The sequence below is a fragment of the Haliotis rufescens genome, unplaced genomic scaffold (assembly GCF_023055435.1).
Source record: "Haliotis rufescens isolate VD_foot unplaced genomic scaffold, xgHalRufe1.0.p SCAF_8, whole genome shotgun sequence".
In the NCBI taxonomy this organism is placed as follows: domain Eukaryota; kingdom Metazoa; phylum Mollusca; class Gastropoda; order Lepetellida; family Haliotidae; genus Haliotis; species Haliotis rufescens.
Window position 1 is genome coordinate 25,065,130 of NW_025964372.1, and position 144,179 is coordinate 25,209,308.

Genomic DNA, 144,179 nt, shown 5'->3' on the forward strand with positions numbered 1-144,179 from the left:
CTTAATTCAGGAAATTCAGAACATTTTGGTATAAGTAATTCTTTTTAGAAAACATACTGGAAACATTGTGCAAATATTATTAGGTTTTGTCCACAGCATTTTTTGCAGAAAATATGTAAATAAAAATGCTGACAGCAATTGATTTTGATAAACTGTCGTGGTTGTCATTTTAAGCTGTTGACATATTTATCATTTAGACTCGTCTACCAGTCTATTTCCATGTGCAACCACGTGATGTACCTGTTATATATGATGAATGCCGCAGAAGCTGGGACGCTACGACACAGAGTACACGATGATGCTAACGCTGATGTGTGGTGGTTGGGTGGAAAGATGTGCACACGGTACAAGGGTAGCAAAATGGATCCGACATTACTCTGTATCATACAACGTGAGTAATTCCATATAACAGGACTGGATGTTTTTTTAATCCCTACTGATACAAAAGTTTTCCAAAACGCAACAACGTGGAAATAATGAAATCACGTTCTAGGAGCGTTGTGAGGTGGTGGCACAGAAGCATTATGGTTATAAAGCTTTCTGTTTCACTCATACTGTCTTTTCGCTCAATGTTTTCTTCTATGCTGGCATGAGGGCATGAAAATGACGGTAAGAATATTTCACAGTTTTGAGGTGAGATGAGGTGAAATGGGGTTTAACGTCGCGTCCAGGATTATTGCACTTATATATAGCGACGTGCATGCACGTGTGTGTGTGTGCGTGCGTGCGTGCGTGCGTGCGTGCGTGCGTGTGTGTGTGTGTGTGTGTCTGCTTGTACTTGTCCGGACTGATGCCGATTTATAGTGCTAGCCCACTGAGATACCATGCCGCAGTTTAACATGAATACCCCACTCAGACACAGTATACTGGCTCCGAGCCGACCAGTCCTTGTTTTAGCCCCTTAATGCCGAGCGCCAGACAGGGTAACAACAAGTACCATCTATTAACGTGTCGACGTTTCGGTATACATCGTTATACCTTCCTTCTGTTGTCAGTATTTAACATGAATACCCCACTCAGACACAGTATACTCCGAGCCGACCAGTCCTTGTAACAACAAGTACCATCTATTAACGTCTTTTGGTATGACGCGGCCGGGGATCGAACCCCGGACCTTCCGCTCTCCGGGCGGACGCTCTACCACTAGACCACGGAGGCGGAAAATAAAAGAGTACGAACTGTACGAAAGCAAAACAAAATACTAGTAATCTGTCATTTAAAACGCTCAGGGGTCATCTATTAGCCTAAGCCAAAAGACCCAAAGGGACCGACCATTAGGGACTGAGAGGGAACAAGACCGTTTTCACCAGCGGAACCAGATATTTTTAAAAATAAAACTTTGGCCCTAAATGCTTTTTTATAAGAACAATTTTGCAACAACGTGTATTTGGTGTCTGACAAGTCTTTGTCAACAGTCTGAAGCATAATCATATCTTTCAAGCTTCTTCTGGGATAATTTATTTTTTCCGATAAAATCCCAAGACTCCAAGGTTATTTAATGTCGGCCCTTCAGTTATAATGAGGCCAAACGGGAACATATGTATAGGATAGCCTTTGCCACGTGCCTGAATCCCCATTATAGCTAAAATGGATAGAATTATCATTAAACCGCCCGCACGTTATCAGAAATGAGCGGGCCACTGTAACTTGATAATGCCCTCATATTACTTGACGACGGGCCATTATCAAGCCCGTTGTTAGGTGACGTCATAGGGAAGAGAAAATGACGTCACGTATTATAGTGACGTCATCTGGTTTGTTCTATGACGTTTCCATATTTGTAAAATGTGGTCAGTGACATTCGTGTTGATTGCAGTAAGTGTTTCAAAACCGATGTTGTTGTTTATTTTTATTTGATAACAAATTCCATCCATTTTAGCTATAATAACGGTAACGCTCTTTTTCTTCGTCGGGCAGTTAATAGAAAACCTCGGGCTTCTGCAAATGATAATGCCCTGAAAAATAGCGTTACCCTTCTAGTAACAAGCACCCAGAGTAACTCCCAGAGTAACTCCAATCTGCCTGCCTACATGCCAACGCTTACATTTCCACACATATCTGCTAATTGGCCGAGTATTGTGATTTTAATTTCTTTATGTTTTTAATTTAATTTTGGCAACAAACCTTTTGGCACAGTGACGGGAAAGTGTGTGTGAGTCTGTGGGCTAGGTTTTACGCCGTTTTAGCAATATTCCAGCAACATCACGGCGGGGGACACCAGATGACGTGAATAGAACACAGTGATGCCTGTATGCGTCAAGCGTATCCAAGAAGAATAGTGGGATCAGCTAAGTCGCCATACTATCTCATTACTCATTTATAATTGCCATTTTTACGATGAGCTTGTGTTGTGCTTGTATTTATTTACTGTAAAGGCGACGTTTCGGTGTAGATCCTTATGCCGTTGTCAAGCAAGGTTAAATAACGAACATGGCACAGAATATATATAGCAGGTGGAGGATTAACAGTACCAACAATTGCATACATGAGAGAGATCAACATGGGCAGGTTAAATACTGACAACAGAAGGAAGGTATAACGATGTATACCGAAACGTCGACACGTTAATAGATGGTACTTGTTGTTACCCTGTCTGGCGCTCGGCATTAAGGGGCTAAAACAAGGACTGGTCGGCTCGGAGTATACTGTGTCTGAGTGGGGTATTCATGTTAAATACCGACAACAGAAGGAAGGTATTACGATGTATACCGAAACGTCGACACGTTAATAGATGGTACTTGTTGTTACCCTGTCTGGCACTCGGCATTAAGGGGCTAAAACAAGGACTGGTCGGCTCGGAGTATACTGTGTCTGAGTGGGGTATTCATGTTAAACTGAAGCATGGTATCTCAGTGGGCTAGCACTATAAATCGGCATCACTCCGGACTAGTACAAGCAGCCACACAAACACACACACATACATGCACGTCGCTTTTTAAGTGCAATAATCTTGGACGCGCGTTTAACCCCATTTCACCTCAACTCACCTCGAACCCAGGAAGACTTTACATTCAACTACTACTACTACTACTTTCTATTACTGTCCAGTTTTGACTGTGATTTATGCAAGGTTTGTGATATGTATTGTACTGCGACTTTTCTATTCCTGTTATTTATCGTATTGCAACTTCACTAACTTGATATGTATCATATTGCGACTACTATCTTGAAAAGTATTGTGTTGCGATTTTACTATCATGATATGTATGATATTGAAACTTTGTTAAATAAGTGCACTAATAATGGACGCGACGTTGAACCCAATTTCACCTCACCTCACCTCACCTCACCTCACCTCACCTCACCTCTTTATTATGAGGAAACACAACGTTCACCTAATGAAGGAGTAAGCATGTACTCCGAAACGTTGTGATCATCATAATAAAGAAGTTGACATCCATAAATTCTCTTCCTTATGTGTATCACTTCTAGGTGTCATTGAAAGACTTAATTATATCAGGATCTGTACTGAAACGTCGAGTTGTGCCTGACAAACCAGTGTTTCAATCATTAGTGATAAGATGACCCGCAATCAGCCACGTCACCAAGTCTGACGAACGCACAACCGGTTATCCATTCTAGGCAACTGTATGTACGTAAATGTATATTAATTATTTATTTATGATTACACATATAACGTTTCTCTATGAAAACTATTGTCTGGTCAATTGGTCTTAATTTTATTATTCATTGGTATGTACTTGACGTACTAGTATCATATACACGAGTTATTACAGTTGTTGTTATAAAAGTTAGATTACTTCTTTCGTCAATCGATTTAATATCAAGCTGTCGGCACGTACATAATCCTTTTTACGATGTTGCAATTTGGAACATAATATTTGACGGTGTATTTAACTAGAAATGCTTCATTTCATATAGGGGAAACGATTATTAGAATAAATAATATGATGGCTGCATGTGTTCACTTTCCAAGTCATCCTGTTTTACTGATCTATCAAATGTGGTATGTAGCTCATAATATACAGTCATTTTTTATGATGCATCAGACTACAATGTGACTGCAGCAACCAGACACCCGCATATAAACATTCTGTATGGACGAGCCTGGGCGGTCCGGTAGCCTAGCGGTTAAAGCGTTTGCTCGTCACGCCGAAGACCTGGGTTCGATTCCCCACGTCGTAACAATGTGTGAAGTCCATTTCTGGTGTCCCCCGCCGTGATATTGCTGGAATATTGCTAAAAGCGGTGTAAGGTTATACTCACTCACTCATTCAATGAGCAACATATTAGACTTGAGATTTAAATTGTTTTTTTCTCAATTACTTGGGCATTAACCTAAAAGTACTTATTTCACTAGAGGGCAGTGCTAGTACTGTAGTACAGTAGACTACGGTTATAACGAACTCAAAGGGTCCACTAATTTAAGTTCGCAATAACCGTAGTTCGTTATAAGCATATATACAGCATATATACAACAAATGTCTGGGACTAAGAAATACGTTCGTTATATCAGTCAGTTCGTTATAAACGTAGTTTACTGTACTATGTAATTGTATTAACACTACATGTATCATACACTCATAGACCTCTCCACTGTTTCAAACTTGAGTTAAACTTGGTCGGGGCCAAGTTTTGACATTTCTAATACAGTAAACTACGGTTGTAACGAACACGCTTATAACGAACTAACGGATATAACGAACTTACTTCTTAGTCCCGACTATATGCTGTACTTATGCTGTATATATGCTTATAACGAATTACAGTTATAACGAACTAAAATTAGTAGTCCCTTTGAGTTCGTTATAACCGTAGTCTACTGTAGATCTTACACACGAGCAGCGGGAGACATAATACCACAGCTCATCCAATACTTCTACTTTACCTCACCGAATGTGGTCTTCAATTCCAGGCTGGGACCTAGAACCAAATAATGAAGACCAGAAATATATCATGTAATTACTATACTGTCGTAACAGAAGGGTTGTATATTCAGAGTGCCTCGAATCTCTCAAACAAATTATCCTTGATCGCTTTACAATTATTTCAGGAAACCGTGAAAAAGTTGAACAGTTTGCATAAATCATCCTTCAACTACTTGGCAAACGTCCGTAACATGAAGCACTATATGAAGCGGATTGGACACAATGTAAGTATATTAATATTGTGTCATGTGTCATTTTTATGCACTGACAAATACATACATAAATGAGTGAGTGAGTGAGTATTGTTTTACGCCGCTTTTAGCAATATTACAGCAATATCACGGCGGGGGACACCAGAAATGGTCTTTGTCACGACCTTTTTTAGGGGTACTTCTTTCCCTTCATCAGTTGTGACAAAGAAGAAAAGAGTTGCTGTCCATAAAAGTGCCATGTGGTCATGTTCTTCCAACTTCTAAAGGCCCCGAGAAGATTCCGGGGTAGAATATGTCTTCAAAAACCCATACCCGCCGTAAAAGGTGACTATGCTTGTCGTAAAAGGCGACTAACGGGATCGGGTGGTCAGGCTCGCTGACTTGGTTGGTGCATGTCATTGATCCCAATTGCGTGGATCGATGCTCATGATATTAATCACTGGATTGTCTGGTCCAGACTCGATTATTTACAGACCGCCGCCATATAGCTTGAATATTGCTGAGTGCGGCGTTAAACAACAAACCAACCAATCTAAATGACTATCAAAGACTTCAGGAAGAATCTGTTGACCATTTTAGATCATATCTTGAGAAAAGATGCAATAAATTTCGATGTAGTATCTAAATTTTAAGTCGCTGACACATAAATGACCTGAGCGTATCAGCCCGGTGCACTCAATCAAATGAGTGAGTGAGTGAGTGAGTTTGGTTTAACGCTGCTTTTAACAGTATTCCAGTTATATCACGGCGTGTCAGCTTAATGTGGGAGGAAAGCCCGAAGTGATGCAGGTCTCAGACGTTTACCACTTCGGTGAAACCAACGAGCACGGGTATGGTGCTGACAAACCTAGAAACATAATTGGGGCGAACCGGGATTCGAACCCACAATCATAGGTTTCTGGCGTGCCCAAGGGACGCAACTCTGCACAGCGAATCGCGGCGCCTTAGACGACTGGGCAACCCGTGCCCCCTCAATCAATTGACTACCGTGTGTATCGCTGAAATGGCAAATCAGCAGATAATGATTAAAGATCTGGTCTTGCATCCTACAGATATCCGACCTTTCTAAACTGAACATTCTGCACGTCACTGGTACGAAGGGTAAAGGCTCAACATGCACGTTTTGCGAAAGTATTCTTCGTCACCATGGCTACAAGACAGGTGTCTTTAGGTGAGTTCCACTAGACCAGAGCATAAACGTCAAACGTGTTATGACAAAAGTGTTTTCAAATTTGACGCATCATTGATAAAAATGATGTCCGATGCAATTCCATATTTTGACTTGAACCATATGTTCCCGTGTTTTTTCAGATGAACAATTGACTTGCCTTTTCATGTGTTTGTGACGGGTGCCACCGGTTGGCAGGATACGCTGACCTTTTCGCGAACACCCACTCATGATATAGTCGTACAATCGACTCTGCTTTATGCAGAGATTTCTATTGGGTATGAATCAGCACAGTTTTTTTGCCCCAAAAGCTACACGAACTTATATTACCGAACGGTCGCTTCAGCGTTTGGTAATCTGAACAAAAGAGCCGGCTGTCACAGAACGTACTTCCAAGTCTAAGTACATAATGTTGATATCTCATACAAGAAATAAACGACTCGTGGTCGTACAATAAAACAACTCCCACTCGTCATTTATTTCTAAGACAAATATACACCTGCAAAAAGGTTGGAACAATTCCTTCTTCATTTTTCAAATATTCCGAACTGTCATGCGTATTTTTCCAATATCCAGTAGTATATATGTGACCCATGAGGACCCGGGTTAGAATTGGTCTTCAGCATCCCATGTTTGTCCCAAGAGGCGACATGAGGCGTATGAGGCGACTGGGTGGTCAGGCTCGCTGACCTGATTGATGCATCGTATCCCAATTGCGTGGATCGATGCTCATGATATCAATGACTTAACTGTCTGGTACAGACCGCCGTCATATAGCAGGAATTTTGCGGCGTTAAACAATACTCAAACAAACAAGTCACAGAGATGGTAATATGGTTATCTCCAGGGCTTACTGTTTTTGATTCAGTTACCCATCCACCAGTAAAAAACGTTCCCCATGTCTTATCTAGTTCCAACTACAGTAAACAACGGTTATAACGAACTCAAATGATCCACTTATTTTAGTTCGTTATAACCTTAGTTCGTTATAAGCATATATACAACAACTATACAGCAAATGTCCAGGACCAAAAATAAAGTTCGTACTATGCGTCAGTTCGTTATAAGCGTGTTCGTTATAAATGTATTTTACTGTAATACGACTTTAATAAACTTTTTCATCCTTCACAATATCCGTTTCTGTGTTTCGTGGTGACACGACACATTTGTAACGCTGCTATATACTACTACTACTACTACTACTACTACTACTACTACTACTACTACTACTACTACTAATAATAATAATAATAATAATAATAATTATAAGACGAAGAAGAAGTGCATTCATAATGCGCCAGATTCCATTCACCGAGTGGATGCTCATAGCGCTACACTACTATTACCCCGGTCAATAGATCAGTGAGCACCCGATTTTCATTCTCAGCTCCCTGGGGAGTATACAACCCATTACATTAACGAAATCTCATTTGTGTGACATACAAAGTGACAGTGTTCCAAATAGACATCAGCCCGTAGGCTCGAGGCCGTCAGATTTGTTCTCGGGCTGATGGTTTTAAATTTCAGCAGGCCCTTACGGCCTACAGTTTATTTAAGTAATTATTTATTAAGTATTATTTAAGTAATGTGATAAACATAACTTTCATATTTATAAACAGAGGGTTAGACCTTTCATATGACGCAAAGACGTTTTCACAACAAGCTGATAATTTCCTGATAAATGTAGGCTTCATCTATCACAACTGACTCTCTGGGAACTCAGCGTGACAGCACTGAAAGCACCATACCCGTGCTCGTGGGTTTCACCGAAGTGGTAAACGTCTGAGACCTGCATCACTTCGGGCTTTCCTCCCACATTAAGCTGACACGCCGTGATATAACTGGAATACTGTTAAAACGGCGTTTAATCCAACTTACTCACTCACTCACTCTTATGCCAACATGCCACCAGGTACTTATACGATCTTAGCCATTAATCAAATTGAAGCCAATAACATATATACTTTTACGTTTACGTATTGTTTTACGCCGCACTCAGCAATGTTCCAGCTATATGACGGCGGTCTGTAAATAATCGAGTCTGGACCAGACAATCTAGTGATTTACATCATGAGCATCGATCCACGCAATTGGGATCGATGACATGCATCAACCAAGCCAGCGAGCCTGACCACCCGATCCCGTTAGTCGCCTCTTACGACAAGCATAGTCGCCTTTTCCGGCAAGCATGGGTTGCTGAAGACCTATTCGACCCCGGGTCCTCATGGGTCACATATATACTAATGGGTATTGGAAAAAAATACATGACAGTTCGGAATATTTCAAAAATGAAGAAGGAATGGTTCTAACCTTTTTGCAGGTGTATATTTGTTTTAGAAATAAACGACGAGTGGAAGTTGTTTCATGGTACGACCACGAGTTGTTTATTTCTTGTATGAGATATCAACATTATGTACAGCCTCTTTAAGGATGATGAGAAAATGTAAAGCATTAATGATGACTCACTCAATAGAATCCGACTTCGGCAATGTCGGAGAGGTCCGTTTATGCACAGGTGGATATTTCCCGCATATTCTCACATTCTTCACGTCGATTACCTGTACCTTTCCCCCCAGTACCGATTGCCATATCTTTCCCGCCTTTGAATGCGATCGTTCGTCCATCGCGTTTATCTGCGTTGCCCAGTTACATCTATGTGGAACAACTCAAGAGACACTCCCCTCCTTTAACATTATTCCAGTTACATCAGGGTGTGTCAGCTTAATGTGGGAGGAAAGCCCGAAGTGATGCAGGTCTCAGACGTTTACCACTTCGGTGAAACCCACGAGCACGGGTATGGTGCTGACAAACCTAGAAACATAATCGGGGCGAACCGGAATTCGAACCCACAATCATAGGTTTCTGGCGTGCCCAAGGGACGCAACTGTGCACAGCGAATCGCGGCGCCTGAGACGACTGGGTCACCCGTGCCCATGTTCGAATCTCCAGAAATGACGTCATGATAGAACAATATCGTGAATAAACTACACCTCGTTCGTCATTGTTCCTTGCGATTTACAAGTTTACATATTTTGTCCATTTACTACTTTAATATTTACAGTCAACCTCCGAAATATGCAAGATACAGTTTGAGGCTTAGCATTGCAAATATATTGATTAACATTATATTTTCTTATAACTGCAGTAGTTTATCGTAATACCCACTATAAAAAAAATGTATTGACGTCTGGTCTAGGAACCATTTGGCATTGTCTCTCAACATCGCCTATATAACAATGTACAATTTATATACCTGGGAATGAGTCAAATATCCTATGTGTGTATAATGACGTCACGCTAAACTGCAATGACGTCTTGGAACAATGGTATACCCACGGTTTCAAATTCCTACTTGTGTCGTCCATAGCTCTCCCCACCTGGTGAGCATTACCGAGAGGTTCCTGTGCGGCGGGAAGCCGGTCGAGAAGGACGTCTTCAGAGACCACTTCTGGGACATCTACACCAAACTTTCGACCACAAGGGTATTATCACATACCACAAGGGTCTGATTAAGTTTTGATTAAAACGTTAAAACTATATGACATGTCTATTATCAAACACCCTGCTGTCTCTCTCTCTCTCTCTCTCTCTCTCTCTCTCTCTCTCTCTCACTCTCTCTCTCTCTCTCTCTCTCTCTATCGCTTATGCAATAAACCAGAAGTAATACATAAAGTTCAACTCTTCTCATGTGCTGTGATTCGCTTCTTTTAGTTTCGACAAATACCACTACTTGCACCCAGACCCGTGAAGATCCTGGAGTAGAATAGGTCTTCAGCAACCCATGCTTGCCGTAAAAGGTGACTTTCCTTGTCGTAAGAGGCGACTAACGGGATCGGGTGGTCAGGCTCGCTGGCTTGGTTGATGCATGTCATCGATCCCAATTGCGTGGATCGATGCTCATGATGTTAATCACTGGATTGTCTGCTCCAGACTCGATTATTTACAGACCGCCGTCATATAGCTGGAATATTGCTGAATGCTGCGTTAAACAACAAACCAACCAACCAACCAACTTGCACCCAGGTTGCCTGTTAGAGAAAAATAAGCTGGTTTTGTTTCACACCAGATAATTCTTCCTTACTTACATAAAGTGTAATTTAGCTGTGTAATTCGTAGATATGTGAAATAAAGATACAAGTCAGATTCAGCTGAACTCAAGCTTTAAGTATGTGTTTCTTAGTATGAGCCATAAATTCCGAATAACGGATCCGATGATATTATGACCCGTGAAGAACCGGGGATGAATAGGTCTTCAGCAACCCATGCTTGCCGTAAAATGCGACTATGCGTGTCGTAAAAGGCTTGGTTGGTGCATGTCATCGATCCCAATGGATCAAGGACCAATATTAACCTTGTGGAAATACCTATCTCAATCAAATAGGTTAACATGTTAGATATAAATGCGAGGGAGTTCTGCAAATACAACATGCGTAACAGTTAACACATCTATGGTGGTAAATGTGATAATGATGAAATATATTTTGGTTACCCCAAAGGACAAAAACATACATGCTTTTGCGACGGGTATTCATTCTTTAAATGACACCTGTACCTGTACCTGTACCGCCGGGGTAAAATAGGTCTTCAGCGACCCATGTTTGTCGTAAAGGGCGACTAACGGGATCGGGTGGTCAGGCTCGCTGACTTGGTTGATGCATGTCATCGATCCCAATTGCGTGGATCGATGCTCATGATATTAATCACTGGATTGTCTGGTCCAGACTCGATTATGTCCAGACCGCCGCCATATAGCTGGAATATTGCTGAGTGCGGCGTTAAACAACAAACCAACCAACCAACCGATGATATTATAAACAGAAAGATATATTATAACATCGATTCTTTTTTTACAGGAATTGGAAGACGATATGCCCCATATATTTCCCTTTCTGACTCTGCTGGCTTTCGACCTTTTTCTTGCACAAGGAGTTGATGCTCTGATTCTTGAAGTGGGAATAGGAGGCCAGTACGACTGCACGAACATTGTTGAAACACCGACTGTGTGTGGCGTTACCTCGCTGCATGTGGATCATATAAGTCAGCTGGGAAACACTATAGAATCAGTGGCCTGGCACAAAGGAGGGATCTTTAAAGTAAGTTTCTGGTTGGAATAAAGACCTAGTTCATCGACCCGTGAAGATCCGGGGTAGAATAGGTCTTCAGCAACCCATGCTTGCCGTAAAAGGCGACTATACTTGTCGTAAGAGGCGAGTAACGGGATCGGGTGGTCAGGCTCGCAGACTTGGTTGATACATGTCATCGACACCAATTGTGTGGATCGATGCGCATGATATCAATCACTGGATTGTCTGGACCAGACAATCCAGTGATTGACAGCATAAACATCGATCCACGGACATCACAAGTAAAATATCAGGATTGCCAAAAGGGACTCGCCACACATTGAACATAAGTGTAATAAACAAATAACAATCCCACTGTTACAGACATGATATTGGAGCATTTATGTTTTAGCCTGGCAGGCCAGCAGTGACAGTCCCTCAAGACCCACCTGCCATGAACGTCCTGGAAGACAGAGCTGAGGAAATAGGGGTACAGTTTTTAGAATTTAGAGAAAGCAGTCTCACCCGTTTGCCCTTTGATGTCAAATATATCATCACAAATCGATAAAGGTTTAAACTCGGAGGCTTGCCGAGGCGTTTTTAACTTTTAACCATGAATGTTGATATATTTTTAATTTTGATATCAAAAGACACGAGGGTTAGATTCTATTCAGCATCCAAGGCCATTCTTTCTACTCTTTTAGTTAGTAAACAGGAATAAACATTAATGAATGTAAAAGGTACAGCCAACCAGCTTCAGTGGCAGAGAGATTAGTGATGTAATTTGATTGTGACGCCATGGTATCCGATGATGTCACAATGGTCGGCAAAGCAGCGTGAGGTGAGGTGAGGTTTAACGCCGCTTTTAACAGTATTACAGTTATATCACGGCGTGTCAGCTTAATGTTGGAGGAAAGCCCGAAGTGATGCAGGTCTCAGACGTTTACCACTTCGACATTCAGTTCAGCTATTCTGCGTGTTTCAGTGTGATTATAAATCGCTAACACCGAATAGATAATATCTTATTAATATTTATACTGTCTGAGATAATTTGATACATATCCTTAACGTGAACAGTTATGCATTGATAGAATAAATATATAATTTTTATGTTTTTTTAAATATAGATGACGTTATATGAAGCCCCGCCACTGTCTTCCTATGACAATGGACCTGAGCCAATCAGATTGGGTATTCCAGGTCACGTGCAGGATGTCAATGCGTCCCTTGCAATACAGATGTGTACAATATGGCTGGAGTCTCGTAAAAATAGTAATGTAATGGGAAAGGGAAATATAATGAATGCTACGGAATCCTATTTCGCCCACAAAATTTAGTTATTTGATGATGTCATTTTCAAATTCATGTTCTTATCTGGCAACAGTGTCAAAGCAAAACAGAAAGTGAAGACTTGGTAAGTTCAATTGCTGAATTAAATTCATCTTGAATTTTCAACAAAGTATGTAGAATTTTCAACTTAATAACTTGAATTTTCAAGATGGTATAAGATGATTTTCAGCTTAACAGCTTGAATGTTCAAGATAGCAACTGAACTTTCAGCTTAGTTTCTGGAATTATAAACTAGGTGTCTTGAACTTTCGTCAAAGTACAGGGAGGATTGTCTCTTGAGTTTTCAAGATAATAAGAAATGGCCCTAATAGGCTTTCGTAGAATGCTGTACACGGTTAGTCAACAATTTGCCAGTTAATCACGGCGGACTGAACATAATCGAGTCTCGTCCAGGCAAAGCAATGGCTGATGGCATTATGAAGGTGCCATGCCCTTGGGTAGTGGGTATGGTTTTACGCCGCTTTTAGCAATATTCCAGCAATATCACGGCGGGGGACACCAGAAATGGGCTTCACACATTGTACCCATGTCGGGAATCGAACCCGGGTCTTCGGCGTGACGAGCGAACGCTTTAACCACTAGGCTACCCGACCGCCCCCCATGCCCTTGGGGGTACTATAACACACATTCAGTCAAGTAACAGAACATGACCACCTTATCCCCAGCTCAGTCTCATTTGTCCAAGAAATTATACGTCCCATAATTCGTATTTTGCTTCATCTCCATCAAACAGCAAGCGTTGCCCGGGCCCAGATGAGTTCGCCGTACTTCTAACCTTTTGTTTGATAGAGGCTTCAACAACTCTCGTTGGATAAAAGATTTATTCATAGAAGGGCTGGGACGAGTCCAAATTTACTACCCGGGTATCCACCCGCTATTACCCCACCCTACCCTGGTAACCGCTACAGGTCGCAAGAGTTTGGTACAAAATGTCCGATTGGAAAGAGTTTGAGCGTAGCCCTGGTAAAATGTATTTAACTTTATGTATAAAACGATCTGATCATGCATACACTGAAGTTGACTGAAGTGTTATTTTTATTTAAAGCTATAAAGGTCAGAAGCAATGGTGCTTAGTCAGAAAGAAATGTACTAAAGAAATGAACATTAGTACTTGTACTGTAACCATCGAGTTCTAGATATTTTTAATCATTAAACAAAATATCACATGACTAACCACGGGTCCGGGTAGTCCTGTGGGTACCCGGGTCCTACTCAGTACCCACCCAATCCGAGTACCCGAGTTACCCGTCCCAGCCCTAATTCATAGACCGTACACATGTCTGACATCGACGATGCATGAATGTCAGCAGACAGGTATATTCAAACACCAGGGGCAGTTAATTCTGATCATCATTTCCGGTTAACATACATGTGTAAGATTAGGTAAAAATATAAGAGTGCAATTAAAACGTCCATAAAACATCAATACACGTTAACTTAAGTTAACATTCTAACATTCTGCAACAGGTATTGGGTACTTGGGAGTCGTCACAGGTTGGACATCTAAATAAGATGCACACTAGTGTACTAGTATTGAAATAAGATGATATAAATAAAAGCGACAAAGCTCTGTCCATAGTCATAAGAAATATCTGCTGAAAACATATTTTCGATATCATAAGTTCCGTATTCGACGTAATGAGCGCCCCACTCTAATAAGCGTCCACGGCGATATTTGCTAATATATTGGCTAGTGAACAATCCCAATTAGCACCCCTTCCGATCGATCAATGTACACAAGACTTATTTATTCGCGTATGATACGCACCCGTGTGTTATATGCACCCTTAATAATGGGCAATTAAATTCTGGAAAAATATATCTGTCATATATAAACATTTCAGGCTGCCAGCACAAACCACGAAATTTATCTTTCAACTCTGTTTTTTTCGCCAAAATAATATTCTAATAAGAGCCCCTTATTTCTAATTTTGAGAGCGCCCTGGGCGCTTATTACATCGAATACGGTATATGTTTATGAATCACTATTAAATAGTAGCGAAAAGACATTATTAAGCGTTGTTGCAGTGCCGATTAAATTTAGAGAACAATGTTGAAAATAACTACCCTGTTTGTCGTTTTGAAATTCTCCAAAATAACTGTACGTCACATGGCTTTGACAGGCGGTACAGGTGTCATTTAAAGAATGAATACCCGTCGCAAAAGCATGTATGTTTTTGTCCTTTGGGGTAACCAAAATATATTTCATCATTATCACATTTACCACCATAGATGTGTTAACTGTTACGCATGTTGTATTTGCAGAACTCCCTCGCATTTATATCTAACATGTTAACCTATTTGATTGAGATAGGTATTTCCACAAGGTTAATATTGGTCCTTGATCCATGTGACAGGGCTCGGAACAACATCAGCTACAGAATCCGTCTCCTCGACCATCATTGAAGGCAGCAACAGAGCGAAGAAGACCAAGGGATTCAGACTGACTGCCAACATGAAGAATGATAAGCATATAGCACTTTATCATTGTAATATGTACATTCCATCATTGTAATATATACTCAACAACAAAAGTTCCCGTGACACCAATATTTGAGGTGAGGTGAGGTGAAATTGGGTTTAACGTCGCGTCCAAGATTATTGCACTTATATAGCGACGTGCATGCACGTGTATGTGTGTGTGTGGCTGCTTGTACCAGTCCGGACTGATGCCGATTTATAGTGCTAGCTCACTGAGATACCATGCCGCAGTTTAACATGAATACCCCACTCAGACACAGTATACTGACTCCGAGCCGACCAGTCCTTGTTTTAGCCCCTTAATGCCGAGCGCCAGACAGGGTAACAACAAGTACAATCTTTTAACGTCTTTTTGTATGACGCGGCCCGGGATCGAACCCCGGACCTTCCTCTCTCCGGGCGGACGCTCTACCACAAGACCACGGAGGCGGTCTGCCAATATTTGAAGTTTGGTTTTCAATATTGTAGTATATGTATGGAATCAAGTCGCAAAAACGCAACTGCTACAGAAAAGCATGCATTCCATGCAAAAATTGACTTTTATGCAAGCTCCATGCATTTCACTACCCAAGAATTGGTATAAAAACATGTGCGTTAACGGGATTCCATATGCATTGCTCAGCATCGTGCTGACAACAACCACTCAGAAAAACAACAAAATTACGCAATTATTCAACATTACGAAATGCCACGCCTGTCCGAAAATGAGCGTCTGTAAGCCATTGGGAAGCTTGAAGCTGGATCGTGTCAACGTGATGTTGCAAGACAATTTAACGTCCACAGAAACACCATTTATGGCAACGTTGGCAACAGACGAATGCAATCAGAGACCATCCTCGGAGTGGCAGGCCACGCGTAACTAATAATCGACAAGACAACTGGATTCGAACAACACACCTACGAAATCGATTCCAGCCAGCAACAGTGACTGCAAGATGCATTCCTCGCCTTCGACGAATATCTTCACAAACCGTACGTCGCCGCCGCAGATGTGCAGGGATTGTCGCCAGAAGACCCGCCAGACGTCCAATGTTGACAGGAAACCACCGTCAAGCACGTCTACAGTGGTGCAGACAGTGTCTACGTAGGACGGCCATGCAGTGGGGACAAGTTCTATTCACTGACGAGTCTCGTGTTCACCTCAGCCACAGCGATGGACGGATTCGAGTGTACCGACGTCAATGTGAACGTTACGTCAATCATTGTGTCATGGAAGAAGATCGGTTCGGGGTCGGCAGCGTTATGGTATGGGTTGGGATTACAGCAAGACAGAGGACCCGTTTGATAGTGGTAGAGGGAAATCTCAATGGACAGCGCTACCGCGACGAGATCATCGGCCCTGCTGTTCTACCGCTTTTGCGTCGTCATGGCACAGGCATTAACTTTCAATATGACAACGCCCGGCCTCATATTGCTCGACGTGTTCAGGATTCTGTTCAACAAAACAACGTGAATGTCATCCCCTGGCCGGCTCGCTCCCCTGATCTCTCACCAGTCGAGCACATGTGGGATGAGATGGATCGGCGCCTTCGACGTCAACCACGTGACACTCCAGGAACTTCGAAACATGCCCCAGCAGATATGGACAGATATCCCACAGGACTTTGTGCGACGCCTGGTCCATTCCATGAGACGAAGATGTGCTGTTTGCATCGCAACCAGAGGTGGACACACACGCTATTGATTTGTAAATTGACATTTTGACATGTTCATGTTTTTTTAAATGATATCACGCATTTTCTGAAGTCAGTATGGCAAGATTAAACCATTTGAACACTTACAGGAGTCTTTTATCTGTTACAAACCGAAATTGTTTCAGATTTGGTAAAAAACATAACTTTGCATTAAATCTTATTCAATGTCACAGGAACTTTTGTTGTTCAGTATATGTCCATTTACTTGTGATAGATACCCTGGAATCATTCGCCACTATAGCTTCGTGATGAGCCCGATTCGAATTGAAATACAAATAGCGACCAATCAAATTACTCTCGTGAGCGAGCGAAACTTAGAGATAGATAGCACGGGGTTAAACGTGTACCTGTCCGAACCAATGCCGTTTTTATAGTTGTAGGCAACTGAGTGGGTGAGTGAGTTGGGTTTAACGCCGCTTTTAACTTTATTTCAGTTATATCACGGCGTGTCAGCTTAATATGGGAGGAAAGCTTAAGGAAAGTGATGTAGGTCTCAGACGTTTACCACTTCGGTGAAACCCACGAGCACGGGTATGGTGCTGACAAACCTAGAAATATAATCGGAGCGAACCGGGTTTAGAACCCACAATCATGGGTTTCTGGCGTGCCCAAGGGACGCAACTCTGCACAGCGAATCGCGGCGCCTTAGACGACTGGGCCACCCGTGCCCCCGGAAGCCAACTGAGATTCCATTCTGAGATTCTGAGATTCTGCAGACTCAGGTACAGTACACTCCCAGCCGACCGGTCCTTTATTTTTGCTCCTTAATACCTAGCCCCAAGGAGGGAAACTAGAAGTACCATCATTTAACATCTTTCGGTTTGACGCGGCCCGAGGATTAAACCACCGACCTCCTGCTCCCCAGGCAGACGCTCTATCCACGGTCGCAAAGATGGATATGTTTAAATCACTTCTGAAACTAAGCTATTGTTGTGAATTGGTTCAGGGTATTTATAACAATGGATGGAGCAATATTACCCTGGATTGTCGAAGATGGAGTGAAGAATGCACACACAAGCTTACATTGTCAGAATGGGCCGTGTTGTAGAGTATTCAAAACAGGATTCGACATAAATTGTCCACCGAAAAGAGTAAATATCATGTTCAGCTCTCAATGCGAGACACATGCTTAAAATGTTTGAGTGCCTTCATGAGCATCCTGTCAATTTAGTGTCCGATTCAAACCTTTAAATAAGTATATGACAGTGGTTCCTTTTTCTAAGATTGACCCAGGCAACTCTCCCTGGTAGAGCCCATGTGATTTCTCGGCCCGGAGTGACCTACTACCTGGACCCGGCCCACACTGACCTCAGTATCCAGGTATTCGTGTCAATAATATATCCTGTGCGTTTATTTTCGACTAATGTTTTGTTTGTTGGATGTTCATCACCGCCCGCACTCAGCCATATTCAAGCTGTATGGCGTCTGTAAACAATCGAGTCTGGTCTAGTGATTGACTTCATGAGCAACTGGGATACGAGTGAGTGAGTATGGTTTTAAGCCGCTTTCAGCATTTTTCCAGCAATATCAAGGCGGGGACACCACAAATGGGCTTGACACATTGCACCCATGTGGAGAATCGAACCCGGGTCTTCGGCGTGACGAGCGAACTCCCAATTGGGATACGATGACATGCATCATCCAAGTCCGCGAACCCGACCACCCGATCCCGTTAGTCGCCCCCTGCATGGGTTACTGAAGACCAATCCTAATCCGGTCCTGTCCCTGATAGTAAAACGTTATCCTGATCTGACCAGTTAACTTTTTTGTTTCAAATTTGTTAATTGATATGTCTAAATATGAAAGTATGTAAGCTCAAACAAGGTCGAGTTTGGTTGTGTGACTGGCGGGCGTTACTGGTACTGCAGGACATGCCTAATCTTTTTGTGAGTGAGTGAGTTGGGTTTAACGCCGCGTTTAACATTATTCCAGTTATATCACGGCGTGTCAGCTTAATGTGGGAGGAAAGCCCGAAGTGATGCAGGTTTCAGACGTTTACCACTTCGGTGAAACCCACGAGCAAGGGTATGGTGCTGACAAACTTCGAAACATAATTGGGGCGAACCAGGATTCGAACCCACAATCATAAGTTTCTGGCGTGCCCAAGGTGCGCAACTCTGCACAGCGAATCGCGGCGCCTTAGACGACTGGGCCACCCGTGACCCCTAATCTTTTTGTGAACACCCGGTGTCATCAATGATTTTCAGTTATCCATTTACATAAGTTTCAGCACTATTTTGCCCAATGAAATCTGTTTCTTCAGGTTTCCGAGAAGGACTTTCTCTGGTGTTGACGTTTTATATTTATTTTAATACCGTATTCGACGTAATAAGCGCCGAGGGTGCTCTCAAAATTAGAAATAGGGGGCTCTTATTAGAATATTATTTTGGTGGAAAGACACATTTCGTGGTTTATGCTGACGGCCTTACTGTTTATATACTACAGATATATTTTTCCAGAATTTAATTGCCCATAGTGAAGAGGTCTTGTGCATATAAATAGGTGTTGTGTACTTTGGTCAATCAGAAGGGGTGCTAATTCGGATTGTTCACTTGTCAATATATTAGCAAATATCGCCGTGGGCGCTTATTAGAGCGGGGCGCTTATTACGTCGAATACGGTAATACTTGAGTACACTGTGTTTTAGAAACTAAATCTACGCTTTATTATGTATGCCTAATACAGACGTTCATTAAATTTTAAAACAGCACTGCATGAAGTGGTTTGACCGGGAAGCTGAAAAGGAAAGAAAAGAGCTGACGTAAGTGCCAGTGAGCTAGGGTTATATGTTCTTAGAATTTTCCTGTGAGGTCAACGGTTGTTTTGGGAGGCTCTGGTATTCGTTTAATAGCCTCTTGTGATCTTTACCTCCGGATTCAACTATGGAGAATGGTGGAATGAGAAGACCTGTACCTCTGCTGTAGTATCTTTCTTGTCATAAACGTTACATGAACTATAACCTGTACCATCTTCCCCAGGCTAGGGAGTTAACTGACTACAAAAGTCCAGTTTCCACCCTTGCCGAACTAGGGTGAAATTCCTGGGCTCGATCGTAGCGCCACCAGTGGCTATTACGAGTTAAGTCCCTTATATGCCTCTCATATGTACCAATCAAATTCCACCTAACGTATCACTTGCATTTGTTTCAAACAAAATCGCGGCGCCCAGTCAAGACGATCTGATCGATAATAAAAATCTATATTGTGATAAAACGGGTCTTACATCGCGAAGTGCATCAAATCACGCGAGCACCTTAATTAAAAACATGAAAAGATTAGGTAAATATCTGTTGACAACGAGTTGGCGGTGCACATGCTTTGCAAATCCTGCAATCGACCGAAATCTGCATAACAGTTTACGAACCGCATTTCGATTTCGTTGCGCGATTTTGATTGGACTATGCATAGACTCGTTAGTCCAGCCAAAATGTAACTCCATAATACCAGCCTAGTTCGGCAAGGGTTGAAACTGGACTTTTGTATTCAGTTAACTCCACTGCCTCGGGAAGATGAACCTGTACCTGAAATTCCTTCTTTACAAACGTTGTAATAACCTGCTTCTTCTCTGAAAAGTCTTAACAAACACCTAGAGGTACTTCAAATATAGGCATCTGTCATACTTGAATAAACTTTTCTTTAAAAAGTTCCCGATCATGGGCTTCGAACCCGTATACCCAGGGCATGTCGTCATCAAGTCCAAGCTCCAACCGCATCTGAATGATTTCATAACTTTCCTAATTGTATATCGATGAAAGGAATAGCTGCTCGCTCGTTGTCACGTAATCCACGTGTTGCACGTGCGACATTAACCCGTCCCCGATTATCATATAGATGGCCATGGAGCCTTGGAGCCATTCGCAACTATATACAGTAAACTACGGTTATAACGAACTCAAAGGGACTACTAATTTTAGTTCGTTATAACCGTAGTTCGTTATAAGCATATATACAGCATAACTACAGCATATAGTCGGGACTAAAAAGTTAGTTCGTTATATCCGTTAGTTCGTTATAAGCGTGTTCGTTATAACCGTAGTTTACTGTATACCTTGAATTTTTGTCTGGTTTGCATGACAGTGTTCAATGATCCCAGCTTCTTCGACCGAGGCAAAACATAATATGACGATAATTCCTTTTTTGACTCAATTAACTGAAACTAGGACAATACTAAATTGTGTTACTTTAAGTACAATTTAATGTCAGTCTATATATGACATATTGAGATATATTAATGGGAATAACATCAGAGCTGACATCTTTGCATTTTCTTACAGAGGACGTGTGGCTCGAATCCTGATTTTCTACGGGGGTCAAGGAAGGGATCAAAGTAAACATTTGTCAATATTACAGGTAACGAAACTGAAATTAGTATTCTATACACCTTCTATATTTTCATTATTTTCATGTAACCCGACTTTTCAAGTATCCTTCGGACATATTTACACGTTGCACTGATCTCATTGTGGTAAATGGGGCACGGGTGGCCCAGTCGTCTAAGGCGCCGCGATTCGCTGTGCAGAGTTGCGTCCCTTGGGCACGCCAGAATCCCATGATTGTGGGTTCGAATCCCGGTTCGCCTCGATTATGTTTCTAGGTTTGTCAGCACCATACCCTTGCTCGTGGGTTTCACCGAAGTGGTAAACGTCTGAGACCTGCATCACTTCCGGCTTTCCTCCCACATTAAGCTGACACGTCGCGATATAACTGGAATACTGTTAAACGCGGCTTTAAACCCAACTCACTCACTCACTCATTGTGGTAAATACAGAGGATAACAGCAAATACCTGCTGAAAATATACTAAATGCTACTCCAGGTGATCCAGACAGCTGGGATTGTTTCTAACAATATTAGCTCCGGGAAATAATGATGGTTTTTTTTATATGATGTGTATAACCATAACCAAATACATACGCTCTTAGGTAAATAAAAGTTTAATTTAAAAAAATTCATGACTATTAGAAATCTCTATTAAAAGAGTCCATTGTACTATTCATTCTATACCTTGAACATGTGGTTATGAATCACTGTCAAACAGTGATGATACCAGGTGTGCGAAAAATGGAGTTACATGTGACGCAAACACATGCAAAGGCAAGGCAAGTTTTCAACTGAACAAACAAGGGAACATATGATGCAAGTCAAAATAGGGAACTGCGTGAGACGTCGTTTTGGTTCCAATGGAATATCCTTTTTAAAGTAGCAAGAGGGTTGGAACTTTCACTTTTTTAGTACTTCTCAGACCACAAATAAGGTGATGTCATCAGATCGGAAATTCAATTTATTTTACCATGGCCCTACATCCTCTTAAAATGCATTCTGAACTCTAAACATAATTCTCTTCTGAAAATGATGGTCTGATGAAGCTCAAAATTGGCATATAAGTTCCTTCTATCAATCACATCACAGATAGTTCAAAATTGTTTGCACATTCACCTGTTATACTGATTGGTTCCATATTTGAAAAAAATCATGCGACCTGTAAACCAATTTTTCTTAAAAAATCTCGAGGCGCTATCTTTTTGTCAAAAACGGCTACAAGAATATTGTAGATTGGGCAAGCAATCATATTCAGTGCCATTGGTGTTACAAAAATACGCATTGTATACGGAAAGACTCCTACAGAATAAGTGGATTGATTGATCCCCCCCCCCCCCCCCCCCCACACACACACACACCAACACACACCAAACACCCACCTCGCACACGCATACGCACACGCACAAACAGACAAAGACACACACACACGCTGATATCTGTTCCTGCTGATTTTTTTGTTTTCTTCAAGGCGCTACCACTGGATGCTGTTATCTTTACGCCATACGCTAGCCCCACTGAAGACTGCTGTACAGGTAAAAGTGAATGGCATCATGATAGCCACACACTGCAAGTGTTACAGTTTAACATATCAATGCATGTGTCTTATCCCCTACATTATCGTAACCTGCCCTACGGGAACCTCGCGAGTCGTATATCTGTGACTGGATTTGGGCACTTAGGGTTCAGATAACCAAAAACATTTTCCATTTATAATCAACGTATTGTGAGGTAAAATTAAATGTTCGATAAGCTTACATGTCTTGTTACCATTAATGAATACATTGCTATCAATTATTGGGGAACGTTCAGAAGTGACATAGATAACGTCTTTGTTAGCATTTGATGTTCTTTATATTTTACCACTTTTTACTTAATTATCTTGAAGCACACGTTAACCTTTATTTTGTTAGCCGATTAAAACATTTCCGGATAGCATATCGCCGGTTTTACTGGAGAGAAGGTGGTGCATGTTTAAGAAAACAATTCTGGCTAAGTAAATGTAATGCCATTTAAAAGTATGTTGTATGTACATATCACGCACATTTATCGATTCTCAGATACCATTTTTCAAAGAAACCTTTATCTTCATATTAACCAAGTTTCACTGAATGGTGTAATTCCAGATTATATCTATGAAAATGCAACCAAAGAGGAACAATTCCAGAACGTTCTGTCTTTCAAAGAATTCTGGGAAAATACCACCGCGCCAACAGAGGGGAAATGTTCTTGTAAACCATGTGCGTCGTTCACAGCGCGAAGTTTCCCAGGGGCTCTCATAGCCGCGACTGGTGGGCGTGACCTCAGCATACGTGGCATAGATGATTCTATCTCGGAGGATCTATCAGACAGTTCTTGCATGACGTCTTTGGGTGATCGCTATGGAGGTCCTGGAGTTTATAACGAAGCATCAAGGAAAGATGGAAAATCACTCGATTGTCCTGAATTGCCGGAGGGGGTTCAGAAGGCTGATCATGTTCAAATTCTGATAGTTGGTGGTTTCAAGATAGTCGGACATGGTCTGTGGTATCTTCGTGCAAAACTATTCTGAACTTGTTTTAATTAAATCTCATAGGGGTTATTTAGCATGGCTAGCAAAGACATATGACTTAATATACAGCATGTAGATAGATTTGGTTGGTTGGTTTGTTGTTTAACGCCGCACTCAGCAATATTCCAGCTATATGACGGCGGTCTGTATATAATCGAGTCTGGACCAGACTATCAAGTGATTGACATCATGAGCATCGATCCACGCAATTGGGATCGATGACATGCATCAACCAAGTCAGCGAGCTTGACCACCCGATCCCGTTAGTCGCCTTTTACGACAAGCATAGTCACCTTTTACGGCAAGCATTGGTTGCTGAAGACCTATTCTACCCCGGAATCTTCACGGGTCGCATGTAGATAGAAGATGCTTTCATTTGAATAGGTGATGGAAATAGGAGTTCCTTGTTATGTTTTCCAGAAATCGCAGTACATGTATATATTCAGAGATTGATTCAGTAAACAGGAAAAATGTCAAAACCTTTGATGTACTTTATATAGACCCTTGATTATTATGTAATCCAAACTTATGTACCTATTTTTTATATTTAGGTATCGGGTACAAATATTAAAATATCAGAAACAATATTGCTAGATTACACATTGTTTCTGATAAAAGGCAATCATCGGTTTTCGAGCTGAAACATCCAGTCAGTCATATTTTATGTCAGTTTATACACATTAAAAAGAGGTGAGGTGAAATTGGGTTTACCGTCTCGTCCAAGTTTATTGCACTTATATAGCGACGTGTGTGTGTGTGTGTGTGTGTGTGTGTGTGTGTGTGTGTTTGTGTGTGTGTGTGTGTGTGTGTGTGTGTGTGTGGCTGCTTGCTGAGAAACCAGGCCCCGCAGTTTAACATGAATACCCCACTAAGACACAGTATACTGACTCCGAGCCGACCAGTCCTTGTTTTAACAGGATAACAACAAGTACCATCTTTTAACGTCTTTTGGTATGACGCGGCCGGGGATCGAACCCCGGAACTTCCGCTCTCCGGGCGGACGCTCTACCACAAGACTATGGAGGCGGTCCACATTGAAAAACAGTTAGTGAACATTCTCTGACACCTGTTGAACCTGTTTATCATTAACCTAGAACAGAATTGCCCTCTCTTATGAACGTAACTCCATTGGAGGCATATGTTTGGCGTGTGACGTTCTAATCGAGCTCGAGGGGTGCTATGATCGCGAAAGTGTCCATGGTTTTTATTATAATAGAATGTAAATATAATACCCTTGATGATCGAGGATGTCAGGAATAGAGTGATACTCTTCATACAGTCTGTCAAACGATGAGACCTACAATGTATCTTCATGTACAATGTAAAGAGTACTTTGAAATGAACAGTCGTTACCTGTTTGTTGGATTTAATTCGAACTACTTGTTATATTGAAACTCCATGAACTCTTGAATGATGTTTTACAAGTGAGTGAGTGAGTGAGTGAGTGAGTGAGTGAGTGAGTGAGTTGGGTTTTAGGCTGCTTTAAACAGTATTTCAGTTATATCACGACGATGGAAATGGGTGAACATGGGTCATAAATGTCACGGTTCGGACATGAATCGAGATGGACCCTTGTATGGAATGGGTCGCTCCTCTTAACAGCAAAGAAGAGCCAAATTACCCTCGCGCAATTATGACATCAATAATGTCCTTTACTTTGAGCCCTCAAACATAAACCTGAATAATTTTACCACCTGACTATATCCCACCCCCTCCCCCATCCTTCTATTAATCATTTCAGCAGGCTAGCCATTGGTAATGAATATGCAGTCTTTATACATATACAAATTCAAGTAAAATGTTCATGTTAAGTCAGAGTATTGAAGCTGATTGATACATTTATTCATTATTGATTAATTGTATAAGTTATGTTGGTCATTTCCTCTCGAACGCTGTTCCTTCCGGCAATGAACATAAACACATAGATACCTATTCATTTGCTCTCAGGAAACAAAGAGATGTATTCTTTTTTCAGGGTCTGCTTCGCAAAAATACATATATTTGAAACTAATATTTTCATATCTTGTTACTTATTCTTTGTGTACAGTGTTTGATGAATATATCCATACTGACAATCCAGTAACTTTGAGTCTTCTGAAGATGTTCTTTAATTGGGGAATATATTATTCTTCGGTAATATTATTCCACAACCTTATGTGTAAGTGAGTGAATGAGTGAGTGAGTGAGTATGGTTATACGTCGCAATATTAGCAATAATATATTCCAGCGAACGCTTTTACCACAACGCTAATAACTCACCGCTCCTATGTGGAAGTAGCAACACTACAGTGGTCATAAGCCATTCCATCCTATCTCTTATAATAATATATAATAAACACGTCCCATTTTAATTCTGGAAACCCAAAAGTCCAGAAACTCTACGCTCTTTGCCCAGTCTCGGTTAAAGGTATTTACAAAATTAAACATGCCGTTTTCATGGGAACATACCAAGGAAGAAAAAATGAAAAAAAAATTGTTTAAAAACTCAATATTTAGACTATGTCGCCCATGGGCCTGCCCATGGGCGAAGTTTGGCCCATGGGCCTGCCCATGGGCGAAGTCTGGCCCATGGGTAGGCCCATGGGCAGGCCCATGGGCGAGAATATGTTCCTTTACTTAAAACTCATGTTTTTGATTCGCAAATACATTTAATGTATTCATTCAAGTATCATGACACAATATTTAACTCATTTTAACTTAATTCAACGATTTTATAGCGATATTGAAATATTTCGCCCATGGGCGAGAAAAAGGTTTGCCCCATGGGCGAGAATATGTTCCTGTACTTAAAACTCATGATTTTGTTTCGCAAATACATTAAATGTATTTATTGAAGTATCATGACAAAAAATTTACCTCATTTTAACTTAATTCAACGATTTTATAGCGATATTGAAATATTTCGCCCATGGGCGAGAAAAAGGTTTGGCCCATGGGTAGGCCCATGGGCAGGCCCATGGGCGAGAATATGTTCCTTTACTTAAAACTCATGTTTTTGTTTCGCAAATACATTTAATGTATTCATTTAAGTATCATGACACAAAATTTAACTCTTTTTAACTTAATTCAACGATTTTATAGCGATATTGAAATATTTCGCCCATGGGCGAGAAAAAGGTTTGGCCCATGGGTAGGCCCATGGGTAGGCCCATGGGCAGGCCCATGGGCGAGAATATGTTCCTTTACTTAAAACTCATGTTTTTGTTTCGCGAATACATTAAATGTATTTATTGAAGTATCATGACACAAAATTTAACTCATTTTAACTTAATTCAACGATTTTATAACGATATTGAAATATTTCGCCCATGGGCGAGAAAAGGGTTTGGCCCATGGGCGAGAATATTTTCCTTTACTTAAAACTTATGTTTTTGTTTCGTAAATACATGCAGGAGTTCTAACTATTTTCATGGCACATAATGTAACACAATTTTACTCACTTCAGCTATTTTACAGATTTATTGAAATATTTCGCCCATGGGCGAGAAAAGGTTTTGCCTTCGAAATCCTTGATTATTATATCATGCCAGAGTTCTGAAATTCAGTGACAATGCTGTTGAACAGTAGAATCTGATTGACGTATTTTGCAGAACCTGTTTGACACTATGGGTTCCAGGACCACTAACACTCTGAGCTGAAAAAGTTTGGTCCTAACCGCACCCAGCATCTTTAATGAACCCGGCCTTATCTCTCAAAACGTTTTGGCAGTTTATCATACGAATTCATGTGCGTGTACAACATTAAATTTTAGTTAGTTTCTATTTCATTTCCCATTTTATGACCCGTTGATACATCCCACTGGGCAATTACGTGACAGGTACGCGTGCGCGTATTTTAATGAAAGAAACTATTCGTCTTTTATTGCATAACGTTTGGCTGAATATCTTACATTCTAACGAAATCTCGAAATAATTATTTAATTACAAGCAGTGTCGAACTGACCAGTAGGAATTATGTTTCAATGCGATTGAGGAAAACGCGAGTGAATATTGTGACACTAAAGCAACTTTTAACTGCACTGTCACTTTTGGTATGAAAATGGTAATAGTTAAGAAAAACGTAACAGCCTTCTTATGATAATTCTCATATTCTCATTAGTACGTTGTATCTAATTACAGTGTCGGCCTTATTTACAGGTGATTCTACAATACTTGTTGTCGGTCAATTACAATCTGCCACACCACGCGTGAATAAACAGTTATGCAGGTGTTGCTGTGGGCAAATACCTAGCCTGTACATGTATATTTTTGTGGATACATGTATTACATATTTTCGTTGATATGTGGATATATTAAACACCAAGACACAAAAAGTTTATGAAAGATGAATTTGTGCCTTGATATATATATATTCAACGCGAACTAAGCTTGTATTTTCTCCGCGATCCTGATGTGTATCATCGTTTAATTTGTCATTCATTAAAAGTATGTTGTGAGGCGATATCAAAGGAGCCGCTCAATATACGCAGTGTCGTCCGTTTCGCGTGAACTACCACCCTACCCTGTCAGTAAGAGTTATGTAATCGGTACACAAATATATTTGGTGCGATGTCAGTGTGGAAGGAGTTTGAATTACGTCCACCAGTGGCCACAGAAAGTATAGTACCAATCAACAAGGCCAATGCCGTACTAATAACCTAGTGACTCGCGTAACAACGGCTGTCAATATGTCTGCTACATCTACCATACCATCATCCCTGTCACAACTGGCGTATTAACGGCTTATTCAAAATATTAATTGTAGAAATGTCGTTACCAGACTAACGTACGTCGTATTCAGTCCTCAACTGGATGTTACATTCCTTATATCAGTTAACAGCCCTGTTTGTGAAAATATTTACTAGACATAAGATTTAAAGATTAATAAAATCAATTGTAAGACCGCATAGACCATAAAACCGAATAAAATATGTCTTGGTATCATCTCTTGTGTATTAGATGATGGCAATGACCGGAAATGTTATAACGTTAGATTAAGAAGGAGAAACATTAAAGTGTTTTACAATACTTGGAAACATGAGCAATAAGATGTAGCAACATAAACATGCATGGAATAGGGAAAAAGGATGAAAACAAATTGAAAAGGATTTTAATATAAAATTATCGAACTAAATAACTTGCCTGAACAGAAAGGGTACCCAAACTTGTTTGACAGTTATTCGTGTGTTGTAGACAGTCGAATGGGACACATGTGTGTACGTAGGGTAGGCATATCTATTGCAAGTTTTAGTACTCATACACTTTCTCTTTTTGTGTTTTGTTTGTTTGTTAGTTGTATAACGCCACACTTAGCAATATTTCAGCTGTATGACGGCGGTCTGTAAATAATCGAGTCTGGACCAGACAATCCAGTGATTGACATCATGTGCATCGATCCACGCAATTGGGATACGATGACATGCATCAACCAAGTCAGCGAGCCTGACCACCCGATCCCGGTAGTCGCTTCTTACGACAAGCGCTGTCGCCCTTTTACGCTAAGAATGGTTTGTTGAAGATCTTCACGGGTCTATTGAATGCAGGGATTTGTGTAAAGTCATTCAGACAGCATACAATGCCAACTAAAAAATTATACTCAGTGTCTCCGCAAAGTAATATAGTACGGTACTTAGAGTACATGTGAGATTATACTCAGATTAGGGAGATGTTTTATCCATATAACGTGTTATTATTCTACCTAACAATGTATTTAATGAAATGAATGCAAAACAAACTCAACGGCTAAAAGGTTTCATTGAAAAAACTACCCGTAGTCTTGACTAATAAAACAACTGCAACCCGACACAGATTAAACGCACTTACAAACACAATCATAATCTGGTTAGTCTGTATCACTCAACGAGGCCGCTTACTTTGCCCACAGTATGAAAGTATTGGGCAGTTCAGTAATTAGGAGCCAAAACCAGGCAGGTACGCTGGTCACACTTGACTGGTCTGACTGATGATTAGGTTGTCTGACAATTGTGAGTGAACCATAGCAAGAAGTATCTGCGAAACTATTTGCTCCTTTTATGGGACCGATTAGTTTTATGACCATGGGCCTCGGCACAAGCGTGGTGTTGGAAGACAAGTTATACATGTACATCCGATATGGTGACTGTTTTTCGCTATTCATATTCTAAATACATTCATAATACCACAACATTTTAGTACTCCTTGAAACTTTACAATCACTTCAATATGTACAATAGATTGAACGAGAACACTTGATATATTGCAGATTATTAAATCATTGTCTCTATTATCAGCCGCTACGTTTGTATCGTTTGCATTGTACAAAGAAATATTTTATCTGTCCTTTTGCAGATTTAGCCTCAGAATATGCTCATTCGAATTAGGAACGAAAATAATTGCTTATCATGAGTATATATGATACAGTTAAAAGTTACTTGTACACTGTAGACGTATTCACTTTAAAGTCGCATACGACCTTCGCGAGCGAGTTGAATGATCCAGGTTAATTGGAACGAAGTCTAGAGAGGGTTATACAGTTTTGTATTTGGTAATGTGTAGGTTTGTCAAATATAATTTTTTTCATTCCTTTTATTTCAATATGTAAAAACATAACTATGCGCTTAAAAACAGAGCTGACTTGATGGGAGATAGCCACCTCAGATTGTCTGTTGGACACGGTTTAACCTTACTGTGTCCTCACCCTGGTTGTTGTTACCGTTGTTATAAGGGATTAAGAGCTACGGCTCATTGCATTTTTGGTTACAGTCTGTATCACTAAAGTGGACATGTGCAGGTGAACTCTGTTCAATTAGTATATGAAATGCCCCAAAATGTGAACTCCAGACAATAATAACCTGAGGGTAAATCCACGTGCGTCTGCCTTTCCCCTCGTTCACCTTCGAAATCCTTGATTATTATATCATGCCAGAGTTCTGAAATTCAGTGACAATGTTGCTGAACAATAGAATCTGATGGACGTTTTGTGCAGAACCTGTTTGACACTATGGGTTCCAGGACCACTAACACTCTGAGCTGAAAAAGTTTGGTCCTAACCGCACCCAACATCTACAAGTAATTAACAGTCCCATGCTGAGACCTTTCTCAAAATTCAGACCGGTGGCAGGTTGCCAACAAAGAGAAGAAAATATCGCAACCCCGACACGAGTGTGCTAAGTCAAACAATGAACTTACGACCGGCAGAAAACAACTCCAGTTGAGTATGCCGATGCTGTATCTCAGCCGTGTTGGCCTGAAAATTTAAACATGCTAATTAAATCCAAAATCGTATAATTATTTTTAATAGAAACCGTATCTTAATTTGTTCTTGCACTGCATCATATCGTGTATTTCATCTGTATATGTGTAATGTGTATATGTATCAATGACTACACTTATACCGCATAACCTGCAACAGACTATAATTAATCACCTTATTATTGTCTCTCCATTTACCATGGCTGACTGCACTAATACCCTTTTAACAGTGGACACCGATATCAGTATACATGTAGGCTTTTTGTTCAAAAAGGAATATGCAGGAAATTATATGTAACAATTAACTGTGTACTAATTACATGTTTGAATGTTATCAGTTTTACGTTCTGAGATACAGTGATGTATGCATCTTCTAAAATCTTCTAAATATAATAAACTACAAAACTCTCTGCCGTAATTTTTTGTGGACATCATTCGATCAAGTAAAAAATGACTGCGTGACAAGACGAATCAACTATTTATACCCGATAAAAGAAACTGCCGTATTTTAGGAACAGTTCTATAACAAGACATTTGAAATTTCTAACAAGCAGATACATTAAATACAGTGACTAGACTACAGGTACGTAATCCGTATCAATCAAAGGTGTAAAAAAAACTGAAAATCATATCTGTCGGAGACCTACCAAATTACCAAGTTTTATCATTACTATATTTATTACAATGCAAATACTTTAGTGATACATTTTTTAGAGGAGAGGGCATACACACAAGTATATTGCTTCCGTGTGTGAATGCAGGTTGTACTTGGTATCTCAGTTCTCAGTTTCATACCGGTTGTATAACTGAATTTGTATATGGAACCATGTATACAGCATGACAATTACTTGCTATTCGTCAGTTTACAACACACATAACACGGTCAAAAATTTTAGGCACCGCTTTTGCGAGTTATGTTGTACAGTAATGTTATATTAAAATCTATTTCAATTTGTTTTCACCATTTTCCCTATTGACAGTCGTTGTTACGTGCGTCACTAGGTAATTAGTACGGATTGACCTTGTTTATTGTTTCTATACTTTGAGGATTTCTGTGACAACTGGCGGACGTAATTCAAACTCCTTCCGCACTGACACCGCATCAAATATATTTGTGTACCGATTACATAACTCTAATGGACAGGGTGGGGTGGTAGTTCACCGGACGACACTGTGTATATTGGGCGGCTCCTTTGATATCTCCTCCAAACATACGTTTATTGAATGACCCCCTTAAACGATAATACACATCTCGATGAATATATCAAGGCACTAATTCATCTTTCATAAACATTTTTTTGTCTTTGTGCTTAATATATCCACATATCAACGAACATTTGTAAAACATGTATCCTAAAAAAAATAAACATTTTCAGGCTAGGTATTTGCCCACAGCAACACCTGCATAACTGTTTATTCACGCGTGGTGTGGTAGATCGTAATTGACCGAGAGCAGGTATTGTAGAATCACCTGTAAATAAGGCCGACACTGTAATTAGATACAACGTACTAATGAGAATTATCATAAGGAGGCTGTTGTTTTTTCTGAACTGTTACCATTTTCATACCAAAAGTGACAATGCAGTTAAAAGTTGCTTTAGTGTCACAATATTCACTCACGTTTTCCTCAATCGCATTGAAACATAATTCCCACTGGTCAGTTCGAAACCGCATGTAATTAAATAATTATTTCGAGATTTCGTTAGAATGTAAGATATTCAGCCAAACGTTATGCAATAAAAGACGAATAGTTTTTTTCATTAAAATACGCGCACGCGTACCTGTATATTGCATACCTGGTGTCACGTAATTGCCCAGTGTGATGTATCAACGGGACATTAAATGGGAAATGAAATAGAAACTAACTAAAATTTAATGTTGTGGAAAATAACTCCAATGAATTGGAGTACACGCACATGAATTCGTATGATAAACTGTCAAAACGTTTTGAGAGGTAAGGCCGGGTTCATTAAAGATCGCTACAATATGTAAAACAGGTGAAATTTGTAGAACTAAAGGAAACATCCAACCAAATGCCCTTTTTAAATAGTAATGTAATGATATAATATAAAGTATATTTCACATGATACAATATACTTTGCAAACAGTTAGTTGATGCTTGAAAGGGACTGACGTAAACATGGACGAAATATTTTAATAACGCCGTAAAATAGTTGAATTAAGTAAAAATTAGTTAAATTTTGTGTCATGATACTTGAATAAATACATTTAATGTATTTGCGAAAAAAAACATGAGTTTTGAGTAAAGGAACATATACTCGCCCATGGGCCAAACCCTTTTTCTCGCCCATGGGCGAAATATTTCAATATCGCTATAAAATCGTTGAATTAAGTTAAAATGAGTTAAATTTTGTGTAATGATACTTGAATGAATACATTAAATGTATTTGCGAAACAAAAACATGAGTTTTAAGTAAAGGAACATATTCTCGCCCATGGGCCTGCCCATGGGCCTACCCATGGGCCAAACCTTTTTCTCGCCCATGGGCGAAATATTTCAATATCGCTATAAAATAGTTGAAATAAGTTAAAATGAGGTAAATTTTGTGTCATGATACTTCAATAAATACATTTAATGTATTTGCGAAACAAAATCATGAGTTTTAAGTAAAGGAACATATTCTCGCCCATGGGCCAAACCTTTTTCTCGCCCATGGGCGAAATATTTCAATATCGCTATAAAATCGTTGAATTAAGTTAAAATGAATTACATTTTGTGTCATGATACTTCAATGAATACATTAAATGTATTTGCGAAACAAAAACATGAGTTTTAAGTAAAGGAATATATTCTCGCCCATGGGCCTGCCCATGGGCCTACCCATGGGCCAGACTTCGCCCATGGGCAGGCCCATGGGCAGGCCCATGGGCGACATAGTCTAAATATTGAGTTTTTAAACAATTTTTTTTTCATTTTTTCTTCCTTGGTATGTTCCCATGAAAACGGCATGTTTAATTTTGAAAATACCTTTAACCGAGACTGGGCAAAGACCGTAGAGTTTCTGGACTTTTGGGTTTCCAGAATTAAAATGGGACGTGTTAATAATATATGTTTTTGTGCGAAATACACCTGGTTGATAGATAACACCAACTTTACCCGAATAAGGGATCGATCATGCGCTAGTCAGCAAATTATTTCCTGATTTCCTATTTTCTTGTAGCCGCTTATGACACAAAGATAGCGCTTTCTAGGCCTCGAGATTTTTAAGGATATTTGGGTTACAGTAAAAGAAAGTCCGTTGTACGATTCCGACGATTTCATAAGCAAATGTTTATGAATCACTATTAATTAGACCAATAATGTGTAGGATATTATAATGTATCTGGTCTTTGTTTGTATATGGTATCCTGTGCTAATTTATGACGCACACCGAAATAAGCAACTGAAGTATTGTCACGTTCAAATGCCAGACATATGGTGGGAATAGATATGGTGATCCCATATGTCATGGCTTTATCAGTAAACATGGTATCTTCAGGTAGGTAACCCAGGGTCATCTGGACCAGTAGTAATTCCATAAAAATAGTCACATCCATGTCTAGCTCCACTCACAGGTCGTCTCATGCGCCGCGATTCGCTGTGCACAGTTGCGTCCCTTGGGAACGCCAGAAACCTATGATTGTGCATTTGAATCCCGGTTCGCCCAAATTATGTGTCCAGGTTTGTCAGCATCATACCCGTACTCGAGGGTTTCACCGAAGTGGTAAACGTCTGAGACCTGCATCACTTCGGGCTTTCCTCCCACATTAAGCTGACACGCCGTGATATAACTGGAATACTGTTAAAAGCGGCGTTAAATCAAACTCACTCACTCACTCACTCAATTAAGTCTCGGCGACTGTTTTCAGCCTAGTAACGTTTTGATAGCGTTTGTAATTTTGTTGGTCAAGTCTATTTTTCAAGTTTATACCTTATTTTGCCCGGCGGTTTAATATTACACATTTCTTTAGGATATAAAAAGATGATTACCCAAATGAATGGGTTTTTCAGGGTGGCTTCTTCCTGACTGGAATTGAAAAGCTTAACTATCGATTTGAGAAGTGTATTGAAATGCAGGGAGATTATGTTGAAAAATTAAATAAAAACACTTTCACAATTGTTGGTTTTGTTTGTTAGGCTCAGAACTGACCAGTCCTCGTAATCCAGTGTATATAGAATAATCTTGTTCCGAAAATTTGCAAATGTATATATTTTCGTTAATGTTTTCGACCGTGTCATTAAAAACAACAATGTTTCCTAAAGTGCTTGGACGCCAACACAGTTTTGAAAATGCCTTTTTGCTTTCTACGCTCGATGGAATCTATTTCGGAACATAATCGACTATGCTTGTCGTAAGAGGCGACTAACGGGATCGGGTGGTCAGGCTCGTTGACTTGGTTGATGCATGTCATCGATCCCAATTGCGTGGATGGATGCCCATGATATTAATCACTGGATTGTCTCGCCCAGACTCGATTATTTCCAGACCGCCGTCATATAGCTTGAATATTGCTGAGTGCGGCGTTAAACAAACAACCAACCAACCAACCAACCAAAATATCAACATCCCCAACTTCTGACTTATATAGCAAAATTGGGCTGGCTTGTGCATTAAAGATTTACAAAAAACATATCTAATTGGACAGGTATTGGAATATACAGTGACATAAAAATACCATACATATTGGCTTGAAGTGAAGCATGGTATGGTTTTACGCCGCCTTCAGCAATTTTCCAGCAATATCACGGCGGGGGACACCAGAAATGTCGGGAATCGAACCCGGGTCTTCGGCGTGACGAGCAAACGCTTTAACCACTAGGCTACCCGACCGCCCTCAGGTTTCGAACCTCCGTAACACCACGTTTCGTGTTCAGATAAAATACCCCCTTTTCAAACGCCACAGTTGTTGTTTTTCAAGATTTTACAGTTGAATGATAATCAATACAAAACCGTTATTGTGTATTAATATGTCCCCCACATGCCTACCCTAAAACTATTGAAAGCCTTATGGGGCATTGAATGTTGTAGCACTTATCAAAGTCGTATGGCGCTCCTTGAAATCTTCGTAGAAAGAGCACGAGAGATTATGCCTCAAGACTTGTAAAATGTAGACACCAAAGGCTGGAGTGCTGGGATATTGCTAGGTATGAAGGGGCAATTGACTATTCAAAAGTCTTCATTTTTGTCACACGGTCTTGTGGACATTTATTTTTGTCACTATCAAATTTTTATGCATGGACCTAAATATGGAACCAGAAATATCTCAGTAGCACACGAATGAGACACAGGTTACACTCGTGATTTCAACACGTTGTCTACACCATGAATACAGCGATCACCTACCACTGGGCAGGAGTGTGATAGTATGGACACTTGTCTACATTTTCTACAATATGGAATATCATTCAAATGATTTAGCGTGAATCAAAATCGATTGGTCACTGTGTGAACTGCCACCTTTGAGATAAGCTTCACCTTTAAACCTCGCAATGGGCGCTCTCTCAGGTAGGTCACTGTAAAGACATATTTTGCCTAAATCATTGATAACATTGTTGGTTACCTGAAAAGTATAAAGACAGTATGAATATGGTGTGTCTGTTATTTGGTGTTTTATGGTGTTTATTAGTTTATATCTTACATATTATCAAATAGGTGTCAGTGATATATGAATGTGTGCTGTTGATTCTTTATAGGTGTCCCCGTTTCTTCATAATTATGTTTATCAAAAACGAATAAAATCCGGAAAACCTGGATAATACCATCTATGTATGTCTGACATCGTTTATTATAAAAAATAAGAACAATTATTATATACTTCAGTGTGAAAGACTGAGCTTTCGGAAGTTGAGAAAAGTGATATTTTCATTGCAGTGAACATAACACTTGATATTAAACTGCAGTGAACATAACACTTGATATTACACTGCAGTGAACATAACACTTGATATTACACTGCAGTGAACATAACACTTGATATTACACTGCAGTGAACAGAACACTTGATATTACACTGCAGTGAACAGAACACTTGATATTACACTGCAGTGAACATAACACGTTGACGGAACTATTGTCACACTAGAGTTACCTACCCGGAAATTGTCTCCCTTTATCGTAAGTGTCTAGCCCGTACATAAACCCTTGACTTCCTTTTCACGTTAGTTCAACATTGACAAGGCAAAATAATGACAGACTGTCATTTAGGGAGTTAATATCGCTTCTTGCTGTTTGTTATTCTGTTTCGTTATAAAATGTATATTTCTCATTTAACTCAATAGAGACTGGTCGTTTCGCAAAAGCGCCATTTTTGTTACTTGACCAGCGTGTATTCTTTCACATTAACAGCGGTCTCGTAGCTTTCAATAATATGTTTTCGTTGATGTTGGTTTTCACCCCAAGCATTTCGCTTGTCATCATGGCGTTTGTGAATGAATGTTGTTTTACGCCGTAGTGAGTGTTATCAATTTTTCTCGTGCAACATGTGACCTTGCCTTGCGACCATCTGCTCTACACACTGCTTCAATAACGGGCAATGGTAGGATTCGCACAAACTCCGTGCATGGAATACGACCTATTCGACGCCTGTGAGATATGCGCGGCCTTATGCCATTACTATACTCAAAATAGACACACGTCACTACTGCACCCATAACGACTGTTTGTCTTCACGGGTGATGGCGGAAAGTAGAGTATACAGACCCGTGATGTATTCACGAAACAAAATGTATACTGGAACAGTTCGGGGTTTGGCCTGACCTATCGACTTCCATGAAAGATCCTATCTGTTTCAGGTTGCGCCTACTTCATATTACTGTTGTTTCATCTGTGCATCCGAGTGTCGAACACTGGTGAGTGTAAATATACATGTAATGTTGTTTGTCTGTTTGATTTTGTTGATTTGCGTGTCTTCGTACCCCGATGGCTCGGACCGTTGCTCACAATATTGATCACTGGATTGTCTAGTCCAGAAAACCTTCAAGGGTTGGAGTGAATGAGTATGGCATTACGCGGTGGCATTATTCCAACCACGCGGGGAACATCAAGATTGGTCTTCACACATTGTGTGGCATCTCGGGAATCTATCCCGGGTATTCTGCTTGACCAATCTCATTAAAATCAGATCTTAATTCTCGCTACCGCTAAACAAAGATCTGAGGACATCCCATTAGGGGTCACGTCAGAACGACCTTTAATCCGACCAATCAGAGAGTCGCTTACCAGATCATGAAAGTGGAATGCGATTTCTAATCATGCAACCTCGAAAACTTTAACACGGCGTATTCCGAACTATAGTTACGGGTTTAACGACTGAATCTATACAACCTAGACCATATATTTGCCATTCCTGAATGTTCTTTTGTTCAGGTTTAAAAAATTTCATCGAGAATTTGTCAAAATATGTAGGCGTAGGCGCCAATTTGAATTTAGTGACGTAAAGCGCGAGAAAGCTGCCTGCCAATGTCGACTTCTTGTCAGTCCTTCCATTGGTCGGTAAAAATTCGCGCATGGTCGGTCTGACGTGACCTGTAATGTGATTTCCTCAGATCTTTGTTTAGCGATGGCGAGGACAAAGATCTGATTTTAATGAGATCGCTGCTTGACCGAAGATCAAGGGTTGTAGACGGACGTTTAGCTCATTACCAATCCCGGACACCCGGCAGTGTCACGTAACGAATTTATCAAAACGAATTCACAAGATACGAAAAATTCTTTTCGGTGAAATAGATGTGCGTGACTGTTAGATCTGTACTGTGACCACCGTCCAACTGTTAGTGATGATGATGATAATGATGGTAAATGTGCGTGACTGTTAGATCTCTCCTGTGACCACCGTCTAACCGTTAGTGATGATGATGATAATAATAATAATAATCCGTCATTTGTGTTCGCAAACATCACCATTATTATGGATGAGTGTACACTCGATTTTTATGCTCAGCTCCCTGGGGAGTATACAACCCAAGCTGCCTGTGAGGCGCTGGTGGGTTAACTGTCACATTACCATCTCCTCCTACCGGGTACCCATTCACTGCTGGTAACGATAAGTATTGTTTTCCCAGCTACATGTGAAGACTCACGGAATTTCGACTGTGCCTCCCTTGAACGCACCAGCCAAATCTGTTCCAAGTTTCTTCACAGCCAGGAAACAAGAGTTTTCTGTCCAAAATACTGTGGAATCTGCTCAGATGGTACGAAGTCAGCCCGGGTATTATCATGTCGGTATGAATAGTGAGTGAGTGAGTTTTGTTTTACGACGCTTTTAGCAATATTCCAGCAATATCACGGCGGGGGACACCAGAAATGGACTTCACACATTGTACCCATGTCGGGAATCGAACCCGGGTCTTCGGCGTGACGAGCGAAGGCTTTAACCACTAGGCTACCCGACCGCCCCCGGTATGAATAGCACAAAAATGCTTCCGACAAACTCCAAGGGTATTTATTCAGTAGATCTGAAGACTTTAGTGCTGATGGGAACATTTATAGAAACAGTGTGACACTAAGACCTTTCTCTTAAAATATTCCTAGGCTTGATGTATTTGTATTGTACACTGTAATTTAATGTCGTGTCAACTATGATCTGTTATGTGGCTGCGCTTCCTAATCATTACTTTATTTAAGAAATAAACAACGACCACGAGTCGTTTATTTCTTATATGAGTGAGTGAGTGAGTTGGGTTTAACGCCGCTTTTAACAGTATTCCAGTTATATCACGGCGTGTCAGCTTAATGTGGGAGGAAAGCCCGAAGTGATGCAGGTCTCAGACGGTTACCACTTCGGTGAAACCCAAGAGCACGGGTATGGTGCTGACAAACCTAGACACATAATCGGGGCGAACCGGGATTCGAACCCACAATCATAGGTTTCCGGCGTGGCCGAGGGACGCAACTGTGCACAGCGAATCGCGGCGCCTTAGACGACTGGGCCAACCGCGCCCCCTATTTCTTATATGAGGTTTCAACATTACGTACTGCCTCTTTAAGGATGTTAGTAAAAAGTACACACTTTAAAAATATTTACTCGTATTTAAATGATGAAGACTCCCTGAATAGAATCCGACCGCGGCAATGGCGGACAAGTTCATTTTATTAACAGGGTTTGGTCTTGCCCGCATATTCTCACAATTTTCACGCCGATTATCTGTACCTTTTCTCCCAGTACCGATTGTCATATCTCTCTCACTTTAGGAAGCTATCGTTCGGCCATTGCGTTTATCTACGTTGCCCAGCTACATCTATGTCACTCGACACTTCTCTCTCAAAAATAACGTTGTCATATTTGTGACGTCACCATGCTTCATTGTTCTTTGCGATAAATCGCATAGCTTTCTTATATAATAGCGAGCAGGATGTGCCGCTCGACGGAAACGCCTAGAGGTTGAGAAATAATTCTCTCACATCATGTATGTCTGAGCTGGATCTCCGCTCACCTCGCATTTGTCTGAGCTGGAAACGCTTGAGGTGTGGAACAGGTGTTCCGCTTATCGCGTATTTCATTTTCATTGTTTATATGTACTAAATGTTCCGGAACGGGGATGCAGCTGTCACTCCCCCACCCCTACCCCCAGCCCCACCCCCTTCCAAACAAAAGAACAAAAACAAGATAATACCCTCGAGATTGACTTGTGACATCTCCCCTAAACCCATAATTCGGTAATCCCTATACTCATAAGGACATCGTTACATATCACTGAAATATGTTACAAATAGAAAATGCGGAACTTTCATCATCGAAGTCATCGGCATTCCCGTCAACTGCAACTGCATCGTCCCCGTCAACTGCAACGGTTTGGGCGACGAGGAAACAACCACAATCTGCCCAGTATGACGGGCCATGTGTAGATGACCCTGGTATTGACTGCGCTGATCTGAACCGAACTGCGCCACTGTGTACAACATTCCGCCATAGTGACGACACAAAGAAGTACTGTCCTAAGTTCTGTGGACTCTGTGGGACAGGTTGGTAGCTTGATTAGGATCAAATAATCATGTTACAATATTTCATGAATTAATTATCTCAATGTGAAACTTGTCACCAATCTATCCTATAGACGTATTCTGGGACGTGGACATTGCACTTAGCGTATTTACAAACTAGGGAATCCAAGTCATCAGCAATGTCAACGACGTCACTGACGACAGCCATGCAGCACGTAACGGCTGCCCCGTACGACGGGCCATGTTTAGACGATACGTTGACTATTAAGTAAGCATTCCAGTGAGAAATCGATTGTTTGGTTCAACCTGTTTGAACAGCATCTCCGTTATATCAGCGAGATTTTAAAAATGTAAGATCCAAAAACCACGGCTCTAGAATGCTGGCACAGCTAAGGGACACAACTCTACAAATCATGATGCGGTACTTCTACTGAACATGATTTATTAATATCAAGATTTGAACTCAGTGATAACCTGTCTAAAAAATACAATTTTGCAATATATCTAAAAAAATATATATTTTTACCGGTTGTTAAATAGAACAAAAACTACGTTGTTTGTTATTCATAACGCACGAATTAGTTCATCTAACATTGTGGTTATTACGCTGTGCACCGTCTGAACATTCAAGTAATCACGTTGTTTTATTTTAGGAATGAATTATCTCAATGTGTAACTTAACACCAGACCCGTGAAGATCCGGGGTAGAATAGGTCTTCAGCAACCCATGCTTGCCGTAACAGGTGACTATGCTTGTTGTAGAAGGCGACCAACGCGATCGGGTGGTCAGGCTCGGTCGCTGACTTGGTTGACGCATGTCATCGTATCCCAATTGTGTAGATCGTTGCTCATGATGTCAATCACAGGACTGTCTAGTCCAGACTCGATTATTTACAGACCGCCGTCATATAGCTGGAATATTGTTGAGTGCGGCGTTAAACAACAACATACCAACACAATTTAACACCAATCTATCTTACATACGTATTCTGGGACGTGGCCATTGTACTCAATGACGTGGCCATTTGTATTTACAAACCAGGGAATCCAAGCCCGACGTCACCAGCAATGTCAACGTCGTCACTGACGTCAGCCATGCAGCACGTTACGGCTGCCCCGTACCACGGGCCATGTGTAGACGATCCGTCTTTTGACTGTGCTGATATGGACCGAACAGGGCACATATGTACAACTTTCCGCGAGAGTGATGACACTAGGAAGTACTGCCCAAAGTACTGTGGACTGTGTGGGACAGGTAATAGAGTCTTCATTCCAGACAGAGACATTGTGGTTGTATTCAGGGCGCCATGTTTAGACGATATACCTTGAGTATGTAGTAAGCCTTGTTTGGTTCAACCTGTTTGAAAGTATTTCCGTTATATCAGCGAGATTTTATCACACACACCCTTAAAAACAAGCAAACAAAAAACAAAAAAACAACAAAAACTAATATAAACAACAACAAAACAACATCATCTAAGAAAATTCTTGAAAAGAATATTGTTGCTTCAGAATGTTGAAAAACCAAACAAATGTCCGCCACAACAATTACACTGTTGCAAGGTGTTATGTCTTAAAAACATAGTCAGGCTCATAGTAATATAGAAAAATATAGCTATAGCTGAAAATATATCTAATCTCCAGACACAATCCCAGACATAGACGTTTGCGACTATTGGTAAAAAACGAGCACTGGTTTGGTGTTCACAAACCAAACATGTAGGATCCAAAACCACGGCTCTAGAATGCTGGCACAGCTAGGGGACACAACTCTACATGTCATGACGGGGTACGTCAGGCCGCTAAGCCACAAATGACGCCTCTTCTGCTGAACATGATTTATTAATATCCAGATTTGAACTTAGTGATAACCTGTCTAAAAATTACAATTTTGCAGTATATCTATATATTTTACCGGTTGCTAAATAGAACAAAAACTACGTGGTTTGTTATTTATAACGCACGAATTAGTTCATCTAACATTGTGGTTATTACGCTGTGCAATGGCACCGTCTGAACATTGAAGTAATCACGTTGTTTTATTTCAGGAATGAATTATCTCAATGTGTAACTTAACACCAGACCCGTGAAGATCCGGGGTAGAATAGACTTCATCATCCCATGCTTGCCGTAAAAGGTGACTATGCTTGTTGTAGAAGGCGACCAACGCGATCGTGTGGTCAGGCTCGGTCGCTGACTTGGTTGACGCATGTCATCGTATCCCAATTGTGTAGATCGTTGCTCATGATGTCAATCACTGGACTGTCTAGTCCAGACTCGATTATTTACAGACCGCCGTCATATAGCTGGAATATTGTTGAGTGCGGCGTTAAACAACAACATACCAACACAATTTAACACCAATCTATCTTACATACGTATTCTGGGACGTGGCCATTTGTACTCAATGACGTGGCCATTGTACTCAGGTATTTACAAACCAGGGAATCCAAGCCCGACGTTATCACCAATGTCAACGTCGTCACTGACGTCAGCCATGCAGCACGTTACGGCTTCCCCGTACCACGGGCCATGTGTAGACGATCCGTCTTTTGACTGTGCTGATATGGACCGAACAGCGCACATATGTACAACTTTCCGCGAGAGTGATGACACTAGGAAGTACTGCCCAAAGTACTGTGGACTGTGTGGGACAGGTAATAAAGTCTTCATTCCAGACAGAGACATTGTGCTTGTATTCAGGGCGCCATGTTTAGACGATACCTTGAGTATATAGTAAGCCTTGTTTGGTTCAACCTGTTTGAAAGTATTTCCGTTATATCAGCGAGATTTTATCACACACACCCTTAAAAACAAGCAAACAAAAAACAAACAACAAAACAAAAACAAACACAAAACAAAAAAACAACAAAAACTAATATAAACAACAACAAAACAACATCATCTAAGAAAATTCTTGAAAAGAATATTGTTGCTTCAGAATGTTGAAAAACCAAACAAATGTCCGCCACAACAATTACACTGTTGCAAGGTGTTATGTCTTAAAAACATAGTCAGGCTCATAGTAATATAGAAAAATACAGCTGTAGCTGAAAATATATCTAATCTCCAGACACAATCCCAGACATAGACGTTTGCGACTATTGGTAAAAAACGAGCACTGGTTTGGTGTTCACAAACCAAAAATGTAGGATCCAAAACCACGGCTCTAGAATGCTGGCACAGCTAAGGGACACAACTCTACATGTCATGGCGGGATACGTCAGGCCGCTGAGCCACAAATGACCCCTCTTCTGCTGAACATGATTTATTAATATCCAGATTTGAACTCAGTGATAACCTGTCTAAAAATTACAATTTTGCAGTATATCTATATATTTTACCGGTTGCTAAATAGAACAAAAACTACGTGGTTTGTTATTTATAACGCACGAATTAGTTCATCTAACATTATGGTTATTACGCTGTGCAATGGCACCGTCTGAACAATGAAGTAATCACGCTGTTTTATTTCAGGAATGAATTATCTCAATGTGTAACTTAACACCAGACCCGTGAATATCCTGGGTAGAATAGGTCTTCAGCAACCAATGCTTGCCGTAAAAGGTGACTATGCTTGTTGTAGAAGGCGACCAACGCGATCGGGTGGTCAGGCTTACTGACTTGGTTGACGCATGTCATCGTATCCCAATTGCTTAGATCGATGCTAATGATGACAATCACTGGATTGTCTAGTTCAGACTCGATTATTTACAGACCGCCGTCATATAGCTGGAATATTGCTGAGAGCGGCGTTAAACAACAAACAAACAAACACCAATCTTTCTTACATACGTATTCTGGGACGTGGCCATTGTACTCAATGACGTGGCCATTTGTATTTACAAACCAGGGAATCCAAGCCCGACGTCATCACCAATGTCAACGTCGTCACTGACGTCAGCCATGCAGCACGTTACGGCTGCCCCTTACCACGGGCCATGTGTAGACGATCCGTCTTTTGACTGTGCTGATATGGACCGAACTGCACACATATGTACAACTTTCCGCGAGAGTGATGACACTAGGAAGTACTGCCCAAAGTACTGTGGACTGTGCGGGACAGGTAATGTGTGTGTGTGTGTGTGTGCTTGCGTGCGTGCGTGCGTGCGTGTGTGTGTTTGTGTGTGTGTGTGTGTGTGTGTGTGTGTGTGTAATGGTTAGTTCCAGAATGGACACCAAATATGATATTAAGGTCAGCGTCAATTGGTGTAAGTAAGTTGGTGTTTTTTTACACCGCTTTAAACAGTTTTACAGTTATATCACGGCGTATCAGCTTTATGTGGGAGGAAAGCCCGGAGTGATGCAGGTCTCAGACGTTTACCACTTCAGTGAAACCCACGAGCACGGATATGGCGCTTATCTATAGATAAGTCAATATGTGAATCAAATTGTATATGTCGAAGTAGCATCTTTTGAACATGGATTCACTTCATTCGTGATTATTTTGCTAATTATTTTCTGACAATATTATTTGTCATCAGAAACCAACATCACAATGCTGTCTCAGCACTACGACTTTACGTCTGTGCTATAAAGTAAGGGTGTTTCTTTGTTGAACGAGGGGCGGTGGGGTAGTCATGTAGTCAAAGCGTTCGCTCGTCATGCCGATAGCCCGGGTTCGATTCTCCAAATGGGTATTATGTGTGAAGCTCATTTCTGGTGTCACTCCATGATATTGCTGAAATATTGCTAAAAGCGTCGTAAAACCATACTCACTCGTTGTTGACCTGGTTTCGACTCCCACATGGGTATACTGTATGAAACCATTTCTTCCCGTTCCACACTGTGAACTGCAAGAATTGTCCCACACTGCCATGGGGAAGAATAGCATTAAAAGCGGACTAAAGTCTTACTCACTATTATTCCCCTAACACACAGCTCAGGCAACACCGTCGCCAGCACCAGTCAGCGGCTTGACAACCAGCTCTTCCTCCTTCACTGGACCTTGCGTGGATGCCATGGGAATGGACTGCGCCGACCTGGACCGCACTGCCCACATCTGCACCACCTTCAGGGACAGCCAGAACACCAGAGATCTCTGCCCCAGATACTGTCACCTCTGTACCCCCGGTACAACACATCAACTGCGTAATATCGGACGGGTTACAGTTTGTTGGTCTGTTGTTTAACGCCGCACTCAGCAATATTCCAGCTATATGACGGTGGTCTGTTAATAATCAAGTTAGGACCCATCTTCCCGAGGCAAGAGCGTTAACTGACTTTACAAGTCCAGTTTCCACCCTTTCCGAACTAGGCTGGAATTCCTGGGCTCGATCGTAACCCCACCAGTGGCTATTACGAGTTATGTCCATTCTGTGTCGCTCCCATATGGACCAATCAGATTCCACCTCTCGTATCACATGCATTTGCTTGAAACAAAATGGTTGCGCCCAGTCAAGACGATCTGATCGACCATCAAGATCTATTTTGTGATAAAACGGTTCTTACTTCGCGAAGTACATCAAATCACGTGAGCAATTTGATTAAAAACAAGAAAAGATTTGGAAAATATCTGTTGACAACGAGTTGGCGATGCACATGCTTTGCAAATCCTGCAATCGACCGAACTCTGCATGACAGTTTACGAACCGGATTTCGATTTCGGTGCGCGATTTCGATTTGACTATGCATAGACTCGTTAGTCCAGCCAAAATGTAATTTTACTCCATAATCCCAGCCTAGTTCGGCAAGGGTGGAAACTGGACTTTTATAGTCAGTTAACTCTCTTGCCTCGGGAGGATGGTTTGGACCAGACAATCCAATGTTTGACATCACGAGTATCGATCCAGCGAGCCTTACCACCCGATCCCGTTAGTCGCCTCGTACGACAAGCATCGTCGGCTCTGACGGCAAGCAATGGTTGTTGAAGACCTATTGTAACCCGGATCTCCACGGGTACTTTATCGGGATAGTCAGGTACAGTGGCGTTGTCGGTCCTATTGTTCTTCCAAGTCTCGTTCCATCCCGATAAGGTACTGTCACCAGTCATCCATCTGTCTTCGAGTACATCCAAGTAGAGTCCCATGAGAAACGGTTATATAACGGGTATATGACTTTCTGGTGTGTGTGTAGAAATGGGTTAAGATGAGCAATTGTTAATGTTAACTTTAATGTTCTAACATAAACAGGTGCTCGTTTCTTTATACATTGATCTACTGTTCTTATACCAATTCAACAATTACAACGACCACTTCATAGTGTAAACATTAGCGATAGGGAATCCTGGACTCATCGTGGCTGAGTATAGTGCCATTTATCTAAAAAATCATTATTGTGCAATTGGAAGAACAGATATTGCACACAAGCGACTTACACAACACATTTGTAAATTATTCCTTTGAAATAAGTAAACTACGGTTATTACGAACTCTAAGGGACAACTAATGTTAATTCGTTATAACCGTCGTTCGTTATAAGCATAATATATACAGCATATAAGCAAACGCCCGGGACCAAAAAATAAGTTCATTATATCCATCAGTTCGTTATAACCGTGTTCGTCATAAACGTAGTTTACTGTACTGTAAAAGGTTGATTTGATTTTCCAAATCTCTACAAAACCTCTGCAACTAAGAAGGTTTGTTTTAAAACGAACTTTCAGATCTATTGTTGTTTTCAAAGAATGGGCACACCTTCAGGAAACAGACACGTGTTTTAATGCCAGTGTATTGTATTCGTGTGTTGTAGAGCCGGTGTCTGTTTCAACGTGTCATGACGCTGATGGAGCAGACTGCGCTGACCTTGACCGCACCGCCAACATATGCACCACTTTCAGGGACAGTCAGAGCACAAGGGAGTTATGCCCTAAATTCTGTGGATTATGCTCTGATGGTATTTGGTCTACACGTAGCTTACATAACAATTCTTTTGTTAAGACCTTTCCATTTGTATTGTTAACATATTAACATTAAGCGCCAGGGAAGCCCAGTGGGGGGAGCGTTGACTCGGCTCATCGATTATCCGGGTTCTATTCTCCATTTGGTTAGTGTTCTTCCCTGTCCCGCTATGGCTAGAATATTGTTGGACCTGCGTATAGCCTTCATATTTACATTCATGTTAAACTTGCAGATGTTCTATTCAGCTTGTTAAGTTTAACCTCTTATCTAGCATGTACATGATCACTGGCAAACATCATTCATTCAAAATCGGATCTAGATCGAATAGTTTTTGTCTCATCGATCAAGTTTTAGCTCACCTGACTGAAAGTCAGGTGAGCTTGCGTCCGGCGGCGTCCGTATTCTGTCTAAACATCGTCCCTCAATAGAAACCACAGAACCAGTAAAACTGAAACCTACCAATGGCCATTACTCAAACATTATTGTTATAACGTAATGACATTTGGTACATACTTATGCTGTTAGTAAGTAGTGGGGATCTACTTTCATGTTCCGCTTTTCACATTGTTTTGAATTTATCCGTTGTCCGACACAAGCGTTTTTACGACAGTGCCGTTACTCTCCAGCACCATCATCAATGTCAGTGCCGATAAAGATTATTTTGCAACCAAAAAGCTGTATGGTCTAAATCGGTATATCTTGATGATGGAGTTCGGGTTTGCGAGGTTTCACTCTATCATATCTTAATGTTAACGGAACCTTACTCGTTTCTGTACGAAGAAAATGGGTTTTTATCCCCCGCCACGAAGTGGGGCGGAGAATATAGGAACGGTTCGTCCGTCCGTCCGTACTTTCGTCCTACCGTCCGTGCTTTCGTCCTACCGTCCGTGCTTTCGTCCTACCGTCGGCACTTTCGTCCTTCCGTCCGTCCATTAACTTCCATATTATCATCCAAAACAGGAGATATCACTTTGGTGACATCAAGCGATATCTACATTGTAGATATCGCTGCAATGAAATTGCATCAAAATGCTTTGCAACACCATTGTGACGTCATTGGTTACCATGACGTCACATTCAAATGACATCACTAAAGGCTCTGCTACTGAAGCTGTTAGTAGTACCTTTTACCAGTTTACATGTACGACACTGCTTATTACTAAAGCCCCCGTTACACTATCCTTTTTGACCAAGTTTTGGATAGTGTAACATGCCGTCAAAAACTTTGACAAAGTTTTTAAAGGGACTTTGATGAAATAGAAACCGATCCTATTTCTCGTCAATCTTTGATTCAAAGTTTGATGACGTTGATTTAATTTAGCCAATCAGACTGCAAGAAACATTTACCCCTTTTCAACCGGAAGTGCATAGAGTCAAGTCAAAATGAGTCAACTATTTTGGACTGACGAGATGTTGGAAGAATTAATTGATTTGTTTCAACAACGAGCAGCCATTCTCGGGACCAAATATGCCTTTGCCTATCCCGACGACGCCTTCTCAACATTGCAATACACAAAATACATATGAGAACAGCAAACAATTCTTCATCAGTAGCATGAACCTTGGCAAGATAATTCCCACCAAAACTTTGACGGCCTGTCAAAATCTTTGATGAGTGTAAACAGCCAAACTTGGGCCAAGAAAACAGTCAAAGTTTTCTTTGACCAAGTTTTTGATCAAAGTTTTTGATAGTGTAACGGGGGCTTAAGACACTGCTTATTACTGTTTATAAACTTAAAAAGTTGGAAGAATGATGTTGGATGATAAATAAAATCTCACTCTCGTGTCTTTTGATATCAAATATATCAACGCTCGTTGATAAAAGTGGAAAAACTCATTTATCAACTCGTGTTGATATATTTGATATCAAACGTCACTCGGGTGAGATTCTCTATTTACTCACTCAAATATGAACAAGCAAAATTCTGTGCTCTGTGGCGGGGTATAGTAATAACGCTGTTTTCTTGTGATATTTACTACAGGAGCTACTACAGAGAAGACATCCGCTCTTCCGCCATCATCCTCATCACGGTATCAATCTACAACCCGATTCAGAGACACAACCACACACCAGGGTCTAACTGCCAAGCCTTCAGAAACAACCACATCAAGGCGTCCAGATTCCACCCCAACCAAACCTACAGACACAACCATCCCTAGGCGTCCAGATTCAACCTCAACCAAGCCTACAGACACAACCGCACCAATGCAGCACACAGACAGGACTACTTCAAGAAATCCCGGGAAGACCTCAACCAAGCTTCCAGAAACAACCGCTATCCCTCACACGGACACCACGTCAATACTTCACCACAGGACTTCACAGCCAGCCACGACTGTTCCTGTGTCGATGACAACTCCAAGTCTGGAACAAATCTTTGAGCTGAGCTTCCAGAGAAGTGACATCGACCATGATGGAGCTTTGTCGCTGTTAGACTTTGAGAAGCTGTGGCTTCAACAAGACGTGAATGGTGAGAAAGTACCCAGGTAGTACACGACGTTTTCACAACATTTAGGTTTTATTCAGTGAGTGAGTGATTGAGTGAGTGAGTGAGTCTGAGTGAGTGAGTGAGTGAGTGAGTGAGTGAGTGAGTGAGTGAGTGAGTGAGTGGGTGGGTGGGTGGGTGGGTGGGTGGGTGGGTGGGTGAGTGAGTGAGTGAGTGTGAGTGATAGAGTGAGTGTGAGTGAGTGAGTGAGTTAACATTTAACGTCACAAATATTTCATCAATATTTCAGCCATATCGTGACGAGATTATATTGAGAAAAACGTAGAGAGGGAATGAGTCTTGAGCAATATTCACCTCTGTTCACCCAGCAGTGAATAGGTACCCGTTAGGATGAGGTAATGTCCCCGTTAACTTTCATATTCCTCCCAGGTTGCTTAGCTTGTATAATACCCAGGGAGCTGAGAGTGAAAAAAGGGAGTGCACACTGATCCATTGGTAATAATAATGCGGCGCTTTCAGCGTACATTGCGCATGGAATTAGCCACTTTACAAGCGGATTATGATGATGATGATGATTATTATTATTATTATTATCCCCCGCCCAACAAAGTTATATATAAGGGATATAGAAACGGGCTCCGTCCGCCCGTCCGTACGTCCGTCCTTACGTGCGTCCGTACGTCACGTTTCGTTTCCGGAGCATAACTCATAAACCGTTCTATATTTTTTCATCAAACTTTGCAGGTCTGTCAAGAACATGCTGAACTGGTGCCTTTTGCTAATTAGAAATTTTTGAAATTTTTATTTTTAACGTTTCCATGGCAACAAGATGGACTTAGGTTCCAAACTCTTCTTTTTTTTACAATTTCCATGACAAGTTCAACCTCGGTTAAAAAAGGTTAGGATTTGTTTAGATTTAATTATGTCATAAATTCTGCAACAGGGGCGGGGGATATAGCCACGTTAGTGGCAAACTCTTGTTATTATTATTGTTGTTGTTATTGTTGTTATGATGATGATATAATAATAATAATAATAATTGTTGTTGTTGTTGTTTTTATTATTATTATCGCGGCGGGGAATGCGAACCAGGGCCACCAGCGTGACGAGTGAACGCTTTAGGAACGATGGTCTGCATCTTCACTCCAGTGCATCGTCCAGCTGTTTGACCTGTAGAACAAATTGCTTCATCTCCAGGTGATAGGCGGGTCACTATAGCGGAGTACGCGGCTGTCTCGCATTTCTCCAAGTTCATCACGACGGAACTGTTCCTGTTCATTGACCATGACCATAACGGAGTCATCAGCCTGCAAGAGGTGCCACGGCTGTTCATGGAATATGATTCAAACAGTGAGTAGAGCAGTGTTTATATATTGTCATCCCCTCTAAGGTCGATTGGATGAGCGCTTGCACGGAGACCCGAAAGTTGGTGGTTCGATCACCTCGTCGCGTCACCTCTAAAAACTTTAAAAGATGGTACTTGTTGTCACCCTGTCCGGCGGTCGGCATTAAGTGGCTAAAAAGAACTGGTCGGATCGGAGTCAGTATACTATCCAGTGACTGATATTATTATATGAGCAACTATCCATGTCTTCGGACTGCCTTCGTGGTCTAGTGGTAGAGCGTCCACCCAGAGAGCTGAATGATCCGGGGTTTGATCCCCGGCTGCGTCATACCAAGAGACGTTAAAAGATGGTACTTGTTGTTGCCCTGTCTGGATCTCGGCATTATGGACTAAAACAAAGACTGGTCGGCTCGGAGTCAGTTTTCGGTGTCTAAGTGGGATATCCATGTTAAACTGCAGCATGGTTTCTCAGTGGGCAGCGTAAGTCCGGACAAGTATAAGCACCCACACATGTACATGACGGTCGCTATATAAGTGAATGATCTTGGACGCGACGTATTTCCATTTCAGATGTGTGAAGCATGACACCGTATACACATTGCACTGTGTATCACGTTCTATCGAACTTTTGCTGTATCTTAGATCATTACAGCCCTGAGTATACCAAAACATGACAACATCCTGGAAAGCTTGAACGAGTCAACTACCCCTACGAAAACCCACGTTTAATATGGGTTGGTAACATCTTTAGGAGCAACTATTTACATTTCAGCCAGGAGAGGTGGTGGCGGGATTTAAAAAAAACAAAAAACATAATTAAGCCCGTTTTACATATGCCTCACATTGTAGGAAAAACGTAATGTGCCTTTTTCTTGCATACTATAGTAAAGTGTCCAAAGAACTAATTTCGTTTTTTTATTTATTTAATAATATAATGGAGCACTTGTTTATGTTGGAAAAAATAAAATTTAGAACCTAAACATTAAAAAAACCAAATGCTGATCTCAAAAGAATCAACACAGCTAGTCTGGGAATAGTGGTGAAAGTTATAGGACTAGATTTTAGGAAAAGAAAACAATAAATAGTCATTCAAGATTTTTGTAGTAAGGGCTAGCGGACCAAAAAACATAATCAAGCCCATGTTTATAGTGGTGAATGTTAAATAACTAGATTTTAGGAAAAAAACCAACAACTAGTCATTTAAGATTTTTGTAGTAAGGGCTAGCGGACGAGTGTCTAACTTATGTTTTTTATTAGATGTGTTGAGAGATCCTGTCAAGTAGCCACATCAGCATCGAAGCTCAATAAGCAATATCATCTGACCATAATAATGCATATTTCAGGTGATGGTGTGATAGAGAAGGCGGAATTTATAGCTGAATTCCGCAGGGTAAGTATACCCCCTCGATCCTATATCACTGCCCTTGCTACTGATCAGAATGGATGTACAGTAAAACCTCGTTAATCCGTCCGGTATTGTTCTTAGTGAATTCGGGTAAACGAATCATGGTTATGTGTAGTGTCCTTCGTAAATATACTACTCAAAAGACGTTAGAGAACACCCGTGTTTTTGTGTGTGACAAAATTTAATCTGTCATGGCCTTGGCTTCCAAGTGTGAGTATTCTTTAACTTGGTTTGAGTAGTATATAAACGTTTCTTATCGTAAACGTCCGAATGGTAGAGTGTTCCGGACGGATTGTGTTCCCAATAGTTTAGTGCAAGTCGTCATGGAATCAATAATAACTGAAATATTGTACAAATATTATACACTAACAATTATCATAACTCCATGTCGGAATGACCAGATCTGATTGGTCCACGAGATCTTGATAAAATACTGTTACCCGCCTTGGAGGGTAATAAATTTCTCAGCGGGGAATAAATCTCTTATACCCCGCCACGAGCAATACAGGCTGCACGTGGATTTCGGGGAGGCAGAATAAATCCATCATACCCCTCTTCAAAGCAAAAAGCTGCACGCTTTGTCCGACTCAGTGGAAGTCAGTGACATAGCATAAGTTAACCTCGGGTCAATCGACAGCTGTTTTCTATCAATTTTGAATTTGTGTTAATTCTTTTACAATGTCACATTAAAACATGTCGGTAAGATTAATTCTTTGTAGCAGGATCACTCGGAGTAAACAGGGATGTATATGTCCCTCGTTAGGTTTATACCACTCGCATCCGGCTCGTGATATAAAACCTAACGCGTGGCGCATAAAACCACACGTACCCCTTGTGATCATAATGTATGTCCTGGGTTAAAAGGTGAGTTGAGGTGAAATGGGGTTTAACGTCGCGTCCAAGATTATTGCACTTATATAGCGACGTGCCTGGGTTAAAAACAGTCCATGGTGGTCATATTGTCATTAGGTTGAAGCGATAATACTGAGCTACAAAATCACAAATGTGCTTCATCCCTTAAACATAAAGCCCACTTATTAATGTTAAGAATGAAAATGACCGCCTCCGTGGTCTAGTGGTAGAGCGTCCGCCCGGAGAGCGGAAGGTCCGGGGTTCGATCTACAGCAGCGTCATACCAAAAGACGTTAAAAGATGGTACTTGTTGTTACCCTGTCGCGCTCGGCATTAAGGGGCTTAAACTCCGGCTAGGAGTCAGTATACTGTGTCTGAGTGGGGTATTTATGTTAAACTGCGGCATGGTATCTCAGTGAGCTAGCACTATAAATCGGCATCAGTCCGGACTAGTACAAGCAGCCACACAAACACACACACGTACATGCACGTCGCTATATAAGTGCAATAATCTTGGACGCGATAAACCCCATTTCACCTCACCTCACCTAAGAATGCAAATCTTATAAAATGTCTATTCATTGGTAATACATCTGGTCAAGTTTGAGACAAGTAGAACATTATAGAATACCCTGAGAACGTGATTTATATTTTCATGAAGAATTGGGCATTTCGCAACATACCTAAACAAATCACGTGTGCGTGTGCGGGTATGCGCACTTACCTTCAATGTGACTCTTTCAGATTTACAACTTTGTGAAGGACCATGTTAAATAAGAAAACGTAAGTACTTTTCACCCAGTGTCTATGTATAGTATCTGATCCACCTTCAACACATAGTGAAAGGGACCCCTGAAGATCCGGGGTCGAATAGGTCTTCAGCAACCCATGCTTGCCGTAAAAGGCGACGATGCTTGTCGTAAAAGGCGACTAACGGGATCGAGTGATCAGGCTCGCTGACTTGGTTGATGCATGTCATCTTATCCCAATTGCGTGGATCGATGCTTATGATGTCAATCATTGGATTGTCTGGTCGAGACTCGATTTTTTTACAGACCGCCGTCATATAGCTGGAATATTGCTGAGTGCGGCGTTAAACAACAAGCCAAACCAAAAACCATTGTTAAATGAAATATGTGTACATGTATGTGAATGGTTTGCTCTTTTTGTTTAGGTGCATGCAGTCTCAAGAAAGAAGACAATTTATTAAAAAAAACAAAAACATTTGGGCTTAAAATAATTCCAAATAAAACGTGTTCTGTAGCTCACCTGGCTCAAACTGCGTTTATGTGTTCAATATCAGAGTTTATTTTTTTGTTCAAGCTATCGTTGTTCCAGCACGTTTGGTTAGGAAAGATACTGGAGATACATGTATCAATGTCACCTTATTGTGTGGGGCTTGTAATGCACAAATTAGCAGACAACATGAATATGGTTACTACTACTACTGTTGGTACAATGAAGTACGAAGTGTGGTTTATTTCACAATAAAACATTGTTCTACTATGACGTCATTCGAGATTCGAACATACGCTCGCAACTAAGTCTTGATGACGTCGAATATTGGACATCGTTATTTTTGAGAGGGGAGTGTCTAGTGAGTTGTTCCCCATTGATGTAGCCGGACAACGCAGATAAACGCAATGGCCGAACAATTGCATCTAAATTGAGTGAGTGAGTGAGTTTGTTTTTACGCCGCTTTTAGCAATATTCCAGCAATATCACGACGGGGGACACCAGAAATGGGCTTCACACATTGTACCCATGTCGGGAATCGAACCCGGGTCTTCGGCGTGACGAGCGAACACTTTAACCACTAGGCTACCCGACCGCCCCAATTGCATCTAAAATCGGGATAGAAATGACAATAGTCATTGAGAGAAAAGGCACAGGTAATCAACGTGAGGATTGTGAGAATATGCGGGAAATACCCACCTGTGCATATAATCAACTTGTCGGACATGCTGAGGTCGGATTCTATTGCAGGACTCATCATAATTAATTGATATTATTATATGAGCAACTATCCATGTCTACAGACCACCTCTGTGGTAGAGCGTCCACCCAGAGAACTGAATGGTCAGTGTTCGATCCCCGGCCGCGTCATACCAAAAGACGTTAAAAGATGGTACTTGTTGTTACCCTGTCTGGTGCTCCCCATTAGGGACTCAAACAAGGACTGGTCGGCTCGGGGTCAGTTTTCAGTGTCTTAGTGGGGTAAACAGCAGCATGGTATCTCAGTGGGCTAGCACTATAAAATCGTCATTAGCCCGAGCCGGGGTCAAGCAGCCACACATACACACGTTTCACACCATTTCACCTGACCTCACCACCACGTCATCTGGGTATACTGACACTGACATCAACCAAGTCACCGAGTCTGACCACCTGATCCAACCTCTTACAACCAGCAAGAGATGTTGGCGACATATTTTAACCAGGAATCCCCACATGTTTGCATTCTCAGTTGAATGATGGATAAGTAGTCAATCAATAATGCGCTGTAATGACCAGAACAATGTCATTTACCCCCGTGGGGTAGAACAGGTCTTCAGCAACCCATGCTTGCCTAAAAGGCGACTATGCTTGTCATAAGAGGCGACTAACGGATCTAGTGGTCAGGCTCGCTGACTTGGTTGATGCATGTCATCGTATCCCAATTGTGTGGATCGATGCGCATGATGTCAATCCTGTATTGTCTGGTCCAAAATCGATTATTTACAGACCTCCGTCATATGGCTGGAATATTGCTGAATGCGGCGTTAAACAACAAACAAATGTCATTTCCTGTTTGGCAAATGAGACGACACAATATCTTACAATGATATTTAACTCAAAACATGCTTTTAAATCCTTTTGGTTTATTTCAAGACTTTGTTTCGGAAACCAATCTAAAAGACTTCCATTTTTGTTGTACCAAGAACATTTTTAAAAAGACAAAAAATAAATAGTGTGGTCTGATAAACATGACAAACATCTTATCAATGGACTACTCCCACCATCATCCTTGGAACTAGCATGAGTGAGTAAGTATGGTTTTACTCCGCTTTTAGCAATATTCCAGCAATTTCACGGCAGGGTACACCAGAAATGGGCTTCACACATTGTACCCATGTTGGGAATTGAACCAAGGTCTTCAGCGTGACGAGCGAACGCTTTAACCACTAGACTACCCGACCGCCCTGGAACTAGCATGTGCAGGCAGTGTCTCGTAAGTTAGTCATGATTTCACACATAAAACACAGGTACATGAAAACAAGTTTTATTGCCTCCTTTCCCTTTATACAGAAAACAGATCTACACCATGACTACAGAACAGAATCTGGGTCCACGTTGTTCTGGCAGAATATGGACTGGAGCACATCATTTCCTCTTAGCAGTTTTGTGCTACCAATGATAACCTGGAAATAAACAAAACATATGAAATCAGGAGAGTCACAGAATCACTGAATGGCTCTGCAGTCGATTCAGGTCCTGGGGAACCTATGGCCCTTTCTTAGGTGCCACAATTCACTGCGCAGAGCTGTGTCCCTTGGGCATGCCAGAAACCTATAATTATGGGTTCAAATCCCGGTTTCCAGGTTTGTCAGCACCATACCCATTCTTGTCAGTTTCACCAAAGTAGTCAACACATGAGACCTGCAGCATTTTGGGTCTTCCTCCCACATCAAGCTGACACGCCGTGATTTAACTGGAATACTGTTCAAAGCGGCATTAAACCCTTGTCAGTCACTAACTATTCCAGTCCTATACTCCAGGGTCTACTTGCACAGAGCGGTAACTGCTGTAGGACCATCGTAACTCCAATCTTTTAACATAGGCTTTTGATAGTCGTCGAGCAAAGATAGCTTTGATGAACGGGAAGTAGGGGCCATTTGCATAAAGTGATATTTGCTGACATGCAGATCGTCTGACGTACCTTTTTGTCAAGCAGGTGAAAGTATTGACATGCCTGTGTATCAAGCTTCTGTCCTATTGATACAGGTAAATGTAATGACATACCTGTGCGTCAAGCTTCTGTCCTATTGTTACAGGTAAACGTAATGATATACCTGTGTGTCAAGCTTCTGTCCTATTGTTACAGGTAAACGTAATGACATACCTGTGTGTCAAGCTTCTGTCCTATTGTTACAGGTAAACGTAACGACATACCTGTGTGTCAAGCTTCTGTCCTATTGTTACAGGTAAACGTAATGACATACCTGTGTGTCAAGCTTCTGTCCTATTGTTACAGGTAAACGTAATGACATACCTGTGTGTCAAGCTTCTGTCCTATTGCTACAGGTAAACGTAATGACATACCTGTCAAGCTTCTGTCCTATTGGTACAGGTAAACGTAATGACATACCTGTGTCAAGCTTCTGTCCTATAGTGACAGGTGAAAGTATTGCATACCTGTTTATCAAGCTTCATCTTGTCCATCACATCTCTGACCTGCTTCACCTCTGTCGCTGTCACCCCACCCACCACAAATACCAGAAGCAGGGGGTGATCACTGGGGCGGGGCTTGCTTACATTCATGAACAATCTGAAAATGTATTGAAAAAATACTTAACTATCTAAGCAAAACATCAACTTGATATTCATAAACTTGAGACAGCCTCCATGGTCTAGTGGATAGTGAGTGAGTGAGTGAGTTGGGTTTAACGACACTTTTAACAGTATTCCAGTTATATCACGGCGTGTCAGCTTAATGTGGGAGTAAAGCCCAAAGTGATGCAGGTCTCAGATGTTTACCACTTCGGTGAAACCCACCAGCACAGGTATGGTGCTGACAAACCTAGAAACATAATCGGGGCGAACCGGGATTCGTACCCACAATCATAGGTTTCTGGCGTGCCCAAGGGACGCAACTCTGCACAGCGAATAGCGGCGCCTTAGACGACTGGGCCACCCGTGCCCCCCCTAGCGAATAGAGTGTCGACCCGGAGAGAGGAAGGTTGGTTGTTTGATCCCTGGCTGCATCATACCAAAAGATATTGGAAGATGGTACATGTTGTTTCCCTGCCTAGTGTTCAGCATAAAGGGAATAAAACAAGGACAGGTTGGAGTCAGTATACTGTATGAGTGGAGTATAGTAGAGCATAGTTTCTTTTGGTTGATGTTTTAAGATTACCTCCTTCTCTTCTAATACACCTGGCATTAGTCTGGACTTGTACAAGCAGAGACACACAGACAGCCACAGATAGTTTACAGTGAAAAATATCTTTCAAGCTTTAAATATTAACTGCTGCGTTACCCAAATCCTGATTTCAAGAAGTCTTTGAGTCCACTTGATTTAAACTCTAGATCCACAAGCTCGGGTTTGTCGGGGCTGAAGATCTGTTCAACGATTATCTTGAGCAGCGGCTTCATACTGGCAGGACTGATGGCACTGGTGGGCTCCAAGATGGATCTGGGTATACAAATTGGTTGTGTGTCAATACCAAACTGTGACAAATGTACACACCAACATGCAGGCAGGTGGATGTACACACAGACAGACATGCAGTCATGCAGGCAGGTAGATGTATACACAGACAGACAGTCATGCAGGCAGGTAGATGTACACACAGACAGACAGTCATGCAGGCAGGTAGATGTATACACAGACAGACATACAGTCATGCAGGCAGGTAGATGTACACACAGACAGACATACAGTCATGCAGGCAGGTGGATGTACACACAGACAGACATACAGTCATGCAGGCAGGTAGATGTATACACAGACAGACATACAGTCATGCAGGCAGGTAGATGTACACACAGACAGACAGTTATGCAAGTAGGCAGTAAGACAAGATAGACACGGACACAGATGGACCGTCAACCTGTAAAAAGACACACATATGTACAGACAGACACAAACAGACAGACAGACATGCAGGCAGGTAGATCTAGACACAGACAGATAGACAGACAGTCATGCAAGTAGCCTGTAAGACAAGATAGACACAGACACAGATGCCCCATCAACCTGTAAAAAGACAACCATATGTACAGACAGACAACAGACAGACAGACAGTCACTTAGCCAGTAGGACAGGCGTCGTCAACACACAAATGCACAGACAGGCACAGACTGGCACAGACAGGCCGGCAGTAAGATATACACGCACAGAGACAGGTAGGTAGCTAGACACTAACAGTCAACCAGATAGACAAACACACAAACAAGCTGACAGTCAGGCAGGCAGACAGATGGACACACACACAGACAGACAGGTAGGTAGCTAGACACTAACAGTCAACCAGATAGACAAACACACAAACAAGCTGACAGTCATGCCGATAGACAAACGGGTAGGCAGGTACAGAAACAGAGGCTAAAACATACACAGGTGGAAATATACACAGTCAGTGAGGTAGACAAACACACATCCAGACAGGTAGGCAGCTTGACATGTAGACAGACACACATACAGAACAGAAGGCAGACACACAGACAAGGAGGCAGGAAGAAACACAGACAGGCAGGCAGACACACAGACAGACAGGCAGGCAGACACACACACACAAACAGGCAGGCAGGCAGACAGATGGACACACAGACAGACAGACAGGCAGGCAGACACACAGACAGACAGGTAGGCAGATTGACATGTAGACAGACACACATACAGACCAGAAGGCAGACACACAGACAGCAAGGCAGGAAGACACACAGACAGGGAGGCAGACACACAGACAGACAGGCAGACAGGCAGGCAGACACACACACACAAACCAGCAGGCAGGCAGACGGACACACAGACAGACAGACAGGGAGGTAGACACACACAGACAGACAGACACACAGGGAGGTAGACAGACAGACAGACAGACAGACAGGGAGGCAGACACATAAGACTTACTGGAAGTTCTTAAGGTCTTCCCGAGCGGCCGCGACAGCCCCCAGTTTGCTCCAGACGTCCTCCATCAGGTCTCTTACTATGCTGCCACTCACAGCATCTCCCACTGCAAGTGAGTAAGCCAGTCACTCGATATTGTTCCATGCCAACTTTAAACACAACATGGAGGACCCCACAAGCTACAGACACTGCTCCCGCTTCATTTCGTCGATTCTACAAAGCAATCTTACCACTGGTTTCGAACCCACAATCATAGGGTTAAAGTTTCAAGAGTTATGAAAATCTTAGCGCTAAGATAACTTACCCGAACAGGGGCCCTGGTTCCTATCATAATCTATACAACTCATAAGATCCCACCTTCAACAATACATTTTGCAATACAATCTAAAAGGGTCAATATATTGAGGAAATATGTAAAAAAATGTATGCTTTGGGTATTGTCAATGTCAATGTGTGAAATAAACAGATAAATAATACTGTATTCGACCTAATAAGCGCCCACGGCGATATTTGCTAATATATTGGCAAGTGAACAATCCCAATTCCTTCCGATTGATCAATGTATACAAGACTTATTTTTTTGTGTATAATACGCACTTGTGTGTTATATGCACCCTTAATTGTGGCCAATTACATTCTGGAAAAAAATATCTGTCGTGTACAATATACACAGACTTTTCTTTTGTATCATTTCAGGCTGTCAGCATAAACCACAAAATTTACGATCTTTCAACTTTTTTTCACCAAAGTTTTATTCTAATAAGAGACCCCTATTTCTAATTTTGAAAGCGCCCTGGCTGCTTATTACGTCGAATACGGTACTTTAAGTACTCTCTGGTATCGTTTCGTTGTTAATTCGCTTGATTTAGCATTGCTATGATTACAAATCTTGACCGATCTACTCGATTACAAGTTAGTTCCCAACAATAGGGGATAAGCCCAGTGCAATTTTAAAAATGTATAAACGACAAGTAACAAAATAAATAATAAACTCGCTCCAGCGTTAAGCCAATTTTAGAAAAGAGTGAATAGCTTGGTATCTAATGAGCTCGTTTAGTATTCCATATATTTTGCAAATCAATTCCAGGAATATGAAGAATACAATTTCTTTTGTGAAAGTAGCTACCTATTCAGTCACTCACCAATTGCATGTATCACAGGTGGTAAGTCAGACTTCTCAGCTAAAACAGCATCCACCAGCAGGTCCTGGACACAGATAAAATATAATCAGGTGAGGTGACAAAGGGTGTGCGTGTGTGCACACATGAGGCAAGCAGGGTAATAATCCTGTCCCTCAATCCATCTGACAACTGACTGGCTGGACGAATGATCAAAAAGTGTTTCAGCCTGACTGACCCTCCTGACGATTGCTTGCCGGACTGCACCTGTGACAGCCAAGTGTCTGACATAAAGAGTGAGTGAGTTGGGTTTAGAGGGGTCATAGGGCCCTTGAGGTTTTCTCCTCGGCCCTCTAAAGGTTCTTGGGGGCAAGGGTGGCCCAGTCGTCTAAGGCGCCGCGACTCGCTGTGCAGAGATGCGTCCCCTGGTCACGCCAGAAACCTATGATTCTGGGTTCAAATCCTGGTTCACCCCGATTATGTTTCTAGGTTTGTCAGCACCATACCCATGCTTGTGGGTTTCACCGAAGTGGTAAACGTGTGAGACCTGCATCACTTCGGGCTTTCCTCCCACATCAAGCTGACACGCCGTGATAATGTTAAAAGCGGCGTTAAACCCAACTCACTAACTCACTCACTCTAAATGTTCTGCTATTAACATGGAGGCTGTGACAAGGACCTCGTGCCTTCCTTGCTTAATTTAAGACACTGATCATGCAAAAACCCTCGCTACATGTATTATGCAATGAACTGCTACACCAGTTTGACAGTGTATACAAGTTGGTTGGTTGGTTGGTTTGTTGTTTAACACCGCACTCAGCAATATTCCAGCTGTATGACGGTGGTCTGGAAATAATCGAATCTGGACCAGACAATTCTTGATTAATATCATGAGCATCGATTCACACAATTGGGATACAATGACATGCATCAACCAAGTCAGCGAGCCTGACCACCCGATCCCGTTAGTCGCCTCTTACGACAAGCATAGTCGCCTTTTACAGCAAGCTGAAAAACCGTTGTAACCCGGATCTCCTTGGGGTCACGGGATGTATATAAATCATGTTCAGCAAGAATGGTACCAACCTGTACTTCCAGTTCTTCCTCCCCACAGTCTCCCCCCGACAGCGAGTACAGGAACGTCAGCACCATCAACACATCGTCCAGGCTATGGGATCTACACGAAGAAAGTTGGAACAAATGGTATTAGCACATTTCAAAATGAGTGAGTGAGTGAGTTGGGTTTTACGCCGCTTTGAACAGTATTCCAGTCATATCACAGCGTGTCAGCTAAATTTCGAAAGAAAGTACAGGTCTCAGATGTTTACCACTTTGGTGAAACCAACGAGCACGGGTATGGTACTGACAAACCTAGAAACATAATTGGGGCGAACCGGGATTCGAACCCACATCATAGGTTTCTGGCGTGCCCAAGGGATGCAACTCTGCACAGCAAATTGTGGCTGTTTAGATGACTGGGCCACCCTTGGCCCCAGCACATTCAAAAACATTTCCATGACTTTATCAATTTTTCATAGGATAGACTTTCATAATTTTGACAAGGAATCAGAAAAGAGCTCAGAATAGGAACCAGTCTGAAACCCTGGAAGCTTGGGGATGATCATGTTTTCAGAACATGAAAAAATTATCATTGTTTGAAAAATATTGTATACGAATGGTCAATAAAATTTTCTATTTATTAATCCAGTGTGATTAATATTTTGCAGAACATCATGTTTTTTTTGTTTTTTGTTTGTTGTTTAACACCGCACTCAGCAATATTCCAGCTTTCTAATGGCGGTCTGTGTAAATAATCAAGTCTGGACCAGACAATCCAGTGATTGATATCATGAGCATCGATCCACGCAATTGGGATCGATGACATGCATCAACCAAGTCAGTGAGCCTGACCACCCATCATGAATACATTTTTCTTGTCACTGAAGAATGACATCATTCATTTTTCTTATTGATAAACACAGAAAGTTGATCTCTTAAACAAATTTCTATGCCAAGAAAGTTTCAAATGTGTTTTCTGGTTGCTGTATGAACTAACCTCTGATTGGCTGGAAGCTGTAGTTGACCTTTCAGCAAGGTCAGAATATGGGACAGACCCCCAGCAGAGCTATCATCTCCTACAAGTTGGACAAGATTCTTTTCTGTGCTTAATAGGTTGTCATTGCGACCAATATCCTGATGTTTCAAAGCCTGTGATGTTGCCATGGCAACCTGGAGAGTATCCAGATGAGACTTAATGGCAGCATAGTTGCCTCTGACAAAGAAAAATATCAACATATTGTCACAAGTTTTGAATCCTAAAATGTATCTCTTGTATAAATACAAGATATGTGAAGGATGCGTACATCTCTACCAGTCATGTCGCAGCCACAACGCAGTGCAATCTCATTAAAATCAGACCTCAGTTCTCGCTCCGCTAAACAAAGATCTGAGGACATCCCACGTCACGTCAGAACGACCTTTCATGGCCAATCAGAGCATCGCTTACCAGATTATGAAAGTGACAGTCGGAATGTGATTCCTGATCATGCAGCCTCAAAAACTTTAACTCTGAACGATAGTTACGGGTTTAACGACTGTATCCATACAATCTAGACCATCTATTAGCCATTCCAGAATGTTCTTTTGTTCAGGTTTCAAATTTGTAATCGAGAATTTGTCAAAATATGTTTCGAAGCGTTGTCGCCAATTTGAAATTAGTGCCGTAAAGCACGAGAAAGCTGCCTTCTGATTGGTCATTCCATTAGTTGGTCAAAGTTCGCGCAAGATCGGTCTGACGTGACCTGTAATGGGATGTCCTCAGATCTTTGTTTAGCGGTAGCGAGAACTAAGATCTGATTTTAATGAGATTGCAACGCAGTGGTGAGAAAGTAGAAAGTAGAAACATTAACAGCTCACTCAGCAACATTCCACCTATGTGATGGTAGTCTGAAAATAAGGTTTAAAAAAATAAACTAATTTTTTCTCAGGCAACGTTGTTTGAAAATATAATACGTGCGGGTGGTTGTTGTTATTTTTTGCTTGTTCAAACTAGTATCTAACCAAATAAACAGTTGTGTACTATCAACCTGGGAAAGGGCCTCCCTACATAAACAAGCATACAAATTCCTATTGCCACCGTGACCATAACACGAGATGCATAGCAAAGCAGTGTGCATGTAAAGGGAAATAACTGTGTGATATATTGGATCACATTGTGTTTAAGTATTAGGATTTTATTTTTAAATTTGAAAATTGAAATAAAAACGAAAACGTGTGGAAGACTTTATGATGAAGCGGGCAGAGCCTGAGAACCAAGACTATTATGTTCTTAGCCTAACAAAGTCTGGACCAGACAATCAGTGATTGACATCATGAAAGTTAATCCACACAATTGGGATACGATGACATGCATAAAAAAAGCACCAATCCTGACCACCGATCCATTTAGTCGCCTCTTAGGACAAGCATCAAGCATTAATTCCAATGACCTACATCCTCTAAGAACAAAGATGAATGATCTACCAGGGTACTAACTGGTGCACAATTTACTTGTTCTAATTCTTTGATGGGTATTTCTTAGAAGTTGATGGATGACAAAGTAGACATAATTTATGGATAACAACTTCTTTGTTTTTACTGTAATAGTGACATTTCGGTATTGATCCTTAAACTGTTGTCAATCAAGTGAGTGAGTGAGTGAGTGAGTGAGTGAGTGAGTGAGTGAGTGAGTGAGTGAGTGAGTGAGTGAGTGAGTGAGTGAGTGAGTGAGTGAGTGAGTGAGTGAGTGAGTGAGTGAGTGAGTGAGTGAGTGAGTGAGTGAGTGAGTGAGTGAGTGAGTGAGTGAGTGAGTGAGTGAGTGAGTGAGTGAGTGAGTGAGTGAGTGAGTGAGTGAGTGAGTGAGTGAGTGAGTGAGTGAGTGAGTGAGTGAGTGAGTGAGTGAGTGAGTGAGTGAGTGAGTGAGTGAGTGAGTGAGTGAGTGAGTGAGTGAGTGAGTGAGTGAGTGAGTGAGTGAGTGAGTGAGTGAGTGAGTGAGTGAGTGAGTGAGTGAGTGAGTGAGTGAGTGAGTGAGTGAGTGAGTGAGTGAGTGAGTGAGTGAGTGAGTGAGTGAGTGAGTGAGTGAGTGAGTGAGTGAGTGAGTGAGTGAGTGAGTGAGTGAGTGAGTGAGTGAGTGAGTGAGTGAGTGAGTGAGTGAGTGAGTGAGTGAGTGAGTGAGTGAGTGAGTGAGTGAGTGAGTGAGTGAGTGAGTGAGTGAGTGAGTGAGTGAGTGAGTGAGTGAGTGAGTGAGTGAGTGAGTGAGTGAGTGAGTGAGTGAGTGAGTGAGTGAGTGAGTGAGTGAGTGAGTGAGTGAGTGAGTGAGTGAGTGAGTGAGTGAGTGAGTGAGTGAGTGAGTGAGTGAGTGAGTGAGTGAGTGAGTGAGTGAGTGAGTGAGTGAGTGAGTGAGTGAGTGAGTGAGTGAGTGAGTGAGTGAGTGAGTGAGTGAGTGAGTGAGTGAGTGAGTGAGTGAGTGAGTGAGTGAGTGAGTGAGTGAGTGAGTGAGTGAGTGAGTGAGTGAGTGAGTGAGTGAGTGAGTGAGTGAGTGAGTGAGTGAGTGAGTGAGTGAGTGAGTGAGTGAGTGAGTGAGTGAGTGAGTGAGTGAGTGAGTGAGTGAGTGAGTGAGTGAGTGAGTGAGTGAGTGAGTGAGTGAGTGAGTGAGTGAGTGAGTGAGTGAGTGAGTGAGTGAGTGAGTGAGTGAGTGAGTGAGTGAGTGAGTGAGTGAGTGAGTGAGTGAGTGAGTGAGTGAGTGAGTGAGTGAGTGAGTGAGTGAGTGAGTGAGTGAGTGAGTGAGTGAGTGAGTGAGTGAGTGAGTGAGTGAGTGAGTGAGTGAGTGAGTGAGTGAGTGAGTGAGTGAGTGAGTGAGTGAGTGAGTGAGTGAGTGAGTGAGTGAGTGAGTGAGTGAGTGAGTGAGTGAGTGAGTGAGTGAGTGAGTGAGTGAGTGAGTGAGTGAGTGAGTGAGTGAGTGAGTGAGTGAGTGAGTGAGTGAGTGAGTGAGTGAGTGAGTTTGGTTTAATGCCGCTTTTAACACTATTCCAGTTATATCACGGTGTGTCAGCTTAATGTGGTAGGAAAGCCCGAAGTGATGCAGGTCTAAGACGTTTACCACTTCGGTGAAACCCACGAGCACGGGTATGGTGCTGACAAACCTAGAAACATAATTAGGGCGAACCGGGATTCGAACCCACAATCATGGGTTTCTGGCGTGCCCAAGGGACGCAACTCTGCACAGCAAATCGCGGCGCCTTAGACGACTGGGCCACCCATGCCCCCGTTGTCAATCAACCTTCCTGAGGAGGTAGAGTGCAAGACAGAAATATGTTTGCCTACTTGAATAGGCTGAGTGTGGTGTCTAGCTGCTCTGGAGTCACTCGTCCTGGTTTGCCTGCCAAGTTGACTGGAAGTTTCTCACTAGAAGCAGCTTCAACCAGCCGTCGATTTACAGCCATTAGACATTCCTGAAAGTCAAATTGATAGGATGATAAACAATGAACAACTATAATATTACCACTATTACAGACACATCGAGTAATGTGAACATTAATGTGTGTGTGGCTGCTTGTACTAGTCCGGACTGATGCTGATTTATAGTGCTAGCCCACTGTGATACCATGCCGCAGTTTAACATGAATACCCCACTCAGACACAGTATACTGACTCCTAGCCGACCAGTCCTTGTTTTAGCCCCTAATGCTGAGCGCCAGACAGGGTAACAACAAGTACCATCTTTCAACGCCTTTTGGTATGACGCTGCCGGGGATTAAACCACGGACCTTCTGCTCCCTGGGCAGACGCTCTACCACTAGACCTCGGAGGCGGTCACACAGCTCTAGACTCTGGGCCCACTTGCACAAAGCGATCTTAGCGCTAAGACTATTGTAAGCCTATGTTTAAATATGAGAGTTATGATCATCTTAGCGCAAAGATCGCTTTGTGCAAGTGGGTCCTGGTCTGGATTCATCAATCTATTGACCATAAGGAAATGGGCACAGAGTGATCTCCCTTACATGTTCCACTTTATTACATCCACTGTGTGGCCAGCTGCAGCCATAAAAGATAGAGTGTGCAGTGAAGCACCTAGCAGCCATGATTGGATGATACTGTGAAATATTTTGAAGAATATTTTTAAATCTACATCAACCCAGTAATTAAAACTGACAATGTTCTGTTTTATAACATCATTACTAATGCTGAATGTGGCCACATATATTTTCAAGTAAGTGACATTTGGTGCATCTTTCCGAGGCAAAGGAGTTAACTGACTATAAAAGTCCAGTTTCCACCCTTGCCGAACTAGGCTGGAATTTCTGGGCTCGATCGTAGCGCCACCAGTGGCTATTATGAGTTATGTCCCTCCTATTGACCAATAAGATTCCACCTCTCATATCACTTGTATTTGCTTCAAACAAAATAGTGGCACCCAGCCAAATCGACCTGATCGATAATCAAGATCTATATTGTGATAAAACGGGTCTTATATTGCAAAGTGCATCAAATCACGTGAGCACCTTGATTAAAAACATGAAAAGATTTGGAAAATATCTGTTGACGCCTAGTTGGCTGTAAACATGCTTTGCAAATCCTTTAATTGACTGAAATCTGCATGGCATTTTACGAACCAGATCTCAATTTCTGTACTCATTTTTTGATTGGACTATGTATAGACTTGTTAGTCCAGCCATAATAACAGCCTAGTTCGGCAAGGGTGGAACCTGGACTTTTACAGTCAGTTAACTCCCTTGCCTCGGGAAGCTGCATTTGGTGCAGAACTGAGTTGGTGTGTTTAGCTTCCTGTACTTGGAATGGAGCTGGCTAAGCTGGGCAAAATTTGTGATTTTATTGCAGTACTATCTCATTAAAATCAGACCTCAGTCCATACAATCAGAGCATCGCTTACCAGATTATGAAAGTGACAGTCGGAATGTGGTTTCTGATCATGCAGCCTCGAAAACTTTAACTCCGAACGATGGTTACGGGTTTAACGACTGTATCCATACAATCTAGACCATCTATTAGCCATTCCAGAATGTTCTTTTGTTCAGGTTTCAAATTTGTAATCAAGAATTTGTCAAAATATGTTTCGAAGCGTAGCCGCCAATTTGAAATAAGTGCCGTAAAGCATGAGAAAGCTGCCTTCTGATTGGTCATTCCATTGGTAGATCAAAGTTCGCGCAAGGTTGGTCTGACGTGACCCGTAATGGGATGTCCTCAGATCTTTGTTTAGCTGTTGCGAGAACTAAGATCTGATTTTAATGAGATTGATTGCAGTATTAAGCCCAGGCTAAGCCCCCATGTACATGTAATGGATTTTGAATGCCTAGTTATTAAAGAAAATACATGTATATAACATTATTATAGAATACTTGGACACCATTTGGTTGTGTCTAGCAAATAGTCACCTTGTGTTTACCATACACCAGATTCTGCAGATGTGTAGGTTGAGTTGAGAAGTTGCCCGATGCAAGACTCCCTGGGACAATGACACTCTTAGCATCCCTACAACAAACAACAAGGATTCAATTATAAGCGTTAGTTTGTTTGTTTGTCTGTTTGATGTTGCACGCAGCAATATTCCAGCCACATGACAGCAATCTGTAAATAATTGAGTCGGGACCAGACGATCTAGTGATTGACATCATGATCATCGAACCACGCAATTGGGATACGATGACATGCATCAAGCATGGGTTGCTGAAGACCTATTCTTCCCAAAATCGTCACGGGAACAGTCATAAGTTGGGTTATGGTGGAGGTTGAGGGGACTGGAGTCCTATTCTACCCTGGAATCTTCATAGGTTTAAGACGACACTATTTTTATGGTTTACAGTCTTGACTGACTGGAGCCAAAATCATAAAAAATTAAAAAAAGCTTAAACTTCAGTCTTTTGGGGATTACGAAAAGAAAAAACAACCACAAAATTAGTTAATGCATCCAGTGATAAATTTGCTTTCTTACCAGTAAAATGTACAAAATGATGAACACGCTCAAAGAACAGTATGCTTCACAAAGTAAACCTTGGGATTCAGGAATTGAAACGGGCAATCAGAGCTACAGATAAGCAGCGTATTTGTGTAAAATACCCCCCAAAAATATTCAAAACCCAATTACTTTCAATTAACTTGCTTACAGAAACATATGCATTAAATGAAATACTCAAATGTATAAAAACAGCGCACGTAAATACCAAATGAAACTTTTCCAGCTAATTTCCGAAACACAATTACGAGCTAATTAACTTTCAGAGTCAAGCCAAAATATTTAGAACAGTTATATACATCTAAAACATTATTTCATTTTAATAAAATCTTAAAATGCTCACTAATTTGGGGAAGAACCCAATAGAGTGATGAATAGATGAGTGAAAAAATATTGGTTACCAAATAAAAAATGTAATAATCCAATTAAAATAGAAACCCTAGAGTAAAAACTCAATGGCTCAAAAAGTTACATTGTATCTGGAGCTCTGGCATTATCAGCCTCCATGAAAAGGATAGGGGACAAACTTTCTAAACTAAAACTGCTCATGGTCTAGCACAGTTTGAGTGAGTGAGTGAGTTGGGTTTAACGCCGCTTTTAACACTATTCCAGTTATATCGCGGCTATCAGCTTAATGTGGGAGGAAAGCCCGAAGTGATGCAGGTCTCAGACGTTTACCACTTCGGTGAAACCCACGAGCACGGGTATGGTGCTGACAAACCTAGAAACATAATCGGGGCGGACCGGGATTAGAACCCACAATCATAGGTTTCTGGCGTGCCCAAGGGAAGCAACTCTGCACAGCGAATCGCGGCGCCTTAGACGACTGGGCCACCCGTGCCCTCTAGCTCATGTTGAACTGACAGGGGACACCTGATCATCTTTATGAGTGCTCTGTGGCATGCATTTCAATTCCTAAAAGGCTACGTGATGTTTTGTCAGATGTGTTTAACCAAGTGTGTCCTCACTGAGAAATGGAGCAGAGTCCGGACATGTCGACCAGGACATCAGCGTTGTGACGAGGCAGAGACGGCAGGACACTTGTGATCTTGTCCAGTAGAGTGTCCAGCTGGTGGCCAGCAGGTGATGCCAGGTCAAGTGTGCGGTCAATCAGGACTAACGAGGCTCTGTTGGAGACATTCTGAAACAGGGCAAACATAGGCACTGTGCTGAGACAACTAAGGGGTAGCTGAGACAAAATACATGCACAAGTTGAATACCATAAATCTTCGTCCGCAAAGCGCTCGAGCTAAGCAGGTTGGGTTGAGGTCATACACACATTACATTACTGCCAGATCGTAACATCTGTCATCTTCCCGAGGCAAGTGAGTTACACAGTGTATTCCAAACGACAGTTACAGCCCGTATGACGGATTCTGTCAAAATCATCATCTATCTCTCGCTTCCATGGGATAAACATTTGAACAGCAGAGGCGTTGCACGGTACATGGGAAGCACTGCCATACAATCTCAAGCATATATATGACATTCCGGAATGTTCGTTTGTTCAGTTTTCAAAATCTTAATCGAGAACTGTGTCAACATATTCTTTAAGCGTAATCTGAAATGGAAGTCACCTGGTTGAAATGATTGCTGTAAAGCTCGAGAAAGCTGCTTTCTAATTGGCTGATGTTGACTTCTTGTTAGTCGTTTCAGTGGTCGGTCTAAGTTCACGAAAGATCGTTCTGACGTGACCCGTAATGGAATGTCCTCAGATCTTTGTCTAGGCAGCGAGAACTTAGATCTGATTTGAATGAGATTGTCTCTCATATTACTCATGAGCAGAACAACACAAACGTCAGCTCACCTTTCTTCTAATCTTGGCAGGTGGGTAGTTCTCGATCTCTGTGGCAAGTAGTCGACTCGTGTGACCCACACTGTACAGGTCCTCCCTGACCCCGAGGTCACTCAGTAAGGCATGGAAGCAGCACGCAAGTCTCTGTAACCATGGTAACAGTTTGTGTGACAAAAGAGTGAGTGTGTGTCTGGGTGCTTTTGACAGTCTGGACTTATTTCCTATTGTTAATAAAACATGTATATCGCTTGTTAGTGCACTATGATCAAGAAAAGATGGTCATACTCAATGCTCAAAAAGTTATCTGGAACTCTGATGTGTAAAAGGGTTACCATGGTTACCTTGAAAGTATTCTGTAACGCTTTGGGTAGATGATGACATTCAATTTCAGACAGCGAGGTAAACGATGCCTTGTCTCCCTAAGAAATACCAAATATAAACATTACATCATTTTGCACTGTAGGAAAAAATGAAACAATAGGAATTACATCATTTCCACAAACTTAGCTCCCTAAATAAAACTACAGACAGTGGAACCTTCTTCATGCAAACCATGGTACAGATGCATTTGACCGGACACATATCCCTTGAGAAGGGATGTGCAGGATCTCCTTCGGTATTGCGCCTGGAGAGCGGAAGGTCCGGGGTTTGATGGTACTTGTTGTTTCCCTGTCTGGCGCTCTGCATTAAGGGGCTAAAACAAGGACTGGTCGGCTCAGAGTCAGTATACTGTGTCTGAGTGGGGTATTCATGTTAAACTGCGGCATGGTATCTAAGTGGGCTAGCACTATAAATTGGCATCAGTCCGGACTAGAACAAGCAGCCACAGACACACACACACACACACACACACACACGTACATGCATGTCGCTATATAAGTGCAATAATCTTGGACGCAACGTTAAACCCAATCTCACCTCACCTCGGTATTGGTTTTCAAGTTTTTCAGAAGCCATTTCTAGCCGCCTCATTAAACAACAGGGCATGCCTCTCACTCAAAGGCTTCAAACAAATGCTTTCATAACTGTAACTGTCACAAAACTTAATGACAAATACTACATTATTTTTTAAATGTGTCCCCGATGCTTGCAACTGATGAAATAGCTGCACGATATGATGGAACTTCTATTTTCGGATGATTTTTGTATGTTGATGTCCAATTTTCAATCTTTATGAGACCCATGAAGATTCCGGGGTAGATCAGGTCTTCAGCAACCCATGCTTGCTGTAAAAGGCGACTATGCTTGTCGCAAGAGGCGACTAACGGGATCAGGTGGTCAGGCTCGCTGACTTGGTTGATGCATGTCATCGATCTCAATTGCGTGGATCGATGCTCATGATATCAATCACTGGATTGTCTGGTCCAGGCTAGATTATTTACAGACCGCCGTCATATAGCTGGAATATTGCTGAGTGCGGCGTTAAACAACAAACCAACAACAAAATTTATGAATTGCTTGATATATAATTTCAAGGTTTAATCACAATGTAGGCTTAGTCATTTATTCTCTTTACTTAACATATTTATCACGTTTATCTTCTTTCATATTATCATGATTATAATTAGGGCCCAAAATTTACCATCTGTCTATTTTCCTGTTTATTGTTACATGATATCAAACTAAAGCTGAAATATCCCCATTTTTTAGTCTAAGCGGGTTGTATGAAGAATTTCAGAGAGTTATACCAAATGATCTGATCAAAAGTCCAACATGGATGTCTCTTGAATGTATACAGACAGTTCAATACAGACAATTAAAATACAGTTTGATTGGGCTGAAAACAAATAATACATGACAAGACTTGTTAATCATCAGCAATTTCTAAAATCATCAATGATCAATTTCACAGACATCAGGCCATGGATAAAGTGAATGAATTTGCCCGGAAGAGTACCTTCCAAAGGGTTATAGTACAGTTTCATATACAATACGCACAAGCCTCATCAATTTGTCATGTGACGCATTCACCAACCTTGACCTTGTGAGCAGAGTTGTACTGTAGCTGTACATGTTGTACATCTGTGTCAAGCATTGGAAACACTCGTGAGAACGCTGGCGTGACGAACATCCCTGGACAGATGTCGGCGGTGAACAGAGGGAAGTGAAATATTTCCGCTGTGTAATTCTGCAAATGTACAATGCAATCTCATTAAAATCAGATTTAAGTTCTCGCTGCCGCCAACGAAAGATCGGTTCATGTCAGAACAACCTTTCAAGAACTTTGACCAACCACAGAAATGACTAACAAGAAGTCGACATCAGCCAATTAGAAAGCAGCTTTCTCGAGCTTTACGGCACTTGTTTCAATCTGGTGACTTCTATTTCAGACTACGCTTAAAAAATATCCTGACACAGTTCTCGCTTAAAAATTTGAAAACTGAACAAAGAACATTCCGGAATGTCTAATATAAGGTTGAGATTGTATGGCAACGCCTTGGCCGTTCAAATGTTTATCCCACGGAAGCGAGAGAAAGACGATAATTTTGACTGAATCAGTCGTAACTGTCGTTCGGAATACCCTGTGTTAACATTTTCGAGGTTGCATGATTAGAAAACACATTCCGAATGACGCTTTGATTGGTTGGATGAAAGGTCGTTCTGACGTGACCCGTAATTGGATATCCTCAGATCTTTGTTTAGCGATAGCGAGAACTAAGATCTGATTTTTATGAGATTGATGTACAATGTAACCTCATTAACTTGAAATGTATGGAGGTATGGAAAATTAATGCCCAACTTGCTAAATCATAAATGAGATGGCCAGACAAGAAAACAAATCAACTTCAGTTGCCCATGGACAACCTCAAAATATATACCTTTAGTCAATTTTGATAAGTTTGTAACAAGTATGAAATATACTTTGGAAACAGTGTTAACAACTTAAGTAGCACCAATCCAACTGACGGCAGCGGATTGTCTACGTCCTTGTTCTGCTTTTGATCATGCTTTACGGCACGCTTTCTGATTGGTCGATCAGAGTACCATGTTGCAGGTCAGTGAGTGAGCAGTGAGTCAGTATGGTTTTACGCCACTTTTAGCAATATCCCAGCAATATCATGACAGGGGACACCAGAAATGGGTTTCACACATTGTACCCATGTCGGGAATCAAACCCGGGGTAAATGGTGTGACCAGCGAACGCTTTAACCACTAGGCTACCCCACCGCCCCATTTCAGTGCAAGGCTACAGTCCCATCCCTCACCATGTTTCCCATCCACTGAAGCAGGAGATCTTCCATTTCATCAAAGTCTTGCTTGTCATCCACCTCGGCACTTCCTGTGCGGTCAAAGGCATGCACACTGCTGCTGACAGTGGAGATGACAACAGCATACTGGAAGCTGCTCTGTTCTACCACATCCTTCAACACGTCCCGAGTCACGGAGTCTCGCAACATGGAGCTGACAATGAATACTGCCTTCTTCTGATTAGGATCTGCCTTCTGAAACACAATGGAACCATTGTGTCAGCACCCATGCGCTTTCCATTATACAAGGGCCCCATTCCACAAAACGATCTTAGTGCCACGACTGTCATAAGTCCATGTTAACGTATGGGAAATTCAATCATCTTAGCGCTAAGATCGTTTTGTGGGACAGGGCACTGCCAAGCAGACAAGTACCTTCCATGCATTTTAATACTTTTTAGAGCACATTTCAGACGTATAACATGATTTAAGGGCATATCTAAAACACTACATCACGGTCTCCATATCTGCATCTTCCCGAGGCAAGAGCGTTAACTGACTTTACAAGTCCAGTTTCCACCCTTGCCAAACTAGGCTGGAATTCCTGGGCTCAAACCTAGCGCCACCAGTGGCTATAACAAGTTATGTCCATTCTATGCCTCTCCCATATGGACCAATGAGATTCCACCTCTCGTATCACATGTATTTGCTTCAAACAAAATGGTGGCGCCCAGTCAAGAGGATCTGATCGACCATCAAGATCTATTTTGTGATGAAATGGTTCTTACTTCGCAAAGTACATCAAATCACGTGAGCACCTTGATTAATAACATGAAAAGATTTGGAAAATATCTGTTGACAACGATTTAGCGATGCACATGCTTTGCAAATCCTGCAATCGACTGAAATCTGCATGACAGTTTACAAACCGGATTGCAATTTCGGTGCGCGATTTTGATTGGACTATGCATAGACTCGTTAGTCCAGCCAAAATGTAACTCCATAATACCAGCTAGCCTAGTTCGGCAAGGGTGGAAACTGGACTTTTATAGTCAGTTAACTCTCTTGCCTCGGGAAGATGCCATATCTGTTGCTGTCACTGTTTGAAATTAAGGATAAATGTAAGTGGTCTTTGTCATTACCCTCATGATAAACACAGAGGTCCCTAATTCAAACATGAGATCAAAGACCTCAAGAACTCCCCCACCCTACCCCCACTTAAACTTAGACACTGCGATCTGAAAAGTAATCTTAACTATTTGTTTTCTTAATGTCACTAGGGTCTATGCTCCACAGTCTGGTATTAATGTTCAGTCGCAATGTTGCTGATGACATACTATAAACTGGGGAAGTGTCCATGTAACCATGGTAACAAGGATAATCAATTATCCCTAGATTTCAACATGTTCAATATATCAACAGATTTGTTTGTTTAAATTAGAAACAGTGACACCTCACTAGGCTACCTACTTATTTGTATCAACCTTGATGTTATCAACCTGTAGAGTGGATATTTTGTTTGTTTTTCAATGCCACACTCAGCAATATTCCAGCTATATGACGACTGTCTGTAAATAACCATGTCCTGACCAGACAATCCAGTGATTGACATTGTGACCAACAATCTGCACCATCGGGGTACGACGTCACTAGGGCTGGGACGAGTCCAAATTTTCAACCCAGGTAACAACACACACACACCCCCCTCCCCCCCCCATTACCCGACCCTACCCTACCCGGGTACCCGCTGTAGGTCTCAAGAGATAGGTAAAAAATGTCCGATTGGGAATAGTTTGACTGACTCCTGTCAAAATGATATTGTTTCATGGCAAAAATTATCAAGAACTCTATGGTTACACTATAAGTGATAAATGTTCACATTTCTTTCTGACCTTACACACATTCCTTCTGACTTTATATGATTGCATAATGATAAAACATCAGTCAACTTCAGTATATACATGACCAGATCGGTTTATACGTGTATCTAAATTAATCATGTGACTAACCACGGGTCCGGGTAGTCCTGTGGGTACCCAGGTCCTACTCAGTACCCACCCGACCCAGGTACTTGATTTAACCGTCCCAACACTAGATGTCACCCAATCAACAAAGTCACTGAGTCGGAACACCCGATTCCTCTTGGTCGCCATCTTTCCGAGGCAAGGGAGTTAACTGACTATAAAAGTCCAGTTTTCACCCTTGCCAAACTAGGCTGGTATTATGGAGTTTTGGCTGGACTAAAGAGTCTATGCATAGTCCAATCAAAATCGCCCTCCGAAATCGAAATCCGGTTCGTAAACTGTTATGCAGATTTCGGTCGATTGCAGGATTTGCAAAGCATGTGCACCGCTAACTCGTTGTCAACAGATATTTTCTAAATCTTTTCATGTTTTTAATCAAGGTGCTCACGTGATTTGATGTACTTCGCGAAGTAAGACTCGTTTTATCACAATATACAGTCTTGATTATCGCTCAGATCATCTTGACTGGGCACCGCCATTTTGTTTGAAGCAAATGCAAGTGCAAGCCTCTTAAGACCAGCATATGGACCCGAAATCCCCATGAAGGTTTCAATTACAATCTGCACAACATTACTACTAATTACTTGAAGGCTTCACACAGGTTTCAATTACAATCTGCACAACAACATTACTACTAATTACTTGAAGGCTTGACACAGGTTTCAATTACAATCTGCACAACAACATTACTACTAATTACTTCAAGGCTTGACACAGGTTTCAATTACAATCTGCACAACAACATTACTACTAATTACTTCAAGGCTTGACACAGGTTTCAATTACCATCTGCACAACAACATTACTACTAATTACTTCAAGGCTTGACACAGGTTTCAATTACCATCTGCACAACAACATTACTACTAATTACTTCAAGGCTTGAAACAGGTTTCAATTACCATCTGCACAACATCATTACTACTAATTACTTGAAGGCTTGACACAGGTTTCAATTACAATCTGCACAACAACATTACAACTAATTACTTGAAGGCTTGACACAGGTTTCAATTACCATCTGCACAACAACATTACTACTAATTACTTCAAGGCTTGACACAGGTTTCAATTACAATCTGCACAACAACATTACTACTAATTACTTGAAGGCTTGACACAGGTTTCAATTACAATCTGCACAACAACATTACTACTAATTACTTGAAGGCTTCACACAGGTTTCAATTACAATCTGCACAACAACATTACTACTAATTACTTCAAGGCTTGACACAGGTTTCAATTACAATCTGCACAACAACATTACTACTAATTACTTCAAGGCTTGACACAGGTTTCAATTACAATCTGCACAACAACATTACTACTAATTACTTCAAGGCTTGACACAGGTTTCAATTACCATCTGCACAACAACATTACTACTAATTACTTCAAGGCTTGACACAGGTTTCAATTACCATCTGCACAACAACATTACTACTAATTACTTCAAGGCTTGAAACAGGTTTCAATTACCATCTGCACAACATCATTACTACTAATTACTTGAAGGCTTGACACAGGTTTCAATTACAATCTGCACAACAACATTACTACTAATTACTTCAAGGCTTGACACAGGTTTCAATTACCATCTGCACAGCATCATTACTACTAATTACTTGAAGGCTTGACACAGGTTTCAATTACAATCTGCACAACAACATTACAACTAATTACTTGAAGGCTTGACACAGGTTTCAATTACCATCTGCACAACAACATTACTACTAATTACTTCAAGGCTTGACACAGGTTTCAATTACAATCTGCACAACAACATTACTACTAATTACTTCAAGGCTTGACACAGGTTTCAATTACAATCTGCACAACAACATTACTACTAATTACTTCAAGGCTTGACACAGGTTTCAATTACCATCTGCACAACAACATTACTACTAATTACTTCAAGGCTTGACACAGGTTTCAATTACCATCTGCACAACAACATTACTACTAATTACTTCAAGGCTTGAAACAGGTTTCAATTACAATCTGCACAACATCATTACTACTAATTACTTGAAGGCTTGACACAGGTTTCAATTACCATCTGCACAACAACATTACTACTAATTACTTGAAGGCTTGACACAGGTTTCAATTACAATCTGCACAACATCATTACTACTAATTACTTTAAGGCTTGACACAGGTTTCAATTACCATCTGCACAACAACATTACTACTAATTACTTCAAGGCTTGACACAGGTTTCAATTACCATCTGCACAACAACATTACTACTAATTACTTCAAGGCTTGACACAGGTTTCAATTACCATCTGCACAACAACATTACTACTAATTACTTCAAGGCTTGACACAGTTTTCAATTACAATCTGCACAACAACATTACTACTAATTACTTGAAGGCTTCACACAGTTTTCAATTACAATCTGCACAACAACATTACTACTAATTACTTGAAGGCTTGACACAGGTTTCAATTACAATCTGCACAACAACATTACTACTAATTACTTGAAGGCTTGACACAGGTATTACCTCAAAGGAAGAGAACTCTCGTACATCCACAGCTCCGGCCTCCAGGAGGCGAGCCATACCGCCCTGCCAGTGTAGCAGCTCGGCACATGCGTCATCCACGTACACCACCGACCTGTTCACCTTCAATGTTACTTCTTCCCATAATGCCTTTGAACACTGCCACGTTGTCTTCATCTTTATCAGATGAGTGTTCAATTACTCATACCTAAAACATAGATGTAATCAGGATGTTTGTTTATTTGTTGTTAAACGCCGCACTCAGCAATATTCCAACTTAATGACAGGGATCGGTAAATAATCAAATATGGACCAGATAATTGTGTGTTTGACATCATGAGCGTCATGCAGTTGGGATACAATGACATACATCAACCAAGTCAGCGATCCTGACCACCCGATCCCGTCAGTTGGCTCTTGCGACAAGCATAGTTTATGGCAAGCATGAGTTGATTGACCTATTCTAACCCGGATCGTTACGGTAGTCTCCATTTAATTATATTAAAATTAAACTAATTTTACCCTTCTTGCAAGGCTTTACCTTTATTTCTTTACATTATAAAATAACCCGAGCCCGTTAGTTGCTTCGTATGGGCTGATGGGTGGAATGCAATGCTGAAGACCAATTCTAACCCGTATATCATATATCATGATATATAGCCACCAGATTGTGTTAGTTTGTATCTGTTTGACAATGTTTTTTTAATGGAGTTTTCAGAAAAGCTTCTATGCAAATTGTAATGTGGGGTTTGATTCACTCCCCCCTGAAATATCACTATTGTCAACAATGTCATCATAACTTTTCAAAAATAGGGTATGTCAGGATACAAAGGCAAAATGAAGAAATCATGGAAAAGATTTAAACGTTAATTGTTAGTATCAATTATTCATATCATGAATTAGGAAAATGTCAAAAGACAAATAGACTGTGGACTCCATCATGATATGAGACGATGTCGTCGTTGTCACGCAGGGTACTACAGAACTCTACCTCAGCTACAAACTGCTCACGAGCACTAGGTAACACCGTGACAATATTGACGACTAACTGCTTCCTTTCAAAGCAACTGTAAACAATTAGAATGCTCATAACATTTACCAAATAATTATAGCCTGTCATATATAAATTACTTATTATATTATGGCCTACATTTAAAAGTACGTAACATAAATCAATCCAACTGGACATTTTACATATTTAAATCTAAATGACAAGAACTAGCTCAGTCAGTTGGAGATGTAATTCATTTCGTCAGTAATACCTGTATAAAAAAAGTAATGTGATATGTTCCTTCTACCCATATAGGAGAACTTCAAAATTTAAAACACAAATACATCTTCTGCTTAGATGGGTTGATATGTAACAGGGTTAGAAACTAACAGTTTTTGTCCACTAGTCCTTCTAATGATAACATATAGCAAAACCCTTAAAACAGGCCAATTTCTACTAGTCCTTAGGATACCTTTACTATTGGCCAGTTTGGTAAGGACTACAGGACTAGTGCCAGTTTCTAACGCTGATGTAATAAGAAAAATGTAGTTCAAAACATACCGAAACACTGCACTTTACACATCAACAGTAGGAAATAGAAATTAGAGTTATCTGCCCCTACTTGTGCACACTCGGAGAACGTCGGCTTCTCTCGGTAACCTCCGGAATGACAAGTTGTCGAAAGCACGGATCGAGGGACAACTAAAATATTATCACGATTTCTACACTGGGACTAAAGACTAACGTCGTGTTTTGTTGTGCTCATGTCTTAGTTTTGTTTGTTAAAAAACGTTTCATTATCTCATTAATGACTGTTAGAAACAAATTTAGTGCAGAACAGTTTCATCGTCAGTCATTACGCTATTACAACAAAGAAAGTGTTGTCAATATACGTTTCCTGTCTTTAGCTTTTTCCAACTTCTAATAATATATAAAGGCCTGTCAGAGACTTCACGCATATTACTAAACGCTGACGATTTCCACATGCACTTTGTCACTGCTTAAATATAATCAGATCAATTAAATTCCTACGAGTGTAAAAATGCACTATATCAATTAATAACACGAATATCAGAAAGCTACCATACATAAGAGTGCATTCCTTACACTCGTGTGACATTAACTGATTTAGAAATATTAACGCAACGACACAAGGGTTTGTGGTTATTTGTAGCTGAGTTGTATTTCATAGCCTGTAAAAATAAGATGACTCCCTGACAAATCGACTGGACACAATAAAACTATTTAAACAGTTGACTTTGTTATGAAGATTTCAAAATAGATTTGAGCTTGTTATAACGGACGGGGGGTGGGGTGTGTGTGTGTGTGTGTGTGTAAGGGGGGGGGGGGGGGGGGGGGTCAAATATTTGTACAAGTATCACTTGTCCCCAACTTGATTCAAATAAAACTGTTTCCTATAAAAATTCGAGGGGGGCAACTAATTTGGAATTATGATCTATAGTTACACTTGTATAAGTATAGCTTCACTTGGTTAAAATGCACATTTGGAATAGCCAGTGAATTCCTGGCTGAGAATGGAATGCTGAAGACCAAATTGTACCCGTATATCATACATCTTCCCGAGGCAAGGGAGTTAACTGATTACAAAAGTCCAATTTCCACCCTTGCCGAACTAGGGACATAACTCGTGATAGCCAATGGTGGCGCTACGATCGAGCCCAAGAATTTTAGCCTAGTTCGGCATGGGTGGAAATTGGACTTTTGTAGTCAGTTAAATTCCTACGGATTATCCGATAGCGGATTGTTTTAATTTGCATCTGTTTGACAATGTCAACGGAGTTTTCGGAACAGCTTCTTTGCAAACTGTACCAAAGTCTCACGTGCTCCCATATGTCGAAAACATGAACACTTTGGGAAATCTATTTTAGATTTTATGACTTAAAAGTCTGTGTTAAGGTATAGAAGTTGCGACAGAAACCATGGTGATAGTTTTGTTGAACGCTGCTTTTGTAAAGTATTTCAGGAATAGCACAGCATGTCAGCTTGATGTGGGAGGAAAGCCTAAAGAGATGCAGGTCTCTGACGCTATAAATGCTTTGGTGAAACCACGAGCACCGTATGGTGCTGACAAACACCAAATCATGGCGAATCTGGATTTTAGCCCACGACCATAGGCTTCTGTGACGCCTGAGGAGTGCAACTCTGGACAGCGAATTGATTTTGTTTTTGTATTTGTATGTTGTTTAACGCCCCACTCAGCAACATTTCAGCTATATCACTGCGGTCTGTAATTATTCGAGTCTGGACCAGACAATACAGTGATTTACATCATGAGCATCGATCTAACAATTGAGATACGATGACGCGCACCCACCAAGTCAGCGAGCCTGACCACCCGATCCCGTTAGTCGCCTCTGACGACAAGCATTGTCGTCTCTCAGGGCAATCATGGGTTGCTGAAGACCCATTCTCCACCCGGATCTCGAGGCGCCTTAGATGGCCCACTTTCCTTTTACTACCATAAGAATGACGGTGGTTTAGTGGTGGGTGCTTCAGGTAGGCCAGGAAATGCTTACACTTTTCGCGAACACCTTGTGTCATCACTGATTTTATGAGTTTTCCATTTAAATAATTTTCACCACTATTTTAATTTTTACACCCGGATTTAACATGAATATCCCACTTAGACACAGTATACTGATTCTGAGCTGACCAATCCTTGCTTGAGTCTCTTAATGCCGAGCGCCAAAAAGGGTAACAAGTACATATGTTAATGTCACAAAATACAAAGAGATGGATACAGCAGGAGTACCTTTATTTACCTTTCTTGTACCATTCACCCAATCTCATTCCCACTAGGGGTCACGTCAGAACGACCTTTCATACGACCAATCAGAGCGTCGCTTACCAGATTATGAAAGTGACAGTCGGAATGTGATTTCTAATCATGCAACCTCGAAAACTTTATTCCGAACGATAGTTACGGGTTTAACGACTGATTGGTCATTCCATTGGTCGGTCAAAGTTCGTGCAAGGTCGGTCTGACGTGACTCGTAATGGGATGTCCTCAGATCTTTGTTTAGCGGTAGCGAGAACTAAGATCTGATTTTAATAAGATTGACCATTCACCGAACGTAATCAGATGGTACATGGTTCAGTCAACAAACTTCAGTTTAATGAAACGATTAATGAAATGTTGGTACACAATTTGAGGCTTGCGCACAAAACATAATGCCTCTTTTCTTAACTTCTTTCTAGGAAGAAAGAAGGTTGTTCTCCAAATAACCATTTTATTCCATATTTGTGAAATTTCAGCTAGTGACAGTCAGCAATATGTCAATTATTATCCCCAGCCACGAAGTGGAAGGGGGATATAGGAATGGGTGCCGTCCGTCCGTCCGTCGCGTTTCGTTTCCGGAGCAGAACACAAAAAACATGAGAGATATCTTAAACAAATTTGGCACATAGATAGGTCTAGTGGTGAACTGGTGCCTTTTGATAGTTTGAAATGTTTAAAAAAATTGTTTTTCGAGTTTCCATGGCAACGACTTTGACTTATACCGAAAATGGCAGTAGTCCTCGTTTCCGGAGCAGATATTGAAAACCGTACAGTATTTCTTCACCAAACTTGGCACATAAATAGGTCTAGTGGTAAACTGGTGCCTTTTGATACTTTGGGATTTAAAATTATTGGAAGCATTGGATGAGATGACTAGATTGCGGAATGAAAGACTGTTTACCTGGACACACCCTGTAGAGAACAGTCATGATGATGGACTCAAGGTGGCTCACTTGAATGTTCGATCCCTCAGTGCTTATTTCGAAGATGTGAAGAAGGATAAGTTTGTTGGTGTGCTGGATGTTTTGTGTTTCACAGAAACACACATCAATGATTACAGTGAAAGAGACCTGCCAGGATATCAAGTCTATCCAAGAGTCACAACACATGGTATTGCTGTGTATGTTTCAACAGAACAGTGTCCAGCTATGTGATGTTATGTCATCTCGCAATATTGAATAAATTTCCTTTCTTGTTGGCAAGTTCTGCATTGCTTGTGTGTATGTTCCTCCAAAAGTGTCATGGACACGGTTGTCGCATTCACTTACTAACTTCATGCAGAAACTTCAGGATCTCTCCAAGCAGCATGAATGTGAACATGTCCTTGATTCTGGGTATTCAACTGTGATCTGAGTGAAACAAGGAAACTAGAAGATTTCTTTAATGTGCGGAAAATGACTCATTCATTCTCCAACTCACTGTCTTGGAGCTACACTGGACTTTTTGTTTACTGATCATGCCAGTGTTGTAGCATTCCAGACTCCAGTCCACAACTCAGATCATCAGTTGATTGATGCTGTACTTCTCAGTACACCTCATGGTGACCCCTGCTCTCATTTATCTCTAAGTAAAGTAAGAACTCCCTTACTTCTCTGATTATTGTTTAAGTAACAACACAAATCATTACAAATACAATAGTGTAACTCAACTGTATAAACACTGCCTCCTGTCCTGTATATAAATATATTCTTGTCAACCATACCCTGTACTTCACTTGCTTAATAACGGCGTTAGAACCTACACCAAAACGTCGCTTCTAATTGTAATAAAGAAGTTGTTCGTCCATATGTCTCATCCTTACTCATAACAAATACAGTTACGTATTCTATCATAAACTGCAGATGGCAAAACAACACCAGTAATAACATAGTCTAGACTCCTCCAACTTCGTTGGGATGGGGGACAATTAGGGATGCTGTATGAAAAGCAATCAACACACCCATACTTTGACAAAAAATGTAAAGGATAACCCCAAGTCAATATACAGGTTCATTTTTTTTATTTCATTCACAGATTAACATTTCTAGATTCAGTCAAACATCTGACAAAGTGTTTGAAATTTGCTCCCAGGTTTTTTAATATAAAGATCCCCTACAATCTCATTAAAATCAGATCTTAGTTTACGCTACCGCTTAACACAGATCTGAGGACATCCCATTACGGGTCACGTTAGAACGACCTATCGCGATTTTGACCAACCAATGAAATGACTGACAAGAAATCGACATTAGCCAATCAGAAGGCAGCTTTCTCGAGCTTTACGACATTAGTTTCAAACTGGCTACTACGCTTCGAAACAAATTTTGAGGTATTCTTGATTATAAAAATTAAAACTGACAAGAAGAACATTCTGGAATGGCTTACAGATGGCCAAGAATGTATGGATATAATCATTAAACCCGTAACTGTCGTTCGGAATACTCCTTGTTAAATATTTCGTGGTTGCATGATTAGAAAACACATTCCGACAGTCACTTTCATGATCTGGAAAGCGACGCTCTGATTGGTTGGATGAAAGGTCGTTCTGATGTGACCCTTAATGGGATGTCCTCAGATCTTTGTTTAGCATAACGAGAACTAAGATCTGATTTTAATGAGATTGGATCCCCTAAATCTTACCTGAAAACATAAGGGCTATGATAAGGATCCTTCGACCTTCCTGTTTAATTGCTAACACTATAATACTACATATCAATGCAACAAACAGATAGCACTGAAACAAGTAATATCTTAACAAAATTAGCTCTAGGTAAACAATTTCAAATTTTATTACTTCACTGACTTACCGGACTGACCAGAGCCCAAATCCATTGAAAATAAAATTAAACAATTAAACTTTAAAATACACAAAAGAATGTGACAATTTCTCAAATAATAACAGCTTCATCTTTGGCTACTGCAAACACCCAAAACAGTAATTTTCTTTCCCTGTCTGTAGTGGATGAGTGAGTGAGTTGGGTTTAACGCCGCTTTTAACATTATTCCAGTTATATCACGGCGTGTCAGCTTCATGTAGTAGGAAAGCCCGAAGTCATGCAGGTCACGGACGTTTATTACTTCGGTGAAACCCACGAGCATGGGTATGGTGCTGACAAACCTAGAAACATAGTCGGGGCAAACCGTGATTCGAACCCACAATCATAGGTTTCTGGCGTGCCCAAGGGATGCAATTCTGCACAGCGAATCGCGGCGCCTTAGACGACTGGACCACTCGTGCCCCCTGTAGTGGATGAGGTGAGGTCAAATATAATTCTTAGAGCACTGAGGTAAAAAAAAAATGTATCTTGATCTACCAAAGCTAAATTGTTATTAAATATTCTGTAAACCTGAAAAAAATATGCATGACTGTAAAGAACTAATTGAAAACTGATGAAATACTTTAAAAAAGGCTGATTGTGATGACCATCAAACCATACCTGATGAAGCATCAGTATCAATCTCATTAAAATCAGACCTTAGTTCTCACTACCACTAAACAAAGATCTGAAGACATTCCATTAGGGGTCACGTCATAACGACCTTTCATCCGACCAGTTAGAGCGTCGCTTACCAGATTATGAAATTGACAGTCGGAATGTGATTTCTAATCATGCAACCTCTAAAACTTTAACACAGGGTATTCCGAACGATAGTTACGGGTTTAACGACTGAATCCATACAATCTGGACCATCTATTAGCCATTCCAGAATGTTCTTTTGTTCAGGTTTCAAATTTGTAATCAAGAATTTGTCAAAATATGTTTCGAAGCGTAGTCACCAATTTGAAATTAGTGCTGTAAAGCACAAGAAAGCTGCCTTCTGATTGGTCATTCCATTGGTCGGTCAAAGTTCGTGCAAGGTTGGTCTGACGTGACCCGTCATGGGATGTCCTCAGATCTTTAGTTTAGCCGTAGCGAGAACTAAAATCTGATTTTAATGAGATTGCATCAGTATGTATTAGATACATATAACAATTGCTCCAATACTAACTGATCATCACTACTGGAATTAATTTCACCAATCAGTTTATCAGTTTATCAGTTTACTGACAAATGAGTTGTATATCGGAAGATTCAGAAAACATGTCATCTATATTAGAACTTTATAATGTTCTGAATGTTTTGGCAGATATGTACAACTTTACAGTTTATCAAACCCTTATGAATGGTTGGTTGCAATCTCAGAGAAATTAGACACTCTCATGTTTGAAAAATCTTTTGACATAAATTTGAGGTATAACAGGTTACTTATTTCATGAATATCTAAAACATGTTAAACAGGTAAGGTAGATGTTGTTTTATGTCATGTCCAAGATTATTGTGGTTATATAGGGACGTGTGCATGAGTGCGTCTGTCTGTTTGTCTGTACTAGTCCTGACTAATGCCGATTTTTTGGTGCTAGCCCACTGAGATACCATGGCACAGTTTAACATGAATACTCCACTCAGACACAGTATACTGACTCCGAGCCAAGCAGTCCTTGTCTTTTGGTATGACGCGACCGGGGATTGAACCCCTGACCTTCCGCTCTCCAAACGAACACGTGCACTCTACTAGCAAACATGTTAAACAATAATTATCTCACCTTACATTAAAATACGAATTTCAGATTGGTTAAGGAGAGGGCAATTAGTTTCCATGTAGCCCGCTCATGTAACCAGCTCATAAATCCTGCTGAGAAATCAATCGCAACACACCATAGGTAGCTTGCTTATCTCGCATAAGTATCATTGAGCCGAAATGAACCAATGTTTATCTGAATGCATTGCGTGAAGTAACTCAGTTCATTTGCGTCATCTGCTGGCTGTCAAAATGGCTGAATCAAAGCATATTACTCAGTGAAACTTTGGACATATACTTCGGTCTGTGTGAATGAATGACGGCGAGATAAATTCATCGTCAACTGATCCCTCGGGGTATATGGTGTGATGCACCCTGTGTGTGAGCTACATAGTGGTACATAGGCCACACACAGGGGACATCACACCATATACCCCCCAAGGTCGGTTGAAATTTTATAATGTATTAACAATTGTTACATTGTTATTGTACAACGTTGACACAAACAGTTGGTATATGTTAAAAAAACCTCTTTCCCTTCAATGTAGAAGTTGGCGATGATAACGTTGCAGCATCCTCATCCATTATTCCTCCATATCATCATTATGATACCAAGACCCATTTGCAACCATATTGTCACCATCCCCATCATCATCAACATAGAACAGGATTTCTCTCGCTCATGAGTGTAATCTGACTGGTCACTGTTTCCAGTGGCGTCTTTCGTCTATGTTTCAAGATAAAGATATGGTAGCAAATACGTCCAGGCATTATCATCTTCCTGAGGCAAGGGAGTTAACTGACAATAAAAGTCCACCCTTGCCAAACTCGGCTGGAATTCCTGTGTTACATTTTGGCTGGACTTACGAGTGTATGCATACATGTAGTTCAATGAAAAATCGTGTGACGAAATCGACATCCGGTTAGCAAACAACATGGTTTCAACATGCAGATTTTGGTTGACTGCAGGATTTGTAAAGCATGTGTACCGCCAACTCGGCACAAAAATATATTTTGCATATCTTTTCATGTTTTTAATCAAGGTCCTCAAATGATGTGATGCACTTGGCGAGGTAAGACCCTTTTTATTACAAAATAGATCTTGATTATCGATCAGATCGTCTTGACTGGGCGTTGCCATTTTGTTTGAAGCCAATGCAAGTGATATGAGAGGTGGAATCTGATTGGTCAGTATGAGGACCATAGAAGGGACATAACTTGTAATTGCCATTGGTGGCGCTAAGATAGAGTCTGGTAATTCCTGTCTAGTTCGGCATGGGTGGAAACTGGACGTTCATAGGCAGTTAACGCCTTTGCCTCAGGAAGATGGGCATTATCATTATAGGATGAAAAATGAAAACACTGGATAATTGAGGATGGTGTTGTGAATGACGAAACAATGATAGTGAAAGAATAGCTTCAACACTGTCATGAAGCTTTCATTCTATTATCTGCCTCCACGAACTTGGGACGAAGACTGGACATTGTGATGAGGACCGCTTCCTGCAAACGAAACCAGACGTTATACATATACATTTACATCACATGTACACATTTACATCACATGTACACATTTACCTCACATGTACACATTAAAATCACATGTACACATTTACATCACATGTTCACATTTACATCACATGTACACATTTACATCACATGTACACATTTACATCACATGTACAAGTTTACATCACATGTACACATTTACATCACATGTTCACATTTACATCACATGTTCACATTTACATCACATGTACACGTTTACATCACATGTACACATTTACATCACATGTACACATTTACATCACATGTACACGTTTACATCACATGTACACATTTACATCACATGTTCACATTTACATCACATGTAAAAGTTTACATCACATGTAAACATTTACATCACATGTTAGACCCGTGAAGATCCGGGGTAGAATAGGTCTTCAGCAACCCATGCTTGCCGTAAAAGGTGACTAAGCTTGTCGTAAGAGGCGACTAACGGGATCGGGTGGTCAGGCTCGCTGACTTGGTTGATGCATGTCATCGAACCCAATTGCGTGGATCGATGCTCATGTTGTCAATCACTGGATTGTCTGGTCCAGACTCGATTATTTACAGACCACCGTCATATAGCTGGAATATTGCTGAGTGCGGCGTTAAACAACAAACAAACATCACATTTTAACAGAGAGACATGAAACTATCAACGCTATTCATATTTCAATGTGGATGAAATTTTCTGTGTTTGTTTCTGTGATGATGTTGCCAAAATTGATATCACAAGCTTACTCATGCTGTCGCTAATGCAGTATTCCCGACACCCCTAAATAAGTTCCCATCAATGACGGTTTTTTTAGATGTTGTTTAACACTGTGACCCAACAATATTCCAGCCATAAGACAGTGGTCTATAAATAATTGAGTCTGGACCAGACCATCCACTGATTGACATCATGAGCATCAATCCTTTGGGTACGATGACATGCATCAACCAAGTCGCCATGCCTGACAACCTGATCCATATGCAGTACAAGTTTGCAACAAAAAGTCCCACACATCTAGCTACCTAGATAACAAAACCATGCAGGTCTCAGACGTTTACCACTTTGGTGACAAACCTAGAAAACCTATCTGCGAAAACCGAGATTCGAACCCATGAAAATAGGTTTCCCTAGATGTGAGGACAATTAGGCCACTCCTTCCCTTCAATTTGACCCACTCCACCAAATACCATATACGATTAATTGAAAGTACAGCAAACTATGATTATAATGAACTCAAAGGGACCACTAATTTTAGTTCGTTATAACCGTAGTTCGTTATAAGCATATATAGCATATATGCAACAAATGGCCGGGACTAAAAACTAAGTTCTTTATATCGGTCAGTTCGTTATAAGCGTGTTCGTTATAATTGTAGTTTACTGTACGACACATTATCTACTACTGACATCATTTGATTGTTATCACTTTTCGCACATAAATATTCAAACAATGTAAACACAACATGCACAAGACCTGAAGAAATAAGTTTTTTAAAAAGAATTCCCTGGGCTATAAAGAAATACATGCTGTATCTCTTGGATGTCCAAGCACTGCATGGGTTCAAAAACAATGTGAGGTGGCACTGGTTAAATTCAGACAAAACCTTGAGGCAAGGCCATTTACATGAGTCAGCTTAACGAGTGAGTATGGTTTTACGTCGCTTTTAGCAATATTCCAGCAATATCACAGCGGGGGACACCAGAAATGGGCTTCACACATTGTACCCATGTCGGGAATCGAACCCCGGGTCTTCAGCGTGATGAACGAACGCTTTAACCACTAGGCTACCCGACCGCCCCTCTGCTTAACAAACAATTGTTCCTGAACCTATAATCTATTTATCCTTGTATGGAAATCTGACTTTCAGTCTGAACATTTTTGTATACCAAGCACATCAATAGAAAGCACGATAAAACATTGTCGTTTATCATACAATAAAACACTGCACGGAGAATAAATCATTTTGGACCCCCCCATGCCTAAATTCTCCCTTCAGTGTTTTATTGTGCCATAAACAACAACCACGAGTTCATTTCTTAAAAATAGGTTAAAGAAGACCTGACCTCTGTCCGGATGGTGCGGCTCCCTTGGTCAGGGCATGTGTTGAGGTAGTGTTGGAAGAGGAAGCTTGGGTCGTCCACGTTCAGCCCTTCGTCGGCGTCGAGACTGGCCTCTAGTCCATGTACTCCTCCAAACACCACCAGGGCATGGCTGCAACACAGTACACACATCATCACTTACACCAGAATCACATAGCATCATTAAAATAGTCAAAATTATTGAGTGCTCATAAATCCTAACAAGAGTGAGTGAGTGAGTGAGTTGGGTTTAACGCCGCTTTTAACAGTATTCCAGTTATATGACAGCGTGTCAGCTAAATGTGTGAGGAAAGCCCAAAGTGATGCAGGTCTCAGACGTTTACTACTTCAGTGAAACCCTTGAGCATGGGTATGGTGCTGACAAACCTAGGAACCGGGATTCGAACCCACAATCATAGATTCTGGCGAGCCCATGGGACGCAGCTCTGCACAGCGAATCGTGGCTCCTTAGACGACTGGGCCACCCGTGCCCCCAACCCTAACAAGGAGCTAAGACTAAAATACATTTTTTTCATTTGTATTTGTATAAATATTGGAGGAGGTAGTCAGGAGGTATTTTAATTAATATTATTTTAAAAATGTTCACCAAGCTTTGAAGGACGGGAAGACACAAAGTTATTTCCTTGACCTCTTGGGAACAACAATGACGTGAAGTGGGTTATTTGGTGGGGAGGCGGGTGAAGATGAAGATACACCAGCCTGTACGCTCTAGAAAGAGGATGAGGTTGCAGGGTATGTCATTTGATCAAATGTATCGCACAGGACTGCAGCGGTGTTTGACCCATTGTTTACATGGTGACTATGGTGATGTATGGGATGTGTTGGTGTGAGGTGTTTTTTGAAACCGGAAACTATGTTCTTTGACACACCAGGATCGAAGAAGAAGGAAGAAATGCATAGGGTGAGATTTATTTATTTCGGCCTTACATTATCAAGTTACTTTTATAGTCTGGAAGGTAATTTAAGGTACCGGCGTTTACTACAATATCTGAAAAAACTATTGGACCTACTCCAGTCAAAGTTGGTATGAGAAAAGGGTGCACGGGAATCAGGCACGTTGAGACGCCCAACGCTAACACCGTATTCGTGCATGCATGATTCCCGTGCACCCATTCGAGTTGAGTTGATTGGTTCCACTGTGTTATATGGCCCTGTGACGCAGGGGTAGCATTATGCAGATGGCTGTTTCAATGAATGCTCGTTCCACCCGTGACGAACAGGTCTGGTTGTTGATGAAATATAGTGATAGCTAAAAAGACAGATTTTTTATTCATGCACCGACTGTGTAATATCCAGTTATGTATGACTGTTTAATAATCTCATACCAACTTTGACTGGAGTAGGTCCGATAGTTTTTCAGATATTATAGTAAACGTCGGTACCGTAAATTACCTTCCAGACTATAGTGTCCAAGGGTTTTTCTACCCATCAGTCCTAACAACAAGCATGTGAACCAGGGGTCCGGAAACCGTCATATGCGCCGGACATGTCCGATTGGGAATCTCAAATGTCCGTTTTAAAATATTGCTTACCGGACATTTTAAAAAGTATTGTCCGGACATTCTTAAATTTTGACCGGACATGATCAACAGTTAGGACTGAGCAGTTTCTGTCTGCAGTTGCAACACAATGAAGATTAACTACACTGACAAGCTTTGTTTGTTTTGATTGCTGTAAATACATCGTACCTACATGATAGTCCAATCAGTCAATCACTGTAATAGGCAATAAACTGAGTTGACACTGATTAATCGAGGATTAATTACTGAGAACATCTTGTTAATGTGAGTGAAAGGTGTTTACAACTGTACATTAATACCTTGCATCATCGATGTACCTCATTATCCTCACAATGCTACGATACGTAACCTCAGACAAGAAGCGAAAGCGTGACGACAGCCAGTCGACCGATGCAGATCAGTCGAGCGGATCTGCCAAACCCTCAAAGTCTGGACGATCATTTTGTAAGTCGTGGCTAACGACTTTCACTTGGTTGACAAACAATGAGGATTTGCAGATTTTATTTTTTTCAGTAGCTAGTCGTATATTGAATCTTGATTGACCGCCATTTTGCTTTCTCGGACGATCGATATCCAATTTTTTTATGGTCAATAATTAAGTACAGATGAAAAAAGTATTCAAATAACTATTGCTATCAACGATATTTTAGTATTTGTGATTAAATTATCTGTCTTGTTTTTAAAAAAATCTTTAGTTTAAAAAAAAACTTTTCCCGTGAGGTCACGTGATAACCAAATATGGGATAATAGTCTCGATCCAAATGTTACAACGCCCCGTGTGCGAAATACGCTCCAGTCGGAAAGCGCACGTAAAATCTCCTAATATAAGTAAGTAAGTAATGTTACAACGCGTACACTTGAGCAGACTCATGAATATAACTCATGAATATTAATAGATCGTTATTATAACAGAAACAAACGTATGTTTTCCATGTAAATCTAAAATGATATTATTTGTTATTAATTGTCGGGTGAATTAAACAATTTAAATTGAAACAATTCATAATTCATCATGTTATGAATACGTAAACTTGTAATGTGTGTGAAAAGTCGTACTAAAATACGCTATTTGAAGGGGGCGTGGCCTAAATGCAAATGTCCGATTGGGATTTTAAATTTTCCGGACCCCTGATGTGAACATACAGCATGGATGCTTCCAGTAAACAGTATATATATGACATTACTCCACATACATTCATAACAAAATCCTAATAAATATCTCTGACCACTACTCACGCAAACTTGTCAATAGTGAAATTGTCGATGTCGGCTCCTCTCTCTGACGTCCCGATGGTGACATCGTAGCCCTGTTTGTAGGGGCACTCGGTGAAGACTGCTCCAAGACTGCTGGCCAGTCGGACACTGTAGCCCCAGTACAGACCGGCCTCGGTCCGCGGACTACTGGGGGATACCACTGTACCCTTAATGTGTTTCCTGTCTGGAGGGAAAGAAGAGTGAGTGAGTGAGTGAGTGAGTGAGTGAGTGAGTGAGTGAGGGTGGTTGGTCCGCGGACTACTGGGGGATACCACTGTACCCTTAATGTGTTTCCTGTCTGGAGGGAAAGAAGAGTGAGTGAGTGAGTGAGTGAGTGAGGGTGGTTGGTCCGCGGACTACTGGGGGATACCACTGTACCCTTAATGTGTTTCCTGTCAGGAGGGAAAGAAGAGTGAGTGAGTGAGTGAGTGAGTGAGTGAGTGAGTGAGTGAGTGAGTGAGTGAGTGATCGAGTGATCGAGTGAGTGAGTGAGTGAGGTCCGCGGACTACTGGGGGATACCACTGTACCCTTAATGTGTTTCCTGTCTGGAGGGAAAGAAGAGTGAACGAGTGAGTGAGTGAGGGAGTGTGGATGGGTGGTCCGCGGACTACTGGGGAATACCACTGTACCCTTAATGTGTTTCCTGTCTGGAGGGAAAGAAGAGTGAACGAGTGAGTGAGTGAGGGAGTGTGGGTGGGTGGTCCGCGGACTACTGGGGGATACCACTGTACTCTTAATGTGTTTCCTGTCTGGAGGGAAAGAAGAGTGAGTGAGTGAGTGAGTGAGTGAGTGAGTGAGTTTTTGGGTGGGTGGGTTTTTGTGTGGGTGTTGGTGGGGTGAGTGAGTGAGTGAGTGAGTGAGTGAGTGAGCGATTGTATGGGACAGTTCGAATTGGTTGCAAAACTGAAGCACTGAGAACGCAATCAGCTTATAGCCCTCAAATGCTACTAGTCAATGAGGACTACCATCATTGCATTTCTACTTGTCCTCAGCACAAGTTAGCAGTCTCATGCTAGCAGGCTGGGGAACTAGTCGGCTAGCTTGAATTTTGAAGTCTGACCTACCTTCGTCTTGTGGTGCAAGCTTGACTGTGACTCGGACACCAGGTTTCAGCTGCCTATCAATCTGCACCTCCTGAAAATATCACACATACATATTCTACCATTGAGTTGCACTACGTCAAATAGATATTATTTTTCTGTGGATGTCAGCATATGTACAATGCTGCTGAAAGTCTCAAGTCACAACTGGAGTAGCCTCCCTTAGTATTCAATGACATCAGAAATGATGACCTAGAATGGTTTCAATCTCATTAAAATCAGATCTTAGTTTTTTCGCTTTCGCTAAGCAAAGATCTGAGGACATCCCATTACGGATCACGTTAGAATGACCTTTCGCGAACTTTGACCGACCAATCAAATTACTAACAAGAAAGCGACATTAGCCAATCAGAAGCCAGCTTTCTTGAGCTTTACGACACTAGTTTCAAACTGGCGATTATGCTTCGAAACATATTTTGACGTATTCGATTAAACAATTTAAAACTGATCAAAAGAACATTTTGGAATGGCTTAAAGATTGTATGGATATAATCACAAAACCTGTCACTGTCGTTCCGAATACCCTCTGTTAAATATTTCGAGGTTGCATGATCCGAAAACACACTCAGACTGTCACTTTCATAATCTGGTAAGCGGCGCTCTGATTCGTTGGATTAAAGGTTGTTGTGACGTGTGCCGTAATGGGATGTCCTCAGATCTTTGTTTAGCGGTAGCGAGAACGAAGAGATCTGATTTTAATGAGATTGGAATGGTTTTGTCCCCACAACTGTGCAATCTCCTGAACTCCCTGACCAAACTACTAGGCATTACATGAATTGGCCTTAGTGCATTGGATTATCAATGAGTTACAGGAAACCAACATGAAATATCTACAAAGTAATATTTAGACAATTGAGGACGTAATAATTATCTTATTTCACTAATGCATCAATTTTAGCCTGAAGCTTAAGAAACTAATTATTCATGTGAAAAGTACTTCTTAGGTTTCGTGTTTATCATTAAAAGGCCAGGGAAGCATTTGGACAGTTTCACACTGGACGAGTTCAGGACCCTGTTCCTCTTAGCAATTGTAGAGCTAAGATCATCGTAACTCCCTTACGTTAACATAGGCTTACGATCATCTTAGCGATAAGGAATTTGTGGAATTTGTCCCAGCTATAAACATGGCAGCAGGATTCTCTGGCTACCTTGAAGAGCCCCACGTTGGCAAAAGAGCCCCTCCCTTCTCTGATAGGTTTGTTGAGGACCACGCCCTCCCGGTATGTGCTGACGTCATCGATTCGCAAATGGTGATAGCAGTCCAGGGGATTCAGCAGGCCTGTAAAATAAAATGATTCATGATTGACATTAATCAATCATTGATTGCGTTTTTTAGATTTTTATTAATTGTGAGCCAATTTTGGAACATTACATGCTTGTACAATAAAATTGTTCCACAAAAGATCGAAGTGTTACAACTGTCGTAAGTCTGTGTTATAGTATTGGAGTTACGATCGTCTTAGTGCAATGGCTGTCGTAAGTCTATGTAACAGCATGGGAGCTACTTTTGTCTTAGCACTATTTTTGTCGTAAATCTATGTTAAAGTATGGGAGTAACAATCGTCTTAGCACTGTGATTGTTGTGAGTCTATGTAACAGCATGGGAGTTACTATTGTCTTAGCACTATTTTTGTCGTAAATCTATGTTAAAGTATGGGAGTAACAATCATCTTAGCACTGTGATTGTTGTGAGTCTATGTAACAGCATGGGAGTTATAATTGTCTTAGCACTATTTTTGTCATAAATCTATGTTAAAGTATGGGAGTTACGATTGTCTTAGAACTGTGATTGTCGTAAGTCTATGTAACAGCATGGGAGTTACTATTGTCTTAGCACTATTTTTGTCGTAAATCTATGTTAAAGTATGGGAGTTACGATCATCTTAGAACTGTGATTGTCGTAAGTCTATGTAACAGTATGGGAGTTACGATCGTCTTAGAACTGTGATCGTTGTAAGTCTATGTTAAAATAAGGGAGCTGGGATCATCTCAGGATGTTGAGTATGTGAGTTATAACTGTCTTAGCACTCAGACCACTTTGTAGAATGGCAGTCTGGCCTCTAAAAGTTGCAAGAACACATATTGTAAGACAGAATCCGAAGTGTCACCTCACCAGCATACTGCAGGTCCTTGTGCTGGGGGAAGAAGGACTTGCGCAGGTACTGTGGACACTCCAGGTACTGCAGTATCCGGGCCATCTGGACATTGGCCTGGCCTTTCTTCCCTATCCCCCCAAACTGGCCCTCGGTTGTCCTGGAACACACACACACACCATGGATGTATATGTAGACAAAATGATGAAAGATGACTATAGTTGGCCCACTTAAATTAACTATAGCCGAACACTGGAATGATTGGTTGGTTTGTTGTTTTACCCCGCACTCAGCAATATTCCAGCTATATGACGGCGGTCTGTAAATAATCGAGTCTAGACCAGACAATCCAGTGATTGATATCATGAGCATCGATCCACGCATTTGGGATTGATGACCTGCATCAACCAAGTCAGCGAGCCTGACCACCCGATCCCGTTAGTCGCCTTTTTCCGACAAGCATAGTCGCCTTTTACAGCAAGCATGGGTTGCTGAAGACCTATTCTACCCCTTAAATTAACTATAGCCGAACACTGGAATGATTGGTTGGTTTGTTGTTTTACGCCGCACTCAGCAATATTCCAGCTATATGACGGCGGTCTGTAAATAATCGAGTCTAGACCAGACAATTCAGTGATTGATATCATGAGCATCGATCCACGCATTTGAGATTGAATACCTGCATCAACCAAGTCAGCGAGCCTGACCACCCGATCCCGTTAGTCGCATTTTTCCAACAAGCATAGTCGCCTTTTACGGCAAGCATGGGTTGCTGAAGACCTATTCTACCCCTGATCTTCACGGGTCAACACTGGAATGAACTCTAGCAGACCACCTTAAGGCCACACATTTTTTAGTTTTTGTTTCACGGGCCTGATGTCCCTCCTGAAAAGCAGCTGGTATAGAAATAATTGAAACATAAAAATATTAATTTTTATTATGTCTCTTGGTTAGAAGCTTGACCAACTTGAATAGAAACACAAACAACCAGAGCTCCAGATAAGCTGCGTATCTATATATTCCACATCACTGTTTATTGAGCAGCAGTTGTGACAAGTATATAACAATGACATTCCAAGAATAGGAATTACACAAAGGGCATCCAGTGAGTTATCACTGGTGGGGTCGAGAGTTCTATTCACATTAGTATTGAGTCGCATTTTTGGCTGGGGTCCAGCAGTTGTATTGATTTCAAGATGTACAGTACTTTATTTATCATCCTTATCCCCAATTTACTATCCTCAAGCGTAAATAACATAATCATTGTCTAGACAGCGAACCATGGCTCCCAAGCTTTATGATAAACAAACAGGCATTGAGATTGGTTGGTTGGTTGTTTTACGCCGCACATAGCAATATTCCAGCTATATGACGGCAGTCTGTAAATAACTGAGTCTGGACCAGACAATCCCGTGATTGACATCATGAGCATTGATCCATGCCATTGGGATCGATGACATGCTTCAACCAAGTCAGCGAGCCTGACCACCCGATCCCGTCTCTTACGACATGCATAGTTGCCTTTTACGGCAAGCATAGTCTCCTTTTACGGCAAGCATGGGTTGCTGAAGACCTATTCTACCCCAGATTTTCACAGCATAAAGAAAAAAACAACTCACGTCGCTGTGGATCCAGTCTCGTCAAAAATGATGATTTCATCCACTTTAAAGACAACAGCAGCACGTGCAATCTGAAACACATAACACCAAGAAAACTGTTTTTCAATTCTCTTCTTTGTCAAGTAAACATTGTAACCACTGCTGCTGTATCATCTTATAGTCTCGCAATACCTACATAGTGAGTGAGTGAGTGAGTTTGGTTTAACGCCGCTTTTAACAGTATTCCAGTTATATCACGGCGTGTCAGCTTAATGTGGGAGGAAAGCCCCAAGTGATGCAGGTCTCAGACGTTTACCACTTCGGTGAAACCCACGAGCACGGGTATGGTGCTGACAAACCTAGAAACATAATCGGGGCGAACCGGGATTCGAACCCACAATCATCGGTTTCTGGCGTGCCCAAGGGACGCAACTCTGCACAGCGAATCGCGGCGCCTTAGACGACTGGGCCACCCGTGCCCCCCATACAGTCTGTGTGTTGTTATTTCTTCACTTGATGAAATGTGCTACAAATGTAGCCCAACACTAAATGTCTCGAAAACTATGTCCATAAAATTCTTTTTACAAAATATACAAAACCTCCTCCCTTAAAGTTTTGAAAATTTGGGATGAAAATCTAATGATCTTCTACTGTGGCCTATGGGATACAGTTAAGTCACTGATTTACCTGGAGGATGTGTATCATTCTGCAGCAACTTATTGTTACATTGTATCACATACGAGTACCTTATAAACATATGAGGCTCAAGGCTCATGGTTTTAATTAAGAAACTATCTGGTTTTGCAGCTGTTGCTGAAAAATATCTAGTCTCCAAAAATATCCCAGCACCTACTCCCCCACTCCCCCCTCCCCATTTATAAAATGTTCAGTCACAAACAAAATAACAAACATTATCGAACCTGTGATTAATGGAATCTGACACATCAAAGGGATGCAACTCTGCACAGCTACTTTGGGTGAGGTAAGGTAAAATGGGGTTTAACGTCATGTCCAAGATTATTGCATTTATATAGCGTTGTGCATTCGTGTGTGTGTGTGTGTGTGTGTGTGTGTGTGTGTGTGTGTGTGTGTGTGTGTGTGTGTGTGTGTGTGTGTGTGTGTGTGTGTGTGTGTGTGTGTGTGTGGCTGCTGGTACTAGTCCGGACTGATGCCAATTTATAGTGCTAGCCCACTGAGAAACCATGTGAGAGTTCAACATGAATTCCCCACTCAGAGACAGAATATTGACTCCAAGCCGACCAGTCCTTGTTTTAGCCCCTCAATGTCGAGCGCCAGACAGGGTAACAACAAGTACCATCTTTAAACGTCTTTTGGTATGACGTGGAGGAGATCGGACCCCCGACCTCCTGCTCTCTGGTCAGACACTCTACCACTAGACCATGGAGGCGGTCCTAGTTTAGCTGTGGGGGCTTGGATGTCCCATGCACACCTGAATACCCCACTCAGACACAGTATATTGACTCCAAGACGACCAGTCCTAGTTTTAGCCCCTTAATGTCGAGCGCCAGACAGGGTAACAACAAGTACCATCTCATAACGTCTTTTGGTATGACGCGGAGGGGATTGGACCCCCGACCTCCTGCTCTCTGGTCGGACGCTCTACCACTAGACCATGGAGGCGGTCCTAGTGGCTGTGGGGGCTTGGATGTCCCATGCACACCTGAATACCCCACTCAGACACAGTATATTGACTCCAAGACGACCAGTCCTAGTTTTAGCCCCTTAATGTCGAGCGCCAGACAGGGTAACAACAAGTACCATCTCATAACGTCTTTTGGTATGACGCGGCCGGGGATTGGACCCCGGACTTTTCCGCTCTCTGGTCGGACGCTCTACCACTAGACCATGGAGGCGGTCCTAGTGGCTGTGGGGGCTTGGATGTCCCATACACACCTTTTCAAATATGGAAAAGCAGAAGAAAAGCAGTGATTTTCTACGTAATCCTTAAATTTGTGTTCCACTAAATTGTTGAAATATTGCCACTTCTGTCTTCAACAATTTTTGAGATCATAAATTGTAAGTCTTTGAAAGGCATTTAGAAGTGATATACATAAGGAAGATAATATAAGGATATCAAGTTTATCAACTTCTTTATTATAATTTGGTTGGTTGGTTGGTTGGTTTGTTGTTTAACGCCGCACTCAGCAATATTCCAGCTATATGATGGCGGTCTGTAAATAATCGAGTCTGGACCAGACAATCCAGTGATTAATATCATGAGCATCAATCCACGCAATTGGGATTGATGACATGCATCAACCAAGTCAGCGAGCCTGACCACCCGATCTCATTTGTCGCCTTTTAAGACAAACATAGTCACCTTTTACGGCAAGCATGGGTTGCTGAAGACCTATTCTACCCCGGAATCTTCGCGGGTTTCTTTATTATGAGGATCACAACATTTCAGAGTATAAGCTTACTCTTTCGTCAGGTGAAATTAAGGTGAAATCATATACACCGAAACGTTGTGATCCTCATAATAAAGAAGTTGACATCCATAAATTCTCTTCCTTATATATTGTACGGTCATTGAATTCACCTGTCCAGCCAGGTAGGTTCTGAGTTCTGGAGACTGGGCATTGTCCATGATTGACCCGGGCAGAGCAATCGACACTGTGTACTTTCTTCCTGTAGAGAGAAAAAAAAAGGACTAAAGATCACAAAAAAAGAAAGAAGAAGAAGATTTTGTCTTTTTCTTCAGAGTAATGAACTGTCCTGATCTTGTCATCATCAATGGCATGTGCTTGTTATTACATGTTAAGTCTTTCAATCTGTTCAGTCTGATTTAATGCATCTGAGGTGAGGTGAAATTGGGTTTAACATGTTTAACGTAGCGTCCAAGATTATTGCACATATATAGCGACGTGCATGCGTACGTGCATGTGTGTGGCTGCTTTTACTAGTCCGGACTGATTCCGATTTATAGTGCTAGCTCACTGAGATACCATACCACAGTTTAACATGAATACCCCACTCAGACACAGTATACTGACTCTGAGCCGACCAGTCCTTGTTTTAGCCCCTTAATGCTGAGCGCCAGACAGGGTATCAACAAGTACCACCATTTAACGTCTTTTGGTATGACGGGGCCGGGAATTGAACCTAAGACCTTCCGCTCTCCGGGCGGATGCTCTACCACAAGACCATGGAGGCTATCACTTTAATGCATCTGAGTAAGTGTACATTGTTTAATGCCGCAGTCAGGTCAAAATTTGGATTTATTTTAAATTTCTTAATTTCTTATTTCAAAAACATTGCATTCAACAAAGCATTAAAGTCTGTTCCCCATCATCATCCTGTAATCAGTGAAACACAAGTCACCTCTACAACAGTGAATAAAACCATGAAATTAGCAATAAGATATTAACGTGACCTGGAAAATCATATCAACATAAAACTGTGTTTCCATTGTTGAGATATGTGACCGGTTAATTTGACAGTGCTAAATTGAAATTGGAACCGAATAACGAATCTGCAGTTGTAACATACAATCATTATTTCAAAATGCCTACAACAATGATTGAGAGAGAGCACTTTTATAGTAATCTGAGCGTTTCAATAAGAGGTGGTTATTAAGATTTGAAACCTCTGATTGAGTCTTGGTAGAAAGGAAACTAAATCTACTCCTGACTTCCCATGGAGTGCTTCTTACCAAATCATAACCCACTAATTGACCATCTTGACCAATCATAATCCTGTATTTTCCTGAATCCCCATTGACATAATTGAGTATTTCTAGCCCAATCATTGGATTCAGCTTAATAATTCACCCCCCCTACCCCATCAAACATTTTTTGTTCCTGTCAGTAATGTCAGTTTACCATCTCCAGTGATGCAACTTAACCTGAAACATGAACTAGCCGGAATAGTCATAACACAGAAGGACTCGGCTAACGTTTGTTTGTTGTTCAACGCCGCACCCAGCAATATTCCAGCTGTATGACGGCGGTCTGTAAATAATCGAGTCTCGATCAGACAATCCAGTGATTGATACCATGACCATCGATCCACACAATTGGGATACGTTGACGTGCATCAACCAAGTCAGCGAGCCCTACAACTCGATCCCGTTAGTCGTCTCTTACGACAAGCATAGTCGCTTTTTATGGCAAGCATGAGTTGCTGAAGACTTATTCAAACCCGGATCTTCACGGGTCGACTCAGCTAATGGGATAGTGCCAACTTGCATCCCTCCACCTGGACCACACCAGTCTATCATTTATGTAATTGTCCCCCTTGGAGGGTATGTAAGACCATAAAGTATATTTATTATATCGTTTTGCAATCGTAGAATATTTGTTGTTTTAATGTTAGGCTAAATGTGTCAATATTCGCCAACACCTAAAGGGATGATGAAAATCCAGCTGGGGTCCATGCAGGTAGCAAAGATACTGTAAGTCCCCATGGTCCCCAGTGTGGTGATCTACCTTCAGTTGCTGGCGATCTATAGCCCTTTTTATTATGTGCTGTTATATATAGTGATAAGTTTTTACGATTACATGCTACATATGTAGTTTTAAATAATAATCTGTGATATTATAGTTATTTTACTGTCCTTTGTTGACAGGATTTTAAGTTTAAATGTATTCCTTTTGTATAACATTTGATAGTCATGATATGGCTGAAATACTGCCGATGTGACTTTAGATTTTAACTCACTCACTCACTATTATTTATATTCTGCTCTGTAGCCAGTGATGTAAAATAACCACGACAACATACCTAGCCAATGAGACTTTAAATACTGCCGATGTGACTTTAAATCTTAACTCACTCACTCACTCACTAACATTTATGTTAAGATAACCATGGCAACATACCTAGCCGATGTGACTTTAAATTTTAATCCCCTCACTCACTTTCATTTATGTTCTGCTCTGTAGCCAGTGATGTAAAGTAACCATAGCAACATACCTAGCCGATGTGACTTTAAATCTTAACTCACTCACTCACTCACTAACATTTATGTTAAAATAACCATGGCAACATACCTAGCCGATGTGACTTTAAATTTTAATCCCCTCACTCACTTTCATTTATGTTCAGCTCTGTAGCCAGTGATGTAAAGTAACCACGGCAACATACCTAGGCGATCATATATTTTCTGTTCCTCTGCTTCCTGCTTAAGACGCACTTCTTCTGCTTCCTCTTTCTTCCGCTCTTTGTTCTTCTCCTTCTCCATCAGATTCAACAACTTCTGTTCCTTCCATTTCCTCTTCCTCGCCTTCTCTGCAACATCATCAACAACAGGAGATGAACTTCCGAGTGTGACCTTAAGTTCATGCTAGTGGTGGGACAATACACAGATGCACTGGTGGATCGTGATATTTTTCTTCCTGATGCAAGTATCGATCACAGTCGCATACTAAATAACAAATATCGATTCATACCTTAAATGTTTACTTTAATGGCTTTTACACCAAACTCTAATTAGTAGTGAAAATTAGTATTGAAAAAGAAAATATTTTCATCCCTTGCGTCATACTTGACACTGCCAACTGTAAATCATCAGTGTGCCAGGTATTTGACTATACTGTCTATGAAAAAGATGGCTTACATAACACAGATAAGTATCGTCATACGTATCGTATCGTGAACAAGGTATCGTGATACATATCGGATCGCTTAGTTGCTGTATCGTCCAAGTCCTAGTTCATGCACAATGCAATTCTCAAACCAAACAATACGCCAGAGTTAGAAACTGCCACTAGTCCTGTAGTCCTTGCCAAACTGCCCAATAGTTAAGGTATCATAAGGACTAGTAGAAATTTGCCATTTTTATGGGTTTTGCTATATGTTATCATTATAAGGACGAGTGGACTGAAACTGTTAGTTTCTAACGCTGGGCACTCCTCATGCTTATCCTCCATGTCCTGTCCTCGAAGCCCACTGAGAGCTAGCATTACGGTCACTTTGATGTGTGAAGCTATGTTGTCATGCACTCTTTGTCGCAGTTGTAGTATTATACACTTTATGGGTCCACACATAAATTTTAAGTGGTTCCAAGGTGACCACCATAAGTATTGCAAATAAAATGCAAAGCATGTGGGATGCCCTATGCTTATTATCGAAAGGTATGTGCTTATTTAAATCTAAACTTAGTGCTAAGTGAAGAAAATTTGACCCAGACTGTCTGAACTGTGATTATATGTCTTTTCAGGACATAATTCAAGCATATCTTTCATCAATGTTTTAATGGAATTAGTATAAATCATTGGATGCGGAATATTTTCATCCGAAGAAATAACTGAGCAATAATAATCACTTGTCCAAGTGTCCTCTTAATTCCTTGTGCATAAACACGGCTTTCTTTAAACAATGACGGAGACATAGTTATCCCAATACGTTCATATAAAAGATGTGATTTATAATGAATTAGGAAAATAAAAAACGATTTACCCGATCATCTAAGATCAACAGAGTGCTTATATATCGATACTTACTTTCCTCTTTCCACTTCTTCCATTCTTGAGGCTGCAAAAAACATATTCAGTTTTATCATTTCGTTATTACCATGTTTAAAGTCTACAAACATTTGGTGATTCCTGGTTAGCCAGGTTTGTTAACCAGTAAGTAACTTAAAAGCTGAGGGTGAGTGAGTGAGTTGGGTTTTACGCCGCTTTTAACAGTATTCCAGTTATATCGCGGCGTGTCAGTGATGCAGGTCTCAGACGTTTACCACTTCGGTGAAACCCACAAGCATGGGTATGGTGCTGACAAACCTAGAAACATAATCGGGGCGAACCGGGATTCAAACCCACAATCATAGATTTCTCGCGTGCCCAAGGGATGCAACTCTGCACAGCGAATCGCGGGGCCTTAGACGACTGGGCCACCCGTGACCCCCTAACAGCTGAGGGCCATGATGGGGCTCGACATGACTCTACAACATTGATGATACATCAAGGCTCTCGGCTGGTAAGGGTAGCCTAGTGGTTAAAGCGTTCGCTCATCACACCGAAGACCCGGGTTCGATTCCCGACATGGGTACAATTTGTGAAGCTCATTTATGGTGTCCCCTGCGTGATATTGCTGGAATATTGTTAAAAGCGGCGTAGAACCATACTCATTCACTTACTCTCGGCTGGTAACTTAGTTGCATGTCATTGTACCCTAACGGCTTGCATTGTGTCTCATAATAGCTTGTCTGGTCCAGTGGTTAGTCACGTGAAATATTGTTTAATGGTTACCTACAAGTTGCTAATGTTTGCATATTTTTCTGATAATATGGCATTACCTCTAACGTTTATGTCTTGCATACAGATACAGCTTTAGTCAACTGTAGTGTATTCATAACCAGATCGTTTTATAGATGTACCTAGATCTAAATACTTTTTGCCAGGGGTCCGGTAAAACAATTCGAAATCGCACATCTTGTACCCAACTCTTGATGCTACAGCAGGTATCCGGGTAGGGTCGGGTTATAGGGGGTCGGGTACGCTGGCAGTAAATTTGGACTCGTCCCAGCGCTATTACATGGTCCTGTGCCTACCCCTACCCCAACCCCAAAACATCTAAGCTCACCCTAAGGACCAAAGAGTGAGTGAGTGAGTGAGTTGGGTTTAACGCCGCTTTTAACAGTATTCCAGTTATATCACGGCGTGTCAGCTTAATGTGGGAGGAAAGCCCGAAGTGATGCAGGTCTCAGACGTTTACCACTTCAGTGAAACCCACGAGCACGGGTATGGTGCTGACAAACCTAGAAACATAATCGGGGCGAACCGGGATTCGAACCCACAATCATAGGTTTCTGGCGTGTCCAGGGGACGCAACTCTGCACAGCGAATCGCGGTGCCTTAGACGACTGGGCCACCCGTGCCCCCTAAGGACCAAAGAGACATGCGCGATCTGCGAAGCGAGAACCACAGTCGGCAGCCTGAGCTAAATCTGCGCCCGGTAGACTGCATTGTTATTTATAGCTGTAATGCCATAGTTCGGCGTAACACAACAAACAGATAGATCTACAGTCAGGAGACAAAGTATTGCACGTATTTGTTGTTGATCGAAAACTGAACGAAATGATTAGTTCGCAAACTATCAAACAGAAATGAAATACCAGAGTTGAATTTATCACTCTGTTTAGTTGATGAAAGAGAATTAAACGTAATCAATCATCCCTACAGTTTTTTGCTTCTGTGATTTGTCAACGGACATGATATGGTGGACAGTATCTGCAGCTGATGATTCGGCCATGCTGTTTACAAAGGGACGTAACTCTTACGGGTCCTACTATTTTGGGGCGTCCGGGGGAGTCCGGAAACGTCCGGGAGCGTCCGGTAGTTAAATATTGTAGTGCAGTCAGTCAACAAAACATGTCACTCTCAGTTTGGTACGATCTTAGACATAAGCATTTTTCTGTTTGAATTCTTTGCAGCAAAAGTCCGAGCAGCCAGGACAAAAGTAAGACAGCTCATACACGATTCTAAAAAAAGAGTCATGGCAGACCTTCTGCAACACTCTAAAGGAAAAAAAACAAATGCCAAAACAGTCTGGAGCAAAACACGCGCAATCATGCAGGGGTAAACCTAAACCCATGTGCGCCAACGCCGCATACAGTCAAAGTGAGTGAGTGAGTGAGTTGGGTTTTACGGCGCTTTTAACAGTATTCCAGTTATATCACGGCGTGTCAGCTTAATGAGAGAGGAAAGACCGAAGTGATGCAGGTCTCAGATGTTTACCACTTCGGTGAAACCCACGAGCACGGGTATGGTGCTGACAAACCTAGAAACATAATTGGGGAGAACCGGGATTCGAACCCACAATCATAGGTTTCTGGCGTGCCCAAGGGACGCATCCCTATACAGCGAATCGCGGCGCCCTAGACGACTGGGGCACCCGTGCCCCCGACGGGAGAAAGAAGCACACGGGATACCAAGTTGACTAACAGAAACGCACAGGTAGTATGTAGTACAGTGTCAAAATGAAACCCATTACAGATATTCAGTGCAGAATCCTGAATGCTATTCAAGAAAACAATGCCACTTGGTAACTATCATCATAGAATCTGAACGCTTTCAAAGTTTCTAGTGCGTCCACTTTGTTTGAACTTATGTCAACTATCCAGGGTCCAGGGGAACGAATTCCATCAATACGTTCCAGATAGGTAGCATTACGCCCTTACTCACTGGGATAAGCATCACGATCTTTATCAGATACCTCTACTACCCGCTCAGCTATCGTGATTATCGTCGATCTCCAGATCGAGAGAATTCAGCCCGCCATACCTGAAAAAGGCAATGGCCACACCTCCCGTTGACACTTAAATCTGGACCCGTGAGGGTGGACCCAACGCTTGTTGTAAGCATAAACTTCTTTATAAAGTTTCACTGGACATCATACAGTAATGGCGTCACTAACTAAAGTAAAAGTGCTAAAAAAATATGCTGGTACCTAACAATGAACCACTAGTAAAGGATCACTAACTGATCACGTAATCGCTAGTTCAGCAAAGTGACACTCCATCCTGTCAAGAAACTGAAGAAGGGGCAAGAAGTAGCCCTGAATCGTCGTGTATGTATAATATAAAGGTTGTTATCATTATTAGTCCTAGTCATATGTGTATGTATACTATTTATAGTATATTTATCTCGGCTGACCAGTTTGGTAATATCGCAAGGGATAATAACGGAAGAGAACGTTTTGGATATGAGGTGAGGTGAGGTGAAATTGGGTTTAACGTAGCGTCCAAGATTATTGCACTTATATAGCGACGTGCATGCACGTGTATGTGTGGCTGCTTGTACTAGTCCGGACTGATGCCGATTTATAGTGCTAGCTCACTGAGATACCATGCCGCAGTTTAACATGAATACCCCACTCAGACACAGTATACTGACTCCGAGCCGACCAGTCCTTGTTTTAGACCCTTAATGCCGAGCGCCAGACAGGGTAACAACAAGTACAATCTTTTAACGTCTTTCTGTATGACGCGGCCCGGGATCGAACCTTGGACCTTCCGCTCTCCGGGCGGACGCTCTACCACAAGACCACGGAGGCGGTCTGTTTTGGATATGAAATTCCAAGTAATGGAAGGCATAGGTAGGCACTGAACCGAAAACAGGTAGATAACTCCCAGCTAGCAGCAGCGAAACCATGTGCTCTCTGTTGAACAGCAGGAAAGCTATATGTATCTGTGTCCACCCACGGAAACATGAGGGGTGGAATGGGCTCCCGCTGTGCAAACAGGTAATCGTGCAAGGAAGCGAAACATAATTGGTCAAATGCCTATCCAAACCTTGCCACCGAGAATCAACCACGCCTGACCCAAATCAAACTGAGAATTTAACAAGGAAATAATGAAAATAATTATAAATTCATAAAATATAGGAAGAAAATAAAGTTCTTAAATTGTTAGTGATATGTTTTGTGTACCTCTTTCCCGATCTTACCATCGTTGATCCAGTACATCCCATTAATGTTCGATTGGGCCCACATCTGGAGACCTGGAGGGCCATGGCAGGACCTGGATGCTGTGATTCCTGAAACATGCTTTAGTCAGTCTTGCCGTGTCAGGTCGGGCATTGTCTCGTTGGAAAATGACGTTCGCTTGTTGCGTAATGGGAAGGAAGTGTGGCCAAAGAATTCCCTAGCACTTGCACCAAGTCTCTTCTACCAGTGAGATGGCCGCCCACATCATCACACTACCACCACCAAATCTGTCCACTTTCTGTGGGCGGTTTTGTGCATAATGTTCCCCTCGACGCCTGTAAACACGACGTCTACCACCACACGGCAAAGCATAAAATACGACTCGTCACTAAAACAAACTTGTCTCTATCGCAATTGTGACCATACCCTGTAACCTTGACACCATTGACGTCGCAGCCGACGATACAGGTCCGTCAAAATGACACCTCGAACTCGTCGTCTAGCGCGAATACCTTCAGCGCGTAAACGGTTCCTCACTGTCTTGGCTGATATCCTACGCAATCCTGGTATTGCCGTGCTTGTCGAGGTGGCCGTGGTGGTTCTTGCACATAAATGACGTTGCCGTATGAATCCGTCCTGTGCTCAAGTAGTGATACGTGGTCGGCCGGATCTGAAAAGGTCCTGTGTTGTCCCGAATATCTAATTACAGTCTTGTAATTTTGCTTGGTGCTAAGTGTAAAAAGAAATGGCCACAGCTGAAGATGATTCTCCTCTTGTTAGCAGCCGGCTGATGGCGTTGTCGCATTGGGCCTCCGTCAGTCGTGTTTTCGCTGTTCATTTGCTGTAAGATTGTGATGGCATGCTAATGAAAACCCAACGTTTTTATAGTCCAACGAGTGATGTTGCACGTGCATGTCGTGTTGGTGTGTTTTGGCGCCAAGCTCTCACATGGTTGTGTTTGTGTGATTATCCATCTTTTCACCAATTTTCTGCAGTACATCATTCTTTCCGCACAAATCAGTCCCAATACATGCAGGCATGACCAATTCATGTTTTATATTAATTTTTTGATGGATGTCGACAACAGTCTGTCCGATATTTACGATTTTACTACTTTTGCGGATTTTCTTTGCAGAATATATATAGCAACACTTGAAAACGGTTAACAAGCGGAACTGTTGGGTGTTTTTCTGCATGAATGCCACGTGCTACTGTTGCGGATAATATTTGACATAAATGGTGTGAAGCGAAGAATGTATAAGTATGTTATCATTGTTACCTAGCGTGACTATGTAAAACGAAATACGAGTGTGTGTATGAATATGTGTGAGTGAGTGAGTTGGGTTTAACGCCGCTTTTAACAGTATTACAGTTATATCACGGCGTGTCAGCTTAATGTGGGAGGAAAGCCCGAAGTGATGCAGGTCTCGGACGTTTACCACTTCGGTGAAACCCACGAGCACGGGTATGGTGCTGACAAACCTAGAAACATAATCGGGGCGAACCTGGATTCGAACCCACAATCATAGGTTTCTGGCGTGCCTAAGGGACGCAACTCTGCACAGCGAATCGCGGCGCCTTAGACGACTGGGCCACCCGTGCCCCCGTATGAATATGTAAGTGTATGCTCCTGTGTGTGCAGGTGGGTGAGAATGAATATACACTCTTCAAAAAAACGAAACGCACAGGTAGTATGTAGTTCATTGAACCTCACTACACAAAAAATCCGGTATATAAATTGGATATATGTTATTGGAAAATGTTGGTGGCCTGATATTCGACAAACGGTGCGTCAAAACGCAGCCATTGTTGATTTGCAATGTCTTAAACGGCATTGTTTTCACACTTGTTCAAAAATGTCATGTATGAAAACAGTAAAGCAAAATGCACGTGCAAGTTATGGCATTCGTAACTCGTGGTAGTGGCTATAAAAAGGCAAGCATAAGCCAATAATTTGTCATTTAATTGTCAACATTTTTCAAGTTCGAAAATGCCCAGACTCAGCGCTGAACATCGCGATAGGACGTATCCAAAGAGGGGAATCGCAGTCATCTGTTGCACGCCACCTCAACGACCACCACAGCCCCACTTGACGACTTTGCGACAGATAGGCACAATTAAATTCCTCTGCAGGCCGTCCGAGAACCGGCCGACCAAGAGTAATGCCAACATCAACGGCTTGCCCTGGACGTCCAGGTCTCCAGATCTCAACCCAATCGAACACCTCTGGGATGAACTCGACCGACGTGTACGTCAACGTCAGAACACACCGCAGACAATCCCACAACTGGCCAACGCGTTACATGCAGAATGGTGCAGAATTCCGCAGGACAGAATTCGTACACTTATCCAGTCAGTGCCGAGGAGATGCAGAGCTGTGATTGCTGCCCGGGGCGGTCACACAAGACACTGAGTTCAGCGCAACCTTGTGGCGCCATGCTCTTTTCGAAATCCGAATTGTAGAGGGTCTGGAAAGAATGGACAATGTACCTTAGACCATTCTTGCAATCGTTGTAAAATTACTTTTTCAAATAGTTTCCCCAGACATGATGTTAGAGTAACTCCCCAATAGTTTTTTGGATCTAATTTATCTTTTTTACCCTTATAGATAGACATTACCTTTCCAAGTCTGTATTTGTTTGGGAGATATTCCGTTTTGAGACTTATATTAAATAAAGTGGTAAGTTTCGCGTGAAGGTTACTGCTTGCAAACAACAAGTTTTCATTTCACACGTTATCTGGACCTGGACTTTTGTTCTTACACAGACTGTGTATTTGCAAGGAGATTTCTCTAAGATCTATACTTTTGTATAACTCTTCATCTATATCAGTTTGATCACCATCCTTATTGCCCTTGATCTCCTTAAGCTTGTCGCATATGTGACATTTGAAATTATCATTAAAACTACCAGAGTAGTAAGGCTGCGATAGGTCAGCGTAGTAATCTCCCCATAGTTTGCATATGCCAGAAGTAGATGACTCTGTTTGACCACCGCCAGTCAGATCGATTTTGCCGTTTTTGTTGTCTCACAGTTTTATAAAAAAGTGTTAATGTCTGCTTTACAGGACTGTGCTAACTTATTACGCACGTCTTTACTATATCTCCTTTTGGCGATCCCATGTAAACGCCTAAACTCGCTTTCAGCAGTTTTATATTGAACATATCTTGTAGAGTTACGTCCCCTTGGCTTACTAACAGCACACCAAAGTCTTCTGGCAGCTCTTATTTCATTATGAAAGTCATTCTCCTTCCAGTTATACAAGGGCCCACGTGTGACCCATTCGCCTAAAGTTTGTCCCATGCCAATATTTTTGGATCATTCAATCTCATGCGAGAATATTGTTTGTTGTAGATCTAGGCGATATTATGAATATAAAGTCTGCATACCATGCTAACATTACATCGTGAAAGCAACTGACTGATTTTTAACCGACCTTGTTTGGTAGGTCTTGATTTGGTAATTTAGAGCTCATCACAACTGATTGCAAAACACCTTTCACTTTTCCTCAGTTAATCCTAAAGTTCATGATATTATAACCATGTTTTATAATTTGACCTCTATTGACATTGACTGTATATTGAGGTCACCCAAAGGTTCATGCTATTGAGACCCCGCCTTGTTGATGATGTACCGTTTCGTGAAATTTCAGTCATAAATTACCAAGTTATCTTGTACACAGACTTTTTGAAGCCCAACACACACGAAGTCATCGTGCCCTTCAATATCATCAAAGCAGACATCACATATGTTTGCTTGGGAAATAAATTGTCATCAACCAAAGAGGGAATTAACATGAGACAGCAGCACATAGGTTCGACATTATTCTTTATTTCATTTTGTTAAAACAACTAGGCTCAATACAGTTATGATCCTCCAACAGATAATTACAAGGAAATATGTTCCACAATACTTAGGCGTTCAAACATATCTTAAACTTTACATTTTAAACTGCACATATATCAATAAGCTAAGATTTCAGGATACAGGCAGTTATTGTGGAAAGGGACAGTTTCAGGTTGTTACATGTTGGAATGTTTATGTACCCAATGCATACACGTGGACTGTAAAAACACCTTGATCCCACTGAACATTGTAATGTTGCGTCAATAATCTGAAATATTTCCAATCCGTCCATATACCGTATATTGAAATCACCCATAAAACCCAACATTGCAATGATATTTATTTCCCCCCAGAATAATATAAGTTTCTGCATCAGCATCAAAACAACAAACAATTCAACTTTGATACCCATCCTAGTAATGGCAAACAACCATATAACAAACAATGTGACAATTAAACGGGCCCACCATTCTCTACACACAAATGTAATACACACTATAGCTTCAGCAGTACAAATTTGTTAGTAAATTATTAAGTATATTATTAAGTCCATTCCCACCAAAATACATGTGAGGGTCACATTTAAGTACCTGTACATGTCATTCAAAATTCTTCGGTTGGGGTTTGAGTTGGTGGGTGTGTGTTGGTCGGGGTTGGGGGTTGAGTGGGTAGGTGTGTGGTGGGTGGGGTTGGGGGTTGAGTTGGTAGGTGTGTGATGGGTGGGGTTGGGGGTTGAGTGGGTAGGTGTGTGATGGGTGGGGTTGGGGGTTGAGTGGGTAGGTGTGTGATGGGTGGGGTTGGGGGTTGAGTGGGTGGGTGTGTGATGGGTGGGGATGGGGGTTGAGTTGGTGGGTGTGTGATGGGTGGGGTTGGGGGTTGAGTGGGTGGGTGTGTGATGGGTGGGGTTGGGGTTGAGTGTGTGTGTGTGTGGTGGGTTGGGTTGGGGGTTGAGTGGGTAGGTGTGTGATGGGTGGGGTTGGGGGTTGAGTTGGTGGGTGTGTGATGGGTGGGGTTGGGGGTTGAGTGGGTGGGTGTGTGATGGGTTTGGGTTGGGGGTTGAGTGGGTAGGTGTGTGATGGGTTGGGTTGGGGGTTGAGTGGGTAGGTGTGTGATGGGTTGGGTTGGGGGTTATGGCGCTGTTAGTTTTGTTTTGTTTTAGATTCTGCAAGACATATTATTATCTGAAGCTTCACTTCAATTTTGTTGTCTGTGTACAGGTACACACAGGTCAGCAAGTACAAACAGGTCAGCAAGTACAAACAGGTCAGCAGGTACAAAAGAGAGGCCCCGTTATGTTTTCCATTTTTTTCTGGAACAAATCATTTCCCCCAAAATAGGTCCTATAATCTATGTATAGATAAGGCTGATAATATATATTCAAAACGTTCCGTGTATGCAATATTTCACAAATATCCCGAATAGGCGTGGTCAGAGTTTAAGGATTTAGATTTTTGTACTCCAGCCAGTAGAAGTAATTATCTGGCCAATATACGTAAGCGCCATAGTAGTAACATGTCGTAGTCGTATCCATTGTAAACAAGTGTCCCATGCCATAATAATTCATCATATCAATAAGCATAGGGCAAAGGTCTTTACATTGTTTACCTTTACGGTCCTCCGCATATAAATAAGCATACATATAGTCGGACCTTGTCCACCTAGGATTCGAGTTCCAGTCAGATGTATAGCAATAAACGTAAGGATACTCCGTATCATACACATGTTCTGCGTAGTAATGACAGTAGTGGTCATCAATCCTATATTTTTTCCAGTCTTCTTCCTTTGTTATAGAATTTATGGTAAAATCTTGACATGCCATAAAATTAAAATCGTCGTTAGGGGCAGTGGTTGTTGTGCTCGTTGTTGTTGGCGTTGTCGACGTAGTAGGGCTCGTAGTAGGAGATGTTGTGGTTGTGCTCGACGTAGTGGAGCTCGTTGTAGGGGATGTTGTGGTTGTGCTCGACGTAGTGGAACTCGTTGTAGGCGACGTTGTTGTACTCGATGTAGTTGGACTCGTAGTGGGGGATGTTGTTGTTGTACTCGATGTAGTAGTGGAACTCGTTGTAGGCGACGTTGTTGTACTCGATGTAGTGGGGCTCGTAGTGGGGGATGTTGTTGTTGTGCTCGATGTAGTAGGGCTCGTAGTGGGGGATGTTGTTGTTGTGCTCGATGTAGTAGGGCTAGTAGTAGGGGATGTTGTGGTTGTACTCGATGTAGTAGGGCTCGTAGTAGGGGATGTTGTTGTTGTACTCGATGTAGTAGTGGAACTCGTTGTAGGCGACGTTGTTGTACTCGATGTAGTAGGGCTGGTAGTAGGGGATGTTGTTGTTGTGCTCGATGTAGTAGGGCTCGTAGTGGGGGATGTTGTTGTTGTGCTCGATGTAGTAGGGCTAGTAGTAGGGGATGTTGTGGTTGTACTCGATGTAGTAGGGCTCGTAGTAGGGGATGTTGTGGTTGTACTCGATGTAGTAGGGCTCGTAGTAGGGGATGTCGTTGTTGTGCTCGATGTAGTAGGGCTCGTAGTAGGGGATGTTGTGGTTGTGCTCGATGTAGTAGGGCTCGTAGTAGGGGATGTTGTGGTTGTGCTCGATGTAGTGAAACTCGTAGTAGGGGACGTGGTGCTCGATGTAGTGAAACTCGTAGTAGGGGACGTGGTGCTCGATGTAGTTGGGCTAGTAATATCAGGTTTTCTTGTTGTCACAACTGGAGCAGGTGCAGGAAATGTGTTAGCTTGCAGCAATATCGGAATATCAATGGATGGTAGTCCTCCTCCTGTGTTTGTGGATTCTCCTGCAATGAAAATGTTTGTGTTTTACTTGTTGTCTTCATATCTTTGTACCTAGAGAGGGTTGGGAGTTTTAGATTAGTTTAATGCTCGGGTCACTACAATGATGCTCTTCATGAACTAATCTGCATAACAAACAAGTTATATCAACCATTATGTTAAATACCATGACAGAATATATTCTCTGTGACATGATGTTTGGCTCTAGGGACCGCCCCTTGTTGATGTGCTAGTCAATACTTGAGCTGAGCAATGGTAGTCTTTTAATCAAGTCTAATGCTCGGATCACTACAATGATGCTCTTCATGAACTAATCTGCATAGCAAACAAGTTATCAACCATTATTTTAAATACCATGACAGAATATATTCTCTGTGACATGATGTTTGGCTTTAGGGACCGCCCCTTGTTGATGGGCTAGTCAATACTTGAGCTGTACCTTGGTAGTCTTTTAATCAAGTCTGGGCTAAAAGTCAGTTGTTGATAATATGTGTAAACGCAGGTATAAGCAGCAGTCAAAACCGTTTCAATACGATGAAACGCAACCAGTGAATTCAAGGACTCGGACCACCCCGAATCAAATGATAAATTCTTCTTCAGATACATCGTGCCTTTATGCAGAAACCCTTTGAGGACATGATGAAAATATGCATCCTGAGCGCACAAGATAATATATTGTGTGCTCTTTAATTATAGTATGTGCACAACAAAATATACATTATGCCCGTAAGTAATTTAGGATGTGTGCACTGGAGAGTATTTCGTGTGCACAAGATATCATCATATGTGCGTAAAATAGTTTTTATGAAATTTGCAAAAACGGATGTACAGATATATCCCTCGAATGATCATCTGACACACGCATGATCTTAGGTTATTTTGTGAAAGCATCGTTGTCATCCAAAAGTACGGTGTTCATACGTGGTGACATGGAACACACGTGAGTAGCAGGGGAAAGTGACACCGATTTTCTGCTTGTTTAGAACAAGCCAATGGCACCAAGGAATTGACTCATGGTTAGCCATTTTGAGAAGAAAGTGAGTGAGTGAGTGAGTATGGTTTTACGCCGCTTTTAGCAATATTCCAGCAATATCACGGCGGGGGACACCAGAAATGGGCTTCACACATTGTGCCCATGTCGGGAATCGAACCCGGGTCTTCGGCGTGACGAGCGAATTGAGAAGAAAGAAAAGATGACCAATGGACAAATGAAGACTGAATCAGTTTTGTGTTCGGAACATTATCAGCGTATGCCCTGATGTAAACAAGGGACACCAGAGATCGCAAAAGCGCAAAAATGGGAGAGTCTTTTACTTTATATTAATAGAAGTGGAGTCTTTTCTTTAACTTTGTATCAAAACATATAATAATAATAACAATCATAATTATAATAATGATAATAATGTGCATTTATAATGCGCCAGATTCCATTCACCAAGTGGATGCTTATAGCGCTACACTATTATTATCAATGGATCAGTGAGCAATCGATTTTCATTCTCAGCTCCCTGGGGAGTATATAACCCAAGCTGCCTGTAAGGCACTAGAAGGTTACCACATTGCCATCTCATCCTACCGGGTACCCACTCACTGCGGGGTTAACAGAGGCACATTTCGAACAATGTCGCTTGCCTAAGTAGACACCGCATGTGGTACATGTGCTTCAGTGTGGGGCAGGACCGAAGCTCTAGAAACTCTCCGGAGTCAAGTTGCTGAACGTGGCCACCCATCCAACTACTCTCCGATACCGACGTTGCTTAACTTTACCTTATTATTGATCTGTGCGCTGTGCACAGGACCACGTGCCATCACATATGTTTTCTTTCTAAAAATATGTATGGGTATATTTGTTTTATTTCCATCCTACGTGACAGGACGTTGACATTGCTGCAGACACTGAGTGCGTCATTTCAATTGCTTTATCAATCAAACGCAGGCGAGCTTTTAAAGAATTATCCCTAATAATTACACAGCAAACACGCCACAAAACTCCAAAACAGACGCACGTACTGTCAACACCACACAAGACACTCGAACCCGAAATGTTCTTCCAATGCAGAATAAAGTTGTTCAGTCTAAAACTTTTCCCGCTTGACACTGTAATGTGCGTACAAGAAAGCCGTCACGTGGCACGAGATACACACAACGTATATTCCTTGTGTGCATGATTTTGTAGTGCGAACTCTGATAAAAATCTAGATTGTTGACAACTCCTTGCCGTTGGCAACAGTAAATGGACGCCGCCTTGACAAACTGAATAAAGCAATATGCTATACTTCCACTTACCAGGGAGTGTACAACTTGCCCCCGATTGTGGGGTCTTCTTCCCCGTGTGATCGCAGGTCACTTTCAGAACCCCGGTCTTTTGGTAGCCTTCCTCACACAAGAAGCTATGGGACACTGCTGCCCCTGTCTGAAAGGTTGGTCTGCCGGTTGGAACCCAGTGATCAGGGACGCCAGCAGTCCAGTCTCTGCAAGTCGGATCTGTAAGACATAAAACAAATAGTCCACGGCACTGTAGTGTAACAGGCGACATTTGAAAATTCCAACACCAAAAAAGAAATAAATTACATTGAAGTTCATTTAGATTTTGATAAATATCGAAAAATAGCTGACAAATGCGATACAGAAATTCAACAATGTCGACAACAAATGAATATTGTCTAATATTTGTGCAATACACACTTGCTTTGCATGCCTGCAGTTAATGCCTTACATCGTTTTCCACTTCTTCCACAAGAGTGAGTGAGTGAGTGAGTTGTGTTTAACTCCGCTTTTAACAGTATTACAGTTATATCACGGCGTGTCAGCTTAATGTGGGAGGAAAGCCCGAAGTGATGCAGGTCTTAGACGTTTACCACTTCGGTGAAACCCTCGAGCACGGGTATGGTGCTGACAAACCTAGAAACATAATCGGGGCGAACCGGGATTCGAACCCACAATCATAGGTTTCTGGCGTTCCCAGGGGACGCAACTCTCCACAGCGAATCGCGGCGCTTTAGATGCATGATGTATGTACAAAGTTATTGATGTTGTATTATTTTGTCCCAGCCTCTTTGTTTTGGTTTGGTTTGTTGTTTTACGCCGCACTCAGCAATATTCCAGCTATATGTCGGCGGTCTGTAAATAATCGAGTCTGGGCCAGACAATCCAGTAATTTACATCATGAACATCGATCCACGCACTTGGGATCGACGACATGCATCAACCAAGTCAGCGAGCCTGACCACCCGATCCCGTTAGTCGTCTTTTACGACAAGCATAGTCTCCTTTTACGGCAAGCAAGGGTTGCTGAAGACCTATTCTACCCCGGATCTTCACGGGTCCAGTCTCTTTGTGACGATTAACGTAGATAATGTGTTTAGTCGTTATTATGTTTTTGGAGGTCGCCTAAAGTCAAAGCATCAAGTCATCACAAGTGCCGAAAATATTGAGCGAACGACATATGTACTACTGACACCAGACATGTCAGAAATGTGTATGGCTGATTGTCACATTCAAGAACAGTGATGCTATATACATCATTATTCAATTGTACAGGTACCCCTAGTCCTGCAACATGACCGTGGAATATATCTATTTTATGAAAAAAATAATAATCTAGAAACGCATACAAAAGCGGGTCTAGCCAGCTCCAGCTAGCTCTATTCCACACTCTCCACATGAAATCAACATAGGGACATTTTTTTAATTTTAGAGTCAAGAAGGATATCGTGTAATGTAAAATTTCAGAGACTAAATGTTAGTCTAAGGTACCCATAAAAAAATATTTCATGATGAAAGGAATCCAATTGTCTTCTGTAGATGACAGAGAAACAATTCCGATGTAACCTTATAAATGAGCGAGTGAGAGAGGTTTTACGCTGCTTTTAGCAATATTCCAACAATATCATGGCGGGGGACATCAAAAATGGGCCTCAAACATTGTACCCATGTCGGGAATCGAAACCGGGTCTTCGGTGTGACGAGCGAACGCTTTAACCACTAGGCTACCCGACCGCCCCTCTTATAAATGACCTTTACAAGCAAATTGCACCATGTTTACCACCATGATTATGCCAGTATGTGTTATCAGGACCTACAGTAGTATCGGGCTTTTCCCCAAAGTGGTATGGAGCTTTGAAAGAAAACTGTTTTATTATCACACTCCCCATTATCTGAGTTGAAGTGCTATTTGTCTTTTCAGGAAGCATTTTTTGTTTGAAGGTGCTTAATAGCTGGACAAAGTTTAATTCAGTGTATTGTCAGTGTCTGATTAATGAGTAAGATATTGATATTTACTCATCAGCTGGCAAAAGTTTGATCGATAACCCTTACCTTTCAGTTGATATTACACATAATTGAAATTCTGCCAATATGAATCGTGTTTAAATATCTCCCATGCTTGATTTGCGGAGTTCAGCAGGGGCTTATTTGTTGTAAGTTGATCTGAGTCTTTGGGAGATATGTAAAAGACACACATACGAAGTAACTGGAGATAAGGAACATTGACTTCAGATGAGTACCATCACGAAATGGTTTCATAAGCTGAAAGGTACAATTACTCACGGTAAACCACTTCTCTGCAATTTGATTCTGATGTTATCCCTGGATCGGTGTCTTCTAAACCTGTTTTCTGTTCGAAGAACAAACATACTCCCTTATCAGCAGTACCTCCACGATTGATACTGAAAGTCCCACACTGAAATATATTGCCAACACATGGAGCTGCGGTAGTTGCGGCAGGAGGTGTCCAGTCACAATGGACGGCTACTGCACAGTTCTGCAAGTCGTTCAGACAATGTGTTTGACAATACTTGTCATCCTTGTTTTCAACCCGTTTGATGAACGACACGTCCATATTAATTCCAAAGTCCATGTTCATGACGTGATTCATACTAATTTGGCCATATGGCGACTTGGTGTTTTTGGTGGGATTTAAAAATCCTCCTGGTGGTGCATTTCCTGATGGAGCCGGTGCTGGAGCCGTACCTATAACAAGACAGATGCATTAACATAATGTTACAATTTAACATCGCGTCGCCAATATTGCAACCATATCTCGATGAGAAAAGTTAGTTATTATTAAATTCATGTCGAAAAAGGACAGTAAAACAGTACAGAAAATATCACAGTTTAGCTATATAACAAACCTGAGCAATATTAAAACACAATCTGTTAAGTATATTTTTGCCGCTTTTAACAAGATTCCAGCAATATCACGGCAGGGGACTCCGGAAAAGGGCTTCACATAGAGTACCCATGTGGGGAATAACAAGAGTCATCGGCGTGACGAGCCGACGCTTTAACAACCAGGTTAGCTCACCGCCCCACCAGGATATAGTGAGTAATTATGGTTTTACACCGCCTTTAGCAATATTCCAGCAATATCACGACAGTTGTTTTTGTTGTTGTTTCTTTTCGGGTAGTTAGTGTTAGGTCTACCTCCGATTTGACTAGTTGCCACGGAGGTGTTAGACAGTAGTAAAAAGATCAATATTAGCTGCGATAATATGTAGCTTAGTTCTTAACCCTAGAGGTGGAACAAATTTCGGTTTTCATTGAAATAAGTTTTCAAACAGGGGATTAAACACACAATCATATGCTGGATTCGACGGATTTGAGTGTAATTTAGTAACATATTGCAATAAAAGTTTAATTCGAGAGATGGCTCATCAGCCTCTACATACAAGCTACCGACTGGTGATGTTCTTAAGGCTCCAAGACAAAGTGTCAAGCCTTAATGATGTATTGAATCTATATTTTGTAAGCTGCTTTTACAGGCTCCGCCATAATCGAGTTTGGAACGGATATGACATCGATATAAATGAAGGAGGGTGGTCTGATCCCCTCCCCATTTTGAATGAGAAACGACTTTCAACAAGTAAAGTGCCCACAGACATTTAGTTTTCAGATATTTTATATGAGGTAAACATGGTCATTTCTACTTGATCTAAATTATGAACTGTAGGATGTCGGCAGAAATACTTTTCTGCTTTCCTCCTACATTTCCGTGCCTGTTTGCCGGATTACGAATATGAGGATTTGCAGAGGACTTAGGAATTGTTTGATCAGCTATTTCACTGAGCTGATTTGAAATCAACTGAATATGATCTTCAATATTTTATAAATTTTCGGAGGTTTTGCAGTACATAATGTTTCATACAGTGACCAATTGGTCTATGAAAAATTCCACCTGGTATGAAGAGGAATCAGCATTCGAGTTCACAGCTTTAAGATTGGTGGGGAAGTGGTCATCATTGACCGACATTCAAATTAGTAAAATATATTTGAATCTGTGAGAGACAGATCAAGTGATGAGCACGTTCCAGTGGCGGGATCTAAATAGGTGTTTAAATCATCATTACAGATACATGAATTATTATCAGAAAAGAATTCCTCAAGTTCTGTGGCCACACTTCCCCATAGAGGGTTGTGCCGATTCAGATCACACATGATGATACATGACTCAGGGAGCTGATCAAGCAGATTTTGGAGATCAGATTGTCCAAGTGTTGTGGATGGAGGAATATACAGGAGTAAAGACAACATGCAAAGTTAAACGATTTGTCTTGAGAGTAACAGGGCTGTGAATCACGCCCTGCCTCACCAAGACAGAAGACCCTCCAGTAGCTTTATCACCTGGGGGAATATGAATGATGACAATTGAACTGCCTGATATCAAATGCATCTGTACGTTAAGGTATGTTTCTTGAAGACATAAAGCAGAGGGTTGTATATCCTGTATCAATAACTGAATGTCATTAACATTATTTCTGAACTCTCTGCAATTCCATTGGATTAGTTTAACTGATTGAGTCACGGTGGCTCAACAGGGGACCTCTCATGTTATCGTGAGGAGGAAGTCATTCTACCTCTCTCTTCTGTTTCTTCTATCTTCTCCATTTCTAGAGATCCAAACTAATAACTAAGAGGTACCCCAGGAGGAGAGGGGATCTTAGGGTTTGTTTTGTTTTTCCTTTCATTTTAGAGGGTTGAACAGTTGTTTTTACTGTTGTTGCATCAGACTGACTTACAGGCTGCATGGCAGGATGACACATAGGCTAACTGGTAGACTGAACCACATTTTCAGACGTTGACGTGGATGTGTTTTTGACGTTGTACATGGTTGCCAAAGGTTGATCGGAGTGAACCCAAGAAAAGTCTGTCTGACACGTAATAGCAATGGTTTCAGTAGCATGTGTGACTGCATCAGAATTTGAGAGAGCTGATGAAGTGGAAGGCTGCTGGCTAACAACCAGTTTTTTGCATCATGATGAGTGATGGCTCCCACTACAAGATTGTGAGCCATGGCCAAACTTCTGACATTTGTAGAGTCGGAGTGGAGTGGTGACACACACCTCCACTCCGATATTTATGTATCCAGCTTAAGGAAGGGGAGTACGTGAAAAGGTAAATAGGTATGCTTTTTTTGGTGGTAGGAACCCCCCCCCCCCCCCCCCCCCCCCACACACACACACACACATCTTGCTGCAGCACTACCCTGCTTTCCCTATTCTGCTGAAATCTCTTGCTTTGACATGTCAGACAAACAACGGGTTAACAATGCTGCCTCAAGAGTTTAGTGTTTTGTGCACAGACACAGCAACCTCAATGTTGGCAAACAATTTGACAGATAGTGGTTGAGAGATTGCTGTCTCTTTGCACATTCATCCAGAAGGGAACCACTACGTTGACGAGTCACGTTCTTCACCTCTCCACAAATTCAAGAGATTGCTTTCGTTATACCAAACGGATTTCGTTTGATTAGTTGTTTGTTTGTCAACGAGGAATCGAGCCCAGGAATCAATATGCTGAGGTATATCATCAGTTTCTCTGTCAACTTCTAACTGACTTCTTTTTGGACGATTGGAACAAGACAATTGTACGACAGGGTGAAAGAAAAACAGTTCAGCACTCCTGCTCCCCACCCACCATCGAGTGTCAACAGGGACGGTGTTTCTTTTCATCGGATCTCCAACATGCAAACACCAGGGATACAGGGATGATACTCCAGTAAATACGGCATGAAAAGCTATATTTGTCTCCCAAATAAGATGTTAAGCTGGTTAGGCTCAAAACAAGACATTGGAGACATATAGAGCTCAGCATTTGGCATTACCATATTGGCACATGAGCCACCGCCTTATGGCATTGGACTCTAGGCAAACGTATTTACAAACCCCAAAGACAACTGCATGTAGCAACTTAAGCAAACACGTTTCCAGCACAGGGCTTGACGTGACCAGCCGCTTGATGGAACCGGGGCCATTCAAACACCCATCAAGGTGAATTGAAGGTCGAAGAAGTGTACATGATTATTGAATGACATTTCAAATAATCAGTTACTAACAATTTACTTAAGAATCATATCTTGTCCAATTAAATTTAGATGTAATAGAATCACAATCGTGTCATAAATTACGCTAAATTAGATCTGTTGATGACGTTGCTAATTAGGCATCAGGAATATTACAACAATAGTATGTAGTTTCCCATCTTGAACTGCACATTGTAGAACTTACACGATCGTCCATGTAAGCAGGTTTTAGAACTGAAGGGATTTAATCACTTTGTCGAATCTGAAAAAGGTTTTAGAACTGAAGGGATTTAATCACTTTCTCGAATCTGGAGAAGGTTTCAGAACTGAAGGGATTTATTCGCTCCCTCGAGTCTGTATTCCATGTTAAACGGGCAAAATATTGGTTTATGTCTCTTATTTGCCTACACCTATGTAACAATACAGTGTCTCAAATTTGAATACAGTAACTAAGTCATATCGTAGTGTGTGAGCTTAATGATATTCCTTCCCCAGGAAAGAAGAATTGTCCTCGGACAAACCTACCCTGGGGAAAAAGTGTGCAGGAGAAGGTTTAGACTGATACACCAGGTTGTAGAAGTTTTAAGTAAGGTAAAACGATCGATCATGGGGTTTTACGCTGAAAACAAATCAAATGTTTTGACAGTTTGAACTTGGTTCTTTTCTGAGATTGCAAAAATACCAGAATATCCTTTGAGTGATTGGGAATCAACATGGTATTATTTCCACTTATCTTAAATACTTTCTGTGAATGTGAAGAAAGTCCTTCCTTGATTGTATAAGGGATTAGGGTTAATATTTGAGAAAGCATTGAAACATTGAAGGTTTATGGCATATCTTTATGTCTCTTTGTGAAAGGCAAACGCCCAATCACGAGCTTGGCGCTAAGAACCCAGAGGTCATATGGGATTCAAACCCATGAAAATCAGACCTGTCACAATTCTTCACAGTGAATGGCGACGCCCTCGACTACCTCATTCCCTTTCCACATACCGGTACATAAAACATTAAAAGTTTATGGCTAATCTTGGCCAGTCTGTTTCTTTGTGTGAAATGAATATTTGTTCAGTATTCTTATTGTTTGATAGACTATAGTCTGCACCTATTCTCCATGGCGGCCTGGTCAACATTGTTCAGTGTGAGAATTTCTAGGTTTGTCAGCACCATACCCGTGCTCGTGGGTTTCACTGAAGTGCTTAACGTCCGAGACCTGCGTCACTTCGGGCTTTCGTCCCACATTAAGCTGACACGACGTGATATAACTGGAATACTGTTAAAAGCGGCGTTTAACCCAACTCACTCACTCACTCAGTATGAGAATAAATTATCCGGGTATTTGAAAATTGCTGCAAAGCGCCTTTGTTGGCATTGTCTATATTACTCTCTGTTTCACAACGCTAGAGGGTGTTGTTATTTATTTGTTAAGTATTTGAATAATTTATTCGGCACTGTCGGAAAAGTCCATTTTATGAACATTTATGAATTTTTCTCCCCAAAACGATTGTCATCTCCTACTTTTGGATGTGATCGTTTGGCCATGGTCTTGCCCAGTTATATCTATGGGGATCAACTCACTAGACATTCCCCTCTAAAAAATAACGTCGTCCAATTTACGACGTCCTCAAGCTGGTCATCAACCAGGAAATCTCCAGAAATGACGTCATGATAGAACAATGTTTTATCGTGAAATAAACCACGCTTCGCTCTTAATTTGTTCTACGCGATTTATCGCGTAGCTATCTTATGTTATAAAAATGCAATTGTATATACTCGATTCTGATTGGTCAATCTGCAATATGTTTTTCGTAGAATGTAGACAAACAAACCACGCATACGGTTTCAAATTCAATTTAGTGTGGTAACCCAGTTGACACAGTGTTTTTATCTCTTAATTTACGTCAATTATATTTTAGAACATCAGTATTGCCTGCTGCTTTATGTTGTACTCAGGTCACCATCATTGTAACACGTTATGTGACCGTTAAAGGTGTGAAGCTCCATACCAACATAGATCATTAGCACCACCACACAAAATGTCAATGCCATGTCTGTCAAATGTCGATGTATTGAGTGAGTGACTTTTGTGTAGCACTGCTTTGACCATAAATTTAGCCATATCAAGGCGTTTACACTTTAGTGAAACAAACGATCACGGGATTGAAGCACACTCTGGCGCAGTGGTGACTCAGCATAACAACACTGCCACAAGCTAATTTGCATATCACGTGACTGGACTTTTTTTTCATGTTTGTAATCAAACGCGCTTTTTCAGAAATCAGAATAGAACGGACTTATGCAAGTATATGGGGGCGCTTTACATATTGTTTTGTATAATTATATAGATATGCTACTACAACTGCGACAGTGAGTTGCATGACAATACATATTTACACATCAAAGTGTCCGTATCGCTAGCTTTCGGTAGGGCGTCGATGACAGCTAGTGGAGCCGAACAACCAATGTAAACACAGGATAACTACGCATATGAAAATAGGTTTTCACGGTTTAGGATATTTTCTCAATGAAAGTTAACAATTCTATGACATATGTTCATCTAGATATGACTCAAAAATGAAACAGATAAAAAACATATGCAACATCTTGAATATACTCTACGTATGCATTTTAACTTTGCAATCTTCAGACCAGGTAGTGTATGCCATTAAAATAGTATGCACTTCAAGTAATCGACAAAATGATACTTAAGCAACGTGCATATTACACAGTGTTCTGAGATTGCATTATAAAACAAAGCCTGGCTTCCTCTATATGGGTGAAAGTACTGCATAATTAAATTCATGATATATCATCATGCCTACCTGTAACAGAAGGTACTCCCGACAGGGGATTTGATGACGGTGCAGGTGCAGGTGCGGGTGCAGATGCAAGTCCAACTGACAGGAAAGGGTTCACGAGAGCAGGTGTTGGAGCGGGTGCAGGAGCTGGGTTGAGAGGCGCAACCGGTACAATGCTACCTACTGAGGCAGTATTAGTCACAGGAGGACTGAACAGGCTTCCTTTAAAAGTCGGAGGAAAGCCACACTGGCCGTGAGAGCAGGCCAGAAGGATAACAAGCGCAAATAGAACTTGACCCATTGTGGAAGCCCAGCGTCTACTGCTCCTGAACTGTGATCCTGCTTTTATAGCTGACCATATGTATCCATGTGTGGTAAGGTAACACAATCCGTTATAGCGTGTAGTCATGGTCAAGTATCTTGCTGTGAGATCAGCTCGCTGACTTGGTACGTGTACCATGGGAGGTCATGTGCACGTACATTGTAAGACTCTAGCTCTTAATGGGCACGCTGTGCCGTTGTGGACTGGTCATGTGATGGTTTCACGGTTTATAGCGGTATCATGACGTTAATGCCTAAAGTCTGTTCAACATTATGGCCAAAATCTATGGTTAAGTCCTCCAGCAACGATGGTAAGTCATTATTTAACAACAATGTTTTAGAAGTGCTGTCCATACTGATAATTATATTCCACAATGTGGCTGTACCTAAATGATCCTGATATCTTCAGGAAATGAATAGATGAGGGGTAGATGGAGGTCATGTGGGTTACAATATGTGTCAGTTGTCACTGCCTATGAATACGTTCACACATGGTAACGCCTCTCCACATCAAAGGACCCGTGAAGATCCGGGGTAGAATAGGTCTTTAGCAACCCATGCTTGTCGTAAAAGGCGACTATGCTTGTCGTAAGAGGCGACTAACGGGATCGGGTGGTCAGGCTCGCTGATTTGGTTGATGTATGTCATCGATCCCAATTGCGTGGATCGATGCTCATGATATTAATCCGTGTTGCCGTTACCAACTTGATGCAACGTTACAGACAGACAGGGCGGACCGCTGACAGGCCAAGAACAGGCAGACCCAGGGTGACCACGCCCAATGATGACCGGTACTTGCGTACCTTGCACCTCCGAAATCGCTTCCTGACAGTGACGTCATCGGCGACAAATGCCTTAGGTCACAGGGTTAGTCGACAGACAGTGGCCAAGAGACTCAGGGCTCATGGAATCAGGGCTTTTAGACCATACAGAGGACAGCTATTGACAGCGCAACATCGTCGTCTGCGATTGAGATGGGATCGCGATCTGCGATATTACAATTGTAATAAAGAAGTTGCTCATCCATAACAATTTTGTCTTAGTTACAATTCCAACTTCTAAATGCCACTCAAAGAAGATATCTACCACATGTCTACCATAAAACGGTTCGAGAGCTTTGCTCGGGCTTGGAACCACACACACTCAGAAACGGAAACAGGCAATCATCCACGTCATTTAGCCTGACCAAATGATAAGATTGGTTGGTTGGTTGATTTATTGTTTAACGCCGCACTCAGCAATATTCCAGCTATATGACGGCGGTCTGTAAATAATCGAGGCAGGACCAGACAATCCAGTGATTAATAATATAAGCATCGATCCACGCAATTGGGATCGATATGACATGCATCAACCAAGTCAGCGAGCCTGACCATCCGACACCGTTAGTCGCCTTTTACGACAAGCATAGTCACCTTTTACGGCAAACATGGGTTGCTGAAGACCTATTCTACCCCGGAATCTTCATGGGTCGATAATGATAATTAAATGTGTGGACATGTCATGTCAGTAAAAGTTCACAATGTCAATATGACTAAGTAGCTTTCATGGTAGCTCTTGACAGTTTCTTGACATCAGGACAATCGAGCTCTTCTTGTATAGAGACCAGGGTTTCATTACTTCCTTTTGATAGCCAGTATACTAACTGAAGTCCTACAGGGGCCCCTTCTTCTGCCTCTGAAACAGCCATGGTTGATGTTTCTTGCATTCTGTGTTGGCAACTGTAGTTTCCCCAAGTAATAGCATGTTCACTTTTCGCTTGTTCCGTCTTCTGTTTTTGTGTATGTACTGCCCAATATGACGCCTGTAAACATAACAATCACATGAAACATGCAAGGCTGCATAACAATGTGTTATATGTCATTGTATTTTATGATTGAACAATGATTGTAACTGTGTTACATTGTTTCTGTTGAGATTCAGTAGACGCTCATTGCATTGTGTTTGGACAGTGATTTTGTCATCAGCGGGTTACTACCTTTCTGTAGTAACTTCTGGTCCGGTATACCGCGGACGGTGATAGTATGTTATAGAAACAGCGAGAATGTTTTATGGTGTGATGGCACTATGTGGAACTTTCCAGAAGCTGGTTTTATAAAAGGGACAAGAGCGTGTTTACGTTGATCTCACGCAATTCATCACATCGGAACCAGCTTTCATGTGCGGATCACTCATCATCCCTGATTCCCTGCCTAGCCCATCACGGAAGCTTGACCACTGTCGCCGCTGGGTGAATATATATTATTGTCATTGACTTTTGCTATCACCACTGTATTTTTGTATTTGATACTAACCACTGCCATCATGTTATATACTGCCATTGAATATTGTCCTACCACTCTATTGTGTACCGCCATTGAAATTGTTGTGCAGTAATTTGTGTTGATGTGTAAATGTAGTTAAATTAGTAATATATTTGTTGATTGTATACCACTTGTTGGTTGTTTGTTGGTTTCAAACTAAGTTCTTTTCCACACAGATTTCTGAGATTCAATTTGGGAATCGACACGTAAAAAATGCTGCAAAATTCATTGGTTCAAACAGCATGTAAAGTTTAAGGTTTAAAAGTGTCTTGGAATGCCTGATTTATAAAATATTATTCTGGCTTGCACCATCTGGCTGAAAAGAGTGCTCGTCTCGTTCCGTAACCTTACCACCAAATTTAACCTTGTTCTTTTTTTTATATCCTACGAAATCATTTATATCTTTGAAATCTCTGTCCCTTTTGACGCTGATGTGATTGACAAGGCTCGGGAAATTTATTTAAAAAATCAACATAGATGTGTATACTTTTGTGCATAGTTAATCTTTGACTTCCACAACGTAGGTCATGCTGAATATGAAGTGGAAGATAAATCTCAAAGTGATGCCCAAGTTCAAGGTCAACCTGTTGGGGATGTTGGCAACAACATCTTCTATTGTGTGTACATCGCCATAGTGGAGGTGTGTTAACATCAGTCTCCAGGGCTCTATTGTCGATGGAGGCAACTAAGGTGGTCAAGTGGCAAGTCTAGGTGACTAGATTTGAACAGTGAACTTGTTATGGCTCTGTCAACGCTTCTGATCCAGGCACCTGCTTTGTTAGTTAGACTGATAATTTCTTCCCTCGAGCATACTATCACTCTTAAATGGATTGTCATCACTTTCATGTCTGGGGGCACGGGTAGCCCAGTGGTCAGAGGCGCCGCGATTCGCCGTGCAGAGTTTCGGGCCTTGGGCACGCCAGGAACCTATGATTGTGGGTATAAACCCGGTCCGCCCTGATTGTTCAAGGTTTGTAAGCACCATACCCGTGCTCGAGGTTTTCACCAAAGTAAACGTCAGAGGCCTGCATCACATCCGGCTTTCCTCCCACATTAAACTGACACGTCGTGATATAACTGGTATACTGTTAAAAGCGGCGGTTAACCCACACTCACTCTTTCCCGGGAGGTTTCATGTAAGGGTATGAAGATTAACGAGATCAATTTATAGCGATAATGGGTTTTCAGGCATTGTATCGTGCATTGTGATATTATCACGTCGCAACGAAGTGCCCCTTGTTTGAGGGGCGGAAAATATCCCCAGTGCGTCATGGTTTTCGCACAAACAGGCAGATGTATCCCAACAGTGCGAACCGCTGTTCCTTCTGTCTCTGTCGACCACTATTTATTTCTGGTCAAAAATTGCGGTGGCTGCTGTATTAAAGCTGTAGTGTCGCTCATTTAAGCTGAAAACATTCACATACTCATTCAGTTGGTAGGTGTTTTGTAAATACCCCACGATAAAAACCGAAATTCTTCATAGAAAGTTTAATTTAATAACATTTAGTATTGTTGTCTTTCTTAGTCTCAAACTATTCAATTTCAGATTAAAAATCCCGAGTTCGGGGGAACAGGTGGTCATATTAACTTGCTGGGGTTTGGCTGTTTTACTTGTCTCTTAAAACTGCTTGTCTCTTAAAACCAACAAACGGTAGTACAAGAGCATATCACACTGCGAGAGGAAAAAATGTACAACCAAGATCAACAAAGCAGAGGTCACAATGTTATTTGGGAGTTATTTATCATAATGTAAAAAGTCCTGCACATTCAGGTGACTACAATTTACAAAGCATGATGGCTGTCATAAGTTGGAGGACAAACAATGTAAATATATCGCTTAACTGGTCTTCAACAAGTGAGTGAGTTTGTTGTCACGTTGCATTGAACGGCATTCAAGATATATAAACTAACGGGCAAAAGAAACGTCACCAAACAATGTTCTGGTCTGAAACAAAACAGACGCAAAATTTAGTAACAGTTGATGTATTATTATAAAAAAAACAAGTATTCAATAACGGTTTCTGAAAATGACAAGATCAAAAACCATGTACTTAAAGTTCTGCGGACACGTTCATCATGCTGGGTGCACTGTCCAGTATTCGATCACAGCCGCAGAATCGACGTCGATTTCTTTTAAAGTCCCGTGCTACACACATGGCTCAGTATCGGATTTGACACCCCTCCAGCAACGATGCAGGCCCTAACACGACGTCGAACTGAGTACACGAGTCTCCTGACATCCTTATTCTTCCTGCAGGGCAATTGCCAAGGCGTCCCTCGTCAATGGCGGGTGTTGACGTTTCCGAATCCTGCGTCCAAGTTGGTCTCAGAGGTGCTCTTTGGGCGACAGGTCCGGTGATCTGGCTGGCCACTGTAATACGGTCACGTCGTTGGCGTTCAGAAAGTCGCTAGTGACTCGAGCTGTGTGAGGGGTGGCGTTGTCCTGCTGAAACAGCGTCCGTTGGTGTCGTTGCACGAAAGGCAGTACCACAGGACGCAAAACCTCATCAATGTAACGACGTGCAGTGAGATTTCCGTCGATGATGACCAGATCTGTCTTCTGGTCCCCGCAGATGCCATCCCAGACCATGACACTTCCCCCTCGATAAGGCTCCACTTCTTGGACGCAACAACATGCCGTCCGTTTACAACGTCCCGTCCGTTCACAACGTCGTCGGTAGATTCGAACCCGCCCATCAGACTTGAATAGCTGGCACCTACTCTCGTCGCTGAAAAGCACTCATCGCCAATTTCTCTGCTGCCACTGCTGTACACTCCTGGCTCATCTCAGTCAGTCTGAAACAGGTATGGGGGTGGTCTCAAAAACAAAACCGGTACGTAAAAGGATATCAAACAGCTTTGATATAGGGTGATTAAACGTATACTGTACAAGCTTTATGTGCAGAAGGTAACCCTGACTTGTAGTAAAATTTGGGAGGAATTAAAGATACAATTTATGTTTCACGGACTGCACTATCTATTGCTCTCCAAGAGATGGGATTTCGATACACTGCGCGTGGCGATGACCGAACAGTTTTCAGGGGAAAATATTCAATCCTGTCTTTGAGGTCATTATCTCCGGACCATTCATAACTATCACAGTCAGGGCGTCCAGATAATTTTCCTTGATGAATCTGTCATTGTGACTGATTTTATGACAATCATTGTCTGAAGAACACTTGATTCCTAAGGCGAATTACCCTGTAGCCATGACATGTATATGTTTCCATAACTTAATTGCAATTATTTATAAGACGCTAATCCCCGTTGTTAATCTTCACCAACACTTCATTGTAGATTGACTGTCAGCCAGCCTAGGCTATCATATCACTTCCCGTTAATTACTACTATTAATAGTATGACATTTATCGCCTTATATTAATTGATCATCCCCTGAACTGTGTCGGTTCATCACGCCTATATATGTCCAATGTCCAGAGCAACGTCATTGTCTCTTTGTCTGTCCATTGTTTTTCGTTTCTATATATGTGTTGTCATTGCACTGTTAGTGAGCTTGGTATTCCGAGTGCTGGTGCGGGGACGACCTCGAGCAGGATGTGCCACTTGTAGGAAACGTCCTGAGGTTGAGCTGGAGCTCCGCTCACCTTATGTATTTCTGAGCTGGAAGGTCCGCTCATCGCTGTGTTTGTGTTGTCAGAGCAGGTATTCCGCTCATTGTGTAATTGTTGTTTATTGATTACATGTTGTGCATAAAACGTTCCGGGACAGTGATGTCGATTTTGTCCTTGATTCCACCAAGAGCTAATTCCCCGTCAACATGCGCGTTGACAAATCATTCCATTGACTACATATGGCTATCGGCAGATGGACAAAAAGCACCAATGGTACCAGCAGGTAAAGGTAATCTCGTCACTGTTTTCTAAAAGAAATTATAGGAGGTGATGTGTTCATAGACTGGTTGGAACATCAGCTATTGCCCATTTTAAACAACGTCAGTGTGATTGTCATGGATAACGCCAGTTAATATAACGTCCGGGAATCAGATACTGTCGCCCCAACCATGTGTAGTCTGAAGGCGACCATACAGGAATATATGACATTGTTGAATCAGACCATCTGAATCGAAAATTCAACTCATGGAGGAAATTCGGCTAAATAAGAAACCAGTAAGGTACAAGACATATGTGCTGGCGCCGCAAGACGGTCACGTTGTCTTACGTACGCAAGTTAGACATTGTGAGCTCAACCCTGTTGTGCCTATCTTGGCTTAGTGTAAAGGGTTCGTGACAAGACATAACACAACTTTCAAAAGTACAGATTCATATACGTCATCAGCGGAGATAAATGCTAACCTCAAGAAACCATCTGTAGAACAACAAATACTGCTTGATTCCAAAACCGCAACCTTCCAATACTCATCCCGTTTCATAGCTTTTTCATGTTTCCATAAGGACCCGCGAAGACCCGGGGTAGAATAGGCCTTCAGCAACACATGCTTGCCGTAAAAGTCGACTAACGGGATCGGGTGGTCATTCTCGCTGACTTGGTTGATGCAAGTCATCGATCCCAATTGCGTGGATCGTTGCTAATGATGTCAATCAATGGAGTTTCTGGTCAAGACTCGATTATTTACAGACCGCCGTCATATAGCTGGAATATTGCCGAGTGCGGCGTTAAACAACAAACCAAACCAAAATCCAAGCAAATATAATGCAGTACATATCCTAAATTGCTACCTCTTCAACGCACGTGTCAATTACGTACAATGACAGCAATATTTTGAGAAAATAAATGTTCTGTACAACCTGAGACAAAAGGATTTTCCAATATATCATCGTTAGCCTTCAGCAGATGTTGCTGTGTAAACTGTGTAAAGATATCGACTGTGGCCAACATTACATCGTCATCAGATGACCAATCATATTTTGACTGACCACCCAGATGGGTGGAGTGGGGTGGGGTAGGTGGATGGGGTGGATGGATGTTAGAGGAGACGGGGTGATTCGGGACATTTACCACTTTGGTGAAACCATGAGCACGGGTGTTGTGGTGACAAACTTTGATTAGAGCCCACGGCCACAGGTTTCTGGCACGCCAAAATGAGTCAACTCTTCACAGCGAATGGCTAGGTCATAGATATCTGAGGCACCGTACTAAGCCGGAATCGCCTCATGTTATAAAAATTAGCAATTCGAACAATTGAGATAATATACATGATGGAAAGCGCCGAAGAGCACATGCTTACGCAAAGTGCAGAATCACAAACTAAAGTGGAATTTTGTCAAATCTCAAAGTCTGACCACCTGATCTTCGGACCACACAAGAAAAACTTATTTCGCCCCACAGAGAGGATCAGATGAAGCATAAACGTATAAAGTTTTGATTGACAAACAGGATAAATGATTTCACGTGCCGATAAATCGTGACTGCATGGTGTAGTGTTGTTTTAGTGACGTCAACTTAGGTAGGGCTGAATACCCCCTGTCAGTATCAAGTTGGTTCAACCAAAACGTGTAAACAAATCATATAAATTGCCTGGCAAAAGAAAGTATTCACTTAATAATTGGATTTGACACGTTAGAATTACATTCATTGATGTGATGCATTTAATATCGGCTATGTCACCCGTATAAAATACATAACCAGCGAATAACCATCGAAATTGGATGAAAACTGTCCTTTGCCCGACAATTTATATTTAAGTATGTCATACACATGAAGTGACTGTAGTACTCCCGGTAGCTGTCAAAAACCTTCCTCGAAGTCAACCCACAAATAGGTTGTCAGTCATTGAGGGGTCATTTTACGACGATGTCCTATAGGCCAGTAGGTTAACTCCTGAATGTATGATAAAACGAGATGAGCACTTGGTGATAAAGGGTCACCTTCAAGCATATTTTACTTGACTGTGTCATAGTGGATACCATATCAATAGGTTCCTTTAGAAGTTCATTTAACCACAATACCTAACTGATTCCAAAGTGCAACGAAATGTTATCTCTTTGTCTGTTCAGTATCTTCTCCGATCTCTTAGCGGTCGTAAGGGTATTTCATTTTGCAATATCTCAATGACATTGAACCATATAACAAATTATGAGTTATTATTTTATCACATTACTTTTATTGGAGTTCTTATGTGAACCTTTTATTCTTCTAAATGTCGATATATACTCAGGGACAAAAGAAAGTATAACGAGTTTGTTTTTTATGTAAATGGAAATTGAAAGAACTGTTGTTAAATTTGGTTACGTCTATGTAACTATAATGCATTCCTGCAACAATGTTTATAAAAGTAATCTGGGGCTAGGTAACTTTGTATAAAAAAAGAGTGGTTCAATTTGCAACCACATGACCCCTTCGATGTAATGTTGTAGATTTGTGCCGAAGAAAGCAAACTATTGATTTTCAAAGATAAAGTGTCCATGATACCCTTCAGCAGTTGTGTATTATGCGATTTATTTTTTAATTTTTAAACGTTTTAAATCAAATTATATTTTTTAAAATTTAAACGATGTAGAAGTAGTTTTTTAGTGCTGACTAAGCGCCAGTAAAGTTAATGCTTTGAAAAAACCCCGCTTACTTTAAATATTTATTAACTGAAAAATCAGACATATGATAAAATTAACATACATACTCTAAATCCCGAAATATGTTTGGTGTCAGGATTGCATTTATTCTTATTGTATGCTTTTTTAATTATTAAATTACTTTATTTTTTTATAACAAATAGCACAGCTTACAACAATGTGTATTTTGGTGTGTGTGGCGACGGTTTGTGGAAGTCATGTTGACTATGAATCAGTGAATGTTCTTTTGAATATTTCACCTACATCTCAGCGACTAGTTGACCAGGTCGAGTGAGTGAGTTGGGTTTAAGGCCGCTTTTAACAGTATTACAGTTATATCGCGACGTGTGAGCTTAATGTGCGAGGAAAGCCCGAAGTGATGCAGGTCTTAGACGTTTACCACTTTGGTGAAACCCACGAGCACGGGTAAGGTGCTGACAAACCTAGAAACATAATCGGGGCGAACCGTGATCTAACCCGTAATCATAGGTTTCTGGCGTGCCCAAGGGACGCAGCTCTGCATAGCGAATCGCGGCGCCTTAGACGACTGGGCCACCCGTGCCCCCTCAATGACCAGGGTGTCATTAAACAAGAATAAAGTAATAATGAAAACGTGGTAATAGGTTCACAGGTTTATTACTATCAGCTAATTGCATCAATAGACGACAATATATAGGATCAAAACCCAATTTACACTGACAGTGATTCCTGCTTGATTGAATCAGTTCACACACATATACGCTAGCGGATTAGCTAAGCAACCGCATTACAGTAATAAAATAAGAGTAGCTAAAACAACACTTTGACAAGATATTGACAAGATGCATGGATAGCAAATGTAGTCGGCTGCGACCATTTAACACCCAAGTTAATTAACTGAACACTCTAATGAGTCAATAACCTCGGCTGCTAATTAGCAGGAAACAAACACAGAGGACCTTTTCCTAAATTAAGTCCCATAGACAATCAAATAGACGAACACATCTAAATATCAATATGGTCTACTTGACTAAAGACTAGGCAAGGACATTGCTAAACTTCCCAAAGATACAAGATACCTCATCTAAACAAGACAAACGCGAGAAGGTTGGTTATCCATTGATTACTAGAAATACTGAGTATGAAAAACCACCCGCTCATAAATTTTAGCTCAATAAAACCGAGTAAGTCTGTACCAGATCCTAATTGCCCCGTAATCTCTTACGAACGAAACCAGAGTTTCATTTGACCACTAAGCAGCAAGTCGGCCTGTAAACGGTCTTACGAAGCCTGCAGGTAAAGACACTTGATTTTGACAAGGGTTTTATACTTTGTCGGAGAGGACAACCTCTCCTAGCCGGCCGGGAAAATGCAACAGTCTGGGAGAGCTTAACCAAGTGTGTTTCTTAACATAGGGAATACCAAAATAAAGCGCATAAAGCAGCATAAGCTATCCAACAGTATCCTAAAGATTTACAACCATGTATGTACAATTATTGAGGAAGCAATGACCATACATGAGAAATATCTATAAGTATAAGAAAATCGCACCACAGCGTGAAAATCATAATCACAAAAAAACATTTTTCAACACATGAATAACGTAGTAAAAACATATGAGATAACATATATTTACGCGATGACAACCACAAAAGCTCTGTTTTAAAATTATTTGAAAGTTCACTTGAAATGTCTACAAATATTTTGCGATGGTATCATATATCTTCAATAAGCTTTAAGTCTACATGCACCGGAATACAGCTGTTAGTCGTGGGCAAAACAGATTGTATCACTACTGATATATTCCAGGGTAACCCTAGGATTTTGTATCAGCACTAACATCTCAACTGGAGACGATGTTCATGACAAGTTATTGCATGGATATGGCATCATATATCAACCAAACGTGACACCTTTGAAGGAGCTGTAATCGAGTTTCATTCCACAAGACATGAGGCTTGCCATAGATATTGTCTATGGAGTAAGGGAGACTGACGACAGACAGACAGACACACAGACAGATATTTTATTAAAGCCTCACCTCAACATTTGCTGCTTAAAAATACACACATACCTTCTTAAAAATAGGCTGTGCCTTCCCATGCGGAATTGCGAGACACTATTACGCATACAACATCACAAACTATGTACTAGGGATATTAGATAGAACCGTAAACAATTACAATAAAATATATATATTACGTAGGAATATAAAAATTGGCAGCACGTTTTTTTAAAGATATTATGGCAGGCATTGGTAGTTAAAAGGGACAGTTTAGGGTATGGCAGTATGGAACTAACCTTATCATTAATCTTTAAAACTTTCTTCAATTGGGTACACTTGTTCAAAAGGTTAAAACCTTCAACATGATATAATGGGCATTGCAGTAAAACGTGACATTCATCTTCAATAAAATATTTCTGAATAGAAACGCATGGCACGATTATCCACACCATTAAGACAAGAAACATTATACGTGCCCCACATTGCAACACCATACTCAACAGTAGCCCAAACCACAGAATAATACAACTTAGAGTAGGTTAGATATTGCATACCACCCAGTTCTCTATATTTTGTTATAAGTAGGCCGAACATGCCACAATTTTTGCCATACGGCCATAATCTAAGTGTTCTGTTAAAAGTAAGCCTAAATAATTATAACATTCTGCAATATCCAATGCAAAATCTCCACATGTAAATTCTACAATGGTTCTAGCAACCGAAGCGGCCCTAAAGTGTACAACTTTAGATTTGGAATTGTTTATAGTCATTTTGTTTGATTCACATCAGTTATGCAGACACTCGAGCATAACATTAAGCTCACACTCGCTTTCAGCGGATAAAACAATATTATCTGCATATGCTAAAATACCAGCTTTACACCAATCTATATTTACACCCTTGGACAAATTGGTAATTGTTATAATAAAATCATCAATATACAAATTAAAAAGCAAGGGAGAAAACAAACAGCCCTGTTTGCAACTACACTTTACATCAAACCTCGGAATGTGTAAACCATTTACCTGTACAGAACGTTAAACATTTTCAAAAAGTGACATAACTGCTTTTATAACAAAAATGTCCGTTAATTTACTCAATAATAAACTTCTGTCGATGCAGCCGACAGGCTGTAAATGTAGATTTGCGTTGAGACTTGCGACTTTCTACAATCGAAGTCAAACTAGATATATGTTCAGTAGTTGAATGTCCTTTCCTGAAACCGTTTTGGAAGTCGTGAATAAGTTCACTTTCTTCTGCATATTTAATAAGTCTATTGTTCAGGACACCACAGTAGAGCAGAGTGGCCAGAGTTATACCCCGGTAAGACAGGGGGACTCTGGGGTCGTCTGCACCGGATTTAGGGACAGGAGTTGTAATTCCTTTAGCCGAGCTGGAGGGTACGTCACCAGTTCGAAACACGTAGAAAACAGTCTATGAAGAAATACAAATGTTATTTTGTAAAACATCTACAAGTACATGATCAAAACCCGGTGATTTTCCCAATTTTGCTTGACTCACAGCATGTCTCACTTCCTCCAGAGTTATTTTGGTATTAAAATCACTGTCCCCTCTGAGTTCACTATGTGGGACTGACAGGTCTGAGTTAGCAGACACCAGGTTTCCAACACCTCCGTGATGTCACAAATAAAAACTGCCGTCAGCAAGTTTAACTTCCATAGGGATAGCTTTCATCCTATCGTAGCCAACGCCTACTCGTCCTATTTTCTTCCAAAAATCAGGATTGTTTGAATCGCCTATATCTTCCAGCTCCTGCAGTGTTCGCCTTATTTGGTCACGTTTTTCACGTCTGCGCCTGTCAACAAACTTTCGTTTTGATACAAACACGTGTTCCAACCAGTTCCTACGTGGGTCCTTACTCTTACACCACACATCTACAGCTTTACATATGTCATTCCAAAGCCAAGAAAGTTTATCATGTCACCATCCTTTCTTCACTCTATGTCTTTTCGTCTCTGATCGTATACGTGACGTTTTGGTGAAAAGTCTTGTTGTTAGTTTGTGTTCCATCTCGACTCGAACTGTACCTGTGAATATGTCAAAGGGTCTGTCTATATCATGTTGCTGTTTGGTTAAGTTAGATAAATTGTTTATTACCGCACTCTAAGTTTCTAAACATGACTCTGACGACAGAAGAAGTGTCACACTTAGTGATGGTAATATTCTCAAAGCTGTCATATGGTAATACGGTATCGGTGATGGCAATAGACAGCTCAATTGTCCATGTAGAAATAGAGTGGTCCAGCTTCAGGACAGATGCGGCACTAGTCAAGCGAACGCAATCTGTCGCCTCCACGAACGAGTTGGGACGTATAACTTTCAAGTCGTAAAACATTGTACTTGTTCACATGGACATACACAATAGTCTACTCCCGACAGACCTCTAGAAGACACATAAGTATAGTCGTTGTTATTTTCACATCTTCCATTCAATATACAACAGTTGGCACTGATAACGAAGTCTATAAAAGTCCGACCATGTGAGTTAGTAACACTATGTAAGACAGCACTTTTCGGTAAAAAGTCAACACCTACCACATAATCTGTAAGGTTTCCACATCTACTATTAAAGTCACCACACATAAGAGTAGCGCCGGCTTGGTGGTACTGGTGAATATGTAGTTGAAGTGTGTCGAAGAAGTCGTTAGCATATGCGTGGCGCGTAGAATGTCCAGGGGCAGATAACAAACACAGGCTGTTATGTTACAGTCAGGTATTTCTTTGTGGATTCATTTCAACCATAAATTACCTTCATACAAATTGTCCAAATACGCGACGTTAAAATTATCTAATTAATTCTTTTTTTAAATATAAACAGACTCCTCCTGAATCACACTTAGTGTTTGCCTTCACGGTTACCTTCAGGTCGGCAATGACGGTCACTGTTGTGGCGTCTGTTGTCGTTTTTGCCATCGTTCTGCTTCAAGATAACTTCAGTCTGCCATCTCCATAGTTGTCGATCAGTGTTGTCATGTTTGATTCAAACAGTCTTTGTTGAAGTGGCTTGTCACTCTATATGAACACATTCTTATAGTTTCTGCTTTTTTTCAGTTCACGTTTCCTGGTAAGAATGAGATGCTTGTCTTCTTTCGACTTACATTTGGCCACGATGACGCCATTATAATTGGCATGTCTGGATTCTTTCTCTCTGCAAGCTCAACAATAACGTCTCTCAACTTCAATCCTTCCCTGATCAAACCGTTTACTTTATTTGTTACGTTCTCAACTGTGGATTTTGTAATACTCTCCATGGCAATAGTGAGTTCCTTGTCATCATGCGTATGTACATACACAAAGCAGCCCCCGTCCCAAGCCCATTTTGACATGCCTCAAGTTCACCTGATAATGTTCCTATATGCAGAGCAGCAGTTAATGAAAATGATCTGAAACAGTATAAAATATTGTGAAAATATAGACCTACAAGTCGTATTTGTAGCTAAATACCAAAAATCCCAAAAAATCAACCCCAGGAAGGATGGTCACAATGACCAACTTTTGATACTGCCAGATAGGCATTCTCTAGATGCATGAACATGTTTAATTTCAACAAGACCTTGCAACAAAGAAATGTAGTATAACAAACTGCTGGGCAAGAGAAAGTCTACATCTGACTTTTGTGGTGAAGCTGAAAAGCGGAGGAGGTTTTGATAATTTTGATTATGTCTAACTAATCATACACATCTCTGCAACAATTTGCTCACAAGATTTGAGGTAAATGCAAGTGGATTTAATGAAGACTTGGGTAACAAATGAAATATACACCCACATGACCCCTACCATGTTTAAAGTGCTATTCATTTGTGCCCACAAACGCAAATTAGCAGCAGTGTTTCAAACAAATGAAGTTTTAATTTTTTCAAAAGTTGAAATAATATTTTATTTCAAAGTGTAAAAATCATACAGTGGTATTCTTTGAGTACTGACAAACAGACAGTACTATTCATTTCTTATACTATGTGTGCACTTGGAGAAATGTGAAATTGAAAAACAAGCACATGATAAAATGGGCTGAGACGTGCCCGACTTTAGACGTCGTGCCTGCATCGATGCTCAGAGGGCATAGACCAGATATCGACTTCACTATGAAAATTGAATTGAATTCCACAATTCTTTACATACCATTTCTGAATAAATTTGGGTGTTTCCTTAAATATAGTTCCTAGAACATTTCGTCCTATATTTGACCACCTGATATTTGCTTATGGCTTCTAATATACGACATCTATCTATTGATCACTAATACATAGCTACTATTCACAAAATAGTAGTGTTCTTATAGGGTGGATTCTGAACGGTCACAGATATTGTAACCACGCACAAGTTCCAAAACTATTTATCTAAGTACACCAAATTGGAAATGTATTTCTGTAAAAGGTTAACAAGCAGGGATCGGGTTTACTGCCTAAAGATCATTGGACTATTTTATGTAGATTGTAATCAATATCGTCCATTTAGCACACGTATGTTAACATATTGTACTAATGAATATTTGTTTTTATCATATTTACATCGAAACAGTCGACACCAATATCTGTTGCTGGCTTGCCATCTGGTAAATGATATTAATTGTAGAAAAAAGTAAGACATTCCTTGAATATGGATATTAACGGTTCAAAAGCGACAGTATGTTTGCAAAACGAGCTGCTATCACATCAACGTTAGTTCCACTCGCGATCGTTTCAAGCACATCAGCACATTTGACACAAATTCAGAAATATATTACCAGGAAAAAGCAAAGCATAAATATAAGCTCTAGCAGCGACGAAGGGCTCCAAATACACTATTTCTTACTGCATTATCAAGGTTCCTTTCTTCACTAGAACAGAATTATCATGGTTGTACCTTAGCTCGTAACAATCAACTTCATAAATAATTCGAACGAGAAAGTATTATGGCGGTAGCTTACTATGTAAACTAGTAATTTAAACTTTTTGTTAGGGTAATGACACTTCCAAGTCGAAATACAGGCAACTTGCTAAACGCATTTAACTAAAAGGCATATAACTGTAGCACAATTTATAGCAAAGTTTATACTTCTGGATTTAAGTATATGGCTTCCTTATTCGGAAACAATATCAACCACAAATCAAAGAACCAATCCATTCAGCACAGTCAGCAAGATTGATTTATCCTTGACGCTACGTGAATATGCGAATTTTGCGGCTAACTAACTATATTGTAAGTATTGTGATGTATTCTGTTACAAATGCCTGTTAATGTAAATTTCCCTTCTCTTCAAGGATTGCTCTACTCTCTTATTTATGATTGCTATTTTGTACGGGAGAGGTCTTTAAATAGGTGTCTATATGCCTGTTGACTAACGACATTTCCCTTTGAAATAGATATTGATTAAACTCTGTATGTGAGTACTAGTTTTAGTTAAACAACAACTAAAAATGAAATATAACCACCAACATTCCATGCCACCATGGTGATACACAATGTCCTCATTCAATGTTATCTATGTCGAACCGTGGGCGGTTCGAGTTTAAAGGCAACATTTCTGAAAAAATGAAGGGACCTAAGCTCTCTTTTTATGCCACTCAATGACATTTCTAAACAGAGTCAGATGATAGTCTCGTGTACGTTGACATCATGGACATCATAAACATATGGAAGTCAAAGAACAAAACGTGACTGGCATCTGATGATGCTATAAATTGCCATGTCTGGCAGTTATTGGATGAGTCGATGAGGAACAATTGATTGAAAGATGCCGTTTAATATGGATTATGTTATATTTGTTTCCCCGTAGTCTTCAGAAATATGAGACTGCCATTAGTGAGTACAATCAACACTCATAAACTACATACACATATACGAGGAAAGCCCCTATTTGATTGCATTAGAGATAACGGTTAATCTCTGAGACAGGGATTGGTGAAACATTTGCTGGACCCCTCAATATCTCTGTCTTTGTACGCAAAATGGAGCTTTGGAATCCAAACAAACAGTTCTGCAATGTCGTAAATTTTGCAATCCTAGCTCCTACAATATTGCATCTATAGGAATTCCGAGATTCGAACCTGAGCAAATGGCAGGTTTACGTGGCACATAACAACGAGAACAAATAATACGTTAATTAAAAGCATACAAAATGGCAAGATAAATATCACATATAGAACAT

The 144,179-nt window shown here is 41.3% G+C and overlaps 6 protein-coding genes across 11 annotated transcripts; 3 read left to right on the forward strand and 3 right to left on the reverse strand.

Moving 5' to 3' along the window:
- Positions 1-256: 256 nt before the first annotated feature.
- Positions 257-15,245, forward strand: LOC124139336 (folylpolyglutamate synthase, mitochondrial-like). Its single transcript, XM_048389751.1, has 8 exons — positions 257-391; positions 5,015-5,113; positions 6,154-6,272; positions 9,637-9,751; positions 11,123-11,362; positions 11,745-11,822; positions 12,460-12,604; positions 15,040-15,245. Exons 1-8 carry the CDS (start codon positions 257-259, stop codon positions 15,195-15,197), a joined length of 1,089 nt encoding a protein of 362 aa, XP_048245708.1. The 3' UTR covers positions 15,198-15,245.
- A 2,382-nt stretch (positions 15,246-17,627) lies between these two features.
- Positions 17,628-23,903, forward strand: LOC124139350. The gene is made up of 5 exons (XM_046506354.2): positions 17,628-18,177; positions 19,566-19,618; positions 21,131-21,206; positions 22,644-22,707; positions 23,299-23,903. The coding sequence occupies exons 2-5, from the start codon at positions 19,572-19,574 to the stop codon at positions 23,721-23,723; spliced, it is 612 nt and encodes a 203-aa protein (XP_046362310.2). The 5' UTR covers positions 17,628-18,177; positions 19,566-19,571; the 3' UTR covers positions 23,724-23,903.
- Positions 23,904-36,060: 12,157 nt separating this feature from the next.
- Positions 36,061-54,966, forward strand: LOC124139279 (mucin-5AC-like). Of its 6 annotated transcripts, none has more exons than XM_048389551.1 (14): positions 36,062-36,438; positions 37,725-37,781; positions 38,994-39,122; positions 40,645-40,893; positions 41,915-42,127; positions 43,302-43,529; positions 44,726-44,938; positions 45,754-45,945; positions 47,563-47,706; positions 49,694-50,182; positions 51,356-51,508; positions 52,847-52,893; positions 54,505-54,543; positions 54,935-54,966. In XM_048389551.1, the coding sequence occupies exons 1-13, from the start codon at positions 36,423-36,425 to the stop codon at positions 54,535-54,537; spliced, it is 2,163 nt and encodes a 720-aa protein (XP_048245508.1). In that variant the 5' UTR covers positions 36,062-36,422; the 3' UTR covers positions 54,538-54,543; positions 54,935-54,966. The 6 variants fall into 6 exon arrangements, with proteins under 6 accessions (XP_048245510.1, XP_048245508.1, XP_048245511.1 ...); XM_048389552.1 differs by having other exon boundaries at positions 36,063-36,438; positions 43,317-43,529; XM_048389553.1 differs by lacking the exon at positions 38,994-39,122 and having other exon boundaries at positions 36,061-36,438.
- A 2,040-nt stretch (positions 54,967-57,006) lies between these two features.
- Positions 57,007-80,888, reverse strand: LOC124139278 (sec1 family domain-containing protein 2-like). The gene is made up of 16 exons (XM_046506219.2): positions 80,798-80,888; positions 79,249-79,453; positions 74,721-74,957; positions 73,490-73,642; positions 71,856-71,933; positions 71,527-71,658; positions 70,688-70,860; positions 69,142-69,238; positions 67,073-67,200; positions 63,768-63,983; positions 62,798-62,888; positions 61,736-61,799; positions 60,597-60,699; positions 59,000-59,155; positions 58,156-58,288; positions 57,007-57,161 (listed from the first exon to the last, which is right to left on the reverse strand). The coding sequence occupies exons 2-16, from the start codon at positions 79,420-79,422 to the stop codon at positions 57,069-57,071; spliced, it is 2,028 nt and encodes a 675-aa protein (XP_046362175.2). The 5' UTR covers positions 79,423-79,453; positions 80,798-80,888; the 3' UTR covers positions 57,007-57,068.
- Positions 80,889-86,837: 5,949 nt separating this feature from the next.
- LOC124139277 (putative methyltransferase C9orf114) lies at positions 86,838-107,009 on the reverse strand. Its single transcript, XM_046506218.2, has 11 exons — positions 106,926-107,009; positions 105,248-105,278; positions 103,890-104,033; positions 101,344-101,432; positions 98,805-98,875; positions 97,206-97,345; positions 96,241-96,371; positions 95,057-95,126; positions 93,974-94,175; positions 91,182-91,329; positions 86,838-89,078 (listed from the first exon to the last, which is right to left on the reverse strand). The coding sequence occupies exons 1-11, from the start codon at positions 106,995-106,997 to the stop codon at positions 89,004-89,006; spliced, it is 1,173 nt and encodes a 390-aa protein (XP_046362174.1). The 5' UTR covers positions 106,998-107,009; the 3' UTR covers positions 86,838-89,003.
- Positions 107,010-107,141: 132 nt separating this feature from the next.
- On the reverse strand, positions 107,142-127,240 carry LOC124139349 (mucin-5AC-like). The gene is made up of 6 exons (XM_046506352.2): positions 126,921-127,240; positions 120,351-120,773; positions 118,089-118,286; positions 115,225-115,807; positions 107,640-107,672; positions 107,142-107,262 (listed from the first exon to the last, which is right to left on the reverse strand). The coding sequence occupies exons 1-6, from the start codon at positions 127,195-127,197 to the stop codon at positions 107,142-107,144; spliced, it is 1,635 nt and encodes a 544-aa protein (XP_046362308.2). The 5' UTR covers positions 127,198-127,240.
- Between the last annotated feature and the right edge of the window lie 16,939 nt (positions 127,241-144,179).

Coding starts and splice junctions, on each gene's coding strand:
- LOC124139336 (XM_048389751.1), top strand. CDS start 257: ATGCCGCAGAAGCTGGGACGCTACGACACAGAGTACACGATGATGCTA. Junction 11,363..11,744: donor ACAAAGGAGGGATCTTTAAA/GTAAGTTTCTGG, acceptor TTTATGTTTTAG/CCTGGCAGGCCAGCAGTGAC. Junction 11,823..12,459: donor ACAGAGCTGAGGAAATAGGG/GTACAGTTTTTA, acceptor TTTTAAATATAG/ATGACGTTATATGAAGCCCC.
- LOC124139350 (XM_046506354.2), top strand. CDS start 19,572: ATGAAGTGGTTTGACCGGGAAGCTGAAAAGGAAAGAAAAGAGCTGAC. Junction 19,619..21,130: donor AAGGAAAGAAAAGAGCTGAC/GTAAGTGCCAGT, acceptor ATTTTCTTACAG/AGGACGTGTGGCTCGAATCC. Junction 22,708..23,298: donor CACTGAAGACTGCTGTACAG/GTAAAAGTGAAT, acceptor GTGTAATTCCAG/ATTATATCTATGAAAATGCA.
- LOC124139279 (XM_048389551.1), top strand. Junction 37,782..38,993: donor CATCCGAGTGTCGAACACTG/GTGAGTGTAAAT, acceptor TTGTTTTCCCAG/CTACATGTGAAGACTCACGG. Junction 45,946..47,562: donor CTGTCACCTCTGTACCCCCG/GTACAACACATC, acceptor CGTGTGTTGTAG/AGCCGGTGTCTGTTTCAACG.
- LOC124139278 (XM_046506219.2), bottom strand. CDS start 79,422: ATGAAGACAACGTGGCAGTGTTCAAAGGCATTATGGGAAGAAGTAACA. Junction 60,700..61,735: donor ACCTGTGATACATGCAATTG/GTGAGTGACTGA, acceptor ACTCACTTGCAG/TGGGAGATGCTGTGAGTGGC. Junction 58,289..58,999: donor TTCTTGAAATCAGGATTTGG/GTAACGCAGCAG, acceptor ATACATTTTCAG/ATTGTTCATGAATGTAAGCA.
- LOC124139277 (XM_046506218.2), bottom strand. CDS start 106,997: ATGGCCGAATCATCAGCTGCAGATACTGTCCACCATATCATGTCCGTT. Junction 98,876..101,343: donor GAACCTACCTGGCTGGACAG/GTGAATTCAATG, acceptor TATGTGTTTCAG/ATTGCACGTGCTGCTGTTGT. Junction 97,346..98,804: donor GAGACTGGATCCACAGCGAC/GTGAGTTGTTTT, acceptor TGTGTGTTCCAG/GACAACCGAGGGCCAGTTTG.
- LOC124139349 (XM_046506352.2), bottom strand. CDS start 127,197: ATGGGTCAAGTTCTATTTGCGCTTGTTATCCTTCTGGCCTGCTCTCAC. Junction 120,774..126,920: donor GGGAGTACCTTCTGTTACAG/GTAGGCATGATG, acceptor GTCTTGTTATAG/GTACGGCTCCAGCACCGGCT. Junction 107,263..107,639: donor TTCTCCCGTCGGGGGCACGG/GTGCCCCAGTCG, acceptor TTTTTCCTTTAG/AGTGTTGCAGAAGGTCTGCC.